Here is a 144,179-nt window from a genome sequence, read left to right as displayed (position 1 = left end):
CTTACATTGGTGAATTAACACAAGTATAATAAATTATGTTTAAATTGAGGTGAGCAAGAACATGTAGTATAACTACAGTATTCATTCTCATTGGTTTTTAGAGGCAACTCCTACACAAGCATTGGTGGGCTAAGGGATAAGCTTCCACAAGTCTTATATAAAGTACTTTTATTTAGAATAAGGACTTGTTTCATAAAACAAAAAATTGCAAAAGATTTTCAAATTATTATTTTTAGATGGAACACGCTGTTTTATGCAATGCCCCTTTAAGAAATGGATCTTAAAACAGGGTAAAAATGTGAACATTACTGTGTGTGAATTATTTCACTCATCATTCCATCATGGGAGGTAGGTATGTAAAATAAACTGTACAAAATAATGGAAACAACAGAAACTATTATAAATAATAGTGGGAAGAATATGTCAAATATGCTAAACTGAGAACAAAGGTTAATGGCATACTGTATGGCAGAGTAACCTATCAAGCACAAGCTATTAGGTTTTATTTATTCTGGTTTAGATGCATGTTGCAGTATAAATAATAACACCTTGTATATATGATGGAGAAATTGTTATGTACCAGAATGGTTCAAAAGACTGAGGTTCTTATGGGAAAACAAATCTCAGGCTTATTCTGGTATGGAGACAAATAGGGACAGGCTGATAATTTAAGATCATTTAAAGGGATACTAAACCCAACATGTTTCTTTAATGAGTCATATAGAGCATGCAATTTTAAGCAACTTTCTAATTTACCCCTATTATCAATTTATTAGCACCCTGGATAGCGCTTGCTGATTGGTGACTACGCTGGAAACGCGTCAGATCTTCCCAGTTAGTATGACATGGGAATGAATAGATGTATATACTTTGTCTACAATAAATTATAGACTTTTTACCTGCACTCAGGTGATGTATGTATTTTTCCTCATATTTGATAATATACAGCACTGGAGCAAAGCATACAGATAACAGCATTCCTACATAGTTGCTTGAGCATTAAGAAGTCAGGCATTCAGACGGACACCTGTCTAAAAGAAGACCCCTTGCAGCACATGCAAAAAGACTGGGCAGATTGCCAGTAACAGCTCTGGGAGAACGCGTCACAGGAGCATGGAAGATAAATACTGACAATGAGGTTTAGGGGAAAAACCCTAACCCCACCTCTAGAATACCCTGAAATGGCCACTTCCAGCCCCTCATTCTAGCCTGCTAGGTTTCTAACGCACCTCTCGTTTTATCCAGCTATACTTCTTTACCCTAATAAAACAGAGAAACAAATATTTTACAATTACACACATCTACAAAACAAGTTTTGCAAGTGTGTTTCCTAAATACGGTGGTTACAAATATTGCTTTTGTGCAGTGCTAGTGGTTATCGTCATGTATTGGGACACAACAAAACAATGGCAGGAATACTCACTAATGATATGCTGGAAACAATTGGTGAAACGAGTCACAGTGAATTTTGAACTTGACTTTGCCTCTTGGTAGTCTCAAAAGCTTCTGTGAAGTTAGTCCAATAATACAGCATTATCAGCCAGAGCCAGATCCATTTATCTTGTACATGACTTATGAATTATGAAAGAAAATGTGTGGGTTTCATAAGTGTTATAGTTTTTTAGCGCTGGTGCCCCTTCTTGATTCAAAATAATTCATATCCCTTTAACTGACCTTTTTTTATTTTATACATCCCAACAAGCACTATTGCAGACAGATGTGTAATTGACCCATTTAGTATATGTTTGGGTGACACTGGTATTTTAAAATCTCTCTCTCTACATGTTGGGCTTGATCCGATATAGATCGAGGGAACCCGCGTCGCCCGCAGTTTCAGCTCGCAACTCGAGCTATCCCATATACGGCGCCGTCAGATGCTAAAGTGCCGTAAGTCTGACAAACCAGCGATGTCCAGAAATCTGCGCAAGTACAAATTTCTGGCGTAGAAACTACCGGTGCCTTCAAAACCTGACTAAAGTCTAAATCACCCGCACTGTCTGACACGTCTAACCCTCTATCCGCTATCCCCCCTCACTATCCTAACAATAAAATATGTATTAACCCCTAAACCGCCGCTCCCAAACCCCGCCGCAACCTAATAAAGTTATTAACCCCTAAACCGCCGCCAGCTATATTAAATTTATAACCCCCTAAAGTGAGCCCCTACCCCGCCGCTATCTATTTTAAAATTATTAACCCCTAATCTAATCCCCCTACACCGCCGCCAGCTATATTAACTATATTAACCCTAATTATATTAGGGTTAATATAGTTAATATTGTTATTATAATATATATATATATATATATATATATTAAGTATAACAACCCTATCTAACTCTAATATCCCTAACTAAACTCTTATTAAAATAAATCTAATATTAATATTATTAATTAAAATATTCCTATTTAAATCTAAATACTTACCTATAAAATAAACCCTAAGATAGCTACAATATAATTAATAATTACATTATAGCTATGTTAGGGTTTATATTTATTTTACAGGTAAATTGTTAATTACTTTAACTAGGTATAATAGCTATTAAATAGTTATTAACTATTTAATAGCTACCTAGTTAAAATAATTACCCAATTACCTGTAAAATAAATCCTAACCTAAGTTACAAATACACCTACACTATCAATAAATTAAATAAACTACAAATATCTATCTAAAAATACAATTAAATAAACTAAACTAAATTACAAAAAACAAAACAAAACACTAAATTACAAAAAATAAAAAAAAGATTACAAGATTTTTAAGCTAATTACACCTATTCTAAGCCCCCTAATAAAATAATAAAGCCCCCCAAAATAAAAAAATTCCCTACCCTATTCTAAATTAAAAAAAGTTCAAAGCTCTTTTACCTTACCAGCCTTAAAAGGGCCTTTTGTGGGGGCATGCCCCAAAGAAAACTGCTCTTTTGCCTGAAAAAAAAAACACAATACCACCCCACAACATTACAACCCACCACCCACATACCCCTAATCTAACCCAAACCCCCCTTAAATAAACCTAACACTACCCCCCCTGAAGATCTCCCTACCTTGTATTCACCCAGCTGGGCTGAACTCCTCATCCGATCCGGGCGATGTCTTCCAGCAAGCGGCAGTGAAGTCTTCTTCCATCCGGGCGATGTCTTGAAGCAAGCGGCAGAGAGTCTTCTTCCATCTGCGATGTCTTCAAGCAAATCGGCATCTTCAATCTTCTTACTTCGCTCCTCCGCCACGGAGCATCCATCCGGCACGACGACTTCCCGACGAATGAGGTTCCTTTAAATGACGTCATCCAAGATGGCGTCCGTCGAATTCCGATTGGCTGATAGGATTCTATCAGCCAATCGGAATAAAGGTAGAAAAATCTGATTGGCTGATTGAATCAATCCGATTGGCTGATCGGATGAGGAGTTCGGCCCGGTGTGGTGAAGACAAGGTAGGGAGATCTTCAGGGGGGTAGTGTTAGGTTTATTTAAGGGGGGTTTGGGTTAGATAAGGGATATGTGGGTGGTGGGTTGTAATGTTGGGGGTGGTATTGTGTTTTTTTTTCAGGCAAAAGAGCAGTTTTCTTTGGGGCATGCCCCCACAAAAGGCCCTTTTAAGGGCTGGTAAGGTAAAAGAGCTTTGAACTTTTTTTAATTTAGAATAGGGTAGGGAATTTTTTTATTTTGGGGGGCTTTATTATTTTATTAGGGGGCTTAGAATAGGTGTAATTAGCTTAAAAATCTTGTAATCTTTTTTTTTATTTTTTGTAATTTAGTGTTTGTTTGTTTTTGTAATTTAGTTTAGTTTATTTAATTGTATTTTTAGATAGATATTTGTAGTTTATTTAATTTATTGATAGTGTAGGTGTATTTGTAACTTAGGTTAGGATTTATTTTACAGGTAATTGGGTAATTATTTTAACTAGGTAGCTATTAAATAGTTAATAACTATTTAATAGCTATTATACCTAGTTAAAATAATTAACAATTTACCTGTAAAATAAATATAAACCCTAACATAGCTACAATGTAATTATTAATTACATTGTAGCCATCTTAGAGTTTATTTTATAGGTAAGTATTTAGATTTAAATAGGAATATTTTAGTTTATAATATGAATTAGATTTATTTAATAAGAATTTAGTTAGGGGTGTTAGGGTTAGATAGAGTTAATATAGTTTATATAAATACTATAGTAACTATATTAACTATATTAACCCTAATATAATTAGGGTTAATATAGTTAATATATATAATATAATAACTATATTAACTATAATATACTTAGGGTTAATATAGATAATATAGCTGGCGGCGGGGTAGGTAGATTTAATTAGGGGTTAATAATTTTAATATTGATGGCGGCGGTGTAAGGGGTTCACATTAGGCGATAGATCAGTTAGATGGTGGCGGTTTTAGGGGCTCACAGTAGGGGGTTAGTTTATGTAGATGGCGGCGGTTTAGGGGTTAAATACTTTATTAGGGATTGCAGCGGGGGATCGCGGTTGACAGGGAGATAGACATTGCGCATGCGTTAGGTGTTAGGTTTATTTTAGCAGCCAGTTTAGGGAGTTACGGGGCTCCAATAGTCAGCGTAAGGCTTCTTACGGCTGCTTTTTGTGGCAAGGTGAAAATGGAGTAAGATTTCTCCATTTTCGCCACGTAAGTCCTTACGCTGTATATTGGATACCAAACTGCGCGGGTTTGGTATACCTGCCTATGGCCCAAAAAACTACGGGCGACGGCAGAAATATACGCGCGTAACTTCTAGGTTACGCCGTATATAGGATACCAAACCTGCGCAAATATTGGCGTCGCCGACTTTTGCGGGCAACGATTTTTATCGGATCGACCCCCTAGTGTGCAAGGTAGAAAGATTACTTACTACTGTGTGCAGAAATGTCTCCAAATCAAAGTAAAAACAAACATAATAAATGTCATATGTGTTTGTTACTTTATATTTGTGGTCACGTATTTCCTATCTTTATATTCTGTATGCTGTTAGTTTAGTTTATAAAGAAAACATAAATATGCAGTTCATCCTTTAATATTCATTTCTTTTATCAAGAATACATATTCTCATTTTTTTTGTGCTGAATTTATGATAGTAAAACTTATAGACATCAGTTGCCTGATCACTAAATATAAACCTGATAAATTACAGTTGCTAGTCTCAAACACATTGGAGTTGACAAACAGGTCCATTTGTTGTTGAGAAGAAAAGACTTATGTTATCGTCCTTGCAGAATTGAATGTTCATCATTTTGACAGTGTAATAGTAGGGTGTGTACTGAAGACATATGGAGAGTTTGACTTAAAAGGTGCAGTTCCACTCAGCTGCAAAGTAAAAATAGTCTATGCTATGTGAATTTTGTAAGGATGCAGATTTTGCATATTTGGGTGTTCCAGATGTCAAAGCCAAGTCAGGGTCACATCTATTAAAGCCTTTTGCTCCTACTATTTCAGGAAATGGCTGATTCTATAAAATATTACTTAAAATGACTTTAAAGTAATATGCATAGCACATAATACCAATCAAACACTGACAGATACAGATATTTTTAAAAATATTTATAATTTGCATATTCAGTATTTGAAAACCTTAGTGAATATGTTGAGTTTTGCTCCTTTTATTTTAGCCAATTAGGGTTTGTTGTAAATAAGTTCTGCACTGATCAAAGCAATCACTGTGCAGTATGTAGCTGCTAGGTCAAACCATTTGCAGCCTTTTGCAGCATGGTTAGTTTACAGGATTTCAGCTCTAGTCTCTCTACGGAGAATAGAACAAGCACACATTTCAGATGTATTGTACAGCAAAAACAAGCAAACAAATAATCACTGTTTAATGTATAATAATGTATATGATTACAAGTTTTGTCTGTAAAAATTTGCGGGGTTAATGCTCCTTTTATTTCCGAGGCTTACTTTAAACAACGCTGGTATTACAAGTTTTCTGAATGGCTGCGTTAGCCTCAGAAAAGTGAGCGTTGAGCAAAATTTAGCTCCACTTCTACCTGTAATACCAGCGTTGCTTACAGTAGCGGTAAGCTGGAAAAACGTGCTCGTGCACAATTCCCCCATAGGATACAATGGGGCTGAGATGGCTGAAAAAACCCCTAACACCTGCAAAAAAGCAGCGTTCAGCTCTTAACGCAGCCCCATTGTTTCCTATGGGGAAACACTTTCTAAGTCTACACCTAACACCCTAACATGAACCCCGAGTCTAAACACCCCTAACCTTACACTTATTAACCTCTAATCTGCCGCGCCCAACATCGTCGCCACCTGCGTTATACTATTAAACCCTAATCTGCCGCTCCGGACACCGCCGCCACCTACAATATCCCTATGAACCCCTAATCTGCTGTCCCTAACATCGCCGACACCTATATTATATTTACTAACCCCTAATCTTCCGCCCCCAATGTCGCCGCCACCTACCTACACTTTTTAACCCCTAATCTGCCGACCGGACATCGCCGCCACTATAATAAATGTAATAACCCCTAAACCGCCGCACTCCCACCTCGCAAACACTATAATACATTTTATTAACCCCTAATCTGCCCCCCCAACGTCGCCGCCACCTAACTACAATTATTAACCCCTAATCTCCCGCCCCAACGTCGCCACTACTATAATAAAGTTATTATCCCCTAAACCTAAGTCTAACCCTAACCCTAACACACCCCTAAGTTAAATCTATTTTTAATAACTCTAAATAAAATTTCTAAAATTAAATAAATTAATCCTATTTAAAACTAAATACCTATAAAATAAACCCTAATATAGCTACAATATAACTAATAGTTACATGGTAGCTATTTTAGGATTTATATTTATTTTACAGGAAACTCTGTATTTATTTTAACTAGGTACAATAGCTATTAAATAGTTAATAACTATTTAATAGCTACCTAGTTAAAATAATTACAAAATTACCTGTAAAATAAATCCTAACCTAAGTTACAAATACACCTAACACTACACTATCAATAAATTAATGAAATAAATTAACTACAATTATCTAACATAAAATACAATTAAATAAACTAAACTATATTACAAAAAAACCCCCACTAAATTACAAAAAATAAAAAAATATTACAAGAATTTTAAACTAATTACACCTAATCTAAGCCCACTAATAAAATAAAAAAGCCCCCCAAAATAATAAAATTCCTTATCCTAAACTAAATTACAAAGTAATCAGCTCTTTTACCAGCCCTTAAAAGGGCTTTTTGCGGGGCATTGGCCCAAAGTAATCAGCTCTTTCACCTGTAAAAAACCCCAAATACAATTCCCCCCAACATTACAACCCACCACCCAGATACCCCTACTCTAAAACCCACCCAATCCCCCCTTAAAAAAACCTAGCACTACCCCATTGAAGATCACCCTACCTTGAGCCGTGTTCACCCAGCCGGGCACAAGTGGTCATTCGATCCATCCAGAAGTGTTCATCCGATCGGGGCAGAAGAAGTCCTCCATCCAGCAGAACGTTTCATCCAAGCAGGATCTTCTATCTTCATCCTTCCGGCGATGAGCGGCTCCATCTTGAAGACCTCCGGCGCGGAACATCCTCCTCGGCCGACGACTACCCGATGAATGACTGGTCCTTTAAATTAAGTCATCCAAGATGGCATCCCTCGAATTCCAATTGGCTGATAGGATTCTATCAGCCAATCGGAATTAAGGTAGGAAAAATCTGATTGGTTGATTTAATCAGCCAATCGGATTGAAGTTCAATCCGATTGGCTGATTGGATCCGCCAATAGAATGCGAGGTCAATTCTATTGGCTGATCCAATCAGCCAATGAGATTGAACTTCAATCCGATTGGCTGATTAAATCAACCTTCTATCTTCATCCATCCGGCGCGGAGCAGGTCCATCCTGAAGACATCCGCCGCAGAGCTCCACTTCAATACAGTCGCCGCCATAAACTGGAACTTGAATGCAAGTGACGTTATCCAATATGGTTTCCCTTGTATTCCTATTGGCTGAAAGGTTCCAATCAGCCAATAGGATTAGAGCTGCTAAAATCCTATTGGCTGTTCCAATTAGCCAATAGGATGTCGGGGCAGCAGATTAGGGGTGTTTAGACTTGGGGCTTATGTTACGGTGTTAGGTGTAAACATAACTGGATTTCTACCATAGAAATCAATGGGATATCTGGCAGCATCGAACATAAGCTTTCGCTGCTTTCAGACTCCCATTGATTCCTATGGCATCCGCGGCCTCCAGGGTGGCGGATTGAAAACCAGGTACGCTGGGCCGGAATAGCCACGAGCGTAACTGTTAACTATTTGATAGCTTTTAAAAAGTGTCATATAGTGCCGAATGTGTATTCAGAACATCTGTAATGACGTAAGCATCGATCTGTGTCAGATTGAGACCGGCGGATCGTACATTACGTCACAGATTTCAACTTTTGCTGGTCTGTAGGCTTTGATAACTAGGTCAGATCAAGCTCGCCACAATTACTCTGAGGAATTCCGGGGTATTTGCGGTTGACGGCTTGATAAATATCCCCCTTTATGTGTACATTTTGATTTAATCATTTTTATTAGATTGTAATCCATCCTACTTGTAAAAAGTTTTATTATTAAAATCATTTGTGACTCATTTCTCAGTTTACAGCATCTTTGTCATCACATAATCTGGAAATATTAATGGTTGGTTATTACATCCCTTTAAAAAGGTCATTTAGAGCAGACTTTTTATATGGCTATAATGACTTTTGAACTCATTTCTCTGTAGACCAGCCACCTTAACACAGAGGACATGCATTTGTGTTCACTGTATTATCTGCTGGGTCTGCAAAGCTTGCAAGATTCAGATAAAGGTTCCTTTATTAGCACTGCTGCTCACTTCAAGGTTTACAAGTACAGAGCAACATAGAAAGCAATGGTATGTAAGTCTTATTCACTTTGGATTTTGTTCCCTTCATAGCATTTAAGAATGGTCTTGCAGAGTCAGCAGTTGAGCTGTGCAAGGAATTCTTTATGTTTAAATCTTTTTTATTGGTTGCAAAAAATAAAAACAAAACTTACAGGAACCTACGGCGTCAGAATTAGCCGCACATTACAACAATATTAATAACAACTTGATACAAAGGCTATAACATTTCAGTGAGTGGTACCTCACCATAAGAGGTATATTAGAGAGGTTCCAATCCCCCTCAGCTTCTTCAATTTGTAAACATCATGAGGTCAAACATGGCATTTCCTGAGGGTGGGTAAAATTTCAAGTAATTAAAGGAGGGAGAGAGAGGGAAAGTACAAAGGAGGGAAAACGAGAGAACAAAGGAGGTTGTAAGCGCTATCGGTGGCCTTATACATAAGAGAAAGTGGGTCAGCTGCCTCTAATAGTTCAAGTGTGTTCAACTAGCTGCCAAGGGTCTAAGAATGAGTAGTTGTCGGTAGGGTTGGGTGACTAAAGCCATTTCTATAGTTCCAGTAAAACCAGATCTCATCATTCGAGTTTTTAGTGTCTAGGGACCACGCTGCTAGGTCATACATGTTATACGTATGTTGGATTTTGTTTTTAATCTCTTGCCATGACGGTGTTCCCACCTTCCAATATCTAGCTATACAAGTTCTCACTATTGTACATAATATTCTAATGAAAGTGTTTATTGGTTTATTGAGGTGGGGAATGCGTTCGTGGATTAAAGCTTGAGCTATGTTAATCTGCACCTGTTCATCTAGTAGGTAACTGACTAAATCAGTTAATGATTGCCATATGGTCTGGACCCCAGGGCAGTCCCAGAACATGTGTCTGTATGTGCCAACTTCTCCGCATCCCCTATAGCATAGTCTAGAACTGGTATGTGTCATATGTGTCGTTCTAAGGGGTGTAAGGTACCATCTGAATATCGTCTTCAGGGTGTTTTCCCTAAGGTCAGCGCTCAGTAAGCCCTTAGTGGCTGTCGCTAAGGTCAAATGCCATTGTTCTGGTTCTAATCTAATGTTTAGGTCTGCTTCCCATCTCTGCATGAGAGGTGTCTTAGTTGTGGTCTTTAATTTTTGTATATCGAGGTAAATGTTAGAGATGGAGTGTTTTGGCCTACTTGTGTTACTACATATGTGCTCTAGAGTAGATCTTCCTTTAGTTCGGGTTGGTTGTATATAAGTGTGTATTGCTGAAGATATCTGGAGGTATAAGTACCAGTGCACGGGTTCTGGGGTTAGTTTATCCTTTAATTGGGCGTAAGTCATCATTTTGTTCTGTAGTAGGAAGTCAGCTACCCGGTACAATCCTTTGTTTTCCCATTTATTAATAGTTCTCTGCAAGTCTTTGTGAAGGAGGTATCTAATGGGCCTCAAAGTTGAGTCCAACGGGCACATCTCTCTTTTGTGTGCTAATTCTGTCCATATCGCTTGGGTGGTCTCAGTTGTGGGTGGTTGATGTTGTTTAGTTTCGCGTGTGTTGTCTCTATGTGTCCATAGTATAGCGTCAGTTCTGTCCCCTCCCCTCATATCTGATTCTAGCTGTGTCCATAGGGCTTCCCCTCTGGCTCTAAGTATTAATGCGTCTTGGGCCAATCTAGCTGCCTTGTAGTATTCCACTAAGTTCGGAACCCCCAAGCCTCCAAGGCTTCTATGGTTTGTCATGATTCTCCCCGCTATTCTGACAATCTTTTTACCTCGGATAAATGACAAAATCTCTGATTGAAGTTTCTCTAAGTCAGGGTATAGGATACGTATGGGGAGAGCTCTAAAAAGATAGAGCAAACGGGGCAGCACTGTCATCTTCACCGCCGCTTTTTTCCCCATCCAGGAGAAGTTATGCTTCTTCCAAGTCTGTAGGTCTTTTCTGATGTTTTTGTACAGAGGAATATAGTTAGCTTTGTATAGTTGTTGGGTGTGTCCCGTTATTCCCACCCCCAAGTATTTCATGGGTCCCTTAGATTCTTTTAGATCGAAGTTTATTTGGATTAATTTCATTGTGTGTGGGGGGAGTGCTATTGGTAACATTTCGCATTTATCTGTGTTGATGCGGTAGCCAGAGATTAATGAGAACTCTCGTATTGTTTCAAATAGATTGGGTAGTGAATGCATAGGTCTGGTCAGAGTGAGCAGAATTTCGTCTGCGAAAAGACTGATTTTGTATTCCGTCTTGCCCACTTTAACTCCTTCTATTTCGGGGTTCACCCTTATCTGGGCTGCAAGGGGCTCGATACACAACGCGAATAGCAAGGGGGACAGGGGGCATCCCTGCCTGGTCCCGTTTAAGATTGGGAATAATTTAGATCTATAGCCATTGGAGGAAACCTGGGCCGTTGGGTTAGTGTATATAGTGTTGATGGCGTCCATAAAGGGGCCTTCGAAGTTCATGTGTGTCAAGGTTGTGTTCATGTACCCCCAATCTACCCTATCAAACGCCTTCTCCGCGTCCAATGCGAGAAGCAGAGAAGGCGTTTTTGTATCACATAGGTGATGAACCGTGTCCACAATTCGTCTGACGTTGTCTGGGGCCTCCCTGTCTCTAATGAATCCTACCTGGTCTTTGTGAATCAGTTTGGGCAATATGTTTGCTAACCTATTTGCTAGGATCTTAGTAAAAATTTTTATGTCCTGGTTAATCAGGGAAATTGGGCGATAGCTAGAGCATTTTTTTGGGTCTTTGCCTGGTTTGGGTATAACTATAATTTTGGCTTGTAGTAGTTCAGCTGGGATCGGGTACCCTTGCATAATGTGGTTGCAGAATTTGGTCAGGTGTGGTATAAGTTCTTTTCTAAACAATTTATAGTATTCCCCTGGGAAACCATCTGCTCCCGCGGCTTTCCCTGATTTTAGGGCTTTGATCGCTAATACGACCTCTACTGTCGAAATGGGCTCGTTCAGCGTCTTTTTGTCGTCGTCTGTTAGTTTAGTTAGTGAGGGGGTCGCTAAAAATCTCTGTGTGAGGTTCTCTGTCTGTGGACTTTGTGATACTTTTTTACCATCATAAAGTTGTGCATAGAAGTCGCCAAAGGCGTCAACTATTTCTTGGGGATGGGACGTGGTTGTGCCGTCTGGTTTCTCTATGATTGGGATATTAGCTGTTTTATATTTTTCTCTGATTTTATGGGCTAAGAATTTGTCTGGCTTGTTGGCGTAAATAAAGTATTGTGATTTTAGTTTCATTATAGCTCTGTTGGCCTGGGAGTTTAGTAATTTAGCCAATGAGTTTCTTTTGTGTTGCAGGGTGTTCAGTATGGTGGGGCTCCCTGTTAGTTTGTGTTGTCTCTCCAAGTGTGCTATGTCCTCATGTGTTTGCAGCAAGTCACGTCTAGTCTTTCTATTATATACAGTTTTTTCTTTTATGAGGGTGCCCCTTAATACTGATTTATGTGCTGCCCATACATACGTCGGATTGTTAGTGGAATCTGTGTTAATGTCCCAGAATTCAGTTAAATGTTGTAGGGTAGAGGAGTGGACAAGAGGGTTTTTGTGTAAGTTTGGGTCGTAAGTCCAGGATCTGGATCTATTTGGGTCAACCATACTCGTCATCTTAAGTACCACCACTGAGTGGTCTGACCATACACATGGACAAATGTTGGAAGAGTTAAGTATCGGTTGCATGATTGAAGGATATAGTCTAGTCGAGAGTATGTGTTGTGCGCTGCCGAATAAAAAGTCGTGTCTCTGGTGTTACCATTTAAGATGCTCCAGGAGTCTATCAGTGAGTGTGAATTGAGTGAGCTCTGAATGTTCCGTATGATGCTGTCTCGTCTTAACAATTTGTTCGTATTTGTCTTTGGTCTCTGTGTGTCTTGTGATAAGATAGGAATGTTGAAATCGCCTGCCATAATAATTCTGACTTGTGACCACTGAGTGATGAGTTGCGATATGCTCGCGAAAAAAATATGTTGTTGTTCATTGGGCGCATAGACATTACACAGGACTACATCTACATTATCTAGCTGTCCCTTTAAGATTAAATATCTACCTTCGGTGTCTGCTGTGGTGGATTCGTGTATGTAGTTGACTGAGGAGTGGATGAGGATCGAAACTCCCCTCTTCTTTGATTTGGTTGTCGCATGGAAATGAGTGGGGTAATTTTTGGTCCAGTAGTAAGGGAGTTGAGGTTTTACAAAATGTGTTTCCTGAAGAAACAGTAACTTGGCTTTTAGCAAAGTGTATTGTTTAAAGGCTAATCTTCTCTTAGTGTCAGTGTTAAGGCCCCGTACATTATGTGTGGCTATAATCAAGTCACCCTCCATTTAATTGTTGTTTGTGGGTAGTTAGCTTACCTGGTCCGCATGTGACCCCTCTAGGTTTCTTACTCTCCAGTATTGTAGACCCTACCAGAAAGGGTGTCATATCTACCCTCATGGTGAACCTAAATTGTAAAGACCTCTCTTTTTCAACATCTGGGAACAGACAGAAGTGTAAGCAGCTGCAATGCAGCACCGTTGGGCTATGGGCCCACCAGTTTGGATCTGGTTCTCTCGTTTCTGCAGGAAAGAATAGAGGGAAGGGTAGAAAAAGAACAAAAGGAACAGGGAAAAACATGTTAAGAAAACGTTTAAAGTGCAATAACAGTAAGTCTTAATTAACTGGGGGTGTCGGTTCAGCTTCACTGATTTGCATATTAGTAATGTAGCAATGGGGCCCCTGTTACTGGGGTAATGTTTGTGAGCAAAGTCTCATTCCTGGTTGTCTAACAGCTCCGTATCAATAGGGCCGCCCACTCCAGAGAAAGTAAGCCAGTTTCTCTTTATGCTTGTGTGTTCACATAGTGATTTTGGTGGAAAAGGTGTCTTTTTAGGAGCTCACATTGCTCTGGTTATCACCATGTGAGCTGGTGGTATCTGTGGTAAAGAGAGGCCTGTGGGGTCTTTATAACCCTTAATAAGTCCCAAAGAGGAATTTTCAAGTTTTTTGTTTCTTCCTGGTCGATCTTGTCCATTGAGCTTTCGAAATCTGATCTGCTGGTTTGGTTAATCGTTGTAGGGGAGCAGGAGATGTTAATTTTGGGGTTTCTAGGTCGAGGATTTGACAGACTTCCGGGATGTCTGATGGGTCCCTGAGAGTGATTGTTCTGGAGTCTTTGGTTATATACAGGGCAAAGGGGAAGCCCCATTTGTATAATATTTGGTGTTTTCTGAGCAGCTGTGTTAACGGTCGGAGGGCACCTCTCCGTTGAAGAGTTCTGACACTGAGGTCTTGATAAAACTGTATTACATTCCCTTGAAATTTCAGGGTGGGATTCTTGCGTGCACTCTGTAGGATTTTATCTTTATCTTGGAATAACGCCATTTTGATAATTATATCTCTGGGAGGCATACCTTCTTTGGGTTTAGGTTTGAGGGCTCTATGAGCTCTTTCAATTCCCATGTTGAAGTTGTCTGTTCCCCCTGTCACCTGGTGAAACAGTTGTGCTACATAGGAGAGGAGGTCTTTATTGAGGATGCTCTCTGGTACTCCTTTCAGCCTAATATTATTCCTCCTACTCCTATTCTCTAGGTCTTCGAGTTTTTCGTGGATCTCATTTAGTTCCTGGTGATGTGAGGTTACAGTTTGGTTAACATTAGTGATATCCTCAACTAGGGTGTCTGTTTGTTCCTCTAGTGTGTCCATCCGCCCCCCTAGATCAGCAATCTCTGATTTGATTTCAGATAAGCTATTGGTCATTGCTGTGTGCATGTTATCAATTTTGTTCCAAAGCTTTTCAAAATTAGCTGTAATGTCCTGTTTTGAGACTAAGCCTTTCAGGTCTGCTTTGGTCACTGGGGTGATGTCTTCCGTGGGGTCAGGATGTTCTACATCTGATGTTTCTTGTTCCCCTTCTTCTGTGTCTTCCGTTATGTTTAGTTTGGGGTGTACAGTGGTTTTGAAGTATGCATTAACTGTGGATGATTTAGTTGTTTTGTCTCCCTTTATCAATCTTCTGGCTGACATTGTTGAGAGGGGTTTTCTGGCGCCTAATGTTAGTGGTGCGGTATAGAGGCCGCAATTTGGTGGTTTAATGTCACTTGTTATGTTGGGCGCAGAAGTGTTTGTTAGGTTAATAGGTGCAACCTTATTAGTGATGCGCAATCAACTGGTTTTTATTAGTGTTGCTATTTGGTGTATCAGAGAAGCTGATTTGGGCCTGTGTCTGTATCTTGATCGTGTCGCTGGGCAGTCCCTTATTTCAGCAGTATGCGGGACTCAGAGTCTTTTCTTAGGGGATGTAAGGTTTTATGGGGTATCTCCTTGTTTTGTTTTTCTGAGGTTAGCAGTTCTATTTTACCCCCACCTTCCTGGGCTCCCTCTATGATTTCTTCCTGGCCCTTAATTATCGTATGATATGTCGAGTGATGTGAGGGGTCTGTCTGTTGGTCACAGTACTATTGTTGGGTGTTTCTCAGTCTCCCCTCCTGTGCTCGTTAATGCATGGGGTCTTGATTACCTGTCCGGGAGCTCCGCTCGCAGTCTCAGATCGTTGCAAGGTGCGGCGCCATCTTGGATTTCTCCATGCTGCTTTGGTATGTGAGCGGTGCTGCGTAGCTTTTGTCAGCTTGTTCTGCTGCTCTTTCTCTTCGGGGATTCCCTCCGTTGCGATGCGGTCCCCCGATGCTCCCACTGACCTCCGATGTTGCCGGGCACGTAGTTTGTGGGTATCCGCTGTTATCTGATATAGTCACCACTGTTCCGCTGCATTGTAGTATCGTGAGGTTTACTTCATAATTTATCTCCAGCACCTTTTTTGAGGTTTATAGATCAGCTCAACCATGGGTCAGATTAAGGCTCTTTGTTTTAGCATGATTAGCTTATTGCTAGGGCTCCAAATTAGACGTTTATTCGATGAGCTGAACAGAGCTCACAAATTATGCGGCCATTTCTTAGCTTGGTCAGGCCACGCCCCCGCAAGGAATTCTTTAAAGGGACACTAAAGTCAAAATTAAACTTTCTTTAATCAGGTAGAGCATGTAGTTTTAAGAGACTTTCCAATTCACTTCTAATATCAAATTTTGCTCTTTCAAATTGTCCTTTTATATTCTCACTTACAGAGGCACCAGCTCCTACTGAGCATGTTCACAAATTCACATAGTATACATATACTGATCTGTGATTGGCTAATGGCTGTCACATGATACAGGGGGTCAGCAAATGAGGGGGAAATAAATTTGTCAGAAAAGAAAATCTACTGCTTATTTTAAATTCAGAGTAAGTGTTATTGCATTTTCTTTATATTATGCATGTGTTAATTATGCAATTCTACTGTATTGAGTGGTCCTTTAAATGTGTTTAAGTTTTCCCCCACTCAGAATAATATGAAAAAACCCTTAAAGGGACATGAAACCTAATTCTTTTTATTTCATGATTCAGATAGAGCATGTAATTTTAAACAAATTTCCATTTTACTTATTTGTTCTCTTGGTATCCTTTGTTGAAACGCAAGGAGATAAGCTCACACATGTAGCATAATATGGCAGCAGTTTTGCAAAACTGTTATACATTGGCAAGAGCACTAGATGGCAGCAGTTTTTCCTGCCACATAGTGTTCTAGACCTAGGTACCTATTCAACAAAGAATACCATGAGAACAAAGCAAATTTGATAACAGAAGTAAATTAGAAACTTTTTTTAAAATTGCGTGCTCTGTATGAATCACAAAGGAAACATTTTGAGTTTCATGTCCCTTTTGTTGACTTATCTTGCAATTGAAAGGGACCGTCTACACCTTAGTCATCTTAAAGTCTTACCTTAGACTAAGCTGCAAATAGCCTCTTGCAGCCCTTTCTATATCATGCGGCAGGAAAAATATTTTGTTTTAAATGAAGGCCACATTGAAATGGCTGCTAAGCTCTGCCCACTGATGACATCACAATCTGGGCTGCATTAAAGGCTCACTAGTTACAAAACTCACTAGTAAGATTCAACAGACTATCAATGCTATTCAGCAGCGTGCCTAGATGTAGCCCAGATCGTGATGTCATCAGTGGGAGGAGCTTGGCAGGCATTTCAAAGTGGCCAATAACAATATTGATTTTAAAATAACTTTTTTACTGTTTCTACTGCATGATATAGAAAGGAGTGCAGGAGGCTATTTGTAGCTTAATCTAAGGTAAGACTTAAGATGACTAAGGTGTAAACTGTCCCTTTAATTTCTGCAAGGCTGTCTCCAAATATTTACCGTACAGAAAAATTTGCCACAATATCACAATTCAAAATTTGCACAACTCATAAATATTTATACAGAAAAAGAGAGAAACGCTTAAACCAGGGAACGAACAATAGAGTAATAGCTTGTTCTAGGGCTAGTTACCACCTGGGAGCAGAATAAATATTTATACCTATCACTCGTCACAACCACAAATTGTCAATTCAGCTCCATTACAATCAACTGAGCTGTATCTATCTCAGTGCATAGAATGAGGATAGAAGGATACCCTCATCACAAAATGTCTTTAAAACCGGTAAATACAGTAGATTTGCATAGTCAACAAACACATGATAACAAGACAATGCAATAGCACTTAGGGGGCGATTTATGAAGCAGCGAATGCTGCTTCCGACCCACTCCCGCCTGAAGTGGAAGTTAAGAAGCAACGGTCCTAAGACCAATGCTCCTTAACTCGTCCGCCACCTCTGAGTTGGCGGACAGCAATCAGCCAGATCGAATACGATTGGTCGCGAATCTGCAGGGGGCAGTATTGCACCATCAGTTCACAAGAACTGCTGGTGCAATGATAAATGCTGATAGTGTATGCTGTCGGCATTTATCGATGTGCGGCGGACATGATACGCTATATCGTATCATGTCCGTCCGCACAATAGTAAATTTACTCCTTAGTCTGAACTTTGAATAAGTAGTAGATTTTTTTTCTGAAAAATGTCAGTTATTTGTATTTCCACTCCTCCTGTATCATGTGACAGCCCTCAGCCAATCACAAATGCATTTACAAATATTCTGTGACTTCTTGCACATGCTCAGTAGGAGCTGATGACTAAGAAAGTGTAAATATAAAAATACTGTGCATATGTTGTTAATGGAAGTAAATTGGAAAGTTGTTTAAATTGCTGCTCTATATGACTCATGAAAGGTTATTTTTTACTTAAATGTCCCTTTATAAAATAAAATTCTTTCTAAAGTTAAAGGGATATGAAACTCAAGTTTTTTTTCATGATTCAGATAGAGCATGCAATTTTAAGCAACTTTCTAATTTACTACTATTATCAATTTTTCTTTGCTCTCTTTTTGTACCCGGAATATAAGCTTAGGAGCCGGCCCATATTTGGTTCGGAATCTGGATAGAGCTTGCTGATTGGTGGCTAAATTTTGCTATTTTAGTCAAAACATATATTTTAATAAAAGTATGCATAAAAAGAGACAGATTCTTAAAAAAAAACATTTAACAACGTACTTCCTGTTTCTCTAGCATTAATTGAACAGTTAGCCAGTTCATGTTTCTCTAGAAGATGGAAGACATCAAACTATATATGCCGTCCGGTAGAGACACTAGTCCCCCTTTGTTGGGCTGTGACACAAAGTAATGGACCCTGCACAAATGACGTTAAAAATTTAAATATATATATATAATCTTTTTAAAATGATAAATACACATGCAATGATTTTTATTAAAGGGATAGAATGGTCAAAATTGAAATGTGCATAAATGTATTTCAATTTGAAAAAGAAGCATTTTTGCAATGTAAATCAATTAGCAAAAATTCTTTTAGTAAAAGTTATTACTATTTTATGTGGCATACTTACATATCCTGTGAGGGCCTTGCACTAGTATTCAAGCTCAAAAAGATGAAGATGGTCTGTATTGGTTCTCTGAAGATGTAATTTGTGTCATACAATCCACTACTAGCTCTCTAAAAAGATGTGGTGTTTGTAAACTGCTGAACAAGCGCTCACAGGATATGTGCATATTCCATAGAAAAACAGTAATCACTTTTACTAGAAACATTTTTGCTAATGGAAGTTGATTGCAAAAATGCTTCTATTTCGCATTGAAATGCACCCATACACATTTTCATTTTAACCTTTCTATCCCTTTAAAGGGACATAATACTCATACGCTAAATCAGTTGAAGGTGATGCAGTATAACTGTAAAAAGCTGACAGGAAAATATCACCTGAGCATCTCTATGTAAAAAAGGAAGATATTTTACCTCACAATCTCCTCAGCTCACCAGAGTAAGTATTCTGTAAAAAAGCTGCAGGTTAAAAAAAAAAAAAAAAAAAATGGAAGAAATGAACAGCAGCCAATCAGCATCAACAGTGCTGAGGTCATGAACTCTTTTACTGTGATCTCATGAGATTTCACTTAACTCTCCTGAGATTTCATAGTAAACTTCCTTAAAGGGACATGAAACTCTAACATTTTATTTCATGATTCAGACAGAGCATACAATTTTAAACAACTTTTAAATTTAATTCTATTATTAAATGTGCTTCCTTCTCTTGTTATCCTTTGCTGAAAGGTTTATCTAGGAAAGCTCAGGAGCAGTAAAGAACCTTGGTTCTAGCTGCTGATTGGTGGCTGCATATATCTACTGATTGTCATTGGCTCACCCATGTGTTCAGTTAGAAACCAGTAGTGCATTGCTGCTCCTTCAAAAAATGATACCAAGAGAACAAAACAAATTTAATTATAGAAGTAAACTGGAAAGTTGTTTAAAATGTTATGTTCTACCTAAATCATGAAAGAAACAATTTGGATTTCATGTCCCTTTAAACTGAATAGGGAAATAGCATGAGGCTCACTCCCTTGCAGGTCCCGGGACAGACTTACTGATTTGCTGCTTAAAGTCCTTTACAATGGGGTGTGAATACTTAAGACAAGTTAAGGTAAAATATCTTCCTTTTTACATAGAGATGTTCAGGTGATATTTTCTAGTCAGTTTTTTACAGCTATGCTGCAGCCCTTTAAGTAAAAGTCACATGATTCAGGGGTGTTAAAGGTAAGAGGAAGGGAGAGGTTGTAAAGGGGGCAAAGGTCATGATTATAGTTATTTGTGCAGCCTTATGACCGCTGCTTCTTAACAGGACACTAAAGTTATTATTTTATATAGAGATAAGACCCTAATCTCTGCATTGCAATATCTCTGCATTCAAATAATTGTATCAAAATATCTTAAGCAACCATATTTATGTGAATAATTTGTACTGGTATGCAGTGCAAGACACACCCTTTAACATATAAATTTGGATAATGACGAACACAAAAAAAATCTATGTTTGGGAATATATAAACAGAGCTGTATACAGCAGATAAAAACTAACATACACAATGTATATAAAAAATACTTTGTTTTATTAGCAAATCATGTCTTAAAACATTTAAAAAATATATATAAAATGTATTTGACAAATACCTATTATCCAAACAATTGCCTCAACAATGCTATCACATATAGCTGTATTTTCGTCTTAACACGTTTCTATGCAAACGCCTATTTGTTTGTTGGGAACAAATTGCTTTTTTATACGATAAAAAAGGAGCACTGCTGGTCACCGCAATCACACAATGTACAAGTTCACAGAATAAACATATGTCATATTAAAAATATCCAAAACCCCATAGTAACAATTTGAGCGAAATAAACTGCAAACACTCTCCTGGCCAGACTTTGTGTATACGTTATCACTACGCGTTTCAGGGTCACTCCCCTTACACAGGTGTAACTAACAGATTCGCTCGCTCCTATTTAACAGTCATCTCTTTCAAGAACAACCAATAGCATTCTAATTGATGAGACTGTCATTCTCACTGATCTTAAATGCCTATGATGTCTTTGATACTATTAAGGGTATAGCTCTATTTAGAACATTTCATTTTGATAATAAACATTAAAGTTATTCTAAAAACAAATAATAAAATGAAAAAAAAGAAAAAAAACTGAAAAAACCTGACAAATGGAAAAAGGAAAAAGAAGAAAAAAGAAAGAAGAAATGCTCACCATTACATATACAAAATATATCTATTACAGGTATATAGATGATAGATAGATAGATAGATAGATAAAAATACAAAGAACATTTTCTTCTAAGTGAAGAACATTGGAATGTTAAATATTTACAGTAAAAACACATTAAAAAACATAATTAAATATTACAATTGATTAAAAATGATTTTCAAGGTTTAAGGAATTTGACTGGAAGGGATCCAAAGTGTATATACGTGTTTATATGTGTATATATGTATATATGTGTTTATATGTGTGTATATGTGTGTATATGTGTTTATATGTGTATATATGTGTTTATATGTGTATATATGTGTTTATATGTGTTTATATGTGTATATTTGTGTGTATATGTGTATATATGTGTTTATATGTGTGTATATGTGTGCATATGTGTTTATATGTGTATATATGTGTTTATATGTGTATATATGTGTTTATATGTGTTTATATGTGTATATTTGTGTGTATATGTGTATATATGTGTTTATATCTATGTGTATATATGTATGTCTGAATATACACATCAGGGCCACCCTTAGAATTTGCGGTGCCCTGGGCAAGACAAATTTGTGGGGCCCCTCAGCCCATGTACAGTGCACCTTTTCAGACCCTCATGGCTTACATGGTGGGGCCCCGCAAAGCATGGGGCCCTGGGCAAGTTAGCATGGTTACATTATTGCTTATCACAACTATAGCATGCAAACTGTGATCTAGCCCTGTAACGAGAATCCAATATTGAGGTTAATGTTTATTTAAAGGGACAGTAAAGTAAAAATTTTAATTATGTGGATAGGATAGTGCATGACATTTTAAGCAATCTTCCTATTTACTTCTATTATCAATATTGCTTAGTTCTCTTGTGTTCCCTCTAAGGCCAGTTTTGTGAGCGGCCTAGCAGTGAAACATTTAATAAGAGCAATTAACAAACACTAAACAATGCAGACTGCAAGGTGTGGTTGGCCGCTCACAAAACTGGTCTAAGAGGGAACACTCTTGGTATCCATTATTAAAGAGTAATCCTAGTTGAGCTCAGGAGTGTGCACGTGTCTTTAGCCATTTGGCAGCAGTTTGCAACATTGTTTATAGCAATGTTACACATAGTAGCAAACATTGCTGCCATAGACTGCTAAAGACACGTGAGCTCCTATCAGTCTATTCAGATTTATTTTTCAGCAAAGAATACCAAGAGAACAAAGGAAATTTGTTACTAGAAGTAAATTAAAAAGTTGTTAAAACTTAAATACTCTATTGGAATCATGAATGTGTAATTGACTTACTGTCCCTTTAACTTGTGGTTGGCTGGCCTGAAGGGCTCTGAACCTGCATCCATGGATTAATACACAGAATTCTATATATTTTTTAACAGAATAAAGAATACTTTATTTTACTAACATTTTTTATGTGTATCCTCAGGATATCCCTGAGCAATGACTACTAATGTGATTTTGTTGTTGTTGCTAATATTAGCTCAGTGTTGTTTTATTTTTGCACAAAATCAGTGAACTGAAGGTATTAGTACAGCTGGGAGTTTTTTATTGAGGTATAATGGATTAATTAGCACAGGTTTTAATTATATTGATAGATTCTTTCATCAGAGTTAAAATGGGTTGCAGAGCATTTCAGTTCAATATGTTTCAAGCCATTTCACCGGTAAAATATATTTTTAGCACGCGTGCCCCTCCTGTAAAACCTCTTCTCGCGCTCAGAGCAGGTTTCAATTCTTCCTGTTCTCTAATCTCTAATCCCTCCGTTGCTCTTGCCTCCCTGATTGCTTTCCATTAAGAGTGAAGAGATTTTATTTCTAGCAATTCCTTTTTATGCTGCATTAGTTTACAGACGGCAGAACGAAAATCACTTCTCTAGCGAACTATATTATTTGTTCTTTCTTGTTTTTCACCTCTTCATAATAATTGCTTATTTCTGTATACAGCTGACATGTGTACAGTACACTGCCTCACATATTTTATTGGATTTTATGGGGTTATGCATTATGCAGCAAAAATACATAAGCAGTGAATTATTGCTTAGCAAATCAATTTCATGTTTCATCCCTTAGCATCACTGTAAAGCAGTGAGATATAAAGATGCTGTGTTTGTTACTTGGGGAAAAAAAGCTTTAAAAGCAGGGAGGAGAAACTTACACAAAATACATAAATATACTTAAGTTTACCACTTCAGTTAATGCTGTTTTTGCTTGCTTTGCATAAAATACAACTAAAATTGCATTACATTCATTTAAATATTTAGTTTCCTTTCCAAGAAAATGTTCAGCAGAGGAAAACCACCCAGACGCAATTCATTTATTGTATGGAGGTCTTAGTGTTAGTTGAATGCAAAACTTCATCTATATATAGTTCAAAGCGCAATGGCTTTAACAGTATTCTGTTACCTGCCAAAAATAAATCATAAAAGGGTTTATTTGGTATAAGTCATTTGAGATGCGTATTTCTTCATCAAGAGTCAGTGACTTTCATGGATTGGTATTGCGCAAACAAACAGATACATTTATTAAAACACAAACACGGAAAATACTAAGGGGCATATTTATCAAGCTCCGTATGCAAGCCTGCAGACTCGCCAGAAACAGCAGTTATGAAGCAGCGGTCACAAAGACTGCTGCCCCATAACCTGTCTGCCTGCTCAGAGCAGGCGGACAGACATTGCCGGAAATCAACCCGATCGAGTACGATCGGGTTGATTGACACCCCCCTGCTGGCGGCCTATTGGCCGCAAGTCTGCAGGGGGCGGCGTTGCACCAGCAGCTCTTGTGAGCTGCTGGTGCAATGCTGAATACAGTGAGCGTATTGCTCGCCGCATTCAGCAAGGTCTGGCAGACCTGATCTGCACTGTCGGATCAGGTTCAACAGACTTTGATAAATTGGGGCCTAAGACTCACTTTAACCCCTTAATGACCACCGCACTTTTCCATTTTCTGTCCTTTTGGGACCAAGGCTATTTTTACATTTTTGCTGTGTTTGTGTTTAGCTGTAATTTCCCTCTTACTCATTTACTGTACCCACACATATTATATACCGTTTTTCTCGCCATTAAATTAACTTTCTAAAAATACCATTATTTTCATCATATCTTATAATTTACTATAAAAAAAAAATATAAAATATGAGGAAAAAATGGAAAAAAACACACTTTTTTTAACTTTGACCCCCAAAATCTGTTACACATCTACAACCACCAAAAAAAAACATGCTAAATAGTTTCTACATTTTGTCCTGAGTTTAGAAATACCTAATATTTACATGTTCTTTGCTTTTTTTGAAAGCTATAGGGCCATAAATACAAGTAGCATTTTGCTATTTCCAAACTACTTTTTTTCAAAATTAGCGCTAGTTACATTGGAACACTAATATCTTTCAGGAATCCCTGAATATCAATTGACATGTATATATTTTTTTTTAGAAGACATCCCAAAGTATTAATCTAGGCCAATTTTGGTATATTTCATGCCACCATTTCACCGCCAAATACGATCAAATACAAAATATCGTTCACTTTTTCACAAATTTTTTCACAAACTTTCGGTTTCTCACTGAAATTATTTACAAACAGCTTGTGCAATTATGGCACAAATGGTTGTAAATGCTTCTCTGGGATCCCCTTTGTTCAGAAATAGCAGACATATATGGCTTTGGCATTGCTTTTTGGTAATTAGAAGGCCGCTAAATGCCGCTGCGCACCACACGTGTATTATGCCCAGCAGTGCAGGGGTTAATTAGGGAGCTTGTAGGGAGCTTGTATGGTTAATTTTAGCTTTAGTGTAGTGTAGTAGACAACCCAAAGTAATGATCTAGGCCCATTTTGGTATATTTCATGCCACCATTTCACCGCCAAATGCGATCAAATAAAAAAAAAACGTTAAATTTTTCACAATTTTAGGTTTCTCACTGAAATCATTTACAAACAGCTTGTGCAATTATGGCACAAATGGTTGTAAATGCTTCTCTGGGATCCCCTTTGTTCAGAAATAGCAGATATATATGACTTTGGCGTTGCTTTCTGGTAATTAGAAGGCCGCAAAATGCTGCTGCGCATCACACGTGTATTATGGCAGTGAAGGGGTTAATTAGGAAGTTTGTAGGGAGCTTGCAGGGTTAATTTTAGCTTTAGTGTAGAGATCAGCCTCCCACCTGACACATCAGACCCCCTGATCCCTCCCAAACAGCTCCCTTCCCTCCCCCACCCCACAATTGTCCCCGCCATCTTAAGTACTGGCAGAAAGTCTGCCAGTACTAAAATAAAAGCTTTTTGGGGGGTTTAGGTTTTTAAAAAAAATAATAATTATTCTGCTGTATAGGACCCCCCTTAGCCTCCAACCTCCCTGATCCCCCCCAAAACAGCTCTGTAACCTTCCCTATCTGCCTTATTGGGGCCATCTTGGGTACTGGCAGCTGTCTGCCAGTACCCAGCTTACACAAAAAAGCTGGTTTACACAAAAAAGCTAGTTTTTTTTTTTCTGTAGTGTAGCTTCCCCAAACCCCCCCCCACCACCACCACAAACCCCAACCACCTCATTGATCGTTTTTTTTTTTCACTTATTTTAAACTGATTGCACCTTTGTCTGTAGTGTAGCGGTTCCCACCCGCTCCCTCCCCGTGCACGCGCCCGCCCTCCCGTGCACGCGCGCGCGTCCGTTCGTGCCCCCGGGCATCCCCGCCCACGATCCCGCCCCCCTCCACATCTCCAGGGCCATCGATGGCCGCCACCCGCCTCCCGGTAATGCTCCCACCCACCAACGAAGGAAGCCACCGATCTCCGGTGCAGAGAGGGCCACAGAGTGGCTCTCTCTGCATCGGATGGCTTCAAAAGGTTATTGCAGGATGCCTCCATATCGAGGCATCACTGCAATAACCGGAAAGCAGCTGGAAGCAAACAGGATCGCTTCCAGCTGCTTTCCACACCGAGGACGTGCAGGGAACGTTCTCAGGCGTTAACTGCCTTTTTTTTGAGGACGTACCCTGCACGTCCTCGGTCGTTAAGGGGTTAAAGGGATACTAAACACACATTTTTTCTTTAATGATTCAGATAGAACGTTCAATTCTAAGCAACTTTTGTAATTTACGCCTATTATCAAGCTGTCTTTGTTCACTTGCTATCTTTATTTAAAAAGCAGGACTGTAAAGCTTAGTAGCCGGCCAATTTTAGGTTCAGCACCCTGGATAGCGTTTGCTTATTGGTTTATCCACCAATAAGCAAGCGTAACCCAGGTTCTGAACCATAAAGGGGCCGACTCCTAATCTTTACATTCCTGCTTTTTAAATAAAGATAGCAAGAGAACGAATAAACATTGATAATAGGAGAAAATAGAAAGTTGCTTAAAATTGCATGCTCTTTCCAAATCATTAAAGAAAACAAATTGAGTTTAGTGTCCCATTAGGAATTTTAAACCAATGCACAATAATTCATAGTAAAATATGCATATTTATAATATGTTACAACTGTCAGACAATTTTAGTAGATTTTGTCAAGGGTTTTTCTATGTAAAAACTGTTGTAGAGGGATTCTAGGTTAAGAGAGATTGCATAAATGATGAGAGGTTTATGTGCTCATTGGTTATGAAAAAAGGTATTTCTCTGTTCTGGAAACTGGTTGCGGTTTTATGTAATTCTTTTGTGGGCATAACAAGTTAATCTGACTGAATTAGCCAGTGAAACTCTTCCCTAACTTCCCTAACCTATTCCCTAACCTCTTCATGTATATATATATATATATATATATATATATATATATATATATATATATATATATACATACACAGATGGCCCTCGGTTCACAACGGTTCAATTTGCACCGTTTCAGAATAACAACCTTTTTTCAGTCATGTGAATGCTATTGAAAAGCATTGAGAAGCAGTGCATAGATTAAAATAGCCAGTAGGTGGAGCTGTCCGCTTGTGTTGCAGCAAAGATATGCAAGCCAAGCAAGCTGAAATTAATCAGTTGAACCAGACCTGAGCTATCGAGCAGCTTGCAAATGAACAAGATCTTCCTGTCTATAAATCAGTCCAGATTGGAATGCATAGAAAGAACTGTTTGCATAAAAATGCAAGTAAAGTCTGTATTGTGTGATTATTTTATTAGGTTTATAATGCTGTTTAGCAAATATTTTTGTTAATTTAACTTTAAGTTTAATTATATATTCTGTGTTGTGTGATTATTTTATTAGGTTTATAATACTGTTTAGCATTTAAAGTCTTCATTTCAAAACTTTAGAACTAATGTATTAGGTATACTGGTACTTATGCCAGTTTTGAGAGGGGTTTGGAACCTAACTCCCTCACTTTCCATTGACTTACATTATAAACTGGGTTTCAATTTACAACGGTTTCAATTTACAACCATTCCTTCTGGAACCTAACCCCGGCGTAAACTGAGGGCTACCTGTATATATATATATATTTTTATTTACACTCACTTATACTATGAATTATTTAAAGACAGAGACCGTCAGGTCTATTTATCAAGCCGTCAACCGCAAATACGCTGGAATTCCACAGCGTATTTGTGGCGAGCTTGATTCCTCTTATTTATCAAAGCCTACAGACTGGCAAAAGTTGAAATCTGTGACGTAACATACGATCCGCCGGTCTCAGTCCGACACCGATCGATGCTTACGTCACTACAGATGTTCTGAATGCAAATTCGGCACTATCTGACTACTTTTGCTAGTTAACAAATATCTAACAGGTACACTCGCCACTATTCCGGCCATGCGTACCTGCCATAGGAATCAATGGGAGTCTGAAAGCAGCGAAAGCTCATGTTCGCTGCTGCCCGATATCTCATTGATTTCTATGGGAGAATAAAAGTAATGTTTACACATAACACCCTAACATAAGCCCCGGGTCTAAACACCCCTAATCTGCCGCCCCCTACACCTCCGCCACCTACATTATACTTATTAACCCCTAATCTGCCGCCCCCTATACCGCTGCCACCTACATTATACTTATTAACCCCTAATCTGCCGCCCCGATACTGCCGCCACCTACATTATGGCTCTCGGAGCCCACCACAACTAAATAAAGTTATTAACCCCTAAACCCCTTGTGACGGATACCCCGGCTACCCTGACTGGGTAGCTCTGCCAAATGGGTCCTGCTTCCTCCCTGCCGACTGCAGCTATGTAGCTGGTGAGTGACCACAGCCTGTAGCCCCCACTGATGCCCGACAGCACCAGTACTCAGGGTCCCACCCTGTGTCAGACTCCAGCTACCCAGACTAGATAGCTCTGCCAGAGTGTCCTTGTTCTGCCTGGAACAGGCTGCTATGTAGCCCAGGAAAGTTATTTTAGCTGGAGCTCACCCAAATAACTAGACATACTCAGGTGAAACAGGAACTGATTTTATTGAGCAAAACACACACTCCTTTTATACAGACAGCTCATCTTGATAAGAACAGAAGACAATGCCACAGTTTTCCCGCCATTCCCGCCCCTCCAGAGAGCCCGGCACCTCCATAGGAGCCACAGTCTCACATAATCCCAATACCTAGGGGTGGCAGTTTCGGGGTGATCCCGGTGGAGCGGCGGCATGTCCAGGGTGTCATTTTAAAGCTCTCAGTCCCCAAATGCCACAGTCATGATTCGTTACTGGGGACCGGAGTTACAGTCCATTGAAGTTATGGGGTTAGGGGTGTCCAAAACCCACAGTTCCCAAATGAGCTCCCCTCTTATAATTCCCACAGCTCTTGTCCTCCCTAGGGGCTACCAATCCCCAAAAGAGCGGAGCTCTGGGGCAAAGGGTTGCTGGAATCTAAGGGACGCCATCTTGGATGTTGTCATTTAAAGGAACATTCATTGTAAAGAAGATGTCGAACGAAGAGGATGCTCCACGTCGGATGTCTTGAAGAAGGAGCCGCTCCGCGCCGGATGGATGAAGATAGAAGATGCCGTCTGGATGAAGACTTCTGCCCATTTGGATGAAGACGTCGGCCCGTTAGGATGAAGACTTCTGCTGGATTCGATGAGGACTTCTGCCACTTTGTTGAGGATGGATGTTGGCTCTTCAGAAACTGTAAGTGGATCTTCGGGGGTTAGTGTTAAGCTTTTTTAAGGGTTTATTGGGTGGATTTTAATTTTAGATTAGGGTTTGGGCTTTTTTCCGGACAATGGGGAGCTTAGGTTTTTTAGATTAGGTTTTTATCTGCGGATTTGGTGGTGTGGGTGGTGGTGGTGGGTTTTACTGTTGGGGGGTTGTTTGTATTTTTTTTTTACAGGTAAAAGAGCTGATTTCTTTGGGGCAATGCCCCGCAAAAGGCCCTTTTAAGGGCCATTGGTAGTTTATTGTAGGCTAGGGTTTTTTTTTTTATTTTGGGGGGGCTTTTTAATTTTCATAGGGCTCTTAGATTAGGTGTAATTAGTTTAAATCTTTGATCATTTATTTTTTATTTTGTGTAACTTAGTGTTTTGTTTTTTTTGTAACTTAGTGTTTGTTATTTTTTGTAACTTAGTTGTTAGTTTTTGGTAACTTTGTAATTTGTAATAGTAGATTTAAATTATTTGAATAGGGTTAGGTTTTTAAATATATAATATAGTTAATTTAATTTGTAGTTTAATGTAATTTAGTATAACAGTTAGGGTAGATTAATTATTAGTTTAATATAGTTTAATGTAATTTTAGTATAACAGTTAGGGTAGGTTAATTATTAGTTTAATATAGTTGAATGTAATTTTAGTCTAATAGTTAGGGTAGATTAATTATTAGTTTAATATAGTTTAATGTAATTTTAGTATAACAGGGTAGGTTAATTCGTAGTTTAATATAGTTTAATTTAAATCTAAAGGTAAGTTTAAATTTATTATAAGATAGGGATGAGTTAATATTTAATATAAAGTTAGCGGATTGTTAGGTTTAGGGGTTAATAGGTTAATTTAGTTTATGGCGATGTGGGGGGCTGGAGGTTTAGGTGTTAATAGGTTTAGTAAGTGGTAGTGATGTGGGAGGCCAGAGGTTTAGGGGTTAATACATTTAGTTAGTTGCGGCGGTTCCGGGAGCGTCAGAATAGGGGTTAATAAATTTATTAGAGTTGTCGCGGTGTCAGGGAGCAGCGGGATAGGGGTTAATAACTTTATTTAGTTGCGGCGGGGTCCGGGAGTGGCAGGATAGGGGTTAAACATTTTAGTATAGTGGTGGTGTTTAGTTACATTATACAAATAAAGCTGGGAAAAAGCCGAATAGCAGCGAGATCCATGATTGTTTAGTTAAAAACAGTCAGCTGTTCATCGCCCCGTACTTGGTGTGCAGCTTTTTGACAGCTTTTTTGTTAAATATGGAGAGCGTATTCAGGTCCGCGGCTGCAATGTTAGGCGATCTTAGGCAAGCGTATTGGTGCCGTCGAATGCAAGTAAATTGGCGACTTGATAAGTAGGCCTCTGTATCTTAATAGGGTACAATTTAATCTGAAAGGTTTGGGTGTTGTTTTATACCAAGTATATAAATGTAAATGACACTTAAGGAACTGATTATTATCAATTAAAAACAATTCAGCTATTAAGGTGGGTCTCTGGAGCGGTATCTATCAACAGTTAATCCAATGTCACATGGCACCATAGGTAAAAATAGTCCTTAGATGCTTTTCTCTTTTACTCTTCCTTCTATAAGTACTGTGGGCCAGATTACAAGTGGAGCGCTAAATATCGCTTTTGCAAAAGTGATATTAGCTCTCCACTGAGTAATACCAGCGCACGCTATTGTGCGCTGGTATTACAAGTTAAGTGCAATCATGCAAACGTGAGCTCGTATTCACATTGCTATGAAGAATTGCACTCACGAGAGAACTCTTTAATAGGCTCCAATGGGAGCTTCGTTCTTATGCCATAAGAGACGGCATCATAAACTAAGCGCAGCGAAGGAGGTATGTAGCACAGTGATGGCAGCAAATTGTAAATATATATGCTATGTATATATATATATGTGTGTTAATATGTGTATGTACATATATTAACACATAAGTATATATGTATATAAGCATATACATATAAATTTACTGGGAACACACAGTTCCCATAGACCTCAATGTAAATGCACTTTTTAGTGCCATTTTTTTTTTAACACCCCCACTCCCGCCAACTTTAAAACCCTATGCTTCATAACGATACTTTTTCTCTAATGCCACTATTACAAGGTATAGGTGTACCGCACACCTTTTTGGCCGTTACGCAACGTCAGTACCGCACTTTTAAAAAAGTAATTTTTCAATGGGACTCCCATAGCGCGGTATTACAAGATTTGCTGTGAGGCCAAAAAGTGAGCAGAACACCCTATACTGACAAGATCCGTACCGCCATCTAAAGTCAGTAGTTATGAGATTTACGTTACAAATCTGTAGCATAAAACTCATAACTAAACTGTTAAAAAGTACACTAACACCCCTAAACTACCTTTTAACCCTTAAACCGAGGCCCTCCCACATCGCAAACACTAAAATAAAATGATTAACCCCTAATCTGCCGCTCTGGATATTGCCGCAACTTAAAAAATTTATTAACACCTATTCCGCCGCTCCCCGACATTGTCACCACTATAATAAACCTATTAACCCTTAAACCGCCATCCTCCCGCATCGCAAACACTATTTTAAGATTATTAATCCCTAATCTGCCGTCCGCTCAAACCGAAGATATAATAAACCTATTAACCACTAAACTTCAAGTTATTAACTATTTACTAACTACCTAGCTAAAATAAATACGTTACCTGTTAAATAAAACCTAACCTACCTTACAATAAAACCTAACATTACAATAAAACAAAATAAATTAAATTAATAAAATACAATTATCTACATTACAAAAAATAAACACTAAATTACACAAAATAAAAAATTAAATTATCAAAAATAAAAACTAATTACTCCTAATCTAATAGCCCTATCAAAATAAAAAAGCCCCCTCAAAATAAAAAAACCCTAGCCTACACTAAACTACCAATGGCCCTTAAAAGGGCCTTTTGCTGGGCATTGCCCCAAAGAAATCAGCTCTTTTACCTGTAAAAAAAATACAAAGCCCCCATATAAAATTCTATCTAAATAAACCTAAGCTAACCATTGCCCTGAAAGGTGCATTTGGATGGGCATTGCCCTTAAAAGGGCATTTATCTCTTTTACATTGCCCAAACCCTAAGCTACAAATAAAACCCACCCAATAAACGCTTAAAATAAAACCTGACGATGCACTTACAGTTTTCAAAGACCGGACAACCATCCTCATCCAGGTGGCAGAAGTCTTCATCCAAGCGGGCAGAAGTCTTCATCCAGATGGTATCTTCTATCTTCATCCATTCGGCACGGAGCGGGTTCATCTTCAAGACATCCGGTGCAGAACATTCTCTTCTTCCGATGGTCACTGAAGAATGAAGTTTCCTTTTAAGTTACGTCATCCAAGATGGCATCCCTTACACTCTGATTGGCTGATAGACTTCTATCAGCCAATAGGAATTAAAGGGGAAAAAATCCTATTGGCTGTTGCAATCAGCCAATTGGATTGAACTTGCATTCTATTGGCTGATTGGAATAGCCAATAAAATGCGAGCTCAATCCTATTGGCTGATAGATTGCAAAAGCCAATAGGATTTTTTCACCTTTAATTCCTATTGGCTGATAGAATTCGATTAGCCAATCGGAATGTAAGGGACGCCATCTTGGATGACGTCACTTAAAGGGAAACTTCATTCTTCAGCGACCATCAGAAGAAGAGGATGCTCCGTGCCGGATGTCTTGAAGATGGACCGTGTCAGATGGATGAAGATAGAAGATGCTGTCTGGATGAAGACTTCTGCCCGCTTAGTAATTTAGATATTTGTATTTTATTAATTTATTTTATTTGATTGTAATGTTAGGTTTTATTGTAAAACGGGTTAGGTTTTATTTTACAGGCAATTTTGTATTTATTTTAGCTGGGAAGTTAGTAAATAGTTAATAACTATTTACTAACTAGTCTACCTAGTTAAAATAAATACAAACTTACCTGTGAAATAAAAATAAAGCCTAAGATAGCTACATTGTAACTATTATTTATTTTGTAGCTAGCTTAGTTTTTTTTTTTACAGGTAAGTTTTTAGTTTTAAATAGGAATTATTTAGGTAATAATTGTAAGTTTAATTTAGATTTATTTTAATTATATTTAAGGGTTAGACTTAGGGTTAGGGTTACGTTAGGGTTAGGTTTAGTGGTTAATATATTTATTTAGTGTTAGTGATGTGGGAGGCCAGAGGTTTAGGGGTTAAAAACTTTAGTATAGTGGCGGTGACATTGGGGGCTGCAGATTAGGGCTTAATAAGTGTATTTAGGTGGCGGCAATATCCGGAGCGGCAGATTAGGGGTTAATAGTTTTATTTAGGTCACGGCGATGTTAGGGGCAGAAGATTAGGGGGTAATAACTGTAATGTAGGTGGCAGCGATGTTAGGGGCAGCAGATTAGGGGTGTTTAGACGTGGTTTTTATGTTAGGGTGTTAGGTTTAAACGTAACTTTTTCTTTCCCCATAGACATTAATGGGGCTGCGTTACGGAGCTTTTTTTCCCGCAATCGCAGGTGTTAGGCTTTTTTTTGCAGGCTCTCCCCATTGATGTCTATGGGGAAATCGTGCCCAAGCACGTCAAAACACTGCTTGTTTTTGGGTGAGGTATGGAGCTCAATGCCACCATATCGCCCGCACAAGCCGGGTTTTTAAAAACTTGTAATAGCAGCGCTATAGGAAGGTGAATTAACAACGCTTGTGTGGCACTGGTTAATTTTCCTATATCGCTGAAAACTCGTAATCTAGCTGATAATGTTTTAATAAAATATATGACACTTGCTTTTTGGGGCATTTGGTGGACATTTATAAAATTAACCAGAGATCTGATCTCTGGTTAATTTTATAAGTGCTAATTGCTACTGCAAGCTTGCATGTTTGCGGGCGCGTGATAAATTAGCGATCCACTTGTAATCTAGCCCTGTATGTGTAACAAGCAAGACGGACACAAATAGTTAATAAAATTGTAGATGTGCTGTATGCAGGTAGGTAATCTGGTCGTGCAGTCTGCGTGTTATGTTTACTTTAAATTATACTGTATTATATTGAGTTTTTATTGATAGTTTCTAACTACACATTCTTACTTTTTTATTCTAGTTACAATTATCCAGTGCTTTTTTATTTGTATGGTTTACTTTCAATCTATAATTGATTGTTTTTATTTGCTGATAGTTTTTCTTCACTGAGTGCAGGAGTGCATTTATGGATAAAGCAACTATGTCTATGTCAGATTTGGGCAAGAGATATCCCATTGGTGCACTATAGCAACACATTAATGTTAGCCAAACCAAAACATGCCTCTATTTATTATATTCATCTTTAATATATATATTTTTTGTTTTATTAAACCTCTACAGTTTTATGGCTAGATAACGAGTGGAGTGGGAGTTTGCGCTCAAAGGTTCGAGTGTTAAATCCGCTAGAAGTATTTTTTTTACTTCACACTTGTATTACGAGTTGAAAGAAATAATTTTGAGCTTTTGCGTTCACAAAGTCGCAATAACAAATAAACTTTGAGAAGTCGCTAACACAAAATTAAATTCCCCCATAGACTTCAATGGAGCCAAAAACACACAATTGTGGTTATTTAAAAGATATTGCATACCTCATAATCCAATGTTCTGCACATAGCAGAATGTGTTTTAATTATTATTAAAGAGATATGTAAATATATATCTGATAGTATTTTCGTACAAATATATATTTATACACACACACACATATATATATATATATATATATATATATATATATATACACACACATGATTATACATAGGAAGATACAGATATATAGGAATATCTATTTACAAATACATAGAACATGTTCTGCTATAAGAACTACATTGGAATGTATTATATTTACAGTACAAACACAGTTAAACACTTTACTAAATATGAATATTGCATAAATATGCTTTAACATGTTTTCATCTAGTTGACTGCAAAGGTCTCCAATGCACTTCTATATATGTCTATGTATGTGAACATATGTATATATGTGTTTATTTGTGTATTTGTGTCTGTAAATACATATTTATTTATGTCTATGTTAAAGTTCTTTGCCTGCCTTTTGTTTCCTCTAGCAACTGAGACCTCATATCTTTGAGCTCTTATAACTTTTTTATGCAATTTATTTTATTAGACAGTGTTATTATGAGTGTAACTGTACTGTGCAATGTATTTTGAATGTAAAAAGTTTCTAGATCCTTTTACCAATGTTGCAATACGTGAAGCTTCAACATCAGTATAGGTTGTATTCTACACAGTGTCACAGAATATGCAGAAATCATAAAAATCATAGGGACTTCCAGCACACATGTAATGAACCTGTGCATACAACCCAGGGGTCAAGTCTAAGACTTCCACCCCCACCCCCCACACACACAATTAATATTGTTTTATATATATATATATATATATATATATATATATATATATATATCTATATATACACACACACACAGAAAACCCGGCACTCGCCAGCAGATTCACAGCAATGTTTAAAAGCAAAACTGGGGGAAGTCAGTTACATTTGGCACCAAAGGATCAAGCCCAGGACCACAACAAGGTCTCCCCCTTCCTGGGACCCTAAACCAGCACCCACACAATGCAAACTTCTAAACAAACCAACTAGGAACTTCCCAGGGTGACACAGGCTTTTGTAACCTCCCCTATGTAAGAAAAACACAGGAATGGACCACACTCACAGACTGGACTGGGTACACATCCTAAGCCACAGCAAACTCCACAGCCCTGAACACTGACAGACAGCTGCAAAGTTCCCAGCAACCCAGGCAGTTAATCCCAGAGCAGCCTGGGTGACAGGCCCACAGGGAAGCATTACAAACATTATCAACACAACACACAGAAAATCTGGCACTCGCCAGCAGACTCACAGTAATGTTTTAAAGCAAAACTGGGGGAAGTCAGTTACATTTGGCGCCAAAGGATCAAGTTTCAGCAAAAGAAGTAGCGGAGCACCGGTATAAATAAAAAAACTCTTTATTAATCCAAAGTAGTTTAAAACAACAGAAACAAGGGTGTTATTCTCCTAATAGGAGTCAGCTCTTACAGCTGACATGTTTCGGCGTGTTGGCGTTATCAAAGCTGCTGGATCAAGCCCAGGACCACAACAAGGTCTCCCCCTTCCTGGGACCCTAAACCAGCACCCACACAATGCATACTTCCAAACAAACCAACTGGGCTTTTGTAACCTCCCCTATGTAAATACAAAACACAGGAATGGATCACACTCACAGACTGGACTGGGTACACATCCTAAGCCACAGCAAACTCCACAGCCCTGAACACTGATAGAAAGATGCAAAGTTCCCAGCAACCCAGGCAGTTAATCCCAGCGCCAAATGTAACTGACTTCCCCCAGTTTTGCTTTTAAACATTGCTGTGAATCTGCTGGCGAGTGCCGGGTATTCTGTGTGTTGTGTTGATAATGTTTGTAATGCTTCCCTGCGGACCTGTCACCCAGGCTGCTCTGGAGTTAACTGCCTGGTTTGCTGGGCACTTTGCAACTGTCTGTCAGTGTTCAGGGCTGTGCAGTTTGCTGTGGCTTAGGATGTGTACCCAGTCCAGTCTGTGATTGCGGTCCATTCCTGTGTTTTATATATATATATAGAAAAAAGAGAGGAATGTCTGCGCTCAGGGTTTTATGCTGGATGATAGAAGTGGTATCTAACTGTAAATAAACCTCAATTAGTATTACTCTTATATAAGTGTATACAGCTTGTTATACAGTATCTACAATATATCTGTAGTAATACAATTTATATGTCAAATGATCGGTGCAAGCCCAATTCAAAAACTCATTTCAGATACAACCTTAATCCAGCACCAAGTCTATTATAAGTCAATGGGTTGCATACAATACAGTCAATTGAAGACTACTGTTGTATCGGTTCCCCAGTGCCTGCGTGATCTCTGCAGCTTCTTCTGGTAAAGAGAGAGTCCTCTTGAGCAAGTGGATCCTCCCAGTAAATTTCTGAAACAATAGAGTGTAGAGAAGCGCACAAGAAAGGCACCCCTAGTGAAGCCTGTTTGTACTAATGTATTGAGCAAAACAAAGTAAATAGAACCATAGATTTGACCTCAATCAATATGAGGTATAGATAAGACACCGGTATAAGTTGGTACAGACGAACTCTCCTTCTGTTTTCCCTTATTCCCAGTTGTCCCCTAAAAATCCAGAATGTTTCTCTCTTCCTTAGTTCTAGAAGTCTGCTGCCCCCTCTAATACCCGTGTCTACCTGTTCTATTGCTTTTATAAAAAAATCATTTTTATTTCTCTTATGAACTTGATTGAAATGTTGGATCAGAGGTGTATTAAGACTGCCTGCTTCAATATTTTTTTTTTTTTTTTTTGAAAATAATTTTTATTGAGGTAAGAGAAAAAAAAATTACATCAACATTGTAAATATGTCTTGACATATAGTGGTGTCAGTGATAACAATAACACAATGCTCATAAAGAAGATATGCATAAACTCAGATATTAATATACAGACATTAACATCGCAGGTTCAGTGAGTACTCTGTAACCAAGTTATGAGCTAAAAGGCGAGAGCTTTTCATCATTCAGAGAGTGACTTAGATAGGTCAAACATATTAAATCTGAAGCTATAATCATAGAATGGAGTAATAATATATGACAAAAATTAGTGTCAAGAACATATTGTAATGAAACCTCGGGTTTTTTTAACCTGTTACCTGAAAATAATAGGAATATTCCCCCAATTGCAGAAAAAATCTATCAGTGGCTGAGCTGTTTTAGGCTAAGTGTCACAATATGGGGGGTTAGCAAGATGGGTTTTTGTTTTAGGGAAGGGGAAGGAAGTTCAGCGGGCAAGAGCCGCTCTAAATAAAAGAGGGGGGGGAGGGGGCGGAGCCAGTTAGGGTGTCCGTCCTGTGTAATTTTGGGTTCCTTATAAGGAATGGTAACTCTAGTTAGAGATGTATAGAGAAGAGAATAGAGATACATACATGAGATGTAGGTGACTTAAGCAAGTGCCCCTCTCCTGGGGGAGCGCCATCTCTTGGCAATGTAGGTAAAGTGAATAGGGGTATGACCCGCAGGCAACCAGTACTAGCGGGAAAGGGAGGAGAGGGGCCTAGTAGAAATAATCTTCAAATAGGCTACATAAATGGAGTATATATAATTGGAGGTATGAATACAATAAGGTTGGTGAAATGTTCTCTACTAATGGCATAGTTAATTAGAGACAGTAAGCACATAGCGTGTTATAAAAAGTAGTAGATATATATCAGGAGCCGCATTGTCCAGTACTAGGATAGGGGAGAAAATGGACATCACGAAAACTGAAAATGGATCTTAAAAATTAAAACATGATAATCCTCTAACAACATGTCTCTAGGGGTTATCGTAGCCAAGCGTTATACTATGATGAGTACAGACATATTTAACTAACCTTTTGAGATCTGGTATAGAGAGCAATAAAGCAAATTTCAGTCTCCTTTCCTCCATTCCCTTTTGTGAATGTGGGTCGGCAAATTTTACAAGTCTAAACTTTGTGCAAAACTGCAGGGATGTATACGTGTATATATATCTGAGTGACAGAAGCAATTAGTATTTAAGGAATAATCTATATAACTAATCTAACTGCTGTGAATAGGCTAACTGTGTATACTATATGAATTAATGTGGCCTTATTTAACAATAGAGTTGAAGGTGAGAACCCATATGGCTATAGAATTATTAGGAAATGTGGATCATAACAGAATACCTGATAGAATAGTAACGGTTAGCTGAGGCAGCATGAATATAACAGAGAATTAAGTGGGGTCAGGTTAAAACTAATGGAAGTCATATTCAATTATGTATAGTAATTTAGAACTTCTCCCTTGGCTTAACATCTCACTGTGGTTGCAGCTCAGAGTTGTCCTGGCTCCTCAGGTTACCCATGTATCTCTAACTCACTCAAAGCCATGTGAGAGAAATTTACATTTGAAGTTGTACAAATATTACAATCCCAGACAAATATTACAATCCAAGACACATTAGACCCAACAGCTCAATTAAGACATATATACAATAGCATTAACTATACAAGTAAGAGAAAAAAAATAATACAGGGCTAACAGGGTATATGATATACATGAAGCAATAATTATGAACTAGAGACTTTCCTCAGATAGAGGTGCTCATTTTAAAGAGTCATAGTAGAAATAACTCAGAAGAACTGTCAAGCTAATTGATCTATGTTCCAAGTCTTATAATAAAGACCATCTTATCTAAATCTGTTATAAACATATGCAAAGGAAAAGTCAACCCTATAAACAGGAAATAACTGGGGCATTGGGGCCAGTGACATAGCACTTATGAGGGAGTGCAGGCTTTCTGTTTCAGGTCCTTAGACCGTCATTTATCATATCAAAAGTGTGAAAGCAGATTCCCTGTATGGTGCCCATAACGCAACAGTGCAATGTCTCTTCTCAGTGTGCGAGGTATCACAAGACAGGCCGCGACCCAAACAAGTTATTCTCAACTCACAGATCTAAAAAGACGTTCCAGACCGTTATGGACCTTCACGACAACCAGACCTTAGCCCACTCCTGTGGCCGCAGTTGCTCCCGGCTCTGATATCTGCACTGGAGGGGAATAGACATGTGACCAGGAAGAACGGCTTCTCTTGGTGCTACCGGGACCTAAGGCCGATGTGATTCTCATGCGAACCTCCAGGCAAATGCGCACAGCAAGTCCCGAGTTGGGCTCTGTCAGGCTGTGACAATATCCCTCTCCGCTCCAGTCGTGATGGCTCCTGTCTGTCTCCTCTAGGACCTTGTCTGCTGTCAGTGGGACAGTGAGATCTGAAGTGTATGGGGGCTGTATATCAGTAGCCGCAGAGGTTCCTGATGCTTCGCCGCCATCTTGTCTGCTACATGCGGTGAGGAACAGGTCAGAAAGTTGCTTAATTAGTAAGCTCATATCATGAAAGTGATTTTCGAGGATCACATTGACCCGATCCTCAAACCGGTGCAGCGCTGCATTTAGTTCCATTTGGCTGGTTTTAGGGAATAAGTCCTCCGAAAGTATTAGGAAGATGATGTCCTCACCAGTTCATTAGTATATTTAGGCCTCAAACTGCAATGTCAGCGGCATAGCTCCAAACAATCACCGATTGCAGATGGGTTCTAGCAGAGTTGACATACATGATAACTCTCGGTTCCTGGGAAGTTTAAAGATATGGGCTGTCAGAAAATTGTATATCTATCTCTCTTCAATAAGTTGGAGCAGAGGAGCTCCATGAAAACACGTCTGCTCTCTTAGTTAGCTGGCCCCGCCCCTCTGCTTCAATATTTTTAATATGTTCCAAACATCTGGTTTTGAGGTTTCTCTTTGTACGCCCTATATACCTAAGTGGAGTACTACATGTACACTCCAACATGTACACTACATAATCAGACTTACAGTTAAGTAGTTTTTTTATTTTAAATTGTTCCGCTTCACTAGTTTTAATTGCAAATTTATTATATTCTTTGGATGAATGTGTGTGTTCACAGCAAACACAGTTCTTTCTAAAACATTTATGGAATCCCTTTATAACTGATGTGGTTATTTTGTTTCTTTGGAGAGTTTCCTTTTTCTTACTGATCACGCTGGGGGCTATTGTTGACTTGAGGCTTAGATTCTTTTTGTAAGTGACATCAGGTGTATTCCCGATAGCTTCTTTTAAAAGTGGGTCTTTCTGCAGTATCCCCCAGTGTTTTTTTAAAATGTTTTTTATTTGCCAATATCCATCATTAAATGTTGTTACAAATTTAATTTTACTTTTGTTTTTATTTTTTCCTTTATTTTTTTGCACATTTACATTATGTACCAGAGAGTGTCTATCCAGTCGCTTAGCTTTTTTATATGCACTTTGTACAACTGTGTCTGGATACTTTTTTTCTTTAAATTTTTGTTGTAACTGTTCTGCCTCTTTCTCAAAGTTCTCTATTTCTGTACAGTTCCTTCTGAGTCGCTGAAATTGACCGTATGGTATGTTCTCTATCCACCCTGGATGGTGAGCACTTCTGGCGTCCAGATATCCATTTGTATCTGTCTGTTTTCTATACAGACTGCTCTTTATCGTACCATCCAGGGTGGACAGAGTGACATCCAGAAAGTCAATTTGAGTGTTGTTTATAGTGTCAGTGAATTTTAGGTTCATATTGTTCTTATTTAGATATTCCACAAATAGTTTCCATTCCTCCTCCTCTCCTTCCCAGATGACTAGGATATCGTCTATGAACCTACGCCATAATTTAATCTGGCCGTACTTATATCCACTTTTATCATACACCATGTCTTTTTCAAATGCCCCCATATAAAGATTAGCGAAATTTGGCGCACATTTGGTGCCCATCGCAGTCCCCGTTTTTTGTATATAGAACTTATCTTCAAATAAAAAATAGTTCTTTTCAAGTACAAGTTTAATAGAATCTAAAATAAACATCTTTTGATTCTCTGCCATGTGATCTGTCTGTTCTATAAACAGTTTTATAGCACTTATACCTTGCTGGTGAGGAATAGAGGTATATAGGGCTGTTATGTCTAAAGTGGCCCACTTATAGGTAGGTCTCCACTCAAATTGTTCTATAATTTGTAAAAGATGTGGGGTGTCTCTAAGGTATGATCTTAACTCCATTACCATAGGTCTTAGAAATATATCTACATACTCGGACAATCTGGAGGTCAGGGAATCAATACCCGAGATTATCGGTCTGCCTGGTGGCTTATCTAGATTTTTATGTATTTTTGGGAGGTAATAGTATATGGCTATTTTTGGGTCCTGGTTAGCTAGATATCTCCACTCTCTTATATCTATAATCTTCTCTTGAAAACCCCAGTTTATATGTTCCATATATTCATTTAGTAAAACATTAGTTGGATCACTTCTCCCTAGGCATCTATAAGTTTCCCCATCTGACAATTGCCTATAGGATTCTTCTAAATAATCTTTTTTGTTTAGGAGGACTATTCCACCACCTTTGTCCGCTTCCCTGATTATTATTTCCTCATTCTCAGCTAGTCCCTTTAAGGCCTGCTTTTCTTTTAGACTTAAATTGTGTTTTTTAACTTTATAGTCTTTACAGAGGGCGATGCATTCCTGTAGTATTATATCCTTAAATTGTATGATATGTTTGCCTTGAGACTGGACCGGGAAGAAAATAGATTTAGGCCTTAGATTACTGTTTATTATACTTCTTGTCTCTTCTACATCAGAAGTTCCTATTTCTTCATTTTGGTTCAAATCTATTCCCATTATATTTGTAAGTTCTATGTTCTCATTTTCCAGATCTATTAATGCTTCTAAAGTTTCTTTATCCGATTGAGTTAAAGCATTTATATTTCTGCTGTTCTTTTCTTTTTCGAAATGTCTAATTAGCGTCATTTTTCTTATGAATTTATTGACATCTACGAACAGCTCAAAGGGGCGTAGATGTCAATATTAAACTTGTACTTGAAAAGAACTATTTTTTATTTGAAGATAAGTTCTATATACAAAAAACGGGGACTGCGATGGGCACCAAATGTGCGCCAAATTTCGCTAATCTTTATATGGGGGCATTTGAAAAAGACATGGTGTATGATAAAAGTGGATATAAGTACGGCCAGATTAAATTATGGCGTAGGTTCATAGACAATATCCTAGTCATCTGGGAAGGAGAGGAGGAGGAATGGAAACTATTTGTGGAATATCTAAATAAGAACAATATGAACCTAAAATTCACTGACACTATAAACAACACTCAAATTGACTTTCTGGATGTCACTCTGTCCACCCTGGATGGTACGATAAAGAGCAGTCTGTATAGAAAACAGACAGATACAAATGGATATCTGGACGCCAGAAGTGCTCACCATCCAGGGTGGATAGAGAACATACCATACAGTCAATTTCAGCGACTCAGAAGGAACTGTACAGAAATAGAGAACTTTGAGAAAGAGGCAGAACAGTTACAACAAAAATTTAAAGAAAAAAAGTATCCAGACACAGTTGTACAAAGTGCATATAAAAAAGCTAAGCGACTGGATAGACACTCTCTGGTACATAATGTAAATGTGCAAAAAAATAAAGGAAAAAATAAAAACAAAAGTAAAATTAAATTTGTAACAACATTTAATGATGGATATTGGCAAATAAAAAACATTTTAAAAAAACACTGGGGGATACTGCAGAAAGACCCACTTTTAAAAGACGCTATCGGGAATACACCTGATGTCATTTACAAAAAGAATCTAAGCCTCAAGTCAACAATAGCCCCCAGCGTGATCAGTAAGAAAAAGGAAACTCTCCAAAGAAACAAAATAACCACATCAGTTATAAAGGGATTCCATAAATGTTTTAGAAAGAACTGTGTTTGCTGTGAACACACACATTCATCCAAAGAATATAATAAATTTGCAATTAAAACTAGTGAAGTGGAACAATTTAAAATAAAAAAACTACTTAACTGTAAGTCTGATTATGTAGTGTACATGTTGGAGTGTACATGTAGTACTCCACTTAGGTATATAGGGCGTACAAAGAGAAACCTCAAAACCAGATGTTTGGAACATATTAAAAATATTGAAGCAGGCAGTCTTAATACACCTCTGATCCAACATTTCAATCAAGTTCATAAGAGAAATAAAAATGATTTTTTTATAAAAGCAATAGAACAGGTAGACACGGGTATTAGAGGCGGCAGCAGACTTCTAGAACTAAGGAAGAGAGAAACATTCTGGATTTTTAGGGGACAACTGGGAATAAGGGAAAACAGAAGGAGAGATCGTCTGTACCAACTTATACCGGTGTCTTATCTATACCTCATATTGATTGAGGTCAAATCTATGGTTCTATTTACTTTGTTTTGCTCAATACATTAGTACAAACAGGCTTCACTAGGGGTGCCTTTCTTGTGCGCTTCTCTACACTCTATTGTTTTATATATATATATATATATATATATATATATATATATACAGGGAGTGCAGAATTATTAGGCAAATGAGTATTTTGACCACATCATCCTCTTTATGCATGTTGTCTTACTCCAAGCTGTATAGGCTCGAAAGCCTACTACCAATTAAGCATATTAGGTGATGTGCATCTCTGTAATGAGAAGGGGTGTGGTCTAATGACATCAACACCCTATATCAGGTGTGCATAATTATTAGGCAACTTCCTTTCCTTTGGCAAAACATGCTACAAGCCTCCCAACATTAGTGACCCGGAGGAAACTCAACTACTTATCCAAATAGGTAAGGCTGCTAATAACAGTGCTGTAATTATGGGAGATTTTAACTACCCTGATATAAACTGGGCCAATGAAACTAGTAATTCAGCTAAGGGGGATAGATTTTTAAATGCTCTCAGGGATAACTTCTTGTCACAATTAATAGAGGAGCCAACTAGGAGTAAAGCTATATTGGATTTAGTGCTATCAAACAATACAGATATAATATCAAACATAGAAGTTAAAGAACATTTGGATAACAGTGATCATAACATGGTCACATTTGAAATCTATTTTCAAATGCAGTGTTTTAAAGGCTTAACTAAGACTTTTAATTTCAAGAAAGCAAAATTCAACGATTTAAGGAAATCATTAAATAATATAAATTGGGACAATGTATTTTCTAATAAAAATACAGAGAATAAATGGATAATATTTAAAAATGTGTTAAATAAATATACATATCAACACATACCATATGGTTATAAAAGTAAAAATAAAAAAACAAAGCCGTTATGGCTAAATAAAAATGTGTTAAGAGAAATTAGGAAAAAACGTAGGGCATTTAAATTATTTAAAGAAAATAGTACAGACTCAGCATACAATATTTATAAGGAATGTAACAAAGCATGCAAAAAAGCAATCAAATTAGCCAAAATTGAAAATGAAAAATTAATTGCTAAGGATTCTAAGTCTAACCCTAAAAGGTTCTTTAAGTACATAAATAGCAAAAAATCTAAGAAGGATAATATAGGTACATTAAAATGCGTGGAGGGTAGCATGATAAATAATGACAGGGAGAAGGCTGAGGTACTAAACCAGTTTTTTTCTTCAGTATACACAAGAGAGGAACCATTGAATGATACTTTTGAACATAATAGAACATGCCAGTCCATACCACTAACTGGGCTTTGTTTAGAGGATATCAGGAAAAAACTGGAAAATATTAAGGTAAATAAAACTCCAGGCCCAGATGGAATACACCCAAGGGTGTTAAGGGAACTTAGCACTGTTATAGACAAACCTTTACTCTTAATTTTTCAAGACTCATTATCCTCAGGCATGGTACCCCAGGATTGGCGTAAAGCTGATGTGGTGCCACTCTTCAAAAAGGGAAGCAGGGATGATCCAGGAAGCTATAGACCAGTTAGTCTGACATCAATAGTGGGGAAGATATTTGAAGGGATTATAAGGGATTATATTGATGAGCATATTCGTGTAAACAAGATTATGAGTTCTAATCAGCATGGCTTTAGGAGAAATAGATCATGTCAAACTAATCTAATTAGATTCTACGAGGAAGTAAGTAAAAATATAGATAAAGGGCAATCAGTGGATGTGATATACTTAGATTTTGCAAAGGCATTTGATACAGTGCCACATGAGAGATTAATGCACAAAATTAAGGGACTGGGAATAGCTGAAAATGTTAGCTCATGGATAAATAACTGGATAAAAGATAGGGAGCAACGAGTAGTAGTAAATGGATCATACTCAGATTGGACAAAGGTAATCAGTGGCGTCCCCCAGGGATCAGTACTGGGCCCTGTTCTTTTTAATATTTTTATAAATGACTTGGAGCAAGGATTAAATAGCGACATCTCTATTTTTGCAGATGATACTAAGTTAAGTAAGGTCATAAGGTCAGAGCAGGACGAACTGTCTTTACAAAGGGATTTGCTAAAATTAGAACTATGGGCAAGTGAATGGAAAATGAGATTTAATACGGAAAAATGCAAGGTTCTACATTTTGGAAGTAAAAATAAGCAGGCTACGTATTTTTTAAATGGTACAAGACTTAGCCAAACACAGGAGGAAAGGGATTTGGGAGTAGTAATAGATAACAAGCTAAAGATGGGTGCACAATGCAGGGCAGCGGCTTCAAAGGCTAATAAGATACTAGCATGTATTAAAAGAGGCATTGATTCAAGGGAGGAAAGCATAATTCTGTCATTATATAAAGCCCTGGTAAGACCTCACCTTGAGTTTGGAGTGCAGTTCTGGGGACCAATTGCTAAAAAAGATATTGCAGAACTAGAAAAAGTTCAGAGAAGGGCCACAAAGCTAATAAGGGGATTGGAGAAATTAACCTATGAGGAGAGGCTAGCCAAACTGGGTCTGTTTTTCTAAAGAAAAAAGGCGCTTGAGAGGTGACATGATTACTTTATATAAATATATTCAAGGCCCATATACAGAGATGGCAGAAGCTCTGTTTATTCCAAGAAAATTGTTTCTGACAAGAGGTCATAATTAAGGTTGGAGGAAAGGAGATTTAATCTCCTGCAACGGAAACGTTTTTTTCACTGTGAGAGCAATAAAATTGTGGAACTCATTACCAAAGGAGGTAGTGAATGCCAATACCATAGATACATTTAAAAATAGTCTGGATAAGTTTCTGTATACAAACAAAATTCATGGATATGATTGCTAGTATTAAATGGGTCACATTTTAATGGGGTTATTTAAGCTTAACTGGAGCTTTTTGTAAGTATTTTAGATTTGTATAGGTTGAACTCGATGGACTTCAGTCTTTTTTTTCAACCTTATCTACTATGTTACTATGTTACTATGTAAAATGGGTCAAAAGAAGGACTTGACAGGCTCAGAAAAGTCAAAAATAGTGAGATATCTTGCAGAGGGATGCAGCACTCTTAAAATTGCAAAGCTTCTGAAGCGTGATCATCGAACAATCAAGCGTTTCATTCAAAATAGTCAACAGGGTCGCAAGAAGCGTGTGGAAAAACCAAGGCGCAAAATAACTGCCCATGAACTGAGAAAAGTCAAGCGTGCAGCTGCCAAGATGCCACTTGCCCCCAGTTTGGCCATATTTCAGAGCTGCAACATCACTGGAGTGCCCAAAAGCACAAGGTGTGCAATACTCAGAGACATGGCCAAGGTAAGAAAGGCTGAAAGACGACCACCACTGAACAAGACACACAAGCTGAAACGTCAAGACTGGGTCAAGAAATATCTCAAGACTGATTTTTCTAAGGTTTTATGGACTGATGAAATGAGAGTGAGTCTTGATGGGCCAGATGGATGGGCCCGTGGCTGGATTGGTAAAGGGCAGAGAGCTCCAGTCAGACTCAGACGCCAGCAAGGTGGAGGTGGAGTACTGGTTTGGGCTGGTATCATCAAAGATGAGCTTGTGGGGCCTTTTCGGGTTGAGGATGGAGTCAAGGTTGTCCTACTGCCAGTTTCTGGAAGACACCTTCTTCAAGCAGTGGTACAGGAAGAAGTCTGCATCCTTCAAGAAAAACATGATTTTCATGCAGGACAATGCTCCATCACACGCGTCCAAGTACTCCACAGCGTGGCTGGCAAGAAAGGGTATAAAAGAAGAAAATCTAATGACATGGCCTCCTTGTTCACCTGATCTGAACCCCATTGAGAACCTGTGATCCATCATCAAATGTGAGATTTACAAGGAGGGAAAACAGTACACCTCTCTGAACAGTGTCTGGGAGGCTGTGGTTGCTGCTGCACGCAATGTTGATGGTGAACAGATCAAAACACTGACAGAATCCATGGATGGCAGGCTTTTGAGTGTCCTTGCAAAGAAAGGTGGCTATATTGGTCACTGATTTGTTTTTGTTTTGTTTTTGAATGTCAGAAATGTATATTTGTGAATGTTGAGATGTTATATTGGTTTCACTGGTAAAAATAAATAATTGAAATGGGTATATATTTGTTTTTTGTTAAGTTGCCTAATAATTATGCACAGTAATAGTCACCTGCACACACAGATATCCCCCTAAAATAGCTAAAACTAAAAACAAACTAAAAACTACTTCCAAAAATATTCAGCTTTGATATTAATGAGTTTTTTGGGTTCATTGAGAACATGGTTGTTGTTCAATAATAAAATTAATCCTCAAAAATACAACTTGCCTAATAATTCTGCACTCCCTGTATATATATATACATATATATATATTATATATATATATATATATATATATATATATATATATATATATATATATATATATACATACACACACTCTGTATTTATATGTATATAATCTATACACTTTGGTTAATGAAAATAAATCCAATGAAGAGTCGAATGATTGCCTATGGGTCTGAGCATCCTCTGTCACAGAGTCTCACCCACTTATGGTGCAATATTCCTATTTCTGCTGAGGGGAGCTAAATAACCCCAGAGCAAGCCACACAGAAATGTAAGTACCATGTGTTAAACACATTGCGGGGTGATAACACAGCAGGACCACTGACAGTCTTATATTTAGTCTATTGTAGGCAGTGTTACTACCCATTACTAGAGGATCTCACTATCACTCTAACCAGACTGTGATCCAGCTCCTCCCACCTGCTGCAGCAGTGTTTACTGAAGTGTTTCTGTTCTCTGTCCAGAGGGAACTTAGTTCCTCCTGCAAATTCTTTGTATCTATTTGTAGACCTTGACAGTCAGATTATATTTTTGGATCAATACAAATAATTATGCTATAAGCATACATTTTTACTAAAAAAAATAAGGTTAAAAGACAGCAAAAAGTTTTTGCTGCTCTCACACAAGGTTAAAAACACTGTACTTGAGTACATAAATGAAACAATGATACTAAAAAAGTAAATGCTACAGTAAAAGTAAGTGTATCACCCCTAGGATACCAGGAAAAGGGGAGCATGTGTAACTAATTAGGATTATGTTTCTACAATAGAGTATATATGTGTGTAAATAAAGTAAGTTGCCTAAGTTAAAGGGCTTATATCCAAAGTAAACAGGATTGTAGTAACTCTTGTACTACCGGCACTTGATAGGTGCCGAACGAGCAAATAATCGCCCTCCCCTTAAGGAGTTACTCCAGGTGGCGAGGAACAGTTACGGTAGCTGTTATAAGTGAGTAGGTCTTAAAATGTCTTTTAAACTTAACACCAGGTGAGTAATTAAAATAACAAAGAAATCCCTTTAAGAAGCAGTAGTCTATGACTGCTATTTCTTATTGTGTCTGCAACCTCAGACATTGCAAACATCAAACAACCCAAACTTGTTTGTCCAGGATGACTGACTAGCCCTGCTCTCACTCAATTGGTTGTGCACAAGCAGGAACTAGGTTTGCACAAGAGATTGCACATACCTCATACAGAGGCCCTGAATGCGTGCAAGCAAGTTCTCTATGAAAACCTTGTCCACACTGAGATTAATAAATTGGGACCAGAGTGTTAAAGAGAGGCACAGCCAGGCTGTCCCTATTTTCACTTTTTTGAAACCAGGACATTTATAGGAAAGGGCAATTGGTTGGAGGGACAGTGGTACAGCACAATATTATGTTCAATGGGATCTTTAACATAATGATTAGTAGAGATGTGCCACCCGAATATTTGGTGGCTGCTCTAATCGGTATTGAATTAAAGGAATAATTCATTTTTGTTAAATATTTACATTTGTGTTTGTTAAAACGTCAAAATGTTTCAAAGCTACAGGTGAAAGTTCCTCTTCAGCTACAATACTTACTTTAAAAGGAAAAGTCTACTCCAGAATGTCTATAGTTTAAAAGATAGATAATCCCTTTATTACCCATTCCCCAGTTTTGCATAACCAACACTGTTATATTAATACATTTTTTACCTCTGTGATTACCTTGTATCTAAGCCTCTGCTGGCTGCCCCCTTATCTCAGTTCTTTTGACAGACTTGCATTTTAGCCAATCAGTGCTAACACATAAAAAAACTTAATGGGAGTGAACACAATGGTATGTATATGGCACACATAAGCTAGCAGTGTCTAGCTGTAAAAAACCTGTCAAATACACTGAGATAAGAGGCAGCCTTCAAGGGCTTAGAAAATAGCATATGAGCCTACCTAGGTTTAGTTTTCAACTAAGAATACAAAGAGAACAAAGCAAATTTGATAATAAAAGTACATTGGAAAGTTGTTTAAAATTGCATGCCTTATCTGAATCATTAAAGCAGTGCTTTCCAAACTGTGTGTCGTGACACATTAGTGTGTCGGCGGCAGTGTGTAGGTGTGTCCCTGCTTCAGCACTAATTTCTTTTAATTTAAATATTTTTTTTTGGGGGGGGGGGGGGGTCTGACTTGCCTGCTACGCATATCACATGGTTGACACGTGATTTATACCTAGTGGGTCAAAGATCATCTTAACCTATTAGCGCAGCTCAGTGGGAACTAAAACTATTCCCATTGGCGGCACATTGGCTCCTGACTGCACATGTAGTCTCCTCAATTGGCTTGTGACTGCACATGTAGTCAGTGAGTAGGACAGCAGTGTGTTTGCAGTGCGGGCAGTAGTCAGTCGGACTCGCAGAGCTGAAGTCAGTGGGTGTTTTTTTGCAGCTAGCTCCCAGTAGTGCATTGCTGCTCCTGCTCTTTATATATGGATAGGAAGTGGAAGCTTAAAAATGCTTGATAATGAAATGCGAGTGTCTTTAGCTAATATGACACCAAATATTCAGAAACCGTGTTCATCCCATCAACCTCATACATCCCATTAAAATAGTAAGTAGCTATTGGTGTTATTAAAAAAAAAAAATTCTTGCACATACATACTGTTACTTGTAAATACATTTTGTTATTATATAATTTATGTATGTGTCCGTATCTCTTAAAACAAGTTAGTTTAACCTCCTGTTTGCTGTTTTAACTGAATTACAGTGTCGCAAAATGATGTAGGTCTAAAAAGTGTGTCACCAACATGAAAAGTTTGGAAAGCTCTGCATTAAAGTTTAATTTTGACTAGACTGTCCCTTTAATGTGCTCTGGAGAGCATGCTAAGTTAACTATGACAAAAAAATATCAACGGCTAGATTACGAGTTTTGTGTTATGGGTGAAAAAGCAGCGTTATGGCTCTTTTTCACTACCGCTGCTATTACGAGTCTTGCAGGTATAGCTGTACCGCACACCTTTTTGGCAGTAACGCAATGTAACTACCACAGCTTTCAAAAAGTCCTTTTTCAATGGGACTTCCATAGCGCCTGTATTATGAGTTTGCCTATCCGGCCAAAAAGTGAGCGGTACAGCCTATACAAGGGGTGGGCAAGAGGTAGATTGTGGTCTACCAGTGGACCGCAAATGAATTTTGAGGTGACCGCCTGGAAGATCTGCATAATAAGAGAACCATTTCTCACACATCTAGATTCTGAGTGAAGAGTTCGCCACCATAGATGTATGAGAAATGTTTCTCTTATGCAGACTTTATAAATCGGCTATGAGTCTATGATGGCGGTATGTGTACTTCAGCATGCACAACGCGGTTGTAGATGAACTCGCTGTCCCAGCTTTGGTTACTGCCTGTCCCAGACTCCTACTTTTTGTCTCAAGAGCAGTCAGTCCATAGTACAGACTCTTCATGTGCCAGGCTGAGATGTTGCTCGGTATCCCTGGGTTTGGCAGTTCCAGGTCCTGCTCTGCCTGAAATTCTGCTGCTACTTTCTAGTTCTGTCCTCCGTTACTAGTCGCCAGGCTCTGCTGGGTGAATGGTCTGGTGTTGTTTTTTTCCCAGGGTTTGTTACTCCCCTCAGGTTCATTTACTTACTCTGTACCAGGCTTTGATGCTGCTCTCTGATACTTTCTCTGACACACTAATATTAGCTATACTTTGTGCTAGGTTCTGCAGCTTTCTGTCCCCAGAATTTGTTGTCACCAGATTGTGCAGGTCAGTGCTGTTGCTGCTATACTAGTCTCTGGTTGCTGTGTAAGGCGGTACAGTGCCTGCAGGTCATGCTGCTGTCACTGTCCCAACTATTTGCAATAGTCTTCAGCTAGTAGCAGACGGATGGAGTGCAGGACCTGTCCCCTAATCAACCTGATATGGCGTCCAGCCATTAAAATTGCTTTGTAGAATGAGTCTGTCTATGATTGGCTGAGAATAGTTTATTGTCATTGTTGTACCTGAGCTGTGAGTTTCTCATGTGTTCCAGGCTTGACTACTCCGCAAGCCCAAGACTCGAGCTCTCTTGATTGTGAGACTACTTATTCATACGCAGGTGTGGTACACAGATAAGGTTGCTTGATGGTCCCAGCGTGACGTAAAGAGAGAGCTCTTGTAGTAAGTAAAGAGCGCGGCTGTATTTATTATTAAAGAGGGCAGCTGATTTTTAAAGCTGTATTATGTGAGGCAAAAATAACATTTTCAGCCAGCAGGTCCTTTTTGAGGAAAAAATAAAATTTTCAGCCAGTGACTGGTAATTATTTTTTTTCAGCTAGATGACCACGTCACTTGCAATAAAATTAGAGGTAGCCCTTGTCTTACAAAAGCCTGCCCAACCCTGGCCTATACCGTCAAGATCCATACCGTAAACTGAAAGTCAGTAGTTATGGGTTTAATGCTACAAAGCTGTAACATAAAAGTCATAACTAAAGTGCTAAAAAGTACACTAATACCCACAAACTACCTATTAACCCCTAAACCGAGGCCCTCCTGCATCGCAAATACTAAAATAAAATTATCAACCCCTAATCTGTCGCCACCACTATAATAAACATATTAACCCCTAAACCGCTGCACTCCCGCATCGTAAACACTAGTTAAATATTATTAACCCCTAATCTGCTTCCCCCAAAATCACCGCCGCTATACTTAAGTTATTAACCCCTAAACATAACCCTAAGTCTCACCCTAACACCCACTAACTTTAATATAACTAAAATAAATCTAAATAAAAATGACTATCATTAACTAAATAATTCCTATTTAAAACTAAATACTTACCTATAAAATAAACCCTAAGCTAGCTACAATATAACTAATACATTTTATCTATCTTAGGTTTTATTTTAATTTTACAGCTAAGTTTGTATTTATTTTAACTAGGTAGATTAGTTAGTAAATAGTTATTAACTATTAACTACCTAGTTAAAATAAATACAAATTTAACTGTAAAATAAAACCTAACCTAAGTTACACTAACACCTAACCAAACACTACAATTAAATAAATTACATTAAAGTGAAGGTAAAGTTGTGTCAATTAGAAGATATCAATGCATTATTTCCTAATAAAATAAGATAATCGCTAACTTTATTTTATCAATAATTTTTTTCATTTTCGAGTTTTTACACATATATATATTACCCTACCGTTTCCATAACTCCTCCCAAACTCTATTTCCTGATTTTCAGTGCTGTGACGTATAGAGCAGTCCCACCCGCTCTATACGTATGTCAAAAGCACATTCACAATGAACTGTTGAAATGCGGATGCGCAAACAGGCTATTGCAATTGAATTAAAGATCATAAAGGTCATAAAGTATGTCGTTATTAGTTATGAAAACTACTAGATTAGCATACATATTGTGTTTGACATTGCTAATAACTGATAATAATCAGTTTCAGAAGTTAAGCGATACGCTATTCAGTTACAGAATCGGTGAAAGCTGATTACGTATAGTGGGTATACCAAATGAAATCCAATACGCATGTGAGAAAAGGGGGCGCGCGTTGAATCCAATATGGAGAATAAAAATAGCGCATGCGCAGAATAACGAGGAGGCGGATGATATAGAGTGACGGCCGCCTAACGGCCAAATTTTCTATTGGGTCTTCTGAAAACATGATCAGGAAAGAAAAAAAAATAAAGTAACGGGTTGAATTTGCAGAGCATGAAAAATAGATTCATTACGGCAATAATTTTATATACAAATCAATTGGATTAAAATGATGAATTAAACTCATATTATTTTGGGACAAAGAATGTTATTCTACATCGACAAGTAGGTAACTTTACCTTCACTTTAATTAAATACAATTAAATAAATTACAACAAAAAAATACACTAAATTACACAAAATAAAAAAGAAATGATCAATTATTTAAACTAATTACACCTAATCTAATAGCCCTATCAAAATAAAAAAGCCCCCCCCCCCAAAATAAAAAAAACCCTAGCCTAAACTAAACTGCCAATAGCCCTTAAAATGGCCTTTTGCGGGGCATTGCCCCAAAGAAATCACCTCTTTTACCTTACCTGTAGAAAAAAATACAAATAACCCCCAACAGTAAAACCCACCACCCACAACCAAACCCCCCAAATAAAAACCTATCTAAAAAACCAAAGCTCCCTATTGCCATGAATAGGGCATTTGAATGGGCATTGCCTTTAAAAGGGCATTTAGCTCTTTTTCAGCCCAAACCCTAGGCTAAAAATAAACCCACCCAATAAACCCTTAAAAAAAAAAACCTAACATTAACCCCCGAAGATCCACTTACAGTTTTTGAAGACCGGACATCCATCCTCAACGAAGCCATGAGAAGTCTTCATCCAAGCAGCAAGAAGTTCTCAACAAAGCTGGGAGAAGTCTTCATCCAAGCGGCAAGAAGTGGTCCTCCAGGTGGGCAGAAGTCTTTATCCAGATGGCATCTTCTATCTTCATCCTTCCGACGCGGAGCGGCTCCATCTTCAAGACATCCGGCACGGAGCATCCTCTTCTTCCGACGGCTCTTCAAGAATGAAGGTTCCTCTAAGGGTCGTCATCCAAGATGGCGTCCCTTGAATTCTGATTGGCTGATAGAATGCTATCAGCCAATCGGAATTAAAGGTGAAAAATTCCTATTGGCTGATGCAATCAGCAAATAGGATTGAGCTTCAATCCTATTGGCTGATCCAATCAGCCAATAGGATTGAGCTTGCATTCTATTGGCTGATTGGAACAGCCAATAGAATTTGAGCTCAATCCTATTGGCTGATTGGATCAGCCAATAGGATTGAAGCTCAATCCTATTGGCTGATTGCATCAGCCAATAGGATATTTTCACCTTTAATTCGGATTGGCTATCAGCCAATCGGAATTCAAGGGACACCATCTTGGATGACGTCACTTAAAGGAGAAGAGCCGTCGGAAGAAGAGGATGCTCCGCACCAGATGTCTTGAAGATGGAGCCGCTCCACGTCGGAAGGATGAAGATAGAAGATGCAGTCTGGATGAAGACTTCTGCAGGTCTGGAGGACCACTTCTTGCCGCTTGAATGAAGACTTCTCCCGACTTCGTTGAGGACTTCTTGCCTCTTGGATGAAGACTTCTCCCGGCTCTTGTTGAGGATGGATGCCCGGTCTTCAAAAACTGTAAGTGGATCTTCGGGGGTTAGTGTTAAGTTTTTTTAAAAGGTTTATTAGGTGGGTTTTATTTTTAGCTTAGGGTTTGGGCTGAAAAAGAGCTAGATGCCTTTTTAAGGGCAATGCCCATCCAAATGCCCTTTTCAGGGCAATGGGGAGCTTAATTTTTTTAGATAGAATTTTATTTGGGGGGTTTGGTTGTGTGGGTGGTGGGTTTTACTCTTGGGGGGTTGTTTGTATTATTTTTTTACAGGTAAAAGAGCTGATATCTTTGGGGCAATGCCACGAAAAGGCCCTTTTAAGGGCAATTGGCAGTTTAGTTTAGGCTAGGTATTTTTTTTTATTTTGGGGGGGCTTTTTTATTTTGATAGGGCTATTAGATTAGGTGTAATTAGTTTGAATATTTGATAATTTCTTTTTTATTTTGTCTAATTTAGTGGGGTTTTTGGTAATTTAGTTAATTGTATTTAATTAATGTAATTTATTTAATTGTAGTGTAAGGTTAGGTGTTAGTGTAAGACAGGTTAGGTTTTATTTTACAGGTAAATTTGTAATTATTTTAACTAGGTAGCTAGTAAATAGTTAATAACTATTTACTAACTAGTCTACCTAGTGAAAATAAATACAAACTTAGGTTTGAAATAAAAATAAAACCTAAGATAGCTACAATGTAACTATTAGTTATATTGTAGCTAGCTTAGGGTTTATTTTACAGGTAAGTATTTAGTTTTAAATAGGAATTATTTAGTTAATGATAGTAATTTTTATTTAGATTTATTTTAATTATATTAAAGTTAGTGGGTGCTAGGGTTAGGGTTAGGTTTAGGTGTTAATAACTTTAGTATAGTGGCGGCGACGTTGGGGGCGGCAGATCAGGGGTTAATAAGTGTAATGTAGGTTGCGGTGATGTCAGGGGCCGCAGATTAGGGGTTATTAAGTGTAATGTAGGTGTCGGTGATGTCGGGGGCGGCAGATTAGGGGTGTTTAGACTCACGGTTTATGTTAGGGTGTTAGGTGTAAACATAACTTTTCTTTCCCCATAGGAATCAATGGGGCTGCATTACGGAGCTTTACGCTCCTTTATTGCAGGTGTTAGGCTTTTTTTCAGCCGGCTCTCCCCATTGATGTCTATGGGGAAATCGTGCACGAGTACGTAAAACCAGCTCAAAGCAGCGCTGGTATTTGAGTGCGGTATGGAGCTCAATTTTGCTCAACGCTCACATATTGCCCGCTAACACCGGGTTTTTGCAAACCAGTAATAGCAGCACTATAGGGAGGTGAGCGGTGGAATAAACTTGCAAGTTAGCACAGAGCCACTCATAACGCAAGACTCGTAATCTAGCCGTATGTAAACAAATGAATACTGAATTTTTCTTTTACTTTATCCGATTTTTGTCATGAATGTGCAGCCATACAAAAACAAATACACATCTCTACTCATTTTATACAATTATAGAACATGAAAACCATTTTCTTTCATTTATTTTCTATTTTTCATTATTATTTTACATTAATGCCACTGTCAGAACCTCTAACTTATATCTGCTTCCTGCTCCTGTTTCAAATGACCTTCTTGCAGATCCAAAGCCTTTCATCCTGAGAGTACTTTGTATACTAATGCACTTAGTACTTATATCATTCATGAGTTGCATCCCAAGTTTTTTTAAACTTTATCATCATTGTGCTATGCATAATTAATAATAATAAATAAGTGGTTTGTGCATTTTATTTGTCTATAGATTTTGTCTATTGAAAAAATAAAATGATAAAAAAAATAATTTCAGTTCATCAGCCTTGTATACAATATACAATTTATTTGACATAAAAAGTACTAGAATACAATAATTTTCATCACGTCTTGCTCTTTAGAACCTGCAGTACTGTATCTGTCTTAGGCTGAGTGGAATTATTTGCTACAACATTATTTGTGTGTACATTAAAGTACATTCTAGTAGGTCCAATCAATGCACGATTGTGGCATCCCTGGCAGTGAGTGATTGACAGCTAATCTGTAATTTTATTACTTTTTTGTTTTGTTTTGTTTTTAAGCACATTTTTACATTTAGGCTCAGATAAGATCTTCTGCATCTCAGATTTGGCAGTTAATAAAATAAAGCTTTTTGCACAACATAAAATGTGAGTCATTCCATTAAAACACGTGCGTCCAATACATTTTCATTTACTGGAGAGCAATATCGCTATACTTTAAATGAATGATTCACGCCAGCTGAGCAGCGTTGATTGATATTTATCTATGGAGGTGTTCTGAAAGAGATTGTTTTTAATATTTCTAGTGCTATCTGGCAATATTCATGTTGAGCAATGTATTTTATTTATATATTGAAATGACTGTTGAATGTCACCCTAACTGGGGGATAAATGCATAAAGACATAATTCATGGGTGTCCAGTTTCAGTCCTTGGAAACCTTAAAGGGACAGTCTAATGAAAATTAAACTTTCATGATTCAGATAGGACATGCAATTTTTTTTTTTTTTTTTTTTATTTTATTTATAATGTAAGCAGATAAATTAAATACATTCCAAAGATCCAGACAAGAACATAAATCAAAACAACGTATATGTTTGTTATCCTTTCTTATGCAATCATTTCTTGCCTTTTAACTTCCATCTGCTATTTTATAATTTTATATAACCAAAAGGAAAAAAAAAAAAACCCCAAAAAAACCCTATTTTCTCAATTACTTACTAAATAATAAAAAACAATCCAATTAGGCATTCAGTAAATGAGACCATCTGGGTCAAATTAAAATAACTCTAACAAAAACAAAAAAAAAAACAAAAAAAACAAAACCCCGCACCAGAAAAAGGAAACAGGGAAAAGGGAAATTTCCCTCTCCCTCCTACTCTACCCCTACTACCAAATGTTAAGTTGTACCAGTTCTGAATTTCTAAAAGGGAAGATCATATGCTCTATTTCATTAGTTGAGTGGCTTTTAATGAAGACTGACCATTTCTTAAAGAATATTTTAATATCCTTCTCACTATTTATATTAGTGTCTCTTTGCTCTAGCATGCATTGTTTTTTGATGCAATTTTTGACCTCTAATATTGTGGGAGCCCTATGACTCTTCCAGCATTTGATAATTAGATACCTGGCTGCCAAAATTGAGAGTACTACTAGTTTTTCTTGAGGGTGTTGCTCTTCGCTTTGCTTTATGCAAAAAATGACTTGTGTGAGTGTAAGACCCAGAGGGGAGGCCTTCAATGTGTTACTAAACCAATATTCAAGTTTATGCCAAAATTGTCCGATTTTCGGGCAGCTCCAAAACATGTGTTTTAAATCAGCTGCTTCTAAAGAGCACTTTGGGCATTTATCAAGGTTGCCATTATGCAATTTATATCCCTTCTGTGGAGTAAAATATGCTCTATGCAGTAACTTTGTATGAGCTTCTCTCCAGGTTGCTGAAAGTGTTACCTGGGATACTTTTCTTATGGATTTTTGGAGACATTTTTTGTCTATCCTACATGGAGCAATTAGCCTATTCCACTCTGCTGTTAATTGATCTAGGAAAGAGGCTCCCTTAATGTTGTTTAAGGATATATAGCAGAAAGTTATGGACATGTGACCACTCTTCACCAAAGCCAACCACCCTTCCATCTTACCCATGTCCCAGTTCCAACCTGTCTTTCTAACCAATTCTGAGATAAAATGCCGTAATTGAAGATATGCAAAAAATGTGTTGTTTTCTAGCCTAAACTCATTTTTTAATTCCTCAAACGTTTTTACACACTGTGTATCTTTATTAATGAGTTGCTGACACCTTCTTCAGGTCCTTAGTGTGCCATTTATCAAAATTGCCAGCTCAAGACCCGGAGGAAAATCGGGACTCCCCTTGATGGGCAAATATTGTGAAACATTACAGTTAATTTTCAAGAGATTCCCGATCTTCCACCATGCTCTAATAGGATTTGAAATCGCTTTAAGCTTTTTAATTTCTGGTGGCAATGTTTTGGGCTCACAATGTGCCAATCCTATAGGAAGAAATGGGTAACAAATGTTTTCATCTAGTAAGTTGTTGGTCACATAATTTTTAACATGGAACCAATCTGTCACTGTACGTGCTAGAAAGACTAAGTTATATAACCTAATCTCCGGAGGGGGCGGAGCCCTCCAAATTCTTTCCCTACTGTAAGCTTAGGTATCGATACTCTAGATCTTTTCCCTTGCCAAATAAAATTTCTGACGGCTGAGTTAAGTAATCTAATATCTTTTTCAAATAAAAGTATTGGAATGTTCTGTATAACATATAAGAGTTTTGGCAGAAGGACCATTTTATATAACGCTATTCTCCCAGATAGTGAGATAGGTAGATTCTGCCACACTTTTAATCTTTCTAATATAGTTAACAAGATTGGTGTCACATTTAATTTATAGAGATCTGATGGATTAACTGGGATATTAATTCCTAAATATTTGAATGAATCTTTCACCTCCTTAAAGGGACATTCCCATACTGGATCTTTTTTTTCCCTCTTTAACCATAATATCTCTGATTTAGAAGCATTTATTTTGTATCCGGAAAAGGACCCAAACCTATCTATTATACTAAGAAGTTTAGGAATGTTTCTTTGTGTATTTGATAAATAAAGAAGGACATCGTCCGCGTATAATGCAATTTTCGATTCATGTTTGGTTATTGTAATCCCTTGGAGAGAGTGCCTGACTTTCATTGCCAGTGACTCAATGGCTATATCAAAAAGAAGAGGAGATAGGGGGCAACCCTGCCGTGTACCCCTCCGAATTTCAATTTCTGGTGACAAAGAATTATTAATTATTAATTTTGTAGAGGGGTTTTTATATAAATTTTCTATGAACAAGAAGACAAGAAGGGGCGGAGCCTGGCTGTGCAGGAGTATGGCCGTGTTTGAATAGTGCTCCCGAGCCGTAGGTCGGCCAAATGCTATCATAATAAATAAAGAGACCTGAGCTATGACCAAAATTGAGCCTAAGAACCAAGGGAGCCACTGCTAATTAATTTTAATTATCTGAGTTGCGGTGCTGGGGCTGCTTCTAGTATTTCCTGTGAGCGACGTGACGCACTACTACCAGGCTGCGGTAAATCCGTGGGCCTACTTGCAGTACCAACGCTGAGCCTGTCACCCGACTTGTGTCTTAAAGTTTTACCGCCAATAAGGAGAACGGACCGGGTACCTCTGAGTGCCTTTCTACTTGTGGTGTGGAATCTCTCCCATCTGCTGCTGTGGTGCTGCTGTGGTGCGGCTGGCGGAGGGAGACCGGAAACGTGCATAGCCCGGCGTCTCGGGCATACAGCTGGAGTGGAGCTCCTGACTCGGGAGGTGCCGTGATACTTGCTTCCTAACCTTTCATCTTGCCCCATAAGGATTGTCGGACATACCGCCCGTATCATTACTCTGTCCGTAAGCATGGCAGAGGAGCTCAGAGACCCCACGGCTCTACAGAGGATTGCGGCCTGTTGAGTGAGTGTGTGAGTGCTAAGAGCTTACACAGAGCTTACATAGAGCTCGCGGGCATTAGGGGTTATAAGCCTGAGAAGTGGTGAGGAGCTGCCGCCACAGGCTTGAAGTTACTGGGTTGCTGGCAAAATACCTTAGTTGATAAGGATAAGCTGAAGTTTTCAGTGCATACATGTTTCTCAGCATCCCCCAATACTACACAATACAGCACACCATCCTGCCTATTCTATAGCTGGGACACAAATTTAAATTAGATTAACACAGCAGGAATTATCACAGTGAGTCTGCAGTGACTTTTTCTTTCTCTTTTTTAACAAGCTGATATTGGGATTGCAGAATCTACTCTCTATAGACTTTCTATAGACAATACTAACATGTCACAAAAAAAGCCTGGTGCTGAAAAGGGCACGAAAACCAGAAACATGAACTACTACACTAAGCCCACTGGATCTCAAGTACCTAGTGCTAACCAGACACAGACATCCTCAAGAGAAGATGCTGTAGCCTTACCTGTAGCCTTACCTACTCCTGAATCCTCACAATATGTTACTAAAGAGGACTTGAAGTTTCTATCTTCTAAAGAGGATATAAAAGGAATAGCAGCAGACATCAAGAATTTATTTGGTGAATTAAAAAGGGATCTAGCTGAACTCTCTCAGAGGGTTAATATTGTCGAGACCTCACAGGCTACAACACAGGAACAGCTGCAGGATAACACCTCTCAGATACAACAAAACACCAATGCTATACATGGTCTTCTGGAAAGAATAGAGGACTTGGACAACCGCAGCAGGCGGAATAACCTCAGAGTTAGAGGAATCCCGGAAACAATCAACCCCACTGCTCTTTTGGGGTATTTACAAGACCTCTTCAGAACCATCAAGGGAACACCACTGGCGCAAGAGGTGATCATAGAAAGGGCGCACAGGGCGTTGCGGCCTAAACCATCTTTAAAAGCCCCCCCAAGAGATGTCATCCTTAGGCTGTTGAACTACAAGGATAAAGAGGAGATACTTCGCTGCAGCAGGAACAAACAACCAGTCCAACACGCGGGGATTACCCTGCAAATCTTCTCTGATCTATGTCCTGCAACCCTACAGAAGCGTAGGGAATTGCGTTTCCTAACATCAGTTCTCCAGGATAACAAGATCCCTTATAGATGGGGATTCCCCACCAGTCTGGTGGCCTTTAACGGAGAAAAATCTACAATTTTCCGCTCCATGTCTGATTTGGAGAATTTCTGCTCTGTCCTGGGAGTGGAGGTTCCGCGCCCAGACAACTCTGCAGGCCCCTCTTCTGATCTCCAGGAAGGCAGTCGTCAGACCTAACCGGAGAGGTAAGACTATTGGCTTATTTCCCTTGGAACTGTTCTAAAATGTATGAGGACAATAATACATTATAAAGACTTCGTCATGATGGACCAGCCTCTAATAAAGACTTTGTCTTCCCCTTGTCACAGTTACTTGATAGGTCTGCCCAGATAACTGTAAAGTAAAAATGTAAATCCCGTGCTGTTGCTCTTTCTTTAACGGAGTTATATCTTTTTTTTTTATATCTTTTTAGAGCTCCCTACCTAACTTAACGCAGTTGTCTGTTTGTGCTGGGGGGATGTGGATTTTCAAATTGTCAGTTATGCTCTTTCAAATAGGGGTTCCACTTTAATTTAAGTATACTCCCCCCCCCCGGATACCAAGACCCCCTTGAGTTTTACTAATTTTTATTGGGCCCCCCGGTTCCTCCTTTCCTAAGGCTTAGTTGCCCTATTTGTGGGGGGACACTGTTAACTATAAATATCAGTTTTTTGTATGTGAAGCTCGTTTATATTTGGGGTCTTACGCAGACAAGTGTATGTTACTAGGGACTATGTGGCTGGGGATGGGTCACTACTTATACTTTTATGAAGGGTCCATCTCTACTCATATATGTTCCCTATGGTTCTAAAATGTTGGCTCTTATTTACATTTTGTATATTGTTGGTTTGAAATAATTATATGTTTTACACTAATGTCTATACAATATTTAATCCCCTCAGGTCTTGTCAAAATGTTTAAAATTATTTTTTTTTCAATAGGCCGACCGCAGGCATATTCCCTCTAGTAGAAACCGACACAGAGGTTAGTTGGTAGCTTTCTGCCTCAGTATAGTTGTTACACGTGATCATAAAACACTACTATTTCACAGATACCTCTCTACTTCTGACTTTTATTATACTATGAGACCCTCGTTCGACAGCAAACACAGACTGTATAGTTAGTGATCCCCTTTAGAACTAGGATCTTCTCTTCTATAACTATTATTCTTTTCTGACTTTTTGCCCCTCCCTCTGCCGCTTCTCTCCCTAACCCCTTCTTACTTCCATCAACTTTCCCTCTCCCTTTTCTTTTTAGTTAATTTTTTTTTTTTTCTTTTTTCTCCAATAATGCATGCCAGACATAATAATCCTCAGGTTCACCCCCTGAGATTTTTAACAATAAACGTGAAAGGTCTGAATAGTCCTGGTAAGCGTTCCATAGTCACAAGAGAACTAAATAAGCTTCAGGGGGATGTGGTTTTTATACAGGAATCTCATTTTGCCAAACAAAAAGAACCAAAATGGCACAACCATAAATATCCAACTGCTCTCTTTTCCTCCGGCCCTCGTAAACAGAATGGGGTGGGTATTTTAATACATCGTAGGGTACCATTTCAGGCGCAGGACGTGGTAAGAGACAGGGAAGGCCGATACATCATAGTGGTAGGATTATTACATAATGTTCTAGTCACTCTGATTAATGTATACGCCCCGAATGTAGCACAGCATGTCTTTTTCAAAACGCTCTCGGGGAGATTGCTCGAGCATTCTAAAGGAATTCTTATCATGGGGGGTGACTTTAATACTCCATTAGTCCCAAAACAGGATACCTCCAATGGCCTCTCAAGCGTGCCTCATCATATATTGAAACATATCAACACGATGCTTAGAGGTCACTTGCTGCATGACATATGGCGTACGTTACACCCCACTGAGACAGAAATTCACATTTTATTCCAACCCGCACAGGAAATACTCCCGTATAGATTATTTTTTTACAAACTCTCATGTTATTGAATATGTGCAACGTAGTGATATTGCCCCAATTACATGGTCTGACCATGCACCGGTCTCCTTTGAAATGCTGTGGCCCGATATGCCTGCTACCTCCTATATTTGGAGACTGGATGAGACCCTCTTGGGTGATCCGGTCATCCTGGAGGATGTCTCAGAGCGTATGCGAGAATACTTCGAATTGAATTTAACAGAGGATATGCCCCTCTCCACTGTGTGGGAGGCCCATAAGAGTGTTGTTAGGGGTCATCTTATCAAGCATAAAGCCAGATTGCAGAATCAAAAAAGGTTGAGATATAACCAATTATTAACTGATATTAAGATATTAGAGGAACAACACAAGAAAAACCCCTTAAATAGCGATATTGACAATCGACTGGCACAAGCCAGATTGGATTTTAGACAGCTTCTTCGTGATGAAAATCATAAAATAGCGATCTGGCTTAGGCAAAGGTACTATGAGGAGGGGGATAAAGCTGGTAAATTACTGGCCAGGACACTAAAGCGATCCCAACTCAAAGCTTATGTATATTCCATGAAGGATCACAGAAATGTGACCCATAGGGACAGCCGTGGTATAGCGGAAGTATTCCGTGATTATTACGATGGCCTGTACAATCTCAAAACCAGCCCGGCCGCCCAATCAGGGGACATGCCCACACAGAGCCAATTGGTCCAAGACTACCTCACGACCACTCAGCTCTGAACCTTAGACAAAGAAGCTGGGGCCTTTTTAGAGACATCCCTGACCGGGGAGGAGATAGCGAACGCGCTGAAAAGCCTCCCGAGTGGTAAATGCCCTGGCCCAGATGGGCTAAGTGCAAAATACTACAAGGCGTTTCTCCCGGAGCTTCTGCCACACCTCCAGAAACTTGTTCAACACTTTACCTGACAATGGGGGTATTACCGGCATCTATGCTTTCGGCATACATAACAGTATTACCAAAGCCGGGAAAGGCCCCAGACAAACCGCAAAGTTATCGGCCGATATCTTTGCTGAACACTGACGTCAAGATCTTGGCGAAGGTGTTAGCAAACAGAGTTAATAAGTACCTACCAGACTTGATTGCTTTAGATCAGGTCGGATTTATATCGGGTAGGGAAGCTAGGGATAACACCCTTAAGGTGTTGCAGCTGATTTCACATTCTGTCGACCGGGGGCTGCCGTTCGCCCTGTTGTCGACTGATGCGGAAAAAGCTTTCGACAGGGTGAACTGGCAGTTCCTTAGAGGCACCCTGGGGAGAATGGGATTTGGGAGGCGGTTCATTAACACAGTTTTTAGCCTCTACTCCTCTCCAAGTGCGAGGATACGGGTTAATGGTCTTCTTTCAGAGTCATTCGATATCTCAAATGGCACCAGGCAGGGGTGTCCCTTATCCCCCTTACTATTTGCCATTTCGGTAGAGGCCCTAGCGTGTAATATCCGCGATTGCAAACAAATCAAAGGATATCTAATAGGAGATCGGGAATGTAAGATATGTATGTATGCCGATGATCTTCTGTTCACACTGCGAGATCTAGAGACATCGGTCCCTGCCTTGCTACAGGAGTTTGACAAATATGGTAGGGTCTCAAACTTCTTACTGAATGCCACTAAGTCTGAGGTTCTGGGAGTCAACTTAGACCCACTTGTAATGGGATGGCTCAAGGAACACAGCCCGTTTCAAATAAAAGAAAGCCAATTGAAATATCTTGGCATACACTTAGCTGTCTCAGCTGCAGACCTCTTTGAGGCTAACTACATGTCGCTTAGACGTACAGTTGCGGGCTGACCTTTCGGGTGGAAACACAAAACAATCTCTTGGTTGGGAAGAATAGGGGTAGTGAAAATGAATGTTCTTCCAAGAATAATGTACTTGTTTCAAACACTACCTATCCCTTTACCTTCTACCTTCCTCACACAGTTCCAAAGCTTAATTGAGGAATATGTTTGGCAGGGGATCAGACCGAGAGTAAGCAGAAAAACGATGTATTTAGCTAGGGAAGATGGCGGACTGAGCCTCCGGACCTCAGACTATACAGGAAAGCAGTGATCCTGCAGAGAATAGTTGAGTGGTGTCAGGGTAACCCACAAAAAGATTGGATTACTATTGACAAGGAAGCTTTACAAGTGCAGGAACTGTCGCCCCTATTGTGGACGGCTGCTAAGTACAGATCTTCCTGTGTGCGGAAGTACCCCCTGTTGGAGGAGCTGTTTAGCGTATGGGATACTACGATAAAAGTGGACTCCCATGTTTCAACATTGTATTCCCCCCTGACGCCTATATATTCCAACCCCGACCTACCACTTCAGTCTAGAATACTCCCGGAACAGAGCAGAGTGTTCGGTAACAGAGTGGCCAGCTTTGTTTCTATGGGGAGAATAAAGGCAAGGGAAGAGATTTTGGCTGATTTTCCTGAGATCCCATTGTCTTGGTTTACCTATCTACAAATAGGTCATTTCATAAGCACCCACAAACATAAGACACATTTATTGAGGGACCCTACACCCTTCGAGGCTTTATGCACGAAAAAAACTCCATCCAGACATTTGACCTCTATCATTTACGCTCTTCTCCTTCACCCCAAGGACAGCCCCCTTCCAAATTATACCAGAATGTGGCACAGAGAGTTGGGAACGGATTTGTCCGAGGAGGCGTGGCAGCGTATTTTCCTGGCTGCCAGGACAGTCTCGGTCTCAGCTCGTATACAAGAGTCTCACTACAAGTTCCTGAGCAGATGGTATCTTACGCCATCTAGGCTTCGAGCAATCTACCCTAGAGTTTCAGACAGGTGCTGGAGAGGGTGCGGGGAGACAGGAACGATTTTACATATCTGGTGGGATTGCCCCTTCTTGGAGCCCTTCTGGACCTCCGTTTGGCGGGAGATTCAGGTGATTCTGGAGATGGATATTCCAAAAATCCCAGAGATTTTGTTGTTCCATTTCCCCAATAAAATAAAGGACAGTCTGAAAAAGACACTTCTAAAATTGATGTTGACAGGAGCCAAGAACCTTGTCCCCCGGAGGTGGAAATCAGCTCAGATTCCCACGCTGGCGGATTGGAAACAAAGTGTGCAGGACATCCTGCTTCTGGAAAAATATCACTATGTTAGGATTCAGAAGCTGGACGTCTATATGACGCTGCTGCAGATGTGGGACGGTGCCTGCCCGGCGGGCTAGTTAGTAGACCTGGAACCACTGTAACTTAACAGATAGGTGCACAATGTGAGTTACCTATTCCCTTTTAATTTTTTTTTTTTTTTTTTTTTTTTTTTTTAATTTTTTTTATTTTCCCTCTCCCCCCCCCCCTTCTTTCACCCTTTTTTTTTTTCCACCTCTCTCTATTTCAGTACTCTATATCTCTCTGTCTATTCTCTGACTATTCACTTATTGACATGAAGTCGAGGGGTACGCAAGGACCGGTCACCTTAGTAGTGATGACATACTGAAATAAGTCAATATCATTTTTATTTTACTCCAACTGGCCCTGTTAGGTTTTTATGTGTTTGCTTTGCCCAATTTTTGGGCCTATCTACAAAAGTTATATTTCATGTTACAGAAAATTTCTAAAAATTGTAAAAATGGAGCAAAATGATTGTCAAAGCTTTGTCAAATTCTGTATATTCTTTCATGCCATACCATTGACTTTCATGTATAATGTCTGTTTATTTATTTTTTTCCAATAAAGCTCCTTTTAAAAAGAAAAAAAAAAAAAAAAAAAATTTCTATGAACCGAGGGAAATTATCTGTAAATTTAAATTTTTCAAGAGAAGTAAATATGTGGTTAAAATAAACTGAGTCAAAAGCCTTTTCTGCATCAATTGCGACTATTGCCTGATCTGAGTCACCCCCTATCTCCTCCCCCATTCCTGTCTTCAAGAAAAGATATTCTGTTATTGTTAATACTTCTCTAATTTTGGAGGCAGAATTACGATGCTTAATAAACCCTGCTTGGTCTTTGTGAATAATGTGGTCGAGACAGCTTTGTATTCTATTTGCTAAAATTGAAGCTAAAATTTTGTATTCTGTATTTAAGAGAGCTATAGGCCGATAGGACTCTTTTTGGGTTGGGTCTTTCCCCCCTTTAAGGAATAATCTTGTGTATGAAGCTGTAAAGCTGGGTGGGATAGTTTTCCCATTGATATAAAAATTGTTATACTGATTGCACAGATAAGGGCTTATGTCTGGAGCAAGAATCTTATATAGTTCATTAGGGAGCCCATCTGGGCCTGCCGCTTTATTTAATGACAATTCAGAAATTGTTTTTCTAATTTCTTCCTCTGTGATCGGATTATTTAACTTAATGTTTAAATCCTCTGGGACTTCCGGACATTTAAGCTCTTCCCAGAATTCTCTAGACTGCTTTAAATCAGCAGTTCTTGAGGAGTAAAGATCTTTATAGTATTTTGTAAAGATCTCTGATATGTGCTCGGGTTTTGTCAGCATATGCCCTTCCTGTTGTATTTTATCAATCATTGAGGGCTTTTTTTCCCCTTTAACCAATCTGGCTAGTAATTTGCCCGATTTATTACCAAACCGGTACATTTTTGCCTGAAATCTGAGATCTTTTTGAGTTTCTATAAGCAGTGCTAAATCATCCCTTTCTTTTTTAGCTTTGGTGTATTTGGCCCAGTAAAAAGGTGTCTTGTGGAGAAGATAGCTGTTATATGAATTTATGAGAAAATTAGTGGCTTCCTTCTCCCTGTTCTTCAATTTTTTAGATAATTTTGCAGCATATGCTGTTATTTCTCCTCTAATAACTGCCTTTGCAGCACCCCAAAATATTTCTGGCCTGTCGGTGTAATCTGAGTTAAATTGAACGTATTCTGTAAATTTATCATTCAAATGTTTTTAAATTTAAAATCATTTGCCAAGTAGTAAGGAAACCTGAATCTCTTTATTACTTTTTTTACATTGCTTAATTGTATCTCAAGAGTAATAGGAGCATGATCAGAGATAGCTATTGATGTTATTCCTGCTTTAGTATTATAGAGACAGAGTCTCTCATCTATTAAGAATAAATCTATTCTAGATAATGTTTTAAATGCTCTAGAGATACAGGTTTAATCTCGTTCATCTGGGTTTTGGGCCCGCCAAATATCTTTGACCGATAAGTTTTGGAAAAGTTTCTTAAATATTTTTGTTTCTAGATTATCCTTTTTAGATTTTACTTTTTTATTATTACTTCTCAGTCTATCTAAGGGGGATTGTGGGGACATATTAAAGTCCCCTCCTAAGATCAGATAACCTTCTGACAGAGAAAGTGCCAGGGATTGTATTTGATTCCAAAACTCATGATCAAGTTCATTTGGTGCATATATGTTAAATAATGTATAAATTTGCTTGGCAATCCGAATTTTTAATATTAAAAATCTCCCCTCTGGGTCACTCCGTACCTGTACTATATCAAAATCTACCCTTTTACCTAGTAGTATTGCTACCCCTCTTTTCCTTCTGATACTGGGTGAAGCAACTACCTCTTTTATCCAAGAGCCTCTCAATTTCGTCATTTCTTCAATATTTAAATGAGTTTCGTGCAGAAACATTATATCTGCTTGAAGCTTACGCATATGAGAAATTATGGCTTTTCTCTTTATAGGGGTTGAGATGCCTCCCACGTTCCATGAAATTATTTTTAACTTATCTTGTGTCTTTATCATCTTAGGCTAAATAGTTTAATTAATTTTAAAACAATGCATAGAGGGAGAGGAAGGAAGAGTGAGGGAGAGGGAAGGGGAAGAAAAGAGAAAGGAGAAAAAGAGAGAAAAAAAAAAAAAAAAAAAAAAAAGAAGAGAAAAAAAAAAACACAAAACCCCCCTAATTTCTTCAATTGAATGGGTGAGGGGGGGGGGGACTAACCCCTCCTCTATCTCCCTAACTGGGAGGGAACTCCATTTTACTACTATATACATATTATTATTTTGCAACACCTGTCATAACAACAGAATAATGAAAAACATAAAAATATATTGCTCTTATCTTAGAGCGTCTTATAATCACAGCCTTTAACCTGGAGAATCTAACTCTGTAAAGAAATTCTCGGCATCTTTGCACTATCAAAAAAAAATGAATATTATCTCCCATACTAACTTTCAATTTAGATGGGTATATTATCATTGCCTTGTAACCTTTCTGAATAAGTTTTGTACAGATGGGTGCTAATTCTCTTCTCTTTGTGGAAGTTTCCACTGAAAAATCCTGAAACAAAAAAATCCTTGGCTCCTCTATACTAATAGGTTGCTTCTTCCTGTAATTTTGCAATATTTTAATTTTGTCTAAGTAGTTCAAAAAGCGTACTATAACTGGCCTAGGTCTGCTGGTTTTATTATTATCTGCCGGTGGGGGACCAATTATATGAGCCCTTTCAATTATTACCTGCGTATCTGGTATTTCTAAAAGATGACTTAAAGTTCCTGTTACAAATTGAGATAGGTTTTCATATTTTTTTCCTTCGGGTAAGCCTATAATCCTAATATTGTTCCTTCGGGCCCTATTTTCTAGGTCTTCAAGTTTTAACTGCATTTTTTGGATTTTTATAGCTGCATTTTCTAACTTAGAATCTTGTACTACTGTGAGATCCTCTATATCTGATATTCTTTGTTCTATCTCTTGTAACCTGTTCGAAAACTGTCTGATTTCCTGTGATAATAGAACTATGTCTTGCTTTATTTCAGTTTTTAAGGTTTCAAATTTTGGGGTCAAGGCTTCTGAGATATTTGTAACTAAATCTTGTATATTGAATGAATCCTTTGTTACATTTTGATTTGTTACATTGTGAACATCTGTCATAGAGTCTGGGACTCCCTTTGTTTTCTTATCTCTTCTACTTGCCATGCTTGGGGAAAGATTCTTGGAAGAGGTGTTAAGAAACTTATCCATGTGATTCGTGCACGTCAGGAAAAAGAAATTGTTTAATTGTGGGGAGCTGCCCTGAGTGGTAAATAGTGAATTAAAGTTATGAACGTGATTCTGTGTATTTAAGGATAGTTGGGTGATTGGTGAGATTGATGGGTGAAGCCAAAACTAATTAATTTATTATGTGACTATTCGTGCCTATGTGTACTAGGTGAGAGGAGAGAGTGGAAAAGGGTGAAGGGAAATAAAAGAAAATATAAAAAGATCCCCCTTATATGAAGAAAAATCATGTACAACTAGAGATTATGTAACAGATTTTAACACTTTAACAGTGAGTCTCAACTCCTGTGGCAGAAATACCCTTTTTTGACTCCTAGGGCGCGATCCGATATAGATCGCAGTTTGCGGCGCAAGCGAGGGAACCGGCGTCACCCGCAGTTTCAGCTCGCAACTCGAGCTATCCCATATAAGTCGCCGTCAGATGCTAACGTGCCGTAAGTCTGACAAACCAGCGATGTCCAGAAATCTGCGTAAGTACAAATTTCTGGCGTCGCCAGTGACTTGCGGCACGTTAGAAACTGCCGGCGCCTATAAAACCTGACTAAAGTCTAAAACACCCGCACTGTCTAACACGCCTCCCTAACATAGCCCGACACGTCTAACACGCCTCCCTAACAAAGCCCGACACGTCTAACCCTCTATCCGCTATCCCCCCTCACTAGCCTAACAATAAAAATGCTATTAACCCCTAAACCGCCGCTCCCGTACCCCGCCGCAACCTAATAAAGTTATTAACCCCTAAACCGCCGCTCCCGTACCCCGCCGCCAGCTATATTATCTATATTAACCCTAAGTATATTATAGTTAATATAGGTATTACATTATATATATTAACTATATTAACCCTAATTATATTAGGGTTAATATAGTTAATATAGTTACTATAGTATTTATATTAACTATATTAACTCTATCTAACCCTAACACCCCTAACTAAATTTATATTAAATTAATCTAATTAATTTATAACTAAAATATTCCTATTTAAATCTAAATACTTACCTATAAAATAAACCCTAAGATAGCTACAATATAATTAATAATTACATTGTAGCTATGTTAGGGTTAATATTTATTTTACAGGTAAATTGTTAATTATTTTAACTAGGTATAATAGATATTAAATAGTTATTAACTATTTAATATCTACCTAGTTAAAATAATTACCCAATTACCTGTAAAATAAATCCTAACCTAAGTTACAAATACACCTACACTATCAATAAATTTAATAAACTACAAACATCTATCTAAAAATACAATTAAATTAACTAAACTAAATTACAAAAAAAAACAAACACTAAATTACAAAAAATAAAAAAAAGGATTACTAGATTTTTAAGCTAATTACACCTATTCTAAGCCCCCTAATAAAATAATAAACCCCCAAAATAAAAAAATTCCCTGCCCTATTCTAAATTAAACAAATTTCAAAGCTCTTTACCTTACCAGCCCTTAAAAGGGCCTTTTGTGGGGCATGCCCCAAAGAATTCAGCTCTTTTGCATACAAATACAATCCCCCCCCCATTACAACCCACCACCCACATACCCCTATTCTAAAACCACCCAAACCCCCCTTAAAAAAGCCTAACACTACCCCCCTGAAGATCTCCCTACCTTGTCTTCACCACACCGGGGCCGAACTCCTGATCCGATCCGGGCGATGTCTTCCTCCAAGCGGCAAAGAAGAATTCTTCCTCCGGCGATGTCTTCCTCCAAGCGGCAAAGAAGAATTCTTCCTCCGGCGACGTCTTCCTCCAAGCGGCAGCAAAGTCTTCATTCTTCCGGCGGCATCTTCAATCTTCTTTCTTCGCTCCGCCGCCGTGGAGCATCCATCCCGGCCGACTGATGTACTACGAATGAGGTACCTTTAAATGACGTCATCCAAGATGGCGTCCGCCGAATTCCGATTGGCTGATAGGATTCTATCAGCCAATCGGAATTAAGTTAGAAAAATCTGATTGGCTGATTGAATCAGCCAATCAGATTCAAGTTCAATCCGATTGGCTGATCCGAACAGCCAATCAGATTGAGCTCGGCATTCTATTGGCTGATCGGAACAGCCAATTAGAATGCGAGCTCAATCTGATTGGCTGATTGGATCAGCCAATCGGATTGAACTTGAATCTGATTGGCTGATTCAATCAGCCAATCAGATTTTTTCTAACTTAATTCCGATTGGCTGATAGAATCCTATCAGCCAATCGGAATTCGGCGGACGCCATCTTGGATGACGTCATTTAAAGGTACCTCATTCGTAGTACAGCAGTCGGCCGGGATGGATGCTCCGCGGCGGCGGAGCGAAGAAAGAAGATTGAAGATGCCACCGGAAGAATGAAGACTTTGCTGCCGCTTGGAGGAAGACGTCGCCGGAGGAAGAATTCTTCTTTGCCGCTTGGAGGAAGACATCGCCGGAGGAAGAATTCTTCTTTGCCGCTTGGAGGAAGACATCGCCCGGATCGGATCAGGAGTTCGGCCCGGTGTGGTGAAGACAAGGTAGGGAGATCTTCAGGAGGGTAGTGTTAGGCTTTTTTAAGGGGGGTTTGGGTGGTTTTAGAATAGGGGTATGTGGGTGGTGGGTTGTAATGGGGGGGGGGATTGTATTTGTATGCAAAAGAGCTGAATTCTTTGGGGCATGCCCCACAAAAGGCCCTTTTAAGGGCTGGTAAGGTAAAGAGCTTTGAAATTTGTTTAATTTAGAATAGGGCAGGGAATTTTTTTTATTTTGGGGGTTTATTATTTTATTAGGGGGCTTAGAATAGGTGTAATTAGCTTAAAATCTTGTAATCTTTTTTTTATTTTTGTAATTTAGTGTTTGTTTGTTTTTGTAATTTAGTTTAGTTAATTTAATTGTATTTTTAGATAGATGTTTGTAGTTTATTAAATTTATTGATAGTGTAGGTGTATTTGTAACTTAGGTTAGGATTTATTTTACAGGTAATTGGGTAATTATTTTAACTAGGTAGATATTAAATAGTTAATAACTATTTAATATCTATTATACCTAGTTAAAATAATTAACAATTTACCTGTAAAATAAATATTATCCCTAACATAGCTACAATGTAATTATTAATTATATTGTAGCTATCTTAGGGTTTATTTTATAGGTAAGTATTTAGATTTAAATAGGAATATTTTAGTTTATAAATGAATTAGATTAATTTAATATAAATTTAGTTAGGGGGTGTTAGGGTTAGATAGAGTTAATATAGTTAATATAAATACTATAGTAACTATATTAACTATATTAACCCTAATATAATTAGGGTTAATATAGTTTAATATATATAATGTAATACCTATATTAACTATAATATACTTAGGGTTAATATAGATAATATAGCTGGCGGCGGGGTAGGTAGATTAAATTAGGGGTTAATCATTTTAATAGAGATGGCGGGGGTGTAAGGGGCTTACATTAGGGGTTAATAATATTAATATAGCTGGCGGCGGTATAGGGGGATTAGATTAGGGGTTAATAATTTTTATATAGGTGGCGGCGGTGTAAGGGGTCAGATTAGGGGATAGATAAGGTAGATGACAGCGGTGTAAGGGTTCTAATTAGGGGATAGATAAGGTAGATGGCGGCGGTTTTAGGGGGCTCACAGTAGGGGGTTAGTTTATGTAGATGGCAGCGGGGTCCGGGAGCGGCGGTTTAGGGGTTAATAACTTTATTAGGGATTTCGGGGGGGGGGGGGATCGCGGTTGACAGGTAGATAGACATTGCGCATGCGTTAGGTGTTTATTTTAGCTGCCAGTTTAGGGAGTTACGGGGCTCCAATAGTCAGCGTAAGGCTTCTTACGGCTGCTTTTTGTGGCGAGGTGAAAATGGAGTAAGTTTTCTCCATTTTCGCCACGTAAGTCCTTACGCTGCATATTGGATACCAAACTGCGCGGGTTTGGTATACCTGCCTATGGCCCAAAAAACTATGGGCGACGGCAGAAATATACGCGCGTAACTTCTAGGTTACGCCGTATATAGGATACCAAACCCGTGCAAATATTGGCGTCGCCGGCTTTTGCGGGCGACGATTTTTATCGGATCGACCCCCTAATGTCTCAAATCCCCTGGTTTATTACTCAGGAAAAAGAGTTAGCAGTGAGGCTTACTACTTGTAAAGTATATTATTCCCTTTTTGCTTTTCTCTTTCTATTTGGTAGCCTAGTTACCAATATCTATTTGAAAAAATTAGGTTGAATGGCCCTTTATAAGAAATAGTATTATTTCTGATATTACCTTTGAAAACCTATTATTCAAATCCTGTATAAAAATTAGTATCTTATTCTAGCCCTAGCAAATGAAATAGGGTTAGCAATGCAAAAAGACATTTTTTGTAACAAATAATAATCAGCAAGTATATCTTTTGGCCTCCGTTATTACATACCATCTCTTAGTAGAGACAGTCCATCAACAATATTTTGAAACATTTATCAAGACTCAGAACATGCAAAAACAATTCACAGAATCTGATTCACTATAAATTCAGGCCCATATAACTTTTACATATAATACCAGGAATAAGCAAAAACCAGGACAGCACCAAGGATCAGTTCTTTTCCCTTATTGCGATTCAGTTCCCATTTGTCTGATTTTATATTCAAAACTTTATGCTATTAATGTGCCTGGGTTGTTACTTCCATATTCCACTTTTTAAACATGTATTTTATATTAATACCGGGAAGTGCAGGTGGTTACTGTTCATTGTAGCTATTTTTCGCAACTTTGTGTTTCGTTTTCCCCTTAAGTCAATTCTTTTATTCTCTCCTGCTTCCGTTCTTTTCACTTGTATTTATTTTAACTTTTAGGGTTAAACTTTTATTCCTTCTTTCTCTTCCCTTTACCTCCTAAATTGTATTCCCAAGTCGCTTTCTCCTTTTCCCCTTCTTCCTTCCCTTTCCTTTCCTTTTGTTAATGCACACAAATTGTAGCGAAGCATTTTACACCTGAAAAAGGAATTTTGACGTGCAGTTCTTAAGGCTCTTTTCCTTTTTTCTTTCCCTCCTTCTCCTTATGTTCTGGCTATATCTCTTTACCTTTGTCCCCTACTCCTGCACAAAAAATTCCCTCTTCAACAAAGTTCCAGTATATGACACCACCTGCGAACCAACTTCAAATTGTGTACTCACCCTCCGGCGCTCTTCTGTGGTCACCAGGCCCAGGTATGTCCTTTTTATTTCGGCCCTTTTTCAATTTAGTGGTAGGCGGCAGATGTCCGGTGTAGCGTTGACCGTTAAACAACAATCTCCTTACCCCGACTCCTCCCTCGCAACTCCGGTGGGGGAGGAGGGAGCTCCGGCAGATTCTTTGTGCTAGATTCTCCACCGGGACACGTGCACGCATCCCCGACAGCTACCCTCTTGCTGCGGATCTCAGCATCGCCACTGCCATCCGGTCCCACTCAGATTCTCGACTTGTCCTGCTCGCCAGGTCTCCCTCTCCCGCGCAGCACCGGTGGGGGAGAAGGGAGCCCGTTGGATATCCTGTGTTGAAGTCTAAAGCGGCAGCAGGTATGTTTCAAATTCTGTAATTGCCTCTTTGCCTCTTTGTGATAATGCCGGACAGGTATGCCGTAAACCCGACCCTCTCGGAGCTCTGGCCCAGTTAGAAAACAAAGTCACCCTCTCCCTCGCAACTTCGGTGGGGGAGAGGGGGGAGGCAATCCTCAATCTCTCTCTGTTTTGCAGGGTACTTTTAAACGTGTTTTAACTTGGGCCACAGTAGCCACTTTCAACGACCACGGCAGTCAGTCCTTGGTTTTTGCGCCGGGGGGGAAAGATCGCTTAATCAGCAACTCAGCAGGAGGGGACAAGGCATTGAGAACAACACATTCAGTATTACTCAAAGCTTCAAATCGTGCAGATGGTTACGTTGAAGAAGGTGTTAGATGCTGCACCTTTAATTTTACTTTTCTCAAGCTTTACCAAGTGTGGTTTACTCTATTTTCGGTCCCCTTCAAGCTAGGGGTTTGCAGTATCAGTGGGTTGTAGTTTCCACTATGTGTTCCGGCAGCATATGTCCTTTGCTGACCCGGTAGCAGCCCCTTTCCTCGGGGCTTGGCGCGTGAAGAATACCGCCAGGTGCATTAGGGCTGGGGCTCGAACGCTCAGCCACCTGTGCTAAGCTCCTCCTCCGGAACACCTCTAGTCTAGCTAGGACATGCAATTTTAAACAACTTTCCAATTTACTTTTTTCATCAGATATACTTTGTTTTCTTGGTATTCTTCATTGAAAGCTAAACCTAGGTAGGCTCATAAACTGCACTGAGATACAAGGAGGCCTTCAAGGGCTTAGAAATTAGCATTACAGTTTTTTATATGTGATGTTTATGTGATTTTTATATATAAATAACATTGTGCTCACTCCTATGGAATTACTTAGAAATCAGCACTAATTGGCTAAAATGCATGCCTGTCAAAGAACTGAAATAAGGGGGCAGTCTGCAGAGGCTTATATACAAGGTAATCACAGAGGTAAAAAATGATATTAATATAATAGTGTTGTTTAAGCAAAACTGGGGAATTATTAATTAAAAAAGATAAATAATCCCTTTAACAATAAAAATTCTGGAGTAGACTGTCCCTTTAAATGAATAGGTTTATTGGGGAAAAAAACTTACAATCAAACACATTAGACAGTTACCATCAGTCCAGAATCAATCTGACATCCATGTTATACTTTCATATTGGTTTTGCATCATTCGCTTCTGTAAAGGTGTGTGCAAACCTCTGTAAAAACAAAAACAATGTTACCTCTATGTATCCAGATGTCCTTGTTACTTTGTATACATAATTCAGGTAGCATAACTAATGATGCCTTTTAAGATTCATTGATTGGTTTAGAAATGAAAGTCAAATGATGATCATCACAGGGCAACATGACATCATTTACCTATTTCAATACAAAGTTGCATATTTGAAGAACTTTATCAAATGTATGCAGTTGTTATGAAAACATGTAACAAGATTGTAGGTAAAGTAGTACTAATGTTAAGTACCTATAGGTGCCAAATCTTTTTCTAATCAACAAGCACCTGTTAGGGGGGGCAATATAGCACAAAGGAGACATAAATAAATGAGTTACAAAGTCTGTAACAAAAAAAATAGTGCTTTACCCCTGCAATTATTTAGCAAAAATTCTCACTGAATGATACAGGAACGATTTTTAGCCATTCATACTTTATCTTTATTGGTTTAACTATTCAATCATACACATTTAAAAACACTTAAAGGGGGGCGGAGCCTACAGCTGTAGCGGCAAGAGGTGTCTTGAGGGAGCTCCTGGCTCTATTTTGGAGTTTCACTTGTTAATTATATTGCTTTTCTCTAAAACCGAGTTTACTTCACGCTAAAACCTAGCTAACTACTACTAGATTCAAGAATCTGTCAACCCTGGGAGGATCTTTCAGGATTAATCTTTGCCTACACTCTACAGTTAGGCCTCACGGCTGCTGCGCTCACACAGTGTTTGCCAGTTCGTGGAGCCGGGGCTGCCGCATATTCCCGCCCTAGGAGACTGGGGTTACGAGTAGTACTACTTACTACTACAGCAAATTACTTCCAACCATGGACGCCTTGGAAGCAGTGGGTGTATGGGAGCGCACAATGGAGACCGCAATCACGCAATCCTATGAGCAGCTGCTAAAGGATCTTAGCATGCTGCTTTTCACTGAAGCAAATCACCATGTTACTTTACCCACGGAGCCTGCTGACTATTGCCAGCCAAGGGACATGGACATTCCTCTTTTGCAACTGCAAGTGGGGTCGGAGCAACCGCACGCTCAAATTTACAGGGCCCATACTGCTGCTGCGCCACGGGGTCTCACTGCAGGCCCGTGTGATCCGGAGTGAGAAACAGCAGACCTGGCGCAATTGCTGGTGGAGTCGAGCCCTGTGGTGAAGGCATCAGGGTCCCACCCCCTAAAGAATACTCGGCAAGACGTGACCCCATCGCCAACCTGGATGCAGAGTGCCATGCTCCCAAACTTGACATTAGTGGTGATACTTCCCTTTAGGGAACGTGCAGAATTATAGTCATAGCTTGGGAATTATTTCTGCATGTCAGGTCGGGCTCTCCGGTTCTTGATTTCTCTTCTTAGCCTTCCCATTTTTAAGCACCGGTGTCCAGGTGCGGCTCAAAGCTTTCCTTTGCGGCTTGGGAGACTGTGATGGTGACTGTGATGATTTCTCAATATGGAGCTTGTTTAAAATTGATTGTCCCTCATCAATTGTGGCACAAGAGTATGTTGTTTTGTCCACTGTAAAGGACAACTTGAAGGGGAATCCCCATCTGTATTTAATTTGGGCGTTAGCCAGGGCTGCTACTATCGGCTTGAATTCTCTTCTCTTCTTCAGAGTGATAGGGGAGAGATCCGCAAATATTTGAATTTTATGGTCCTCATAAGTGATCTCTGGAACTCCCCGCACTGCTTGCATAATTCTATCTTTAATATGGTAATAGTGAAGTTTTGTTAGGTAAGTTGCGTATGCGAATGTTCGATCTCCGAGATCGGTTTTCCAGATCTTCCAGGTGGTCCTCCAGTTTTTGTATTTGCGCTTGTTGTGCGCTCACTGTTGCTTGTAACTCTGGGATCTCCTCTATTAAGTCATCGACTTTATCCTCAATTGCTGAAGTTCTCTCACCAATGTCAGCAATCTCTTGTGTTAATTCTGAAAGGGCCGCTCTCATTTCTTCATGAAACATTTGTTTTATCTGCTTTAAGAGGGCCTCATTGGAGGAGGTTGATTTCTGGGATACAATGGGGGGGTCCTCCGTGTCTTCTTCTTGTTCCATCCGTTGAGATAGGTCTAGCATAGCCTGTTTCTTTTTCTGTTGTGACTTGGAAAGGCACTCTTTAACCGATTGCGTGCGGCTTTTCATCTTCTAGGTGTATCTTCCCAAAGCAGGGAGTGTTGGTTGGTGCTGAGGTTTCCGTGCGTTTGAGAACCTATCGCTCTGATAGCTACGTAGCAGCCCTGGGAGCCTTAATCTTTCAGAGAGCCACTCTGCCCCTTGACTTTACACAGACATGCCCAAAGTAATCTTCATCTAGATCATTTAAGCATTTATTATATCCATTAGTGCTTGAGAGTAGGGGGAGTTTGGCATATAAAAAAGAATCTTTCCTGATAGGGTGAGATGAGTTTGGGCCTGCAGTAATCACCTCTCTTGTTTCCCCTGTCGCCTCAGTTGCTGTGGGCTAAAGGATGAGAGAGCAGCGGGTGGAATCAGCCCTTATAAGTAATAAATCACCCTATCCAGAGTCCATTTATGTGATGTAGATCATCCAGGAAAGAGTATAGAAAGTCTCTATTTTCTGGGTTCAGTTAATTTTTATGTTTCTAATTTTTATCCAAATGCAGACTTAATTATTTATGTCTAGTTAAGGTTGCTTTCCCTAAGTTTTTAATGTGCTTCTGGTGTATATTGTACCCATTTCTTTGTGGTACTCAGGCAGTTTACCTACTCACAAAGCACCCTACACAGATATGGTATTTATAGAGTTCACATTGCATGTGCTGACTGTGTGGAATACCCTAAATGGTTAGTAGCCCTCATGCTGTTAACTATACACAACTGCAGATATACCTACTGGCCCTCAGTTAAGATAAAGTTATATTCTATGGCTACTAAGGTCTCCATATGAATTCACGTGCTTATGGTTTCATAAGAAATAATGTGACATGCTATTGCACTTAACTATCAGATGGACCTGGTATTGTGTGCCATGCTGGCCCTTCCCATGTTTTGTTCTGTTTTTTTTTAAATGTTTGTGTCTGTTCCCAATTTTGTAATAAGATTGACATTACCCCTTTCAGCTTGAGGCAGTCAGTTCTGTCAACCTACTAACAGGTCTATACGTTGTTATATATGATAGTTGGGTAACCCCCCCCCTTTAATGTTTAGCAACGTGTAGTCAGCCATTATTTCTACATAGGGCTCCAAATATAGCATATTTGCCTTGTTGATTATCTGAGGTTGCGGGTATACCCTCCTACTTAGATCTCAGCTAAGATTGTGCCATCCTGTTACACTCCATCCTGCTGCGCACCTCTGGTTTCACATACCCCACTGCGCTATTAATCTCCATTATTACCACACAGTCAGTAATGTAAAGGTTTACTCAGAGCTGAAGGAAATGGACACCCATTATTTTGTTATTATCTATTTAATCAGTATTAGGTGGTTTTAGTTCATGTTCATGTTTGATATATTGTTCCATTGTTGTATCTGCGCATTACAAGTGACACCAAACTGTTCTTATCATTGTATAAAATCTTGTATTCATACTTCAAGCCCATAAGTGGCTATAACCCAAAACCACCTTTCCTCCATCTAAAACCATTAATTAATAAGAATTTAATCTATAAGAATCACCTTCTCCCCCCCCCCCCCCCATTCAGAGCCCATGCCAGGGTTCAATCTTGGCGAACTATTTTCACCACAAATCCCTGCAATTTACTTCTGGTGTATCAACGTTTGTCAGCTATTGCAATCGGACCTGCGTGTCCGATCCTTTTTATTGTGTATGTTTGAACAGGGGTCCTGCGTGTCCCCAAATGTAACCTTTCATTCTAAAATTAAATAAAAACTCATTAAAAAAAAAAAAAAAAAAAACACTTAAAGAGACATTAAACCCAAAAAATGTCTTTCATGATTCAGATAGAGGATACAATTTTTAAAAAGTTTCCAATTTACTTCTATTAATAAATTTCTTTCATTCTCATGTTATTCTTTGTTGAAGAGATACCTAGGTAGGTAGCGTGCACATGCCTGAAGCACTACACAACAGGAAATAGTGCTGCCATCTAGTGCCCCTGCTAATGTTTAACATTGTTGCAAAACTGCTGCTATATAGTGCTGCAGACACTTGCACACTATTGAGCTTAAATTTCAGTTGTTCCACAAAGGGTAACAAGAAAACTAAGAAAATTGGATAATAGAAGTAAATTAGAAAGTTTTTTAAAATGTTATGTTCTATCTAAATCATCAAAGAAAAAAATTGGGTTTTATGTCCCTTTAACCCCTTAACGACCAAGGACGTGCAGGGTATGTCCTCAAAAAAAAGGCAGTTAACGCATGAGGACGTACCCTGCACGTCCTCGGTCTGGAAACCAGCTGGAAGCGATCCTGCTCGCTTCCAGCTGCTTTCCGGTTATTGCAGTGATGCCTCGATATCGAGGCATCCTGCAATAACCCTTTTTAGCCAACCGGTGCAGAGAGAGCCACTCTGTGGCCTTTTCTGCACCGGAGATCAGTGGCTTTATTCGTTGGTGGGTGGGAGCTGGTATGGGAGGCGAGTGGCGGCCATCGATGCCCTGCTGATCTGGAGGGGGCGGGATCAAGGGCGGGGATGGCCGGGGCGCGCACGAACGCGCCAAGTGTGCACAGGAGGGTGGGGGCAGGCGCGTGCACGGGGAGGGAGCGGGTGGGAACCGTTACACTACAGAAAAATATTTGTGAAAATTTGAAATAGTGGGGGATATGTAAAAAAATATATACATTAGACAGGGGGTGGGGTTGGTCTGTGGGGGGGTGGGGGAAGCTACACTACAGAAAAAATGCAAAACAAATAAAAAAAAAAAACATTTTTTTGCAAACTGGGTACTGGCAGATAGCTGCCAGTACCCAAGATGGCCCCCAATAAGGCAGAGGGTTAGAGAGCTGTTTTGGGGGGGATCAGGGAGGTTGGGGGCTAAGGGGGGGATCCTACACAGTAGCATATGTAAATATGCTAAAACAATTAAAGAAAAAAAAACTTTTATTTTAGTACTGGCAGACTTTCTGCCAGTACTTAAGATGGCGGGGACAATTGTGGCGTGGGGGAGGGAAGGGAGCTGTTTGGGAGGGATCAGGGGGTGGGATGTGTCAGGTGGGAGGCTGATCTCTACACTAAAGCTAAAATTAACCCTACAAGCTCCCTACAAACTACCTAATTAACCCCTTCACTGCTAGCCATATGCGTGTGATGCGCAGCAGTATTTAGCAGCCTTCTAATTACCAAAAAGCAACGCCAAAGTCATATATGTCTGCTATTTCTGAACAAAGGGGATCCCAGAGAAGCATTTACAACCATTTGTGCCATAATTACACAAACTGTTTGTAAATAATTTCAGCGAGAAACCTAAAATTGTGAAAAAATTTGCATTTTTTTTAATTTGATCGCATTTGGCGATGAAATGGTGGCATGAAATATACCAAAATGGGCCTAGATCAATACTTGGGGTTGTCTACTACACTACACTAAATCTAAAATTAACCCTAGAAGCTCCCTACATGCTCCCTAATTAACCCCTTCACTGCTGGGCATAATACACGTGTGGTGCGCAGTGGCATTTAGCAGCCTTCTAATTACCAAAAAGCAAAGCCAAAGCCATATATGTCTGCTATTTCTGAACAAAGGGGATCCCAGAGAAGCGTTTACAACCATTTATGCCATAATTGCATAAGTTGTTTGTAAATAATTTCAGTGAGAAACCTAAAGTTTGTGAAACAATTTGTGAAAAAGTGAACAATTTTTTTTTATTTGATCGCATTTGGCGGTGAAATGGTGGCATGAAATATAGCAAAATGGGCCTAGATCAATACTTTGGGATGTCTTCTAAAAAAAAATATATACATGTCAATGGATATTTAGGGATTCCTGAAAGATATTAGTGTTCCAATGTAACTAGCGCTAATTTTGAAAAAAAGTGGTTTGGAAATAGCAAAGTGCTACTTGTATTTATTGCCCTATAACTTGCAAAAAAGCAAAGAACAAAAGAACATGTAAACATTGGGTATTTCTAAACTCAGGACAAAATTTAGAAACTATTTAGCATGTTTTTTTTTGGTGGTTGTAGATGTGTAACAGATTTTGGTGGTCAAAGTTAGAAAAAGTGTGTTTTTTTCCATTTTTTTCACATATTTTATAATTTTTTATAGTAAATTATAAGATATGATGAAAATAATGGTATCTTTTGAAAGTCCATTTAATGGCGAGAAAAACGGTATATAATATGTGTGGGTACAGTAAATAAGTAAGAGGAAAATTACAGCTAAACACAAACACCACAAAAATGTAAAAACTAGCCTTGGTCCCAAACGAACAGAAAATGGAAAAGTGCTGTGGTCATTAAGGGGTTAAACTGTCTAGATATCAATATATAGTATAGATGTGTGAATACTACCTCTGAGAATCATATAGCTAGATGTGAAACATTGTACTTGGTTTGTATAATATCAAGCAGTTAGATACAAACAATCGCCTAGATTACGAGTTTTGCGTTAGAGGCTGTGCGTTGCTAATGAGCAGTTTATGCTCACCACTCACTTATAGACAACGCTGGTATTAGGGGTTTTTACAAAAGTGAGCCGCAAAAAGTGAGCGAAGAGCAAAATTTTGCTCCACATCTCACCTCAATACCAGCGCTGCTTACGTTAGCGGTGAGCAGGTAAAACGTGCTCGTGCACAATTTCCCCATAGAAATCAATGGGGGAGAGCCGGCTGAAAAAAACCTAACACCTGCAAAAAAGCAGCGTAAAGCTCCTAACGCAGCCCCATTGATTCCTATGGGGAAATAAAAGTTATGTCTACACCTAACACCCTAACATGAACCCCGAGTCTAAACACCCCTAATCTGCCGCCCCTGACATCGCCGACACCTGCATTATATTATTAATCCCTAATCTGCCGTTCCAGACACCGCCGCCACCTACATTATACTTATGAACCCCTAATCTGCCGCCCCCAATATCGTCGACACCTACATTTTATTTATTAACCCCTAATCTGCCGCCCCCAACGTCGCCGCCACTATAATAGAGTTATTAACCCCTAACCCTAACACCCCCTAACTTAAATATAATTTAAATAAATCTAAATAAAATTACTACAATTAACTAAATAATTCCTATTTAAAACTAATAGTTACATTGTAGCTAGCTTAGGGTTTATTTTTATTTTACAGGCAACTTTGTATTTATTTTAACTAGGTACAATAGTTATTAAATAGTTAAAAACTATTTAATAACTACCTAGTTAAAATAAAGACAAATTTACCTGTAAAATAAAACCTAACCTAAGTTACAATTACACCTAACACTACACTATAATTAAATTAAAGATGGAGCGGGTCCATCTTCAAGACATCCGACGCAGAGCATCCTCTTCATCCAACGGCCGACGACTGAATGAAGGTTCCTTTAAATGATGTCATCCAAGATGGCGTCCCTTCAATTCCGATTGGCTGATAGAATTCTATCAGCCAATCAGAATTAAGGTAGAACAAATCCTATTGGCTAATGCAATCAGCCAATAGGATTGAGCTTCAATCCTATTGGCTGATCCAATCAGCCAATAGGATTGAGCTGGCATTCTATTAGCTGTTCCAATCAGCCAATAGAATGCCAGTTTAATCCTATTGGCTGATTGCATCAGCCAATAGGATTTTTTTCTACTTTCATTCCAATTGACTGATAGAATTCTATCAGCCAATCGGAATTTAAGGGACGCCATCTTGGATGACGTGATTTAAAGGAACCTTCATTCAGTCGTCGGCCATCGGATGAAGAGGATGCTCCGCGTCGGATGTCTTGAAGATGGACCCACTCCACGCCGGATGGATGAAGATAGAAGATGCCATCTGGATGAAGACTTTTGCCCGTCTGGAGGACCACTTCTGCCCGGCTTGGATGAAGACTTCTGCCCATCTGGAGGACCACTTCTGCCGGATTCGTTGAGGACTTCTGCTCGGTTGGGTGAAGACTTCTCATGGTAGGGTGATCTTCAAGGGGTTAGTGTTAGGTTTTTTTAAGGGGGGATTGGGTGGGTTTTAGAGTAGGGTTGGTTGTGTGGGTGGTGGGTTTTAATGTTAGGGGTATTTGTATTCTTTTTTTACAGGTAAAAGAGCTGATTACTTTGGGGCAATGCCCCGCAAAAGGCCCTTTTAAGGGCTATTTGTAATTTAATGTAGGGTAGGGCTTTTTTTATTTTGGGGGGCTTTTTTATTTTGTTAGGGGGATTAGAGTAGGTGTAATTAGTTTAAAAATCTTGTAATTTCTTTATTATTTTCTGTAATTTAGTATTTGCTTTTTTTAGTACTTTAGATAATTGTATTGAATTGTAATTAATTGTATTTAATTTAGGTAATTAATTTAATTATAGTGTAGTGTTAGGTGTAATTGTAACTTAGGTTAGGTTTTATTTTACAGGTAAATTTGTCTTTATTTTAACTAGGTAGTTATTAAATAGTTAATAACTATTTAATTACTATTGTACCTAGTTAAAATAAATACAAAGTTGCCTGTAAAATAAAAATAAACCCTAAACTAGCTACAATGTAACTATTATTTATATTGTAGCTAGCTTATGGTTTATTTTATAGGTAAATATTTAGTTTTAAATAGGAATTATTTAGTTAATTGTAGTAATTTTATTTAGATTTATTTAAATTATATTTAAGTTAGGGGATGTTAGGGTTAGACTTAGGTTTAGGGGTTAATAACTTTATTATAGTGGCGGCGACTTTGGGGACGGCAGATTAGGGGTTAATAAATGTAGGTAGGTTGTCGCGATGTTAGGGGCGGCAAATTAGGGGTTAATAATATTTAACTAGTGTTTGCGATGCGGGAGTGCGGCGGTTTAGGGGTTAATATGTTTATTATAGTGGTGGTGATGTCTGGTTCAGCAGATTAGGGGTTAAAAAATTTAGTGTTTGCGATGTGGGGGGGGGGGCCTCGGTTTAGGGGTTAATAGGTAGTTTATGGGTGTTAGTGTACTTTTTAGCACTTTAGTTAAGAGTTTTATGCTACGGCGTTGTAGTGTAAAACTCTTAACTACTGACTTTTAAATGCGGTACCATTCTTGATAGGAGAGAGTTTACCGCTCACTTTTTGTCAGACTTGTAATACCAGTGCTATGCAAGTCCCATTGAAAATATAGGCTACGCAATTGACATAAGTGCATTTGCGGTATTTACGAGTCTGGCCAAAAAAGTGAGCGGTACACCTGTACCTGCAAGACTCGTAATACCAGCGGGCGTTAAAAAGCAGCGTTAGGACCTCTTAACGCTGCTTTTTAAGGCTAACGCACAACTCGTAATCTAGGCCAATATTTTTTGCAGCCAGCTATTAATAAATTCAGAAATAATGCTGTAACAAGAGGACCTGTTAATATGTGGGATGTCAGATTGCGAGATTAAAGCTAACAAGCTAATACTCTATCTGTAATTATAAAGTCCTTGCTTGCACAGTTAACTTTAGCACAGCTATTCCGTGTAATAGATTCTGTCTGCTTAAGCCCCTTCTATAGTGGGGGGCTAGATTAACATTTAACTGACTTGTTTCACTAACATAGCACAACGTATGATCTCAGAATATAACACAGATTTACAAGCTATTGGCAATCAACAGTTATCATAGAGAGTAAGTGGTTAAAAAATGAGAGTATGAACTCTCTGAAGCCAGACCCCTGACACGTGTTTCGCTCACGCTTCTATATACAAAAATTTGCAACATGTCATTTAATACTTAGTTGGGTAACCATTAGCGTTAATTATGGCCTTACAACGCCTTCCCATGGAGTGAACCAAGTTTTTTAGTTCTGCAGCTGTTATAATGTGAAACCAAGATTGAATTATTGCTTCTATTAATTGGGTTTTATTTCTGGGTTGCTTCTGACTAACAAATTTCTTTAGTCGACTCCATAGATTTTCGAATGGGTTAAAGTCTGGGCTGTTCCCAGGCCATTCCAGCAGTGGAATATGATTATCTTGAAACCACTTTTTGCACACAGCAGCAAATTGACATGGAGCTGAATCCTGTTGAAATATAAATGCTTTAATATCCTGGAAAAGACCACGTATGGAAGACTTCAGTTTGGGCTCAAGTATTTCATTAATGTATTTTTGGGCATTTATATTCCCATTAATCACGCAAATTCTGCCCACACCTTTAAATGTCATACAACCCCAGATCATAACACTAACTGGGTGTTTCATGGTACGTGTAATGCAATCAGGATGCAAATATTCTCCAATTCTTCTCCTTACTTATTTTATGCCATCACTTCCAAACAGGGAGATTTGGTCTCATCACTACAAATAACACTGTCCCATTGTTCCGCTGTCCAGTTAACATGGCTTTTAGCCCAGTTTAATCTTTTCAACCTCTGTTTGAGAGATAAAAATGGCTTTTTTCCTGGAATTCTAGCATTTAGACCAAAATCCAACAGACTGTGCCGATCATTCCTTGCACTCAACTTCACATTGCATTGCTCCATTTCATCTTGTATACACCCAGATGATTTTCTTCTGTCACGTAGGCACAGTCTCTCAATTTTTCTATCACCACTTGCTGTTGTGCACCTTTACCAGTCTGGTTTTGTAGTGACTGAGTCTACTTATACCGCCTCAAAAATGTAATAATGCCACCTTTGGTTAAGTTTCCACCAATATTTCTTCTAATTTCTTCATAACGGTAGCCTTGTTCACTTAATAGTACTATTTTACATCACTTTCTGGGTAACCAGTCAACTCTTTGTGCCATTTCTTTAATTTATTACGTTTTGCAAGCTCACTAAATGAAAGAACAAAAAAAAAACCAACAACTTGATGGCAATCACATAACACACTGACAAAATGTCCTCCTCTCCGCTCCCATACATGACATCAATAGCTGAATCCTACTGTGACCTTATTGGCTCATTTCCCAAACAACATGACACCTGATTGGCTCTCTAAACACTCATTGATAACATTCAAATGAAGGAAAGCTACTTCATATCAACATAAGCAAGTTGTGCTTCCTTGTTCTGGTTATTTGGCTATAACTTTGTTGCATAACATTCTTGATTAAATTATCTTTCCATTGATATATAATGTTATGGTATTACTAAAAAAAAAAAGGGGTGTTATGAGCCATCTAACCTCAAAAATACACTTTTTCCAAAAGGTTTCCACAATTGTGGCCACTACTGTACATGATTCTCAGAGGTAATATTCACACATCTATGCTATATATTGATATCTAGAGAGTTAAATGTTTTTAAACGTGTATGATTGAATAGTTAAACCAATAAAGATAAAGTATGAATGGTTAACAATCGTTCCTGTATTATTCAGTGAGAATTTTTCCTAAATAATTGCAGGGGTAAAGCACTCTTTTTTTGTTACAGACTTTGTAACTCATTTAGTTATGAAAACATGCCCTGATAGTGTAACAACTTGTAGATTGACATATGTGAGTAAACAGATGTATTAATCTTGTCTTGGTTGACATTATGCCAATAAAAGGAGCTTGAAATTTTACATATAGTAGTGCTGCCTTTTCTTTTTTGATATATATACTGTATATTTATATATATATATATATATATATATACTGTATGTGTATATATATATATATATATATATATATATATATATATATACAGTATATATACACACACACACACACATACACATATACAATATAGCCCTTTGCAGTCAAACGCCTTGTCATATACCATAATATATACTGTTTAATCTTTATAACTTTTGTTAAACATGTATATGAATATGTTTTATCAGATAGTGTTAATATGAGTATAACTGTAATCTTGAATGTATTTATGTTGTGTTTTATGCAACTTTTTTTAATGCGCTATTCTTTAAGACAGGATTTCAGTCGTGCTAACCTGACAAGTGTAAAATGTAATTGCATTCTCACGATCGTGTTTACTTTCAACTTGTAATATGCGCAATATTTGACGTGCACAAAAAAAACCAGATATTGCTTGCGCGCAACAGCTTGCCACTTGTGTTCTAGCCCAAAATTTGAATTCACAGACAGTTGTAGAGATTAGATCAGTCTTCTGTGATACATTTTTATTCTAGGGAGCTATCTATGGTGCTGAACAGATCAACATCTGATCTGGTTGAATGGTTTACAGCTATACAGAAGTTCACTTTATCATAGAGTTTAGTGATTTTCCATGAACTACACCAAAAATGTAATTGAACTGTAGCAAAACTAGGACATTCCTCGAAGGGAAACTTTTTATATTAGGGAAATACATCAGATATGCTTCTTTGTTTCAAAGTCCTTGCATTCAAAAAAGAGAGGTGTAGCAAGTCAAATAAATAGTTTCATGTCTTTAGCTATGAGGTTATTGTCTTAGTAATCATAATAACCTGGCAGTACCACTAACCTTATTTTGTTTTATTGTTAGTGTTATGGATGATAGATCTATGTTTCTCTGAACTTAAAAAATGCATTAATTCCACCAGGGCCAGATTATTCCTCAAAGGGCCTTATTATCGAAAGGTTTTCTAGGCTTATGAGATTCTGTAAGAAATCTCAATAGTACTCTGAAGCCCCTGATAGAATTCTCTGAAGGCAGTTTTTATCTTGGGAACAGTGTGTCTTATGAAGAGGTCTTTCCTGCGTTTATATGAAAGAGATAAGTATCAATACAATAGGGCACACAACAAAATTGGAATTTAAAAAGCATAAGAATAAAATAAATAAACTATTGAAATAAAGTGACTGGAATGAGCTAGATTAAAAGTGGCATGGAAATGATTGCTCTAGATCCATTTAAATTGCGCTGATATTAGAATAGGATCGAAATCACAATTTCGTAAGCACAGGAGTTGTGGTTAACTGTTTTGTGAAAGTAAAAAGTTGCACAAAACACTTAAAAAATACATTACAAAGTACAGTTACACTTATAATAAAAATGCCTAATAAAAAAATATTCTCAAAAAATATTGCATACAAAAGTTATAAGGACTCAAAAATATGAGAAGGGCAGCCGAAGGGCTTTAACATTGAGATACATACAAATACATTGCTACAGATGTATTATAAATATATATATATATATATATATATATATATATATACAGTATGTGTGTGTGTGTGTACATATATATTAGTGTATTTATGCATTTACAGACATATATACACATATAAACAAATAAATATGTACACATACAGTATATAGACATATATTTAAGTGTATTGGAGCCTTTTTCCATAAAGTATATGAAAACATGTAAAAGCATATTTATGCAATATTAATATTTAACAAAGGTTTTAACTATATATTTACTGACAATATTTGACATTCCAATGTTCGGCACAAAGCAGAATATGATGGGGAGAGAGAGAAGAAGAGAAAAGAATAAGAGAGAGAGAGAGAGAGAGAGAGAGAGAGAGAGAGAGAGAGAGAGAGAGAGAGAGAGAGAGAGAGAGAGAGAGAATAAGAAAGATGAGAGAGAAATAAGAAGAAGAGTGAGTGAGAGAGAGAAAGAAAGAGAAGAAGAGAGAAGAGAGAGAAGAAGCTAGAGAGAGAGAGGAAGAGAGAGAAGAAGATAGAGAGAAGAAAAAGAAGAGAGAAGAGAGAGAGAAGAAGAGAGGAGAGAGAGGAAGAGAGAGAGAAGAAGAAGAGAGAGAGAGAGAGAGAGAGAGAAGAAGAAAAAGAGACGGAGAGGGGGAGATAGAGAAAGATAGAGAGCAGTTCATGCTCTGAGCAGCAATAACAATGCATCTCAAAACATCTGATAACTGTTGCTAGAAACATTTTTTAAATGATGTACTTAACACTACAAAGCATTGGGAATATTATAGCATAATTACTATGGTTTGGGACTAGTTCCTGGATAGGAAATAACTACAACATACTACTAAACAATTTAATTAGTTGTCTTTTTCAAGAACAATTGCAAGAGCCTTTTTTTTTTCCAAATTACAATTCAAATCGCTGGAAGGTTCTGCATTAAATATTTCTGGGTTGTAGACCTTAGGACGTTCTGAAGCTTTTTTTTTTTTTTGGGGGGGGGGGGGGTTCCAGGCAATATTCCCAGAAATATTTATCCAAAAATACATGTGCAAAGTAAATTTTGAAGTTGGAAATATTGTTTAGGTAGTTTTCTTATTTCAGTTTCAGAAATTAAAGAGATTTGCAATGGTAAAATTGATTAGAGAAGATGAAGAGATTTGACCCAGAAAAGAAATCTCAATAAATAAACTGAAGCAACACTGTGAAGCACAGAACCAGTGCTAATCAGTAACTCCACATCAGCTTGTTTAAATTGATATACCTAATATAGCCTTTACCTTATTAGCACTGGAAACTCCCAGGTTGTGTAGGTATTAGTGGACAAGAAGCTTTCTGTGAGATAATTATGTAAATGATGTTTCACTTCTGCATCATCAGTGTTCTTATAAGATGGTTATCGTGCTGCGCTATGAAAACCACCAGTCTTTTAATTAGGCATCCAATGGAGCAATCTGTTTCTGAAGAAGGAACTGCCAGAAATAAAGAATCAAAAGGGTAGGGACTGATTATACAAAGCGATGAAAGAGAAGAAAAAATAATGTTCCATTGACTTGTAATGAAAACTCTGTTGATTTATAAATCTGATTCACCATATTGTGCTTAAATGAATATTAAACACAACATTTAATGTCCCTAAAAAAAAAAAAGTTTACTGAAACCAGCTCTTCAAAACACATTCATTATTTACTTTGGCTGATGTGCACGGACAATTTGTTTTAGAAGAATCATTCATAACAAAAACAATTGTTGCATCAGAAATTCATCCATGAAGCTATTCGGCTTGACAGCATTTTTCATTCCCTAAAAATTCAGTTGCCATTTTACTGTTTAGAGAATTCTATAATATTAAACCCCTATCCTAAAATATTAACCCCTAAACGGCCACAACTCCAAATGCAAAAAAAGCCCTGCTCTTTACTCCTAAACGCCATATGTATATCCCTATACACACACACACAATATATGGTCTAGATTCATTAAACCTATATTAAGAAGCAGCAAGATTTGCTCCGGAGCCCTTGCGGGGCAGGTTCGCATATTCGAGTCTGCTTCCCTTAATGTAAGATGCAGCGAACATTAGACCGCTTCTTCTTACACTCTCCGCCACCTCTGAGGTGACGGAGAGAAATCACAGAGTACTCACTCGCTCTCTGTGATTAACAGTCCCTCCAATTAGTGTGTAATTATATATACAGGCCAGCAGACAAACAGATCCACTGCGTATGTAACGAAGGTGGGCGGACAGCTTTGCAAGTTGAGAAGCTGTCCGCCCGCCTCTTAATACATGGGGCCCAATATGTATTTAATAGATAGATACGTAATTTATCGTTTAGCTAACGAGATATTCCGGAAACATGACAAAACAGAAATCAAAACCACAACATCTAGAAAATATTTCTATCAGGGATCATGTATGTGTGACTGGGCTTAACAGAATGCTGTTCCTTCTTCTTTATTGGCAACCGAGATCAGTTGCACATACTTTTAAATTAACCAGAAGTCCCAAAAATCATGTTTTTAAAAACAGTTATTTACAGTATGAAGAACCTCACATCTTCTTATAGCAACACACATTCAGCAAAGACAAGCCTTGTTTCATACAGTGAGGTTTGAAACTTTTGCTATCTTAAACATTGTTTTACAATTTACAGTTTGACTACTGTTCAAAACCTGTTATAGAAATGGCGGCCATTTTATTTCAATGGAAATTAATTTCCCGATTCCCGTAATCTTCTTCCTCATTTTAGATAAAATAAATGCAAAACAATATTTTCTTAATGAAATAAAAAATAATAATAATAAAAAAAAAGATAAGTTTAAATACATGCCCGTATACCCATCATTCCCAAATATTAATGGTATTCAGATTCTTTAACACTTACAATAAACACCTCTCTATACAACTGCAAAACACATATATGGAGGCCCATTTATCAAGCTCCGGATGGAGCTTGAGGGCCCGTGTTTCTAGCGAGTCTTCATTCTCACCAGAAACACAAGTTATGGAGCAGCGGTCTAAAGATTGTTGCTCCATAACCCTGTCCACCTGCTCTGATGAGGCGGACAGGAATCGCCACAATTCAACCCGATTGAGTACAATCGGGTTGATTGACACCTCCCTGCTGGCGGCCGATTGGCCGCGAGTCTGCAGGGGGCGACGTTGCACCTGCAGCTCTTGTGAGCTGCTGGTGCAATGCTGAATACGGAGAGCGTATTGCTCTCCGCATTCAGCGATGTCTGTCGGACCTGATCCGCACTATCAGATAAAGTCCGACAGACATTTGGTAAATCGGCCTCATGGACTCCATTAACCCCATATCGGATTTCAGTGATCGATATCTATTATGTGCAGTTCTGAATGTCGTAAAATTTCATGTGAGTTATCAATCTAAGCTGTCCGTTGACATTTTTTCCAATTTTGGAATCAACCCCTATATTAGGAAATTAAAATGATAAACTTAGAGTGCATTTGTATGAATAAAAAGTTGTTGCAATCATACTGTGGACTTCATGTACCATACTGTGGCGGACACGGTTCCCAACTTGTTAATCTGTCCAACCTTCTTCATGTTTAACAAGCAGAGGACACTCAAACTGTACGTCCACTGCCTATATATGCTTTTGCACAAGCACTTGTCTGTGCAGCACTGCCTATATATGCTTTTGCACAAGCACTTGTCTGTGCAGCATGGCCTATATATGATTTTGCAACAAGCACTTGTCTGTGCAGCACTGCCCCCTGTTCGTGTGCAAACAATCACGTACAAGCAGAGCTTTCCCATCACCCCAAACACATTTGACTGTTGCTTCTTACATGGCAGAAAGCAGGTTTTCATGAACGAACTATCCCCATGAGTGTTCCATAATACACAAAGATATCTGTATCTTTTTTTATTCTAGTTGCAAAGATTTACACTTATTTATTCAGTATTTTCAGCTACTATAATTTTTAAAATTACATCTGCTATTTTTCTCAGATTATTCTTTCCTTTGAATACATCATTACTTCCAGCATTCATTTTAGCATTTTCTGTCCCTTTTAAACAAGTTTGTTTGATCCATAACCTTTATTCTCAATACTTTAGAGCTTTTTGATTTAGCACTTTGAGTGTTTTGCATACAGCATATTGACTTATGACTTATGGGTAAAACGCCCACTCCCAGATAATATAATGGAGCAGAATTCTTTGCCCTTTACTGATACGTGTCTCTCCTTTATACTTGTTTACTGAGAGCTGAAAAGGGGCGCATTTCAATATCAGGTTAAGACAATCAATCCCTCTTCATTTTGTGCAATAACTGCAATGCATGCAAACTGAGAATGAAATCACAGATTTTCTTGACAGAAAACTTCCTCTCTGTCTCTCTTCATCTCCTCAATTATAATTCTTTCTCCTCCCCCCCTCCCCATGAGCATTAGGTTTCAAAACAAATAAGCTCAGAGAAAACAAATGTGTGAATCTCTGTCCCATTTTCTAATTGTGTTTGTTTAAAATGTTCCAGTCTATGGAAGATCATATACAGAAATGTAGACCTGATTTTCAGATATTTGAGGGAATGGTACAGCATTAAGTAATACAATAATTAACAAAGACTTAAAAATGGATCAGTTTGTTTATTACATTTCAGTGGTGGTACAAATTTTAGTGAAAGGCAAATTCAGGAGTAGATGGTTAGTCTCTGGGCTTAAAGCAACACACAAGTGTGAAGATAATATGCTATAATGTGTCAGAGCTAGGGATGTCAGGTGTCCAGTATTCAACCAGACAGACCAGAATTTTTGCAGGATGCTCAGGAAAAACTAAATTATGATACTGTAGACTTAAACGGACAGTCAACACCAGAAAACGTGTTGTTTAAAAAGAAATATAATCCTTTCATTACCCAATCCCCAGTTTTGCATAACCAACACAACTATAATAATACATGTTTTACCTCACATGCATGAGCTCAATGTATATGAAACACATGAACTAATGCCCTCTAGTGGTCAAAATGCATTCAGATTAGAGGCAGTCTTCAAGGTCTAAGAAATTAGCATATGAACCTCCTAGGTTTACCTTTCAACTAAGAATGTCAAGAGAACAAAGCAAAATTGGTGATAAAATTAAATTGAAAAGATGTTTAAAATGACATTCCCTATTTAAATCATGAAAGTGTTTGTTTGGACTTGACTGTCCCTTTAAGATGGTGGGGACAATTGTGGGGTGGGGGAGGGAAGAAAGCTGTTTGAGAGGGGTCAGGGAGGGATCAGGGGGTGGGATGTGTCAGGTGGGAGGCTGATCTCTACACTAAAGCTAAAATTAACTTTACAAGCTACCTAATTAACCCCTTAACTGCTGGGCATAATACATGTGTGGTGCACAGCAGCATTTAGCGACCTTTTAATTACCAAAAAGCAATGCTAAAGCCATATATGTCTGCTATTTCTTAACAAAGGGGATACCAGATAAGCATTTACAAGCATTTGTGGCATATTTACACAAGCTGTTTGTAAATAATTTCAGTGAGAAACCTAACGTTTCTGAAAAAGTGAACGATTTTGTTTATTTGATAGCATTTGGCGGTGAACTGGTGGCATAAAATATACCAAAATGGGCCTAGATCAATACTTTGGGTTGTCTACTACACTACACTAAAGCTAAAATTAACCCTGCAAGCTCCCTACAAGCTCCCTAATTAACCCCTTCACTGCTGGGCATAATACCTATGGTGCGCAGTGGCATTTAGCAGCCTTCTAATTACTAAAAAGCAATGTCAAAGCCATATATGTCTGCTGTTTCTGAATAAAGGGGATCCCAGAGAAGCATTTAAAACCATTTGTGCCATAATTGCACAAGCTGTTTGTAAATAATTTCAGTGAGAATCCTAAAGTTTTTTTTATTTGATAGCATTTGGCGGTGAAATGGTGGCATGAAATATACCAAAATGGGCCTAGATCAATACTTTGTGTTGTCTACTAAAAAAATATATATACATGTCAAGGGATATTCAGGGATTCCTGACAGATATCAGTGTTACAATGTAACTATCGCTAATTATATATAAAAAAAAGTGGTTTGGAAATAGCAAAGTGCTACTTGTATTTATGGCCCTATAACTTGCAAAAAAAGCAAAGAACATGTAAACATTGGGTATTTCTAAACTCAGGACAAAATTAAAAACTATTTAGAATGGGTGTTTTTGGTGGTTCTAGATGTATAACAGATTTTGGGGGTCAAAGTTAGAAAAAGTGAGTTTTTTTCATTTTTTTCATCATATTTTATCATTTTATTATAGTAAACTATAAGCTATGATGAAAATAATGGTATCTTTAGAAATTCCATTTCATGGCGTGAAAAACGGTATATAATATGTGTGGGTACAGTAAATGAGTAAAAGGAAAATTACAGCTAAACACAAACACTGCAGAAATGTAAAAATAGCCCTGGTCCCAAACGGTAAGAGAATTGAAAACTGCTCTGGTCACTAAGGGGTTAAAGGGACATGAAACCCAAATTTTTTCTTTCATGATTTAGAAAGAGCATGCAATTTTAAACAACTTTCTAATTTACTTCTATTTTCTAATTTCCTTCATTCTCTCAATATCCTTTGATGAAAAGCATATCTAGATAGGCTAAGTAGCTGCTGATTGGTGGCTGCACATAGATGCCTTCTGTGATTGGCTCACCCATGTGCATTGATATTTCTTCAACCCAGGATATCTAAACAATGAAGCAAATTAGATAATAGAAGTAAATTGGAATGGTGTTTAAAATTGTATTCTCTACCTGAATCATGAAAGAAAAATGTTGGTTTTAGTGTCCCTTTAAGTTACTTGTAACAAAAGAGGAAATGTATTTATGTGCAAATTACCAGCAGCCAACCACAGAAAATGACTGCTAAGTTCTAAAAATATACATGTTGTAGTCAAATGTGGGACCTAAAGTAGAACTTTAGAGGGGGAGTCATTGTGTAACCTACCTCTCCTACCACACATGCCCAGTCACATAAAGGTTGTCCAATATTTTTGTGGAGGATATCTAACAACCCTAGTTAGAGCATTTTGTTATTGAACTAATACTAACATATAACTATGGGGTCAGAGGAGGGAACCCATGAATGCTCCTCTGGACCGTAGCCCCTCCAGTGAACCAAATACTGTACGCGGCCCCTGGACATACGAGAGTCAATAATGCTGCTGACCTCATACTCCTCATGCATCCAGTCTGGCCATAAAAGGAAGTGCAGGAAATGAGCAGCATCACACAGTATGCACCAGAGTCAGCAAAATAGGTGAGTAAAATGGCTGGCAGCAGCACATGGCAAACAAAGGAGGGAAAAAACCATGACAGTATCCTCAACTCACCGACCCCTCCCCCACGGGAGGACAAAAGGCTTATTGAAGAAACGGGCATGGAAGGCATGGAGGGGGGCGGGAGCATGAACATCAGAGGAGGGAACCCATGAATGCTCCTCTGGACCGTAGCCCCTCCAGTGAACCAAATACTGTACGCTGCCCCTGGACATACGAGAGTCAATAATGCTGCTGACCTCATACTCCTCATGGTTTTTAACAAAGATAGGATGGGGACGAGGCAACACAGTGGTAAACTAATTACAAACCAATGGTTTCAAGAGGTAGACATGAAAAACACTGGAGATGCGCATTGCAGGAGGAAGGTCAAGAGCGTAGGCCACAGGATTGACCAGTCGGAGTATTCGAAAAGGACCAACATAATGGGGAGCCAGTTTATTTTAAGGCACATGAAGGTTCAAGTTGCGGGAGGACAGCCAAACTCTCTCACCAACCTGGTAGGAAGGCGCGGGCAGACGCCTACGATCGGCCTGGAACATTTGGCGCTACATAGAACGATGAAGGCAATCCTGAATCTGCACCCACGTGGAACGGAGTTGCCGGAGATGCTCCTCCAAAGCCGGAATACCCTGAGACATGAATGAATTGGCCAACAAGGACGGTTGAAACCATAATTCGCCATGAACGGGGATAACTTGGAGGAAGCATTAATAGCACTATTACGAGCAAACTCTGCCCAAGGTAACCATTCAGACCAATTATTGTGGTGATCTGAGACATAGCAATGGAGGAACTGTTCCAGAATTTGATTAGACCATTCCACAGCCCCATTGGATTGAGGGTGATATGCAGAGGAGAAGGAAAGCTGGATCTCTATTTGAGCACAAAAGGAATGCCAAAATCTGGAGACAAACTGGCTACCCCAGTCCGACACTATCTCCTTGGGTAACCCATGTAAACGGAAGACCTCCCGGGCAAAAATTGAAGCAAGCTCCTGAGCGGTAAGCAACTTCTTCAAGGGAATGCAATGTGACATTTTAGAAAAACGGTCAACCACCAGAAGGATAACAGTATTGTCATTGGAAACAGGGAGCTCGACAATGAAGTCCATGGAAAGATGTTTCCAAGGACGCTCACCATTAGCAATAGGTTGAAGACGACCCACAGGAAGACGTCGAGGAGTCTTATTCTGTGCACAAACTGAGCAGGAGGCAACATATGCAGCAACATCAGAACGAAGACCTGGCCACCAGAATTGTCGAGTGACAGACCAAATCATTTGGTTCTTGCCTGGGTGACCTGCGGCTTTAGGATAGTGGTAAGTGTGCAAAAGTTTAGTTCAAAGATTCTCAGGAACAAAACACTTACCACTAGGTTTCTCAGGAGGTGCATTGGTTTGTGCAGCCAGGATCTCCTCCCCCAAGGGAGAAGTCAAATTAGTACGTATGGTAGCCAAAATATGGTCAGGAGGTATAACTGGAGTAGGTACAGACTCCTCCTTTTACAGAGGTGAAAATTGTCGAGAGAAGTCATCAGCCCTAACATTCTTACTACCAGGCAGGTAGGAGACCACATAATTAAACCGAGACAAAAATAGCGCCCATCTGGCCTGTCGGGGTGACAAACGTTGTGCTTCAGATAGATAAGTTAAATTCTTGTGGTCAGTAAGAATGAGCACTGGCACGCTAGTACCCTCGAGAAGATGCCTCCATTCCTTGAGTGCCAAAATTATGGCCAGTAATTCCCTGTCACCAATTTCATAATTGTACTCCACTGGAGACAATTTCTTAGAAAAGAAACCACACAGATGCAAGGAACCGTCAGGCATAGGACATTGAGACAAGAGGGCACCTACTCCAGTCTCAGATGCATCAACCTCAAGAATGACAGGACAGGGTTAGGATGAGCCAGAACTGGAGCAGCAGTAAAGGCAGTTTTAAGACTATCAAAGGCCTTAATGGCAGTAGGTGACCAATGGAGTGGATCATTCTCTTTACGGGTCATGTCTGTGATAGGTTTGACCAAGGAAGAAAAGTTTTTAATAAACTTTCTATAGTAATTGGCAAACCCCAAAAAACAATGAATAGACCAAAGACCAACTGGGCGAGGCCACTACAGAACTGCAGATAACTTGTCAAGATCCATGGAGAACTCTGCAACAGAGATAACATAACCTAGGAAGGTTACTTGAGTCTGATGGAACTCACATTTCTCGAGTTTACTTAACAGGCCATTCTCATGTAGTCTCTGAAGAACCTGTGTAACATCAGAACGATGAGCCTCAAGTGTGGGTGAGTGTATGAGGATGTCGTCTAAGTACACCACAACACACTGTTGCAACATATCTCGTAGGACATCATTAATAAATTTCTGGAAAACAGCAGGAGCATTACATAGGCCAAAGGGCATTACAAGATACTCATAATGCCCACTCCTGGTGTTAAATGCTGTTTTCCATTTGTGGCCCTCCTTGATCCTAACGAGATTGTACGCTCTTCTCAAATCAAGTTTAGTAAAGACCGTAGCTCCCTTGAGGTGGTCAAAGAGTTCCGTAATGAGCGGAATAGGGTAAATATTCTTAATGTTAAGACGATTAAGAGCCCTATAATCGATGCATGGTCTTAACTCTCCACCCTTTTTCTTCACAAAGAAGAAGCGAGCCCCTGCAGGAGAGCAGGATTTGCGGATGATCCCCCACGACAGAGCATCGGCAACATACTCCTCCATAGCACAATTCTCTGCAACAGACAGAGGGTAAACCCGGCCCCGAGGAGGAATGGCTCCGGGTTGCAGGTCTATGGCACAATCGTAAGACCGGTGAGGAGGCAAAGTACCGGCACGCACCTTGTCAAAAACGTCTAGGAACTCTCGGTACTCCTCTGGCAATTGAGATACCTTAGAAGTGCACAAGACTTTAACTGGTTTCCTAAGACAAGTGGAAATACATTGCGGAGACCATGACAAATTTTCAGAACTGCTCACTCTCCTTTACTTCCCTCCCCGCCCCTTTTTTTTTTTAACCTCTCCCTAACCCTCGGCTCTCGTTTCATCTATGGAGACCTCTCTGAGATTCCTTACTTTAAATACTACGGGTCTAAATTCATCTGGTAAGCGCAGTCTATTGACGGCCTATGGCAAAAGGCTTAAGGTAGATGTCCTGCTTCTTCAGGAGACTCATTGGGCTATAGACCGGCCTCATCTGTATAAGTCTTCTTTGTATCCAGATCCTATTACAGCCTCCTACACTGAAAAAACTAGAGGAGTTGCAATACTCCTACATAAAGATCTCCAGTTTGAACAAATCTACCTAGAAAAAGACACAGAGGGAAGATTTATAATCTGTGTGTAAACTTAATGGCAATTTGTACACTCTGGTCAATTTATATGCCCCTAATCAACAGCAGTTACAGTTTCTCACAACTTTCCTAAATAAGGTGAAATTGGTAAGACAGGGACACATTATAATATGTGGTGACTTCAATGTCGTTGGGGACCCTAAACTAGATAAGAAACTTATGTCTGGTAAATCTGATGATTCTTATACTAGCTCTACAGCAGCCAAATTTCGGTCTTTGATTACAAGACATGATCTATATGACGTCTGGCGGTCATGTCATCCTGATGATAGGGATTTTACTTTTTTCTCTAACCCACATAAATCTTATTCCAGACTGGACCATTTTTTTATGAATTCTAGACTTCTTAACGAGGTCACTGATTCTCGTATACATCTTTGTACTTGGTCGAACCATGATGCAGTGTCCTTTGATATTTTCCCGGCGATCGCCCACAAAGGTGGACACACCTGGAGATTTCCTCACTCTTTATGGGAAGAGCCAGGATTTCGGGATTCCCTTACTAAAGTGCTTGAGGAATTTATTCAATTCAATAAACCAGAGCAGACTTCTTCCCAAACTCTATGGGGGGCGCTAAAGGCATTTATTAGGGGATTCTGTATCTCTGAATTTTCCAGATTTAAGAAAAACAGGGGAGGCCCTTTGGGTTAACTGGTAGCGAACCTAAGAAACTTAGAGAAAAACAACAGAAGAAATCCTTCCGTTTCCGTGTCGGATGAAATTGGTATCCTTAGACAGCAAATTCTCCAGCTGGAACAAGATAAAGTTAAAGCTAATTTAAACAACTAATGTATTATAAGGGCAATAAGGCGAATGGGCTTCTTGTGCGGAAGCTTAATGCTAGGAGTGCTTATTCCAGGATTCAGGCCATAGATGTCAATGGGTCCAAATTCTTAGCACCTGAAGCAATAGGTGATGCCTTCGCCGATTACTATTATAAGCTATATAATATAGAGGAGATAGAAAATTTAGCTACACCCCCTACAAATAGGATTCAGGGGTTTCTGGATACCCTTGATCTCCCTAAACTTTTGGAGGATGCAAGCAGCGCACTTCTGCTTCCATTCACCAGCAAGGAAATATATAAGGTCATCTCCCAGCTCAAGCCAAACAAGTCTCCTGGACCAGATGGCTTTACCGGCTCCTTCTATAAAGAATTCAGATGACATTTGGCTCCCATTTTATGTTCCTTATTTACTGAAGTGGCCAATTCGGGTAGTTTCTCTAAAGAGTTCCTGGAAGCATCTATTATTGCAATCCCTAAACCTGGGGAAGACCCCTTGTACTGTACTAGTTACAGACCTATCTCGCTCATAAATTTAGATGTAAAGCTTTACTCTAAACTATTGGCTAATAGGATTGTCCAAATGCTGCCCAATATAATCCAGATAGACCAAGTTGGCTTCACCTTTGGTAGGCAAGGGCCTGACAATACCCGTAAATTGCTACAGGTATTTTTGGAATCAGCTAAACTGGGAATTTCCGTTGTGGCCCTGTCACTGGATGCTGAAAAAGCGTTCGACAGGGTCCGATTGGAGTACATTTGGCAGGTTTTGAAGACATTTGGCTTTCCCCCACCATTCATAAAAATGGTTCAAGCACTATACTCTGCGCCTTTTGCAACTATTAGAGGAGTGGGCTTTAGATCTAAACCTTTTTCCATAGTGAATGGCACCCGCCAAGGTTGCCCTTTTTCGCCCTTTTTTTGCGATAGCCATGGAACCTCTAGCTCAAGAAATTAGACGCTCCCAAAGAATTGAAGGAGTAATGATAGGTGAGAGGCTTGAGAAGATTGCTCTCTTCGCAGATGATCTAACGGTCTTGTTAACTAATCCAAGCTCTTCAATACCAGAAGTCTTTAAGACTCTAGAATTTTTTGGGACTCTAAGTCTTTATAAAGTAAATGTACTCAAGACTGAAGCCTTGGCTATCAATATAGACCCAGTGACCCTGACAAACCTCAAAACCCAATTCTCTTTCACCTGGCATACGGAACTTATAAAACATCTAGGGATACTGCTGGGCCCGGATATCAATAAGGTCATTAAGCACAACTTTGAGCCACTGATCACTGAAATCAAAAAACTTTTAAAGAGGTGGTATTTCAGGGAAATCTCATGGATACGACGAATTTCTGCCTTGAAAATGTCCATCTTGCCCAAAATCCTCTACCTCTTTCTGTGCATACCTTTCACTATTCCGAAAGTCTACCTCTCTCAGTTCCACTCCTTGTTCATTAACTATGTGTGGAAAGGCAAACAACCAAGAGTAGCATATTGTATTCTCCAACGGCCTGTATGCAGAGGCGGCATTGCTTTTCCCAATATATACTTATATCATGACGCAACTAGATTGACTCATATTGCTGGTTGGAGCAACGAAAAAGAGAAGCCTGCGTGGTTTCTGATTGAAGCTGCTGTCATTCCTAAGTATCTTCACCTAAAAGACCTAATTTAGGTTCCCAAACATAGGCTCCCTGATCTGTTAATCACAAACAGCATAATCCTTGACAATTGCCAGACCTGGCATAGACTTAGACACTATAAGGGAAGAGCTCCACACCCCTCACCTATCCACAGTCTTCAGGGTGTTTGACAGGCCTTCCGAATATTCATGTACAGGACTGGTCCTCATGGACCATTGCTTGTACAGGAGACCTCTATCACCAAAAGAGGATGCTGACATCTAGGCGAATAGTGGACCGAGTGGATGAGGTTCCCAGGTGGCTTATGTTTGAAAGCCACAGAATATTGGGATATTGCCAGGCTTGGGGATTCCCCAAGACAAATCTTAGGGAAAACACTTACTGGGAAAAAAGATGGACATAAGGGACCAAGCTTATAAGACCTCTTACAAATCACCACATAATCCTTCTAAATGATTTTAGTGAGACAATAACATGGCAGATAAAACCCTGGGGTCGTGAGATGAATGTCCAGATTACCCTAGAAGACGTAGACCATGCAACAACAATTACTAAATCGGCCATACATTGTGTATCACACTTAGAGACCTACTTTAAAGTCCTTCTAAAATGGTACCTAACTCCCCTTAAACTATCTAAGATCTATCCCTCTGCATCTCATCAGTGCTGGAGGGAATGTGGTCAACATGGCTCTGATATTCATATATGGTGGTCCTGTGAAAAAATTGCCCCTCTGTGGAGCGAGACATTTTCCTTACTCACATACCTAGGTTTTTCATTTCCCAGGTCTCCTGCTCCGGCTCTTCTGCATATAGGTCTACAAGATTTGCCAAACTCACAACAAAACTTAATAGCTGTATTTCTGATTGCTGCGAAAGTCTGTATTGCTAGGGCATGGTAAAAGACGGAGGCTCCTACTTTGGCTCCGTTAACACAACTTATAGACTACTTAGCTTCTATGGAGTGAGGCTACTATAACGCGACTGAGCGTATGAACAAATACTGGATGATCTGGCGCATGTGGCTCCTTAAACCTCCTTAGGTACCTGCAGGTACTTAATAACCACTAAGTTCTATGGACTGGTTCCTTCCCCTTCCCCCTTGGATGTACCCATACCCCTTACCCTATTTCCCCTCCCTTCCCCCTTTTTTTCTCCCCTTCTTCTCCCCTTTCTTCTCTTTTCCTCTTTCTCTCTTTTCCTGCCTTCTGTTCTTTCACATCTGTACTGTACTCATGTGATGTGCAGGCTACACAGATTCTGCTGGGAGTAATGTATCATTACCATACATCACACCTCTAAACTGCAACCTAGGGAATACACATCCTTGCAATACTCAGCTACAGTATTGATTTATATTGCTCTAAGGATCTTTGCATATGAGCTGATAATACCTCCTATGAGATCTTTTACCCTAAGTAGAAAAGAAAGTAAGTTGTTCCATTGGATAAAATTGACTCTTATGTGAAAAGAAAAATAATTCATATGTTGGATATGTACAAAACTTGATTCTACTCTGTACACTTAAGTGAATTGATTTGAGTTATGTTATGTTTCTATTGTGTACTTTAAGCTATTCAAGAAAGCTTTTTGAAAATAAAAAAAAAAAAGAAAATTTGGAACTGCGCCAGTCGAGACTGGGATTATGCTTTGGAGCCAGGGATAACCCAGAACAACCAGAAAATGCAGAGAGTTTATCACCTGGAACTGGAGGGTTTCAAAATGGAGAGCCCCAACAGCCATGGATAACGGAGCAGTTTTGTGAGTAACGAGTGCGGGCTGAAGGGGCCTGCCATCAATAGCCTCAATAGCAAGCGGAACGGACCGAGGCAAAACAGGAATGGAGTGCTTTGATACAAAAGCACTGTCAATGAATAGCCCGCAACACCAGAGTCAACAAGAGCCTGGGTGACTATGGAGGAGTCCACCCAGGAAAGGACAACCGTGACCAAAGGTTTCTCCTTTAGCGGTTCCAGGAATGAGGATAAACCACCCACGATCTGCCCCCAACAGGACCTTAGGTGTGAGCGTTTCCCAGCCGTGTAGGACAAGACTTCAAAAGGTGGCCCTGTAACCCACAATAGAGGCAGAGCCCCTCCCTCCTCCTAAAGGCACTCTCCACCGTGGAGAGACACATGAATCCCAACTGCATCGGCTCAGCAGTACCTGGTGACTCGGGACCAGGAGGCATGGGAGGAGAGGGAGGCATGGGTGGGAACGAACACGTAGGAGACAATGGAACAGGAGGCTTCCGCAAGCACTCCTTGAAAGAGGGCCTCTCTCTGAGTCTGATGTAAATTAGGATAAAAAAAGACACCAATGCCTCAAGATCCTCTGGTAAATCTCTGGCAGCAACTTCGTCTTTAATCGCATCAGAGAGCCCATGAAAGAAGGCGGCAACAAGGGCTTCATTGTTCCAACCTACCTCTGCGTCAAGCGTACGGAACTCAATGGCATACTGAGCAACAGATCTTGTACCTTGCTGAATGGATATGAGTCGTTTAGCAGCAGAGGAGGAGCAAGCCGTAAAATCAAATTCCGTTCTAAAGGAAACAAGAAATTCAGGCTAATTTGAAATCACAGGTTTATTAGTCTCCCACAAGGGATTAGCCCAGGCAAGAGCTGTGTCAGAGAGTAACGAGATGAGAAATCCCACCTTAGCTCTGTTAGAGGGAAACGCCTGAGGTAACATCTCAAAGTAAATGCACACCTGGTTCAAAAACCCTCTGCACTGATTAGGATCACCTCCATATCGCTGAGGTAGAGGTGCAGAACTGGACATGCTCCTGGTAGGACTAGGTGCAGCAGTGGAAACAGGAGAAGCCATAACTTGCGGGACACTTTGGTCCAAATGTGCAGTGCTAGTCAGCAGGGTTTGCAGGGCTAGTGCAAATTGATCCAAGCGGTGAGCCTGTTCATCCATCCTGGAAATTATGGCAGGTAAAGGTGGATTATTAGCACTATCAGGATTCATGGCCCTTGCGTAATGTCAGGGTGCCAGGAATCAGACTGAGACGAGAAGTGCAAAAATAATCACACCTTTATTAATAGCAAAAAATAATAAAAAGTCCACAAAACAAATAACAAGCCAGGAATCAAAACCAGAGCTGGTAATAAGACGAGCCGAGTCAGGAGCCAAAGCGAATAGTCACACGAGCCAAGTTAGGAGCCAAAGCGAGTAGTCAGACGAGCCGGAATCAGGAACAAGGAGAACAGCAGAGTCAGGAACAAGCCAGGGATCAGGAACCAGGAGGGACGTCAGACAGCCAGGTAATACACAGGAGCTCTCACAAACAGGTCTGAGACAACGCAAGGGCAAAGCATACTGAACAGAGGCCCTTTATATAATAAGTGATGATATCAAAATTCTGAGACTGCATCCTGTCTCACACTGATGATTAACACCAGTCTGGCCATAAAAGGAAGTGCAGGAAATGAGCAGCATCCCACAGTATGCACCAGAGTCAGCACCAGAGTCAGCAAGAGAGGTGAGTAAAATGGCTGCCAGCAGCACATGGCAAACAAAGGAGGGAAAAAACCCTGACATTAGTGCAGTCTATCTTTCCCAGTAACAGATTAATTCCAGCAGTGTTAAACCCTCTGTATATAGGAGTTTCAGCCTTATTATTCACTTCATTCTACTTCTATATTATAAAATCCATCTCTATATCATTAGATATTTTATATTATTTTTTATATTCATATTTCATCTTATCTGATATATTACATACAGCTAGATTAAGAGTTTTGAGCGCTATAGGGATTTTAACGACTGCCACAAAAGCAGCGTTATTTCACCTCCCTATAGTGCTGCTATTACAAGTTTAAAAAAAGCAGGCTTGTGTGGGCAATATGGTGGCGTTGAGCCCCATACCGCACCAAAATATTTGATGTGCTCGTGCACGATTTCCCCATAGACATCAATGGGGAGAGCTGGTCGAAAAAAAAGCCTAACACCTGTGATCACGGAATGAAAAGCTCCGTAACGCAGCCTCATTGATGTCTATGGGGAAAGAAAAAGTTACGTTTAAACCTAACACCCTAACATAAACCCTGAGTCTAAACACCCCTAATCTGCCGCCCCGATATCGCTGCCACCTACATACAGTTATTAACCCCTAATCGGCCGCCCCCGATATCGCCACCACCTACATATAGTTATTAACCCCTAATCTGCCACCACAACATCGCCGCCACCTACATAAAACTATTAACCCCTAATCTGACGCTCCCGATGTCGCCGCCACTATACTAAAGTTATTAAACCCTAAACTTCTGGCCTCCCCCATCACTACCACTAAATAAATCCATTAACCCCTAAACCTAACACTAACCCTAATGTAACCCTAACCCTAACGTAACCCTAACTCTAACACCCCCTAACTTTAAAATAATTAAAATAGAGCTAAAGTTACAATTATTAACTAAATAATACCTATTTAAAACTAAATACAAACTTACCTGTGAAATAAAACCAAGCTAGCTACAATATAACTAATAGTTTTGTTGTAGCTAGCTTAGATTTTATTTTTATTTCACAGATAAGTTTGTATTTATTTTAACTAGGTAGACTAGTTAGTAAATAGTTATTAACTATTTAATAACTACCTACTTAAAATAAATACAAACTTACCTGTGAAATAAAACCTAACCTGCCTTACACTAAAACCTAACATTACAAAAAAAAAAAACACTAAAATTACTAAAAATAAAAATAACTAAATTACATAAAAAAACAAACACTGAATTACAAAAAATAAGAAACAAATTATCAAAAATAAAAAAGAATTACAGCTAATCTAATAGCCTTATCAAAATAAAAAAGCCCCCATAAAAAAATAATAAAAACCCTAGCCTACAATAAACTACTAATGGCCCTTAAAAGGGCCTTTTGTGGGGCATTGCCCAAAAGATATCAGCACTTTTACCTGTAAAAAAAATACAAACACCACCCAACAGTAAAACCCACAACCAACCCCCCCAAATAAAATAACTATAAAAAAAAACTAAACTCCCCATTGCCCTGAAAAGGGCATTTGTATGGGCATTGCTCTTAAAAGGGCATTTAGCTCTTTTACATGCCCAGAACCTAAACTGAAAATAAAACCCACCCAAATAAAACCTTAAAAAAACCTAACACTAACCCCCGATGATCCACTTACAGTTATTGAAGTTCCGCTTGAAGGATCCATAAGCCGGTGAAGTCCTCATCCATGCGGCAAGAAGTCTTCATCCGGGCGTCCTCTTCCATCTTCATCCAGCCGGCGAAGTCCCCATCTAGGCGGCAAGAAGTCTTCATCCAGACAGCATCTTCTATCATCTTTTACCTGTAAAAGAAAAATGCAATACCCCCCCAACATTAAAACCCACCACCCACACACCCCTACTCTAAAACCCACCCAATCCCCCCCTTAAAAAAACCTAACACTACCCCATTGAAGATCTCCCTACCTTGAGCCGTCTTCACCCAGCCAGGCACAAGTGGTCATCCGATCCGGGCAGAAGTCTTCATCCGATGGGGCAGAAGAGGACATCCAGACCGGCAGAAGTCTTCATCCTATCCGGGCAGAAGAGGACATCGGGACCGGCTGAAGGCTTCATCCAAGCGGCATCTTCTATCTTCTTCCATCCGACGAGGAGCGACTCCATCTTGAAGACATCCGGCGCTGAGCATCCTTCCAGCATGACGGACTAACGATGAATGACGGTTCCTTTAAATGATGTCATCCAAGATGGCATCCCTCGAATTCCTATTGGCTGATAGGATTCTATCAGCCAATCAGAATTAAGGTAGGAAAAATCTGATTGGTTGATTTAATCAGCCAATCAGATTGAAGTTCAATCCGATTGGCTGATTGGATTAGCCAATAGAATTGACCTTGCATGTCCGGTCGGCAGATTAGGGGTTAATAATTGTAGGTAGGTGGCGGCGACGTTGGGGGTGGCATATTAGGGGTTAATAAATATAATGTAGGTGTCTGCAATGTTAGGGGCAGCAGATTAGTGTTTACTAGGTATAATGTAGGTGGCAGCGATGTCCGGTCGGCAGATTAGGGGTTAAAAAAATGTATTTTAGTGTTTGCAATGTGGGGGGGGGGCTCAGGTTAGGGGTTAATAGGTAGTTCATGGGTGTTAGTGTACTTTGTTGCACTTTAGTTAAGAGTTTTATGTTCCGGCGTTATCCCATAAAACTCTTAACTACTGACTTTTAAATGCGGTACAGGAGAGGGTCTACCGCTCACTTCTTCCAAGACTCGTAATACCAGCGTTAGGCAAATCCCATTAAAAAGATAGGATACGTAATTGACGTAAGGGGATTTGCGGTAGCCTCGAGTCACGGAAGAAAAGTGATCGGTGAGCCTGTACCTGTCAGACTCGTAATACCAGCGTTAGAAAAAAAGCAGCGTTGGGACCTCTCAACACTGCTTTTTAAGGCTAACGCAAAACTCGTAATCTCGGTGTAAATATTTCCAATTTAAAACTAAATACTTACCTATAAAATAAACCCTAAGCTAGCTACAATATAACTAATAGTTACATTGTATCTAGCTAAGGCTTTATTTTTATTTTACAGGCAACTTTGTATTTATTTTAACTAGGTAGAATAATTATTAAATAGTTATTAACTATTTAATAACTACCTAGCTAAAATAAGTACAAATTTACCTGTAAAATAAAACCTAACCTAAGTTACAATTACACCTAACACTACACTATCATTAAATAAACTAAATTAATTACAATTAATTACAATTAAATGAAATAAACTAAAGAACGAAAATAAATCCACTAAATTACAGAAAATAATAAAATAATTAAAACATTTTAAAACTAATTACACCTAATCTAACCCCCCTAATAAAATAAAAAAGCCCCCCAAAATAAAAAAAAAATCCACACCCTATACTAAATTACAAATGGCCCTTAAAAGGGCTTTTTGCGGGGCATTGCCCCAAAGTAATCAGCTCTTTTACCTGTAAAAAAAAATACAATACCCCCCAACATTACAACCCACAACCCACACACCCAACCCTACTCTAAAACCCACCAAATCCCCCTTAATAAAACACTAACCCCTTGAAGATCACCCTACCTTGAGACGTCTTCACCCAACCGGACAGAAGTGGTCCTCCAGACGGTCCGAAGTCTTCATCCTATCCGGGCAGAAGAGGTCCTCCAGACGGCCAGAAGTCTTCATCCAGGCGGCATCTTTAATCTTCATCCATCCGGAGCGGAGCGGGTCCATCTTCAAGACATCCGACGTGAAGCATCCTCTTCTTTCTGACGACTAACACTAAATGATGGTACCTTTAAGTGACATCATCCAAGATGGCGTCCCTTCAATTCCGATTGGCTGATAGAATTCTATCAGCCAATCGGAATTAAGGTAGAAAAAATCCTTTTGGCTGATCCAATCAGCCAATAGGATTGAGCTCACATTCTATTGGCTGTTCCTTTTAAGGGCTATTTGTAATTTAGTATAGGGTAGGGATTTTTTTATTTTGGGGGGCTTTTTTATTTTATTAGGGGGATTAGATTAGTTTAATTTTTTTTAAATTATTTTATTATTTCTTTAATTTAGTGGGGGGGTTTCGTACTTTAGTTTATTTAATTTAATTGTAATTAATTGTAGTTAATTTAGTTAATTTATTTAATGATAGTGTAGTGTTAGGTGTAATTGTAACTTAGGTTAGGTTTTATTTTACAGGTATATTTGTACTTATTTTAGCTAGGTAGTTATTAAATAGTTAATAACTATTTAATAACTATTGTACCTAGTTAAAATAAATACAAAGTTGCCTGTAAAATAAATATAAACACTAAGCTAGATACAATGTAACTATTAGTTATATTTATTTTACAGGTAAGTATTTAGTTTTAAATAGGAATAATTTAGTTAATTGTAGTAATTTTATTTAGATTATTTTAAATTATATTTAAGTTAGGGGGGTGTTAGGGTTATACTTAGGTTTAGGGGTTAATACATTTAATATAGTAGCGGCGACGTTGGGGGCGGCAGAATAGGGGTTAATAAATGTAGGTAGGTGTCGGCGATATTAAGGACGGCAGATTAGGGGTTAATAAAATTTAACTAATGTTTGCGAGGCGGGAGTGTGGCGGTTTAGGGGTTAATATATTTATTGAAGTGGCGGCGATGTCCGGTCGGCAGATTAGGGGTTAAACAATTTAAGTGTTTGCGATGTGGGGGGGACTCGGTTTAGGGTTAATAGGTAGTTTATGGGTGTTAGTGTACTTTTTAGCACTTTAGTTAAGAGTTTTTATGTTACGGCGTTAGCCCATATAACTCTTAACTACTGACTTTTAAATGCAGTAGGAGTCTCGACAGGAGAGGGTGTACCGCTCACTTTTTCCAAGACTCGTAATACCTGTGTTAGGAAAATCCCATTGAAAAGATAGGATACGCAATTTACGTAAGTGGATTTGCGGTATGCTCAAGTCGCGGAGAAAAGTGAGCGGTACACCTATACCTGCAAGTCTTGTAAAACCAGCGTTAGGAAAAAAGCAGCGTTGAGACCTCTCAATGCTGCTTTTTAACCCTAACGCAAAACTTGTAATCTAGCTGCTTGTTTGTTATATTCACTAAATACTTACTCATCGTTTAAAGCAACTGAACCAAGAAAGTGATATATATCTAAGCACTCAAATAACACCCAAAAGATATTTAGAGACTAGAAAAATGTTAAACAATATTAAAATATCAAACTTTGGGGGGCGGAGTTAGCCACTGAAGCGTTAGGACATGCTTGCTAAAAGCTCTGCTCAAGAAAACATAATATTCTCAATATTTGGCAGATAAATCTGAAAACTTTAATTTATTTTTACCCTCACTCGCAGTACTAAACACTTAAATTTCTATTGGAAGTGTTTTGGGGCTTTTTACACGTAGCCCTTGTACCACCTTCCCTGTCTGGATGATACTGAGTGTGGCAGCTGGGGATCCCGCTCTTCGAAGGGTCGGGGCTCCGCTCCGGAGACCTAGCAACCTTCCCCTGTAGAGATTTTCCCGAACATAAAATTTTCCGTTAGCGAGTGGCGAAGGCGAATTTCCGCAAATGTTCGCGAACGGGCGAACCGCCATAGACTTCAATAGGCAGGCGAATTTTAAAACCCACAGGCACTCTTTCTGGCCACAATAGTGATGGAAAAGTTGTTTCAAGGGGACTAACACCTGGACTGTGGCATGCCGGAGGGGGATCCATGGCAAAACTCCCATGGAAAATTACATAGTTGATGCAGAGTCTGGTTTTAATCCATAAAGGTACACATGCCTGAAAAATTAGGTATTGTTGCAGCCACTGCTATAGCAGAGGCCAGAAAAATTGATGTTTGTTTCCCAGGCAGAAAGTGCCCTAAAACATTGTGGCTTGAACCCTAGTTGGTGGCGGATAAGTCACGCAAGTCATCCGGCATTCAGAAATAAAATACAGCAGCGTGTGGACCATTTTTAGCCCAAGGCAGCTCATCTCATCAGGCCTTTTTTAGTCAAATGTATCGCCCACTGTCAGTCCCTTCGGGATCCATCCCTCATTCATCTTAATAAAGGTGAGGTAATCTAGACTTTTTTGACCTAGGCGACTTCTCTTCTCAGTGACAATACCTCCTGCTATACTGAAGGTCCTTTCTGACAGGACACTTGAAGCGGGGCAGGCCAGAAGTTCTATCGCAAATTGGGATAGCTCAGGCCACAGGTCAAGCCTGCACACCCAGTAATCAAGGGGATCATCACTCCTCAGAGTGTCGATATCTGCAGTTAAGGCGAGGTACTCTGCTACCTGTCGGTCGAGTCGTTCTCTGAGGGTGGACCCCGAAGGGCTGTGGTGATGCGTAGGACTTAAAAAGCTCTGCATGTCCTCCATCAAAAACACGTCTGTAAAGTGTCCTGTCCTTGCTGGCGTGGTCGTGGGAGGAGGAGGATTACTTTCACCTCTTCCCCTGTTAGATTCCCATTGTGCTGTGACATCACCCTTATACGCTGTGTAAAGCTTTAAGGCTGGACCTTTAAGGAACTCAATTTACAGATTTTAAAGGAGGTACTTTATTAAGTAGTCAGCTTTGTAAATAAACAGGAGTATTATGCAATATCGCTTTAAGGAAACCACAACAGTATATAAAGAAAAATAGGTTTGTTCCACCACAGAATTCAATTACCCAATATAATAAGGTAATCACAGATTTAGTGGTGAGTATAATATAGAATGATTTTGAATTAAATAACCCAATAGAACTTATCTGGTTATAGAGAAGCTGGACAATCAAGAGTTAATACAAGTATGTTATAATAGAGAAAAGAATCAAGGTTGAATAACTAGTTCAGGTTAACTATTCCCTGTTATATATATTAGAATTTGTACAGGATAACTGATTAATCTTGATGGGGTTTTGTAGTGTAAAGTTAATGAAGCTCTTACAGTTCAAGTACCTTAATTCAGTGAACTGGGAGTTAGGAATCCATTCCTGTCTGAAAGTGAGAGAGATCAGCTTGAGCTGCTGCAGATCGTCAAACCGGAAGTAACTGCAATGATGTGGTAGAGGCTTCTGGGAAATGTAGTCCAGACTGAAAACGAAAGGATTAGAAGGTAAACAGCTTTTAACAACTTGTAGATGTTTTACCTTTGAAAATGAGCAGTAAATGCCAGGTATTTGAACTATACTTTGTAGTGTTGGAATGAGTGTCAAAATTTAGTTGAGTCCGGTTTAAATTATCCAGCTGTAATAGTGAAATGTCCGTGGTAGAGATGAGATCCTTCTCATGTGTTAGGAAGTGTGGCTTGCTTCTCAGGTGTTCACAGTGGGAACAATTAGAATAACTAAGCAATGCTGCTTAGTTGCTTAGGCAATTTAAAGGGGGAGTAACCAATAAGATTTGTAGGCAGTTAAAGATACAGGATCCCTTACAGTATCCCCCCCCCCCCTCAAGGGAGCTGTTCCACAGCTACAGGACGAGGTCTATCCGGGTGCCAGCGATGGAAGATAGAAATCAGCCGGGGGGCATTGATATTTGCAGCCGGTTCCCAAGAGTCATCATCCGAAAAAAAATCTTCCAGCGAACCAGGTACTGTAAGGACCCATGACGTAATCGTGAATCTAGAATGCTTTGAACCTCAAACTCATTGGGATCAGGTAGAATTGAGGGAGGTGGAAGGAGAACATCTTTTACTCTTTGTGCCGTATAAGGCTTTAAAAGAGAGACGTGAAACGTAGGGTGGATTCGAAGGCTAGCCGGGAGGTCAAGAGTGACAGCATTCTGATTTACAACCTTACTGATACGGAAAGGTCCAAGGAAGAGACTTGCCAATTTTTTGCTTGGAATTTGTAGCTTCAAGTTGTTTGTTGACAGCCAAACTTTATCTCCAATGGAGTAAAGTGGAGGTTCCCTCCTACGTAGATCATAATGTTTCTTTTGTACAGATTGTGCTTGTTTGATGTTCTCATGGAGGAAGTTAAAGTTGGCAATTAAAAAATTGTGTAGATCATCAACGAGGGGAAAATTGAGATCATCAGTAGAATCCAATAGGAAATTCGGATGATACCCATAATTGGCATAGAATGGAGAGACCTTTGTAGAAGCATTGACAGAATTGTTATATGCGAATTCTGCCATAGATAAGAAGTATAACCAGTCGTTTTGATGATAGGAACAGAAACAGCGTATGTATTGCTCTAACCACTGGTTAACTCGCTCTGCCTGGCCATTAGTTTGTGGGTGGAATGAGGTGGTGAATCTATGGTCAATCTGAGTAAGTGCACACAATTTTGACCAAAATTGAGAGGTAAATTGGGTTCCTTGGTCTGTTGTGAGGATGGATAGAATACCATGAAGTTTAACTATGTTATTAAGGAATAATTTGGCTGTTTCAGATGAGGTAGGAAGCATGTGAAACGGTAGAAAATGAGCCATCTTTGTGAAAATGTCCACAATAACGAATATAGTGGTCTGATTCTTAGATGGAGGTAAATCTACGATGAAATCCATCGATAAGTGTTGCCACGGTTTTGTGGGTATTGGTAAGGACATGAGTAGACCGTATGGGGGTTTTCTTTCGGGTTTAGAAACGCAACATGTCATACAAGTTTGGATTTATTGATGTACAGTATCTCTCATCTTCAGCCACCAAAAAGTCCTTTTGAGTAGTTCTAAGGTACGTTGGGTACCAGGGTGTCCTGAAAGGGGTGAATCGTGGTACATCTGTAGAAGTGTTGATCTCAATGTAGTAGGTATGTACATTTTTCCTTCATGATAATAAATTCCTGAACTCATCTTGAGATCAGGATGAACTTGAGTTGTGTCTTCTCTGGTATGTTTTTTTTATCTCAGAAAGTAATGTATTGGTGAGGCCAATGAATCGGTCTTTGGGTATGATATCTGATGGTATATCAAGTCTGTCAGGTTTTTCTGGCAATCTGGAGAGAGCATCAGCCTTCCCATTTTTGTTAGCGGGTCTGTAGATAATATTAAAGGAAAAACGAGAAAAATAAAGGCTCCAACGGACTTGTCTAGAGGATAGTGTTTTGTTGTTTTGTAGGAATTGTAAATTCTTATGATCAGTGTAAATTTTAATTGGATAAGTTGTGCCTTCTAAAAGATGTCTCCAGTATTCTAATGATTGTTTGATCGCTAAATGTTCTTTCTCTCCGATTGGATAGTTTCTTTCAGCTGGTGACATTACTTTTGAATAAAATGAGATAGGATGAATGGGACTGTTAGGATTTTCTTGTTGAGACAAAACAGCTCCAATCGCAAATCTGAGGAATCGACCTCTAATATGTAGCAGTGGGAAGGGTTTGGATATTTCAATATAGGAGCGGTAGTGAAGAGAGTTTTTAGCTTACAAAGACCTAGATTTGGAGTTTGGCGGTAGCCGTGAAAACCAGCGTTAGAGGCTCCTAACGCTGGTTTTAGGCTACCGCCGGTATTTAGAGTCACTCAAAATAGGGTCTAACGCTCACTTTTCAGCCGCGACTTTTCCATACCGCAGATCCCCTTACGTCAATTGCGTATCCTATCTTTTCAATGGGATCTTCCTAACTCCGATATTTAGAGTCGTTTCTGAAGTGAGCGTTAGACATCTAACGACAAAACTCCAGCCGCAGGAAAAAAGTCAGTAGTTAAGAGCTTTCTGGGCTAACGCCGGTTCATAAAGCTCTTAACTACTGTACTCTAAAGTACACTAACACTACCTATGTACCCCTAAACCGAGGTCCCCCCACATCGCCGCCACTCGATTACATTTTTTTAACCCCTAATCTGCCGACCGCCACCTACGTTATCCTTATGTAACCCTAATCTGCTGCCCCTAACACCGCCGACCCCTGTATTATATTTATTAACCCCTAATCTGCCCCCCACAACGTCGCCGCCAGCTACCTACACTTATTAACCCCTAATCTGCCGTCCGCACGCCGCCGCCAGCTACATTATCCCTATGTACCCCTAATCTGCTGCCCCTAACACCGCCGACCCCTATATTATATTTATTAACCCCTAATCTGCCCCCCACAACGTCGCCTCCACCTGCCTACACTTATTAATCCCTAATCTGCCGAGCGGACCTGAGCGCTACTATAATAAAGTTATTAACCCCTAATCCGCCTCACTAACCCTATAATCAATAGTATTAACCCCTAATCTGCCCTCCCTAACATCGCCGACACCTAACTTCAATTATTAACCCCTAATCTGCCGACCGGAGCTCACCGCTATTCTAATAAATGTATTAACCCCTAAAGCTAAGTCTAACCCTAACACTAACACCCCCCTAAGTTAAATATAATTGAAATCTAACGAAATTAATTAACTCTTATTAAATAAATTATTCATATTTAAAGCTAAATACTTACCTGTAAAATAAATCCTAATATAGCTACAATATAAATTATAATTATATTATAGCTATTTTAGGATTTATATTTATTTTACAGGTAACTTTGTATTTATTTTAACCAGGTACAATAGCTATTAAATAGTTAAGAACTATTTAATAGCTAAAATAGTTAAAATAATTACAAATTTACCTGTAAAAGAAGTTACAAATAAACCTAACACTAGACTATCAATAAATTAATTAAATAAACTACCTACAATTACCTACAATTAACCTAACACTACACTATCAATAAATTAATTAAATACAATTGCTACAAATAAATACAATTAAATAAACTAGCTAAAGTACAAAAAATAAAAAAGAACTAAGTTACAAAAAATAAAAAAATATTTACAAACATAAGAAAAATATTACAACAATTTTAAACTAATTACACCTACTCTAAGCCCCCTAATAAAATAACAAAGCCCCCCAAAATAAAAAAATGCCCTACCCTATTCTAAATTACTACAGTTCAAAGCTCTTTTACCTTACCAGCCCTGAACAGGGCCATTTGCGGGGCATGCCCCAAGAAGTTCAGCTCTTTTGCCTGTAAAAAAAAACATACAATACCCAAGCCCCCCAACATTACAACCCACCACCCACATACCCCTAATCTAACCCAAACCCCCCTTAAATAAACCTAACACTAAGCCCCTGAAGATCATCCTACCTTGTCTTCACCATACCAGGTTCACCGATCGGTCCAGAAGAGCTCCTCCGATGTCCTGATCCAAGCCCAAGCGGGGGGCTGAAGAGGTCCATGATCCGGCTGAAGTCTTCATCCAAGCGGGGCAGAAGAGTTCTTCCATCCGATTGAAGTCTTCATCCAAGCGGCATCCATCCGGAGCGAAGCGGCAGCATCCTGAAGACGACTGAACGACAAATGACGGTTCCTTTAAATGACGTCATCCAAGATGGCGTCCCTCGAATTCCGATTGGCTGATAGGATTCTATCAGCCAATCGGAATTAAGGTAGGAATATTCTGATTGGCTGATGGAATCAGCCAATCAGAATCAAGTTCAATCCGATTGGCTGATCCAATCAGCCAATCAGATTGAGCTCGCATTCTATTGGCTGATCGGAACAGCCAATTGAATGCAAGCTCAATCTGATTGGCTGATTGGATCAGCCATTCGGATTGAACTTGATTCTGATTGGCTGATTCCATCAGCCAATCAGAATATTCCTACCTTAATTCCGATTGGCTGATAGAATCCTATCAGCCAATCGGAATTCGAGGGACGCCATCTTGGATGACGTCATTTAAAGGAACCGTCATTCGTCGTTCAGTCGTCGGCCAGGATGGATGTTCCGCGGTGGAGGTCTTCAGGATGCTGCCGCTTCGCTCCGGATGGATGCCGCTTGGATGAAGACTTCAATCGGATGGAAGAACTCTTCTGCCCCGCTTGGATGAAGACTTCAGCCGGATCATGGACCTCTTCAGCCCCCCGCTTGGGCTTGGATCAGGACATCGGAGGAGCTCTTCTGGACCGATCGGTGAACCTGGTATGGTGAAGACAAGGTAGGATGATCTTCAGGGGCTTAGTGTTAGGTTTATTTAAGGGGGGTTTGGGTTAGATTAGGGGTATGTGGGTGGTGGGTTGTAATGTTGGGGGGCTTGGGTATTGTATGGTTTTTTTTACAGGCAAAAGAGCTGAACTTCTTGGGGCATGCCCCGCAAATGGCCCTGTTCAGGGCTGGTAAGGTAAAAGAGCTTTGAACTGTAGTAATTTAGAATAGGGTAGGGCATTTTTTTATTTTGGGGAGCTTTGTTATTTTATTAGGGGGCTTAGAGTAGGTGTAATTAGTTTAAAATTGTTGTAATATTTTTCTTATGTTTGTAAATATTTTTTTATTTTTTGTAACTTAGTTCTTTTTTATTTTTTGTACTTTTGCTAGTTTATTTAATTGTATTTATTTGTAGCAATTGTATTTAATTAATTTATTGATAGTGTAGTGTTAGGTTAATTGTAGGTAATTGTAGGTAGTTTATTTAATTAATTTATTGATAGTCTAGTGTTAGGTTTATTTGTAAATTAGGTTAGGATTTCTTTTACAGGTAAATTTGTAATTATTTTAACTATTTTAGCTATTAAATAGTTCTTAACTATTTAATAGCTATTGTACCTGGTTAAAATAAATACAAAGTTACCTGTAAAATAAATATAAATCCTAAAATAACTATAATATAATTATAATTTATATTGTAGCTATATTAGGATTTATTTTACAGGTAAGTATTTAGCTTTAAATATGAATAATTTATTTAATAAGAGTTAATTAATTTCTTTAGATTTCAATTATATTTAACTTAGGGGGGTGTTAGTGTTAGGGTTAGACTTAGCTTTAGGGGTTAATACATTTATTAGAATAGCGGTGAGCTCCGGTCGGCAGATTAGGGGTTAATAATTGAAGTTAGGTGTTGGCGATGTTAGGGAGGGCAGATTAGGGGTTAATACTATTTATTATAGGGTTAGTGAGGCGGATTAGGGGTTAATAACTTTATTATAGTAGCGCTCAGGTCCGCTCGGCAGATTAGGGGTTAATAAGTGTAGGCAGGTGGAGGCGACGTTGTGGGGGGCAGATTAGGGGTTAATAAATATAATATAGGGGTCGGCGGTGTTAGGGGCAGCAGATTAGGGGTACATAAGGATAATGTAAGTAGCGGCGGTTTACGGAGCGGCAGATTAGGGGTTAAAAATAATATGCAGGGGTCAGCGATAGCGGGGGCGGCAGATTAGGGGTTACAAAGTGTAAGGTTAGGGGTGTTTAGACTCGGGGTACATGTTAGAGTGTTAAGTGCAGACGTCGGAAGGGTTACCGCATAGCAAACAATGGGGCTGCGTTAGGAGCTGAACGCGGCTTTTTTGCAGGTGTTAGGTTTTTTTTCAGCTCAAACAGCCCCATTGTTTCCTATGGGAGAATCGTGCACGAGCACGTTTTTGAGGCTGGCCGCGTCCGTAAGCAACTCTGGTATCGAGAGTTGAAGCTGCGTTAAAAATGCTCTACGCTCCTTTTTTGGAGCCTAACGCAGCCTTTATGTGAACTCTCGATACCAGAGTTATTTTTATGGTGCGGCCAGTAAAACGCGGGCGTTAGTTTTTCGGGTCGTTACCGACAAAACTCCAAATCTACCCGAAAAAGCGGTTTCTGCCTCTGTTGTCCAATGGAAAGGAATTGAAACACTGGTTAATCTTGTTAATGGTCTTGCAATCCTGGAGAAGTTTTTTATGAATTTTCTGTAATAATTCGAAAAACCAAGGAATCTTTGAAGGTCTTTTCTGGTTTTTGGTGTCTCCCATGTGGAAACTGCTTCCACTTTTTCTTTTTGCATTCCAATACCGGTAGGTGATATCTCGTAACCAAGGAAAGTTACTCTGTCAGTGTGAAATAGACATTTTTCTGGTTTGGCGTAGAGTTTATGCTTGCTCAACCTCAGGAGAACCTCTTTTACATGTCTGATGTGATCATCATAAGACTGGGAATAAATTAAAATGTCATCAAAATAAATAACAACGGTAGTGTCTAGTAAGTCGTGGAATACTTCATTTATAAAGTGCTGAAATGTGGAAGGTGCATTGCACAATCCAAAAGGCATAACCAGGTACTCGTATAACCCGTACCTGGTTCTAAATGCAGTGAGCCACTCATGACCCTCTTTGATTCTGATGAGGTTATACGCACCGCGTAAGTCCAATTTGGTGTAAATTTTGGCTTCGGATAACCTCTCGATGAGCTCCGGTGTCAGCGGTAGAGGATAACAGTTTTTAATTGTAACCTTATTAAGTTGTCTGTAATCTATGATGGGTCTGATAGTGGAATCTTATTTCGGACGAAAAATATGCCGGCTCCTGCAGGGGAGGTTGATGGTCTGATGAATCCTTTTCTAAGGTTCTCTTCTAGATATGACTTAAGATGTTCGAGTTCAGGCTGGCTTAGTGGGTACAAGTGACCAAAAGGAATTGCTGCCCCAGGTTGTAGATCAATTGGACAGTCATACTGTCTGTGGGGAGGAAGATTCTCGGCTTCAGTTTTGCTAAAAACATCTAGAAAGTCAGAATATTCAGGGGGTAAGGTTTCCAATGTTAATTTTGTCTCTAATGGATCTGAATGTAAAACCAATTTATTGTTAGAACAGTATTCTGAACAGTACTGTGAGTTAAAATCAATTTTAAAGGGTAACCATTGAATATGTGGGTTATGTAACTGTAACCAATTAATGCCCAGAACAATTTTGTAGTTTGGTGAAGACATCAAAAGATAACAATTCAGTATGACCTAGAACTGACATGCGTATTGGTATGGTGTGATGAGTTATGGGACCAGTTGTTATGGGTGAACCATCAATCACACAGACACAAATTGGTTTGCTTTTACGAATAAGGGGTATTTTATTAATTTTAACAATTTGTAAATCAACAAAATTGCCGTAGGCTCCGGAGTCTATAATTCCATCAACCGTCAGTTGCTTTTGGTCCCACTGTAGGAAAAGACGTAAAATGAGAAAAGTGGGATTGTTTGTTATAGGCATTGATGTACAAGAAAAACCAAACTTACTTCTTTTATTCTTTAGGAGTATAGGGCAGTCCTGTACAGTGTGCAAAGGATTTGCACAATACATACATAAGGATTTTACTCGTCTACGGAGTCTTTCCTCTGGTGTTAATGGACCGCGAGCTATTCCAATCTCCATAGGTTGTTCAGTAGGTTTTATGGATGTAGTGGCCTCATGGGTAGAATAAAGCTTAGGACGGGAATCAGTACTGTACTGTTCGGCACGCCTTTCACGCAATCTGCGGTCTAGTATGGTGGCTGTTCTCATTAAGGCATCCAGGGTTTTCGGTAGTTCTACTCTGGCAAGCTCATCCTTTAAACTGTCAGCCAATCCAAGTCTGAATTGGTTTCGGAGAGCTACTTGGCTCCATTGAGAATCGGATGCGTACAACTTGAAATCAGCCACGTAATCCTCAACAGGCCTTTTGCCTTGCTTCAAACTTCTCATTGAGGATTCAGCTGTGAGTTGTACGTCCTTGTCTTGATACAAATAATCAAGGGCTTCAAAAAATTCATCAAGTGACCTCAGGAGGGGATCCTCAGATTCGCATAAATTATCTGCCCATGAACGGGGTTCACCTTTTAGAAAGGATATAACACTTAAAACTTTTACCCTCTCTGTTGGGTAGGTTCTAGGTTTTAATTGGAAGAGAAGATTGCAGGAGTTTTTAAATTGCCGATAAAGTTTTCGGTTACCTGTGAATGGTTCTGGTAACATAACTTGTGGCTCAGGGCTGGTGTCATGTGATGGCGATCTGAGTGATATAGAATCCCTTATTATAGATCTTAGGGATTGATTTTCAATCTGAACGTCGTGGACAGCTTGTGTTAACTGATCCACTTTCTGTGAAAGATTATACACAATTTGGGGTATATCTGTTGGTTCCATTTTTTTTTTTTTTTAATGGCTTAATTATTATGTAAGGCTGGACCTTTAAGGAACTCAATTTACAGATTTTAAAGGAGGTACTTTATTAAGTAGTCAGCTTTGTAAATAAACAGGAGTATTATGCAATATCTCTTTAAGGAAACCACAACAGTATATAAAGAAAAATAGGTTTATTCCACCACAGAATTCAATTACCCAATATAATAAGGTAATCACAGATTTAGTGGTGAGTATAATATAGAATGATTTTGAATTAAATAACCCAATAGAACTTATCTGGTTATAGAGAAGCTGGACAATCAAGAGTTAATACAAGTATGTTATAATAGAGAAAAGAATCAAGGTTGAATAACTAGTTCAGGTTAACTATTCCCTGTTATATATATTAGAATTTGTACAGGATAACTGATTAATCTTGATGGGGTTTTGTAGTGTAAAGTTAATGAAGCTCTTACAGTTCAAGTACCTTAATTCAGTGAACTGGGAGTTAGGAATCCATTCCTGTCTGAAAGTGAGAGAGATCAGCTTGAGCTGCTGCAGATCGTCAAACCGGAAGTAACTGCAATGATGTGGTAGAGGCTTCTGGGAAATGTAGTCCAGACTGAAAACGAAAGGATTAGAAGGTAAACAGCTTTTAACAACTTGTAGATGTTTTACCTTTGAAAATGAGCAGTAAATGCCAGGTATTTGAACTACACTTTGTAGTGTTGGAATGAGTGTCAAAATTTAGTTGAGTCCGGTTTAAATTATCCAGCTGTAATAGTGAAATGTCCGTAGTAGAGATGAGATCCTTCTCATGTGTTAGGAAGTGTGGCTTGGTTCTCAGGTGTTCACAGTGGGAACAATTAGAATAACTAAGCAATGCTGCTTAGTTGCTTAGGCAATTTAAAGGGGGAGTAACCAATAAGATTTGTAGGCAGTTAAAGATACAGGATCCCTTACAAAAGCATACTTTTTAATTTATTTTGGAACTGCTGCATCCTTTCCGACTTGCGGTAATTCGGTAACATTTCAGGCACTTTCTGCTTATACCGGGGGTCTAGTAACGTGGACACACAGTACAGGTCGTTCTCCTTCAGCCTTTTTATACGAGGGTCCCTCAACAGGCACGACAGCATGAAAGACCCCATTTGCACAAGGTTGGATGCCGAGCTACTCATGTCCCGTTCCTCATCCTCAGTGATCTCACTGAAGGTATGTTCCTCCCCCCAGCCACGTACAACACCACGGGTACCAGATAGGTGTGACAACGAGCACCCTGGGATGCCTGTTGTGGTTGGTCTTCCTCCTCCTCCTCAAAGCCACATTCCTCCTCTGACTCCTCTTCCTCACAATCCTCTTCCAGCGTTGCCGCAGGTCTAGCAAGCGATGCTGATAAGGCTGTTTCTGGTGGTGATGGTGACCACAACTCTTCCTATTCACGCTCATCTATGGCCTGATCCAGCACTCTTTGCAGGGCATGCTCCAGGAAGAAAACAAATGGTATGATGTCACTGATGGTGCCTTCGGTGCGACTGACTAGGTTTGTCACCTCCTCAAAAGGACGCATGAGCCTACAGGCATTGCGCATGAGCGTCCAGTAACGTGGCAAAAAATTCCCAGCTCCGCAGAGGCTGTCCTAGCACCCCGGTCATACAAATAGTCGTTAATGGATTTTTTTTGTTGGAGCAGGCAGTCGAACATTAGGAATGTTGAATTCCAACGTGTCGGGCTGTCGCAAATCAAGCGCCTCACTGGCATGTTGTTTCGCTGCTGGATATCTGAAAAGTGCGCCATGGCCGTGTTGGAACGCCTCAAATGGCCACACACCTTCCTGGCCTGCTTCAGGACGTCCTGTAAGCCTGGGTACTTATGCACAAAGCATTGTACGATCAGATTACACACATGTGCCATGCACGGCACATGTGTCAACTTGCCCAAATTCAATGCCGCCAACAAATTTCTTCCGTTGTCACAAACCACTTTGACGAGCTCCAGTTGGTGCGGAGTCAGCCACTGATCCACCTGTGCATTCAGGGTGGACCGGAGTGCTGGTCCGGTGTGATTCTCTGCTTTCAGGCAAGTCAACCCACACCCTCCAACAGCGGCATCAATTCCAGCCTATTACTTCTGCTTTACGCAAAGCCAGCATCAAATACAGATGGGGCTTTCCCACCAGGCTCTTTATAACCAAGGACAACCAGACAGTTGTGGTCACCACGCCCTCCCAGGGATTGACACTCCTCACGTCATGGGGCCTCCTTTTGGAATCCTTGAATGCAGAGGCTCACCCTCAACCTAGGCTACGAGCCTCAGCCACTGAGTGGACAGCTAAAGACCAGAGATCAAAGCGTCCCAAGGCTCAACAACTGCGGGACTCTCTTGGACACCCTGAGACCACTACCTGACCTTTGCAATTGGACCCTCCTTGATATGATATCTTAGCTAAATGGACATGTCTGTTCAGCTATTGGTGTGGTTCTTTGATACAGCAACTAGAAACGTATCAATGCCCACACTTGTCCTAAGAGTTGTTATGTTATACTTAGTTACTATGTTACCCACTGTTACTTTTGATATTTTAGGTTTAGCACTTAAAGTTAAGTTGCTATTATTTTGGAGCGGGGCTGACGTTGCGACCCTCTTGCGCTAGCTCCTGAGCATCAGGCTCTCCCCCCACATAGAAGCCCACGTCAGGGCTCCTTTGAGGTGGACTATTTCCACCGTACTTGAGGCACTTTACAGTGTCTTTCACTCTTTCTTCTCCCCTATCCCCACCTTTCTTTCCCATCTCGTACCCCTGACTGAGAGACTTTAGCTCCTAACATCTGTCACCTTGTCATCCCAACACATGGCTCGGCCCACTCTAAGATTTCTCACCCACAATGCCAGAGGTCTTAATACTCCTTAATACGCTCACTGAAGCATCATAACCCTGACGTTGCATTTCTTCAGGAGACGCACTGGCTGGTAGATGAGCCTCTCAGACTCTCCTCAAAATCATATACACACATAGAATATGCCCCCTTCACTAAAAAAGCCAGGGTCACTGCCATCCTTCTACATAGACGACTTGCATTTGAACCCATCCTGACCATCAAGGACCCACAGGCCAGATATATTATTCTGATTTGTAAGCTTAACCACGTACTTTACACATTGGCTTCTGTTTACTTGCCAAACATGAACCAACCCAAATATCTGAAACACTTTCTTCACATGATAGATCAGGTCAAACAGGGTAGAGTCATTTTCTCGGGAGATTTCAACATGGTTTGGGACCCTAAGGAAGATAGAAAATCCTCTGACACACACAAAATACACTCAGCAGCAGAGCGACTTGCCATTAGATTTCGCAACCTTATGTCCTGCTCGGGCTACTACGATATTTGGAGGGCCACCCACTCTAGAGATAGAGATTACACGCATTACTCACAACCACATCGGCAATACTGTAGACTAGATTACATCTTCTCCACTGCAGATTCACTAGATCTAGTTACCAAAGCCTCTATATCTGTCTGCTCTTGGTCGGACCATGACTGTGTCACTGCTGATGCCATTTCGGCAAATACCACGCGTATTAGAGCTTCTTGGCGTATGCCCCACAACCTCTTAAATGACATCCCCTTCAGTGAAAACTTACAAGCAGAAATCAAGCATTTCATACGTACTAATGATAATGCTCAAGTAGGAGACGACACCATGTGGGGTGCCGCAAAAGTGACCATTAGAGGGGTTATAATAACCAAACAGGCGAGCCTTAGAAGGCAAGCGGGACTAACCTTATCACAAGCGCACGTTAAGTTGAGAATACTAGAATCTCAAAACAGAGGCACACCATCGGCCCCTCTGGCAGTACAGATTTCTGACATTAAAAACCATATCTCCCAAATTGAACTTAAAAGATCCCTAATCAAATTAAAGCAATTGTTCTATTTTAAGAGCAATAAGGCAGACACCCTTCTGGCCAACAAACTCAGGCGCAGAACGTGTGAGGAGCGGATCCATAGCATATCCTCTGCAGAATCCCTCCTCAAAATTCCATCTCAAATAGGTGAAGCATTTGCCGAGTACTACTCCAATCTTTATAATATCAGCAATTCCGAAAGGCCTCACTCTACCTCCCTTGAGAGTGTCCACGAGTATTTAAAGTCCTTGAATCTTCCGTCCCTTTCAACAGATCAGCGGGAGTCATTGGCTTCCCCATTCTCCATTAAGGAAATTCAACAAGTCATCAAGAATTCGAAGTCCTTCATATCCCCAGGCCCTGATGGTTTCCCAGTTCACTTTTATAAAACCTACACTCAGGAGCTTTCCCCTTTGCTGCTCAGGCTCTATAACCTAGCCTGGAACGAGGGCGTGTTTAACAAAGAATTTCTCAAAGCCACCATCATAACGATTCTAAAGCCCAACAAAGACCCTACCCTTTGTGCCAGCTATAGGCCAATTTCACTTATTAACACTGACATAAAATTCTATTCAAAACTCTTGGCTAATCGTATTGCTAATCTTCTACTGCACCTCATCAACCCAGATCAGGTGGGTTTTGTCCTAAAACGGGAAGGGCCTGATAATACCAGAAGACTGTTAAATGTCCTTGGACTCTCCTACAGCCTTCACAAACCATTGGCGGTCATCTCATTAGATGCAGAGAAGGCCTTTGATCGCGTGCACTGGCAGTTCTTGTGGGAAGTACTTGAGAACTCCCAATTCCCGACATAATAGGAGCAATTAAGGCCCTCTACTCTACCCCTTTTGCCTCTGTGAGAGGACTTGGCTTTCAGTCATCCCCTTTCACTATAACCAATGGCACCAGACAGGGGTGTCCCCTATCACCCTTGCTTTTTGCGCTAGCCATTGAGCCTTTAGCCGAACAGATTAGAGCTGATCCCCACATGACAGGAGTTACTCTCTATGGCACCAAGCATAAAATTGCTTTGTTTGCAGACAACATCACCCTTTTCTCGTCTGATCTTACACTCACTCTCCCCAGACTCCTACAAATTGTGGAAGACTTTAATGCCCATTCTTACTACAAACTAAACATATCAAAAACCGAGATTTATACTCAGAAAATTCGGAGCTCTATTTTAGCACCCCTAAAGTCCAACTACCCATTCCGCTGGACGGAATCCTCGGTCCTACATCTTCGAGTCAAGCTGTCAAGTGACTTGCACCGAGTCATCAAGGATAATTATCTCCCATTATTATCAGAACTTTGTTCCCTAAATAAAGGCTGGAACCTGTCCCATGTCTCATAGATGGGTAGAATTGCAGATTTGAAAATGTCCTTTCTCCCTAGACTTACATACCTTTTCTGATGCCTCCCAGTCAGGGTCCCCAGGCAAATCCTCTTGCAATTTCAGAGTGAATTCACCAAGCATATCTGGCAGGCTAAACCACCAAGAGTCGCACATAAAGTACTCCAGCTCCCTAGGAGTTGTGGAGGGTTAGGCTCTCCCTCGATAGCTAGATACTATGAGGGGGTAATGCTCACCCATGTTTCGCAGTGGGGATTAACCCCTTAGTGACCAGAGCACTTTTCCATTTGTTGACCGTTTGGGACCAAGGCTATTTTAACATTTCTGCAGTGTTTGTGTTTAGCTGTAATTTTCCTCTTACTCATTTACTGTACCCACACATATTATATACTGTTTTTCTCGCCATTAAATGGACTTTCTAAAGATACCATTATTTTCATCATATCTTATAATTTACTATTTAAAAAATTATAAAATATGAGGAAAAAAATGGAAATGACCCCCAAAATCTGTTGCACATCTACAACCACCAAAAAAAAACCATGCTAAATAGTTTCTAAATTTTGTCCTGAGTTTATAAATACCCAATGTTTACATGTTCTTTGCTTTTTTTGCAAGTTATAGGGCCATAAATACAAGTAGCACTTTGCTATTTCCAAACCACTTTTTTTCAAAATTAGCGCTAGTTACATTGGGACACTGATATCTGTCAGGAATCCCTGAATATCCTTTAACATGTATATATATATATATATATATATATATATATATATATATATATTTTTTTTTTTTAGAAGACATCCCAAAGTATTGATCTAGGCCCATTTTGGTATATTTCATGCCACCATTTCACCGCCAAATGTGATCAAATAAAAAAAAATGTTCACTTTTTCACAAATTTTTTCAGAAACTTTAGGTTTCTCACTGAAATTATTTACAAACAGCTTGTGCAATTATTGCACAAATGGTTTTAAATGCTTCTCTGGGATCCCCTTTGTTCAGAAATAGCAGACATATATGGCTTTTACGTTGCTTTTTGGTAATTAGAAGGCCGCTAAATGCCACTGCGCACCACACGTGTATTATGCGCAGCAGTGAAGGGGTTAATTAGGGAGCATGTAGGGAGCTTCTAGGGTTAATTTTAGATTTAGTGTAGTGTAGTAAACAACTCCAAGTATTGATCTAGGCCCATTTTGGTATATTTCATGCCATCATTTCACCGCCAAATGCGATCAAATTAAAAAAAACTTTAAATATTTCACAATTTTAGTTTTCTCACTGAAATTATTTACAAACATCTTGTGCAATTATGGCACAAATTGTTGTAAATGCTTCTCTGGGATCCCCTTTGTTCAGAAATAGCAGACATATATGGCTTTGGTGTTGCTTTTTGGTAGTTAGAAGGTCGCTAAATGCCGCTGCGCATCACACGTATATTATGTCTAGCAGTGAAGGAGTTAATTAGGTAGCTTGACACAACCGCATTGTCATAGGGAGCTGTCCCATGGAAGACTACATGGAACCAAGGTGGTAGACTCTGTAGACTTCTTTCTCTTCATTACATCCTTTTGGGCCTTACTCCACACTCAGACACTGCGGCTCATCTTCTAAGATGGGACTCTCTATTCGGGATGTCAGTAACATTAGACACTTGGGGGTGCACCATAGAACTCACTCAGAAAGCTATACATTGCGCTACTTTATTTGAAACTTTATATAAACTGCTAGAACACTGGTATTACATAGTGATGTCTCGAATTGTTCGCCGGTGAATAGTTCCCGGCGAATATAGCATGTTCGCATTCACCGCGGCGGGTGAACATATGCGATGTTCGATCCGCCCCCTATTCGTCATCATTGAGTAAACTTTGACACTGTATCTCACAGTCTGCAGACACATTCCAGCCAATCAGCAGCAGACACTCCCTCCCAGACCCTCCCAGCTCCTGGACAGCAGCCATTTTAGATTCATTCAGAAGCTGCATTGTTAGTGAGAGGAGGGAAAGTGTAGCTGCTGCTGATTTTATAGGGAAATTGATAGCTAGGCTATTGTATTCAGTGTCCACTACAGTCCTGAAGGACTCATCTGATCTCTGCTATAAGGACAGCACCCCAAAAAGCCCTTTTTAGGGATAGAACATAATTTTTTAGTTTTGCCCAGTGCCACCACTCATATCTGGTGTAACAGTAGTGTAAATTAAAAAAAAACTACTTTTTTGACTGTAAAACATCAGTCTGCTAGTGTAATCTAATTGCAGTTGCCTGCCTGCCAGCGTGTGTGCCAGGCCCACTTGCCCAGTGCCATCACTCATATCTGGTGTAACAGTAGTGTAAATTTAAAAAAAAAAACTTTTTTGACTGTGAAACATCAGTCTGCTTGTGTAATCTAATTGCAGTTGCCTGCCTGCCAGCGTGTGTGCCAGGCCCACTTGCCCAGTGCCACCACTCATATCTGGTGTAACAGTAGTGTAAATTTAAAAAAAAAAAACTTTTTGGACTGTGAAACATCAGTCTGCTTGTGTAATATAATTGCAGTTGCCTGCCTGCCAGCATGTGTGCCAGGCCCACTTTCCCAGTGCCACCACTCATATCTGGTCTAACAGTAGTGTAAATTTAAAAAAAAAAAAACATCAGTCTGCTTGTGTAATCTAATTTCAGTTGCCTGTCTGCCAGAGTGTGTGCCAGGCCCACTTGCCCAGTGCCACCACTCATATCTGTTATAACAGTAGTGTAAATTTAAAAAAAATAAAACTTTTTTGACTGTGAAACATCATTCTGCTTGTGTAATCTAATTGCAGTTGCCTGCCTGCCAGCGTGTGTGCCAGGCCCACTTGCCCAGTGCCACCACTCATATCTGTTGTAACAGTAGTGTAAATTTAAAAAAAAACTTTTTTGACTGTGAAACATCAGTCTGCTTGTGTAATCTAATTGCAGTTGCCTGCCTGCCAGCGTGTGTGCCAGGCCCACTTGCCCAGTGCCACCACTCCTATCTGGTGTAACAGTATTGAAAATTTAAAAAAAAAAAACTTTTTTGACTGTGAAAAATCAGTCTGCCAGTGTAATCTAATTGCAGTTGCCTGCCTGCCAGCGTGTGTGCCAGGCTCACAGCGTATTCTGTGCCCACTTGCCCATTGCCACCACTCATATCTGTTGTAACAGTAGTGTAAATTTAAAAAAAAAAACTTTTTTGACTGTGAAGCATCAGTCTGCTTGTGTAATCTAATTGCAGTTGCCTGCCTGCCAGCGTGTGTGCAGGCCCACTTGCCCAGTGCCACTACTCATATCTGGTGTAACAGTAGTGTAAATTTAAAAAAAACTACTTTTTTGACTGTGAAACATCAGTCTGCTTGTGTAATATAATTGCAGTTGCCTGCCTGCCAGCGTGTGTGCCAGGCTCACAGCGTATACTGTGCCCACTTGCCCAGTGCCACCACTCATATCTGTTGTAACAGTAGTGTAAATTTTAAAAAAAAAACTTTTTTGACTGTGAAACATCAGTCTGCTTGTGTAATCTAATTGCAGTTGCCTGCCTGCCAGCGTGTGTGCCAGGCCCACTTGCCCAGTGCCACCACTCATATCTGGTGTAACATTAGTGTAAATTTAAAAAAAAGAAACTTTTTTGACTGTGAAACATCAGTCTGCTTTTTTGTGTCAGGCTCACAGCGTATACTGTGCCCACTTGCCCAGTGGCACCACTCATATCTTGTTTAATAGTAGCGTAAGTGTACATTTAAAAACCAAAAGAACTTTTTGGACTGTGAAATATCAGTCTGCTTTTTTTGTGTCAGGCTCACAGCTTATACTGTGCCCACTTGCCCAGTGCCACCACTCATATCTTGTTTAATAGTAGTGTAAGTGTACATTTAAAAAAATAAAAACTTTTTGGACTGTGAAACATCAGTCTGCTTTTTTGTGTCAGGCTCACAGCTTATACTGGGCCCACTTGCCCAGTGGCACCACTCATATCTTGTTTAATAGTAGTGTAAGGGTACATTTAAAAAAATAAAAACTTTTTGGACTGTGAAACATCAGTCTGCTGTTTTGTGTCAGGCTCACAGCGTATACTGTGCCCACTTGCCCAGTGCCACCACTCATATCTTGTTTAATAGTAGTGTAAGTGTACATTTAAAAAAAATGGCAGGCAGAGGCAGGCCACCCCGCAGGTGCCGTTGTGGTCGTGGTGCTGTAATTCCCTTTGGCCATAGAATAATGCCCAGTGTTCAGAGGCCACGTCCCATGAACTCGAAAAGTTCTGAGGAGGACATAGTTGACTTTTTAACAAAGGACACCCAATCTTCTATAGCTTCCGCTCCGAACCTTGATGCACCATCCTCCTCCAGCTTATCTTCAGGCACCTCTCAAATTACCACTTACCCGTCTGCCGCCACCACCAACACTAGCACCACAGCCGCTTCACTTAATCTGTCAGAGGAGTTATTTACACAGCAGTTGGAAGAAATGAGTAATGCTCAACCATCATTGAGAGAGGATGTAGATAACAGTGATATGTCTCAGTCAGGCAGCATTACAGACATGGACGTACTGTGTGATGATGATGATGTTGTACCCGCTGCTGCTTCCTTTGTTGATTTGTCAGATACAAGTGAAGCGGTTGATGATGATGATGCGTCCGTGGATGTCACGTGGGTGCCCGCTAGAAGAGAAGAAGAACAGGGGGAAAGTTCAGATGGGGAGACAGAGAGGAGGAGGAGGAGACGAGTTGGAAGCAGGGGGAGGTCGTCGCAAGGAGCTAGTGGCACAGTCAGAAAGCATGCATCGGCACCCGGGGTCAGCCAGACAGCACGCCAATCAACGCATGCTGTTGCCACCACCAGAATGCCGTCATCGCAGAGCTCAGCAGTGTGGCATTTTATTGTGTGTCTGCCTCTGACAACAGCGATGCCATTTGCAACCTGTGCCAAAGAAACTGAGTCGTGGGAAGTCAAACACCCACCTAGGTACAACTGCTTTGCGAAGGCACATGATCGCACATCACAAACGCCTATGGGATCAACACATGAGTACAAGCAGCACACAAACTCAAAGCCGCCATCCTCCTCCTGGTCCAGCATCTTCAGCCACGTCAACCACTGCTGTCCTCCTTGCCCCCTCTCAACCATCTGCCACTTCGTCTCTCTTCCGGAGCAGTTCCTGCTCATTTGCCCACAGTCAGGTGTCTGTCAAGGACATGTTTGAGCGTAAGAAGCCAATGTCACAAAGTCACCCCCTTGCCCGGTGTCTGACAGCTGGCTTGTCTGAACTCGCCAGCTTTTACCATACAAGCTGGTGGAGTCTGAGGCCTTCAAAAATGTGTAGCTATTGGGACACCGCAGTGGAAGGTACCCGGCCGGAATTTCTTTGCACAAAAGGCAATCCCCAACCTGTACTTGATTGTGCGAAAGGAAGTAATGGCATGTATGGCACACAGTGTTGGGGCAAGGGTCCATATGAAAACTGATAGCTGGTCTGCATGCATGGTCAGGGCAGGTATATCACCTACACTGCGCATTGGGTCCTCTACTCCTCCTACTCCATCCTCTTCCATAACCTCCTTGGCTGAGTCCTCTTCTGCTGCTGCGTCTTGCTCCACATCAACGGCACCCCCCCAGCTCCCCAGGTACTATTCCACATCCAGGATACGGCAGTGTCACGCCGTCTTGGGGTTGACTTGCCTGAAAGCAGAGAGTCACACCGGACCAGCACTCCTGTCCGCCCTGAACGCACAGGTGGATCAGTGGCTGACTCCGCACCAACTGGAGATCGGCAAAGTGGTTTGTGACAACGAAAGTAATTTGGTGGCGGCATTGAAATTGGGCAAATTGACACATGTGCCATGCATGGCACATGTGTGTAATCTGATTGTACAATGCTTTGTGCATAAGTACCCAGGCTTACAGGACGTCCTGAAGCAGGCCAGGAAGGTGTGTGGCCATTTGAGGCGTTCCTACACGGCCATGGCGCACTTTTCAGATATCCAGCGGCGAAACAACATGCCAGTGAGGCGCTTAATTTGCAACAGCCCGACACGTTGGAATTCAACACTCCTAATGTTCAACCGCCTGCTCCAACAAGAAAAAGTCGTTAACGAGTATTTGCATGACCGGGGTACTAGGACAGCCTCTGCGGAGCTGGGAATTTTTTTGCCACGTTACTGGGCGCTCATGCGCAATGCTTGTAGGCTCATGCGTCCTTTTGAGGAGGTGACAAACCTAGTCATTCGCACCGAAGGCACCATCAGCGACATCATACCATTTGTTTTCTTCCTGGAGCGTGCCCTGCGAAGAGTGCTGGATCAGGCCGTAGATGAGCGTGAAGAGGAAGAGTTGTGGTCACCATCACCATCAGAAACAGCCTTTTCAGCATCGCTTGCTGGACCTGCGGCAACACTGGAAGAGGATTGTGAGGAAGAGGAGTCAGAGGAGGAATGTGGCTTTGAGGAGGAGGAGGAATACCAACCACAACAGGCATCCCAGGGTGCTCGTTGTCACCTATCTGGTACCCGTGGTGTTGTACGTGGCTGGGGGGAAGACGATACCTTCAGTGACATCACTGAGGACGAGGAACGGGACATGAGTAGCTCGGCATCCAACCTTGTGCAAATGGGGTCTTTCATGCTGTCATGCCTGTTGAGGGACCCTCGTATAAAAAAGCTGAAGGAGAACAACCTGTACTGGGTGTCCACGCTACTAGACCCCCGATATAAGCAGAAAGTGCCTGAAATGTTACCGAATTACCGCAAGTCGGAAAGGATGCAGCAGTTCCAAAATAAATTAAAAAGTATGCTTTACACAGCGTATAAGGGTGATGTCACAGCACAACGGGAATCTAACAGGGGAAGAGGTGAAAGTAATCCTCCGACGACGACGACCACGTCGGCAAGGACAGGACCCTTTACAGATGTGTTGTTGATGGAGGACATGCGGAGATTTTTCAGTCCTATGCATCGCCGCAGCCCTTCGGGGTCCACCTTCAGAGAACGACTCGACCGACAGGTAGCAGACTACCTCGCCTTAACTGCAGATATCGACACTCTGAAGAGCGATGAACCCCTTGACTACTGGGTGTGCAGGCTTGACCTGTGGCCTGAGCTATCCCAATTTGTGATAGAACTTCTGGCCTGCCCCGCTTCAAGTGTCCTGTCAGAAAGGACCTTCAGTGCAGTAGGAGGTATTGTCACTGAGAAGAGAAGTCTTCTAGGTCAAAAAAGTCTAGATTACCTCACCTTTATTAAGATGAATGAGGGATGGATCCTGAAGGGACTGACATTGGGGGATACATTCGAGTAAAAAAGGCCTGATGAGATGAGCTGCCTTGGGCTAAAAATGGTCCACACGCTGCTGTATTTTATCTTCGAATGCCGGATGACTTGTGTGACTTATCCGCCACCAACTAGGGTTCAAGCCACAATGTTTTAGGGCACTTTCTGCCTGGGAAACAAACATCAATTGTTCTGGCCGCTACTACAGCAGCGGCTGCAACAATACCTAATTTTTCAGGCATGTGTACATGCCAAACTTTTCTGGCCTCTGGTGCTGCACTGTGGCTTCAAAAACCAAACCAAAAAAAAGGCACGTAACAGGGATTAAACTGATAGGAATAGTACTACTTAACACACCACTCCTATCTGGTGGCACATTAGATTGCATGTGCAGTGCCCCAAATTTGAAGTAGGAGTACCGACCAAGCATCTTTTTCCATCTCCCGGTTCCTAAAATCCATGCCATATACACGTCCCCTGGCGCCGCAACTGCCTCTGGGAACCTTTCCATGGGTCGCAGACCGCACGTCTTGTAATTCTCTGTCTGGGAAATTATCTATCTATCAAATCTATCCATTTATCTATCAAATCTATCTATCTATCTATCGTATCTATCAAATGTATATTGCATCTATTGATCTATCTATCTAATCTATGTATCTATCTGTCAAATCTATCTATCTCGTGGCCGGACTGTTTTGTGACAGCCACTTGTGTTTCGGCCAAATGTCCGTCTGCCAAATGTCCGTTGGCTAAAAGTCCGGCCATGATTGCACACGCAGTGCCCAAAATTTGAAGTAGGAGGACCGACCAAGCATCTTTTTCCATCTCCCGGTTCCTAAAATCCATGCCATATACACGTCCCCTGGCGCCGCAACTGCCTCTGGGAACCTTACCATGGGTCCCAGACCACACGTCTTGTAATTCTCTGTCTGTGAAATTATATATCTATAAAATCAATCTATTTATCTATCAAATCTATCTATCGTATCTCTCAAATGTACCGTATATTGCATCTATTGATCTATCTAATCTATCTATCTATCTATCTATCAAATCTATCTATCTCGTGGCCGGACTGTTTTGTTACAGCCACTTGTGTTTCGGCCAAATGTCCGTCGGCTAAATGTCCGTCTGCCAAATGTCCGTTGGCTAAAAGTCCGGCCACGATTGCACGTACAGTGCCCCAAATTTGAAGTAGGAGGAACGACCAAGCATCTTTTTCCATCTCCTGGTTCCTAAAATCCATGTCATATACACGTCTCCTGATAGGGGCCGTAACAGGTATTAAACTGATCAGAATAGTACTACTTAACACACCACTCATATCTGGTGGCACAGTAGATTGCACGCGCAGTGCCCCAAATTTGAAGTAGGAGGACCGACCAAGCATCTTTTTCCATCTCCCTGTTCCTAAAATCCATGCCATATACACGTCCCCTGGCGCCGCAACTGCCTCTGGGAACCTTATCATGGGTCCCAGACCGCACGTCTTGTAATTCTCTGTCTGGGAAATTTTCTATCTATCAAATCTATCTATTTATCTATCAAATCTATCTATCGTATCTATCAAATGTATATTGCATCTATTGATCTATCTAATCTATGTATCTATCTATCTATCTATCTATCAAATCTATCTATCTCGTGGTTGTGCAAATGGACTGTTTGCGGTTGTTTGCGGTGCGTTAAACAGGGAGTTTTGGTCTGTCACTGTGCAGCGGGCATAACCCTTACACTACGTTGATCGAAACAACATCATACCTGATGTTTTAAAGCACGTTATTCCAAACAATTTAGGAATATTAGATGATGTATGCCCTTTATGGATTAAAACCAGACTCTGCATCAACTATGTAATTTTCTGTGGGAGTTTTGCCATGGATCCCCCTCCGGCATGCCACAGTCCAGGTGTTAGTACCCTTGAAACCACTTTTCCATCACTATTGTGTCCAGAAAGAGTGGGTTTTAAAATTTGCCTGCCTATTGAAGTCAATGGTGGTTCACCTGGTTCGCCCGTTCGCGAACAGTTGCGGACGTTCACGTTCGACGTTCGCTAACGGAAAATTTAAAGTTTGCGACATCACTATTACGTCCCCACTAGACTGGCTAAAATGTTTCCCAGTATGTCCCCCTACTGCTGGAGAAATTGTGGCCAGAGGGGTCATACCTTACATATTTGGTGGGAATGCCCCAAACTTCGCCCCTTATGGAGCAGGTGCTTCCAGGCTTTGCCCAAATTGGGCATCTCTCTTCGCAGATCGCCATCTGTCACCCTTCTACATATAGGTGTGCACACTTTACCAAAACATCATGCTTACATATATATACCTCTTTATGTCAATAAAACATTCAATAGCCTGTGATTGGAAGAAAGAGTCCCCTCCAAGTTGGTCCAAGATCTGTACTTGACTGGTACCGTAATTGTTATATTGTAAGTGACATGGTCTTGGTATGTATAGATATTTTCAACTTTTAACCTTTTCTGTGTATATGATGTAATGTGGGCATCTTGGGCCCCTTTGTTGATAATCCATTTTTATGTAATTATGTTGGAAACTTAATAAAGCTTTTTGAAAAAAAAAAAAAAAATAGAAAAGAGGGAAGATTGTTTTTAAGACATAAAGATGGTTCGAATATGACAAAATTTCAATTTAGGAGAGTAATGAAAATGACAATAATCAAATTGGATTGGAAACAGCATAGGTTCGCTCTCCATTCATTTAGAATAGGGGCTGTAACTAGTGCAGCAGAAAAAGGGTGTTCAGTGGAACAACAAAAAGAACTTAGGGAGATGGAAATCCAAAGCATACAAGACATATCAGATTAAAATATGATTAAAGAAAAATAAGGAGCACAGGAGGTTTTAGGAGTGAACAGAATTTGATGTTAGTAGCATGACAAGTGACAAGTAACAATCATGGGTTGGCGGAAGAAAGTTGTTTCTTTATTGGCTGTGAAAATGGGGCTGGCACATGGGCATAGAGGGGGCAGGAGGATCCCACTGCATATTTGGCCTGGGGTTGTGATCCGGTGGTCTAGCTGCGGGGCAGGCTATGCAGTGGGTTCTTTTGTATCTCCTTATGCCTAGCCACACGGGTTTGTGGTCCCCCTCTGATGCGTGGCCCCATGTTCTTGTAAATGAGTTGCGATTTGGAGTTTGGAAAATTGATGTGGTTGAAATTGTATTATTGAATTTTTGCTCTTATAAAGTATTTTGCTATGTCAGCAAAATATAATTTCAAATTAAAGTTACCTTTCCATTTAATTGGCAAAAAAAAAAAATATCAAACTTTATTAGAACATAGTTAAAACAATGGGATAAGTTAAAACTAAAATGTTAGCAGCAAAAAACCCGGTTATAAATAGGGTCCCTAGTAATAATATCAGCAAATTGACTCAGAAATACAGACACTCTACCAAAAAAAGGAGAGTTAATAGGTGCGCCAATTCTTATATATAAATTCTTAAATATAAGAAATATGTGAATAATAAAAAAGTATAGAATTATAAAATGTTAAAAAAGATAATCACAATACAAGATTACATATATGATAAAATTCTCTTAGGGTACACTTGGGAGTTAATAATCAAATGTCCCTAATATTTCTTCAAGTCTCTTATTTGGAGCTAAAATATCTTGAATGTCCCAAGCAGTGTGGAAAATAAAATGCAGGCAGCTCTTCAGAAGTGAGGTGACCGCTCACTATGATGTTAAACCTATAATCAAACAAAGATAAAGAAGGCACCCATAGCGTAGTATGTTTGAGTAAATTATGGAGTATATATAGATGAAGGAAATGCACTCAAGTGGCTAACTCTCCTCCTGTGGCAACAGCAGGTATATCGGTTTTCTTCCTTAGAATAAATCAAAAGAAAACATCCATAGCACAATATGTTTAGCACACAAGAAATAAAGGTATGAAAATCTTGCACTCACATTTGATGAAGCACTATCAAATGCTGTACTTGCATGCCAGATATTCAAGAGTAGTCTGGCTTAATCTCTCGCTGTATCAGGAACATGGGTTGAAAGTCTCCTTGCAGTTGATATAGTTGATATAGTTGGATCCAAATAAATACAAGGGGTTTACTAGTACATTAGTAATTGCCACTTTGAAATCCCATATAAAATGTGTATAAAACTCAGTTTTGATTAAAAATGTTTTATTATATCAAAACTAAAACACAGCGACGTGTTTCTCAATGATACACTGTTTCATCAGGCTGAGAAACGCGTTGCTGTGTTTCATTGCTTATAGTATTTATCTGGATGGTAGATTGTGCATAGTTTTTTTATCTCTATATCGGTGTTTGACAACATGCACAAGCATTCTTTTTTTTTTTTTTTTTTAATTTATTTTTTTTATTGAGATTTGATATACAATAAAATATAAACAAAACATCAACCACTGCAATGACACAGAAATAAGAATCACATCAGATGTCTTGAGAGAAGTATTATACAATCATACTGATTACATTACAGGATAGTTGAAAGTGTGTAGAGAGTGAACCTCATATTTTCAAATCTTTTTCTTTGTTATGCAATATTTAGAAATAAAGCTCACATAATACATATATATTCTATAACATATGAAGATATAGTAAATGAGCAATAAGCTCTAAGGTAGAGCAACCATAAAGAAGTACAAACAAATATTACGTTGTTAACACCAACTAGTATCTCTTATATGAAAATGCAGACTTTTTACAATATTAGTTCTAGATAATACAATTATTGGAGTAGCTGTAATTTTGTGAACACAATATTGATTATATATAATACGTAGAGATATAAATATTAAGACCATAGTTTAATTGCGGTTTTGTTACGAGAGAAACCGCTTTAAAGACTCAGGATGAATCCAGCCTATCCTGAGTACTATAATATGGGGGGGGGGTACGGAGGTCGTTATGTATGTTTAACCAGAGCTCCTCTTTTTATAAGTACTTAACGTTAATCATGCCTTACCCAGTAATTGTGGTATGTGGGGTACACCCTATACTTGCAGTCAACTCAAAATACTGAACGATGTGTAAAATAAAGCCATAAAAGCACTAAAACAGTAAGGGTCCGCACTGGACAAGAACCAAAACTTAGGCACACCGAAACCATGCTAGATGGGGGTTTGTGTTTAATTATCCTAACTAACCAACTGTTCCCTGTCGCTCGGGCATGGGCCCTATGCCCGCCGACAGAGGGAACAAACAAACCTCTGAAGGCACTAAATTATCTTTTAGAAATAAAGATCTGTGGTGGAATTGGGTTTGGGGGTAAATCTAATGTCCATTCCAATGCCAGTCCCTATAAAAGTGTGGGCTTAGTACAAATTCTATATGGATGAAATTAACCCAGCTCTATAAAATACTAGGCCAAGACATAGCCGTCTTATGATGGCAAATTATCGGGGCAAGACACTATACTCACTAAAAACAGTGTAAGGTGCAGCATAATAATGATCTAAATAATCATCCCCACCCTTATTAGGCATTTTGAAGTATAACCATGTTAAATATAGTACTAGACAATACAGAAAAATAAAATAAAATAAAAATCTGCAACTTTATACATGTGGGTATTACTCTACTGTACAAGAACCAAAGTATCAAGTGTTACTTATCAGTGCAACGGCACCTCAATCCTAGCAGTATAAATATGACAGACCATTTCCAATGTTAACTGGAATTGTTGCCCAAGAGGCCCTATATATAAACAGTAAGCCTAAGTGGGTGTCTATATCCCTCAGCTTATTACATAGCATTAATAAGAGTTGGGAAAAAAAAAAAAACCTTCGTTTGGGAGCAAGTAAATAATGATAGATTCAGATTCCCGCTAGTGCCGGGAACTTCAGGGTCAATGTAGGCCATCAGTGATAGCCACATTAAGGGTAACCACAAGAGCTTATCCCACTCCCGTTCTGTTCATTGCGCTGGGCCCTTTTATAGTGGGAGATCCCACACCGGTATTGTCCAGACTATAGCAACGGCCAATGACATGCAGCAACAATTGAGAGAGGCCCACCAGGCCACCAGCGGGGCAGCTGAACAATCGACCCACTCTCCCTATCAGATGAGGATAATCACCAAGAGCACAGAAGCAGGACCTCTCTCTCACATGCGACACAAGAACATCGCTCCCGGCGATGCCAAACTCACCCTTCCATACCATCAGCCGTCTGCCGGGGTCTCGGCGCAGAGACAAAGGAGGATCCTCACTGCGCAACAGAGCCACAACATCGCATGTCTCCCGGGCCACAAGGGTGAAAGATGAAAGAGAAACTTCTCTACACTGCAAGGGTCCGGTAGGTGTTAGCGGCTGGACGAGTTGCCCCACATACTGAGGCGCTGTAGTGTTTGGAGAGGCAACCGCCATAGCTGATATCTGTGAGCTCCGCCTGGGCAAGAACTGTCCATCTGACATAAGGGCTGTTCCGGCACAACCAGCCTCCTGTGCATAAGAGGTAAGACGGTTGAAGGTAGTATCTTCGGAAGAGCTCTGGAACTTCTCTTGATGGGACAGGGTTGCTGGTATTGGTAGTTCCTGCTTAAACGCTTTCACAAGTACTTGTGTTAGGTTGAGGAAGTGGGCATCTAACACGGCCCTGAATTCCTTATCCCACGAGGTGAGCGCCATCTTGGCATTCTCAGTTGTCTGAATCTCCACACAGTTTGCCTTGTCACAATGCCTAAGCAGATAATATGTAGTTGTATAGCTCTCCCAAACTCGTTCTTGAGAGTTTGATATGCTTGAGAACCATCCCTAAATAACTTAGGGTTGAAAAAGGGATAAATAAGCTCCTTTAACATGTTTAGAGCCGGGAGCTCTGTAAACTTGCGGCCGTTCACCCACAAGCATTCTTTCAAGCTATATTTATTGCATGTAATGCTACTGGGTGATATAAAGCTATTTGTGTTGCTATGATTTTTGCATAGATATGCAGGTTGATTACCTCTTATAGAGACACCATATAGTCAGCTTATTAACAATTCAAACTAAATAAGTGGTTTAGGTTTATATATAATATAATTAGTTCTATAAGCATATATTAAGCATATGGAGCGACACAGAATTACTGTATGTTATCCTTTGATAGTATGTGTGTGACTTCCACTTATTAAAAGGTTAGGTTGGACCACCATTCTCTTACCCCCTTATAGGAATGTGATAAAAGTAATCCCTATAGTCCTGAGTATCGCTAAGTTAAATTTAATTGCTAGTATCAGTAGATTAACCACTATTACCCATTAACTGGTTACAGTACTGTAACCCTGAAAGCCAATGGTAAATTCCCATGTAAATCACCCAGTTCATATAATGGAATGGCTGCAAGGAGTCACTATATAAACTCTAATGACTTCTAAAGTAACTGTATCCTTGCATTGTTACTAGTTATGAACAATCTATTACCAAGCATTCATTGTAGTCTCTGCTTATTAAACAGTTACACTGCCACCAGTGGTAAGCTAGAGTATAAATTAATATAGATAGCTCCTCTCTTATATAAATGGGAACAACTTATGCTAAGGTAATCATGGGTTGCCAGTGTTAATACTATAAGCAATGAAAGGTTCATATATAGCCTGCAGCTTGACACCGCTGATCTCATCAACCTTGTATTTGTATCACTATCAGTATGGCTGGTATGTCCCCCCAGTCATGCTAGTAAGAGCAGCAAGTGATTTAAGTTCAGCATACGTGTTAAGCTAAATTATTAAATAGGTTCTTATATAGCTTCCGATTCACAACCGCTTGTCTGATTGCACATCGCTGTCTGTATGGCTCGTTGGCCCCAGGTTGAGGTGTGTGAAAGCAGCAAATGATTCTAGCTACACATATGTTACAGAGTCGGGCTGGCTAAATGTCTATTTAGTAATTGTCACTGGTACCCCTGTGATTAAATGGTTCCCTTAATTTGCTGCATACAAGTTTTTTTTAAATGAACTAAAGAGCTCTCATCAGCTCACTCCCCTCCCTTGACATGTTTCTCCCTTGAAATACCCCAATAAAAATTATTTTAAAAAACAACAACAAAAAACAACACATTTTGATTGTTAACTACCTCTTTTCAAAATGGAAGAGTTTACAGAGGCTGACATACAATAACCCATTCATCCCTCTTACAGGAAAGCTTTATTCATCTAACCTCTTTGTTCACTCTGCAAGAAAAATACTAATTTGCATGTGTGGAATTCACTTATTGTAATCACATAACATCCTCAGCACTCAGTATCCATATGAATGTCATGTGTATATTGGTAAGATGGACATAGTTCTATAATCACTTCAAGACAACAACATCTACAAATGGCATTTTACTATATTTCATTTTTCATATTTTATTGCATTTTTTACTCACACTGTTATTGTTACTAACAGTACTGGCATGAATACCATGTTTTTATAGGAGGCCTCTCAGTTGTGACTTTCAGAGTTAATTATTGCAATCCTATTCCATCCGCACCACTGCTAACCCCTTTAAATGCATTTTTTAGGTTATCTGGATGGTAGATTGTGCATTGTTTTTTTAACTTTTATTTTTTTTACAGGATTTTCACTTCTTTTAAACTTCAACTCATTGACCCACTGATTTGCTGCTTTGTATTTTTCCAAGAGACCCTTAAATGAGGTTGCGTAATCATTAACAGGTTTTTATAGGGGATCAGCCTCCATGCATGCAAAGTCCAAACCTGTTTACGGCGGTGTATATATTGTTGATTTTGTAATCTGGAATGAACATTCTTGACTGTGAGTTCAATAATATATGCAATGTTGTGCAGTTTCTATGATCAAATTTACTGCTTGATGTTCTCTGTTAAAATTTAGCTTATTTCAATGAGAG

Source organism: Bombina bombina, chromosome 6 (assembly GCF_027579735.1).
Source record: "Bombina bombina isolate aBomBom1 chromosome 6, aBomBom1.pri, whole genome shotgun sequence".
Classification (NCBI taxonomy): Eukaryota; Metazoa; Chordata; class Amphibia; order Anura; family Bombinatoridae; genus Bombina; species Bombina bombina.
Note: the sequence above shows the minus strand (reverse complement) of the source record.